This window comes from Carettochelys insculpta, chromosome 5, assembly GCF_033958435.1.
Source record: "Carettochelys insculpta isolate YL-2023 chromosome 5, ASM3395843v1, whole genome shotgun sequence".
Taxonomy (NCBI): domain Eukaryota; kingdom Metazoa; phylum Chordata; order Testudines; family Carettochelyidae; genus Carettochelys; species Carettochelys insculpta.
Genome location: NC_134141.1, coordinates 18491004 through 18614523, shown reverse-complemented (window position 1 = coordinate 18614523; position 123520 = coordinate 18491004). Strand labels below are relative to the sequence as shown.

Sequence of the window (123520 nt, the reverse complement as noted above, 5' to 3'; positions counted from 1 at the left end):
ATACAGCAAAACAAATCATGATTCATTTTATGGGCTGTAAAGAGGAGGTGTTGAGGGCAGGATTCCCAAAAGGACATGGCAAAACAGGTTTTGTTCTGAAATTATGCACCTATTGTTAGGAGAATGTGTCATCTTGAGTCCAGTTCTAGCCTAATTTAATATTCAAAAACAAAATCTTTCTTCTATGGCCTCGTAAGCGTAGTTTTCACCCAGGAGACAGAAGCCGCCACATGAATTAAATAGGTAGATACCAAGGTTACAGCCATCTTAGAAATACCAAGGATATAATTTTCAGTGCCCTTTTGTCTCTGTACAAAAATTTACTCCACCCGTACTTCAAAACCAGTTTCTGCACCAGAAAATTTATGGTTAAATAAGATAGCAGCAGGGTACAAAATCATGCTGAGTGAGCCTGTGTGTGAATACAGAGTCCCTAACATAATATAACAATCTAAAATACTGTTTGACCAGAACCTGAAGTGTACAGATGGCATAAAATTGGCTTCATGGGTGCTGTGTTAGACACAGTCTAAACTCAGTATAAAAGAGTAACTTCTGAAGTGGTAAACTGTGCTTTTTGCCACTACATATCAGATAAGTTAATCAGTTACATTATGAGGAGAAACAAGGAGCCCACTCATTTCGGTTGCAGCTGTGATAGTAAGGTTGTATTGCATTGCCTGTCAGAAATGGGAAAGACGAAAAGAGACTTATTTAATCAGCGTTCCCGAGAATAAATTCCCCACCCCTCAGTGGCATGCACAAGGGCATCCTAATCAAAGTTACCAGTCCTGGTATTCCTTGCAGCTCCCAGACCCAATCTCTTTGCCTAGCCAGTTCCAGTCTCCCAGCTCCAAGTCTCAGCCTCCCTCAGAACCCCTGCATCCAGGCCCAGTATCTCTCGCCATACCACTGCCAGCCTGTGTTCTAGGCCCATTGTTCTTCTTTTCCACCACTGATCCAACTTTTGTGTTCTCTACATTCAGATCAGGCAGCTTTTTCCTCTCTACTACCTGGTCATTTACGGCACAGGAGAGACAGTCTTCCCAATCTCATTTCAGGTTCAGGACCCATCATGGCCCAAAGCAGCCAGGGAACTGTGATAATTATTAACTGCATGGGCAACCTTAATTCTGGTATTGCCTAACTTTTGACTACTCAGCTTTGCAACCTTAATAATGTTCTTTTCATGTAGTTGTGTGTGAGTAAATATATATTCTGCCATTAAAACTTTGCATTATCAGCCTATGACCAGATACTGTATAACCCCATTACCTGTTTGTTGTTTCCTCTTTGTTTTATTTTTGACTGTTTAAACTCTTTGAAACAAACCATCATTTGTTTGCAAAGCAACAACCAGATTACAGGGACAAGAAACAGTAAAACACCCAAAAGGCCTTGCTGTGAATAAAATGCACGTGCATACATAACAGCTATCTCAATTCACCAAAAACAATTATGTTAAATGTTAGGCAGCAATGCTCTTCTATGCACAAGGACACAGAAAAAATATCACAACCTTAAGTCTGTCCCTACTTACATTTTCTTGGACTTACATGCATACATATAACCTTTTCCTACCAACTTCTTTGCACTGGAAGTTGGGTGTGCTGGGAGGGGTGTTTTTGCTAACAGTGATGATGAAAAACTGGCATCCTTAGAAGGGCAGAATTAAGATGTAGGTAAGTAATTTGTGGTATACAGTAATGTTGTAGAGAGGTCTTCAGGCCATGCTGTTGTTCCCATTTTGATAGCCATCTTCCATTTCTCTTCTCTTTTCTAATGATTTAATGGGATTTGCAGGGGCTTACACAAGATTTCAAAGTTGTTCTCCACAGAATACTAAATGGCGTATATAATTCAGCATGCACAGTCACTACATCTAAATTTAGTGGAAGTAATGCTTCTATGCCAACTGCAAACACTGTCTTCCACTGGAGCTTACACAAACTCTGTAACATATACCATCGTATACACCACTGCTGATTTTGGCCCAAGATTTTATTATTTCCAATCACAAAGCAAGGATAATACATTCAGTAATATTTAGCATGTAGATTATAATTCTCCTCCTAAAAATGTATCACACACATTATCTTCCCAACACCTCTGCAAAGAAAGCAACCTGTACAAGACCAAAAAGGGAGTGAGTGACAGGATTAGAGAAATTTATGGCTCCCAGTCCCGTGCCAAGATCACAATTAAAACTATGCCCCAGACTAGCTGACCTAGCATATCTTTGCTGAAGCACTTGTCATATTTATAAGCCAAGCTATCCATAGCAACAGAGTTCCGCATTCAATTGTTAGCAGGTGGGACACAGAGGTCATGATACACTTGAACCATTTTATTGATTTTGTTAATGGACTCCAGATCAGGCATGAAGTGGCAGCCATAGAGATGAAGTGACTTCAACCTGAAAAAGAGAAAGCAGACCAGCAGGAGTAGAATTAAACACAGATGCTAAAAAAGAGCGTGTTTAGCAGCAAAACAAATCCCTGACACAGTGCTGACCCTCTTTGTAGCGCCTTAACTATCTGATCAGTCAGGTAGTTTGTGAACCTGTTGAATGATCAATAAGAGTTCGTGGTTCTAATCAGAGAACCCTTATAACATTTTTCATGCCACTTCATTTACCAAGAATATTCCAGTGCCAGATAGTGACAGCAGAAGGATATATTAAGGGGGTGTTATCAAGTAGCTGAGTCCCAGCATTTATAGAAAACCCTTGATTTAATGGACCAGTTGTGGGGGAGGGTTGTCTGTTATTCCCAAAGGTCCATTAAATGCGTGGGTTTACTGCCCATTCCAGGTCCCCCCCATCTCCAGTGCCCCCCATGCACAAAAAACCCCAACCCCCCACCCCAAAAAATCCCTGACTTACCAGAGCTGCAGCTGGAGGAGCTGCAGGACCTCCACGTGGCTAGCATCCCGCCGCACACGGCTGGAAGTGTCTTGCCATGTGCAACTACAGGCACCCTGCCGCACATGGTTGGAGTGGCCCTGCAATGCATGGCTGGAAGTGCCTTGCTGCATGAGGCTACAGGCGCTCTACGGCATATGGCTGGAAGTGCCTTGCTGCTAGAGCCACCCCACTGCACCTGGCTACAGCCTCCTTGCCGTGCACAGCTGGCGGAGCCACCGCACAACTTGGAGGAGCCGCTGCTGGAGCTGCCATGTACTCCTCCCACCAGGGGTGGGGTGCGAGTATGTACACCCACATATGCCCCCCCACCCCTGGTGGGAGGACTGCATGGCAGCTCCAGTGGAGGTAGTGGTGGCTCCTCCAGGCCTCCGCAGAGGTAAGTCCCTTTATTTCTTTTTTTTGGGGGGGGAGTGGGGGGGATTTAGGATTTTACTGACCCGAGCAGACATCAGATAAGGAAATAGGAAGGAAGATCAGTGTAGATGGTATTGAACTAGAAAATGTAAAGAAGTTCACATATCTAGGGAGCAACATAACATATGATCTAGACTGTAAGAAGGAAATAGCAACTAGCAAAAGCAAGAGTGAGTTTGAAGGCGATGGATAAGATCTGGAAAAGCAAAGTGATTAGCTAAGGTACAAGGCTGAACGTCTTGAAAACGTGTTTATTCAGCAGCGTGTTGTACGGATGTGAGACGTGGGTGATAAAGATTCGAAAAGAAGAATATTGGCATTTGAAAGTTGTTATAGAAAGATTCTGAGAATAGTATGGATGCAGAAGGTCACCACTGAGGAATTATACAGAAAGATATAGCCAAAAGAGAACCTGCTGCAGAAGGCTGTAAAACAGAAGCTACAACTATTTGGACATATTTGCAGAATGAATGACGAATGAAAAATCAAGACCGTGGTATTCGGCATAATGGATGGTTCGAATAGGAGAGGCAGACCCCACAGAGAATGGATAGATGATATAGTAGATTGGTGTGGAGCTAGTCTACAGAAACTAAGCCACTCTGCACTGGACAGAGAAAGATGGAAAGGAATAGTGAAAGAGGCATCAGACATCAACGGGCGCTGAGTCCACGGTTATTGATGATGATGATGATGATGAGTGAACATCAGGAGCAACAGGGGGACGCCCTAACCCTAACCCTAAATCAGGATCCATAAAATTGAGGGTTTACTGTACATCAGGGTTTGTTAATGTGAACAGTGGGTGGGTGCAAGCCCTAATACTAAAATACTCTCAATACAATTTTCAGACTATCTAAATTTAGTTTTAAATATACGTTGGTTAGTTTTTATATTTTAAAGGACTTTTTAAACAGACTAATTCTCTCTCTCCTGTGCAATATTGGAAATCTAAACAAATGCAATTTGCAGTGCATCAAAATCAGAAGTAAAATTGACTAGTCTGGGTTTATCCTTCAAGCTACATTAAATGTAGAAAATAAACATAAAGGCCCTAATTCTGCCCTCAGTTACACAAGTGTATCTCCCTTGGTAATGAAGGACAGAGTGGGGCCTATAATGATAACCATAAATTGGATTTAATTATTTTCACTGTTAAGAACGAAATAAGTTATTAATGAAAAAAACTCAAGATTGGATGTTTTCTAAAAGATATGCTTTTGTTCCCACCGGAATTAATTCCAGGATAATCCTATGGCCTCTGCTATGCAAGAGGTCTGATTGGATGACCATAGCAGTCTCTTCTGCCTTTATAATCTATTACTATGAAAAAAAAGCAAAAAAAAAATGTTTTTGTGTATTAGCATACCATAGTGGGAACCATATATATCACAATGTTCCTTTAAGCAAGGAAAAAAGTAAGCCTAAATCTGATTGATTGTTAATGGTATTTAGGCTTCTAAGATAGGCAGTGCTTTTGAAAATTTTATCCATATAGCTGGCCAGTTCAATAGCCGTCCACAATTTAGAGTAAATTAATAACAATGAGCAGGACAGCATTGAAAGATATTTTATTAAATGCTTTTAAGATAAAAAGTATAAGAATAATCTACTCACTTTTCTACATTTACAACGGTGCAAGAAGATTTTTTTCCAGAATGGCAAAGGATCTCATTTTCAATGGAGTACCTGTGTAGGGGACTAGAAAAGCTGAGCTTGCACATGGGGCATTCTCTTTGAATTCTACAATCAGTAACAAGTGTGTGCCCTTCTCCCACTGCACAATTTAAGACTGGCCATACTGGTTCGGACAAAGGATTCATCTAGTCCAGTATCCTGTCTTTCAGCACTGACCAATTCCAGCACTGGCTAATAGTCATTGATGGATTTATCATTCAGGAACTTATCTAGTTCTTCTTTTTTAAAATCCTGTTATAGTCTCAGCCTTCACAGGTGTCCTCCTGAAAAAAGTTCCTGAGGTTGATTATGTTTACTGTGTGAAGAAATACTTCCTTTTGTTCATTTTAAACCTGCTGTCCAGTAATTTCTCTGTAACTCTTCACAGGATAGGTCTACATAGTGAAGTTATTTCAATAATTATCCTAGTGTCTGCACAAGGCAACTACTATTTCAAAATAATTTAGGAAACTCATTAAACTTAAACAGAAATGCAGAATAGGTATCCATGTAAAATTCTCACTGAGATTTCTACACTGAACAAACACTGATAATTGCTTCTCAATACGGCCGTACTTTCATTCTATGTTAAAATATACCTTAACCCTACTGTGGGCATATGTCTGATTACATCTATGTAATCCAAATGGTGAATATAAGCAACTTGAGTACTCTAGGCCTGAATAACTTTTTGACATATTCAAGTCAGGTTTGGAAAAGCTTCCTTCAAGAGAGTAAATAATAATTTGCTTTTGTTTACAATCAAACAATATTGATACAACAAAGTGGGCAGAAAGGAAAAGAGCAAGAATCTGTCATGGTATCACTCAAAGACGCTCCTAAATGAGGAAGTTATTAAAGGAGGTTCATCTGTTCTTTAACACCAAAGAAGATTAAAGATGATATGACTCAGAACTGCAAGGTGAGACAAACCAAACAAGATTTACAAAGCTGTAAAACAATACTAATTCTTCTGGAATGTAGTATAGAATCTCATACACTTGGCTCTTAACCTAAGAACTGAGATTTTTCACATAGTTCTTTAACAAGGGAGCTGAAACATCTTTCATTAGTATTTTTCCCCCAATTTTAAGAGATCCTTTTTTTTCCCATCAAGGTACATAAAAGCCTTTTATATTTTTACACTATAACCATTTTCTGCTCAAATTAGCAGACTAAAGAAAGTATGTCAACAATAAAGATTTGTATAGAAAAAATAAAAATATGAATGTTGGGGTGTCATTTCTTTATCAGACAGATTTTATATCAAAATGCAGTGGGTTTCTTAAGGAGACTCTTCCTGTACAGTACTCCCTCTGCTATTAAATGTAAAATAAACCTGGTATTCTTGTGACATCCATCCCATGAAGCAAATAATCCTTCTAAAATTTGTAAATTAACCTGGCAGATACATCTGTTGAGCATAATGTTCTAGAACTGGAGAACACTTAACAACAATTATTTGTTCAAATGTTTACATATGTTTGCTTAGACCTTGCACACACACGCTGTTATCACAACTATTCTAGCAAAGAAGTTATTGGTAATGATGTTTACTTAAACAGTAAATTTTAAGTGATTACAAGACAACATACACAGAAAACAAATTTAGACTTTGTACATATGATCCTATTTACAAAAAACAATTGAATTTCAAGGCCTAAACATAATAGATGTCCATTGACTTGGTTACTATACAGTTAGAATTTTAACGCAGGAACAGAGCCTAACCCTATGTTTTAACAGGGTTGTAAAACTGGGGTAAGGCTTTTGGATATGCCCATATTGTAATCTCTCTTGTCTTCTAACTACGTGACATTTAAGAAGGTATTGCCAGCTCTCCTTGTCTTCTTGTTTTTATAGTATGCATTGGCCATCCTAGTTACTCATCCAGTCACAGAACTGAAACACACCAGATGACCTTGTGTGCCCAACCAAAACTAAGACAGCTCACATTTCAAGAACTTACAATGGTGTTGTTTATATATAGATATGCAGTGACAACGTAGCAAATAATTCTAATAATTAATTTAAGAAAAATGAAAGTTCTTGGAAGAACATTCAAAAACAGAAGCAGCTCCACTTGTTGAATAAACAATACCTGCGTGAACCAATCATAGAGCTGAGTTTGGTTTTTGTTTTTAATATAAGCTTTTCTTTTAAGGTGTGGTTATAATAAGAAAAGCAACTTGTAAATATGACCTCAGGAAGACATGCTTATTCTGTTCTCTATGGCTTCCCTAGCAAAACAACTCAGTTTACATGTCCCAGTTTTGTAATTGCCAGCTATACAAAACTCACCACAGTATTGGAAAATCAACCTGTCCCTTCTCCTACCTCTTAAATCAAATATTCTCCAATCAAAGTGCCACCCATTCACATCAGCACGTGGAGGATATTGATGGGGCAGGTTCTGAAATGGGCCAATCCTAACACACAGGGAGGGAGGCACTTGTGAAAGGACAATAGATAGCTCCTCTCCTTGGGAATCTCTGGCACCCATTGGCTAGCTGGGGAGAAAAGAGCTCTGATTGGCTAACATTCCTCAGCTGCCAGGATTTGGCAGAATTCTAGGCCATATGGAGTCTGAAATCCCTGCAGGGAGCTGTGAATATCTCAATGCAGCATCAGGATCATATTTTGACCATGACTAGTAACTCAAGAAAGTTGCAAGTTTTCAATACAGAAGTCACTTGCAACTACAATCCCACTTTAAGGATATATTAAAATTCCAAAGTGACAGTCATCTCAGTTTAATCTCTCCATGTGTGAGATTTTTATTATACACAATGAGCACGAGACTAGCACTTGTTTCCTTTCTTTCTTTAACCAGGGGTGTAAAGATTAGGATCACTCGTTTCTGTATTTCCACAGTTAATTCTATTACTAAGGTGACCATCCATCCCGTACTGGGCAGGACAGTCCCTTATTTGGGATGCCAAAAAGGCGTCCCAATTTATGTTTTAAAAGGGACTAATTGTCTTGCATTTGGGCCATCCCCCTGCTGCCACCTTCCCTGAGCCTTGGGAGAGTGCTGGCGGCTGCCACTTTCATGAGGCTCCTGGGGAGCACCAGCAGCTGCTGCCTCCTTCCCAGCTCCCCAGGGCTTGGAGGAGCCACCCCTCCCTGCATGTCTCCCTGTCCCATATTTGAGACAGGGAGATATGGTCGACCCATCTATCAGCTCACGTTTACAGTCAGAATGCTGGGCCACTTGCACCTTTATACTGAGTGTTTTCAGATGTAAGAATGGTGATTTAAAAAAAATACATTGCAGGCTTAGTTTCCGCAGCTCACGTTTCTCTTACCAGTATTAAAAACACCATAAATAGAAGTAGATACCTGAAATACTGTATGAAAAGTCATTCAGAATTGCATCAGCCAATGCAGTTTTTAAAAACTTTAAAACATTTGAAAACAGATATCTTAACAGCACAGATTATGAATGGAAAAAATTATAAATAATGCACTACTGGCTCTAAATTCCCCATTAATTTGTCAGGATCAAAGTCTATGTCTGATAAAATAGCTTAGTATTTCAGCTGAGCACTGAGTTTTTTATCTGTGTAAAGCTGAAGCTCTTACCTTTTACAGTGTTTGCAGAGTTTTTTAACTGCACCCAGAGTGACATCCTTGCAGAAACTGAGCTTCACACATTCCAAACTGAGATGGCAAAAGCTAGCCAACAAGCAGACCCTAACACCCAAGAATAAAAAAGAGATTAACTCCAAGTTCTGCCAAGTCTCTTGAAAACGCACCTATTTTTTTCCCTGTACAGAGCTCTATAACCATCTTAGAAACATGCACGTGATTGTGGTTTCACTGCTAGAACAAATGTAAATTTACAGTGAATACAAAAATATAAAAAAAATACATTCAGATTTATATTTTATTTTCCCTGTTTTAGAAAAATAAAAATAAGAAAAAAGCAGGGGTGCGGTGGAGGAGGAAATCCATACCTATAAAGCTGTTATAGTTTAAAACCTCTGCCAGGGAAGTTGGCAGAGTCTGTAACCTCCTGGAAGCCAAACTTTTCTTTATAGTTCCCATATTCACAGTTTAAACACAGTTTAGTTGCAGGTCTTGTTTTTAAAAATGAAAGCATAAAGAGACTTCTGAAAGCTTCAGCCAACAGGAACATTTTAAACTGCAAAGTGCAGTCATTTATCAACTTAAAATTTTACTCTTAATTCACTCGTTTTCTGAAAGTTGCCCTGCACTGTGCTCTGCTATAGGAACGGCAGTGAGCAAGGAAGATGGGGTACCCAATGGTATTTGGAACACACACAGATGGAGCATGCTCTTCATGAGACAAATGAAAACTGTCTCACTTTTGTCATTTGCTCCCTCTGTCAGTTTGCTTTATCTACCTGCTGAGGCGCACCTAATATTTGGGTCCCAAATCTCTCTGTACCCACGTGGATTTCACTGCAGGATGGCGTCTTGTGTTGCAAGATCTTGGGGGCACATGCCATTTTTCATTTTATGTGTTTGCACATTGCACAGCATGTCTGGTCCCCAGGTCCTGACCATGGCCTCTGAGCACTATGGCAATACAAATAAGAAGTCCCTTAGCACACTGGGGGTGGGGTCGCGTTTGTGCCCATCAGGGTTCTACGTGTGGCCAGCAAGATATTTTGTTTACTGTTGCTCACACATAGGTTGCTGGTTTGGCCACGTAGGCATTCTTTTTTTTTTCCCCTCTACCAGTACAGTAGTCCCCCAAGATACGCGGGGGGTTGTATGGAACACAACCCTCACGTACCCTGAAATTCACATAAGTTGGGGCTTGGGCAGTGGGTTGTGGTGTGGGAGGGGGATGGGGGATTAAGCCTGGGGTGGATTAGGGCTGCAGGAGGGGACAGGGGTGGAGTTCAGCCGCATTCACAGGGGTTGGGGCTGGGCCTATGGGGTTTGGGGCTGGGGCATGTGGCAGGGGCTGGAGCTGAGGGCTGCAGCGGAAGCTGGAGCTGGGGCATGCGGTGGTAGTTGGAGCCAGGGCACACGGTGGAGGCTGGAGTCCCCCTGGTGGCACTCGGGGAAGAGCTGGCTGCTGCCAACTCTGTTTCCCTTTGACAGAGGGATTACCTCCACACTCTGCACCTGGGTGTATCTGGAGGGTTTACTGTAGAAAGTATGAACCAGGGGTCAGCTGCATAAGAGCTGGCTCACGTACTCTGAGACCTTACTGTATTACTAACGGGGCATTCACATAAAGCAAGGGCACGTGAACTGAGACGGACACAACACTGATTGAGAGAACTGTGTGCTCCCCCTGCATCTCATCAAAGTGTTGCTATGGTGTGCTACACCCACAAATTCTAGCTGTGCAAGTGCAGTCAGCAAAACTACACTGTCCCCTGGAGACCATCTTGGTTACAACAATCTTGCCACTCACTTGCCACTGAAGGATGAGGGGAATTCATGTGGCCCACTCATGAGCCTAGGTTGCCCATCACTGCCTTGGCAGCATCCACTGTCAGATCCCAATCGCAAATTAATGGTGTCCTGCTTTGGATGAGCCATTGGAGAAGGCTGGGCGCATGATCACTGCCTGCCTCTACCTTAGGCTGCAGGTATCTGTGTTGATAGAGATGCTTGCCGTTTGATTTATATAGTCACACAATGCTGAAAAATTACTGTTAAATGCACTTTTCTGGTGAAGAGCTGTTATGCATTTTGATCCGTTTGAAGATCAACTACTACTCTTCCTCCCAAAGTGCTCACTAAAACAGATTGAAATCTTTCTAAACAAAGAAGAATAAAAATTGTGGGTGCTGTTAGCGCCTCTCTTTCAGCAGCACACTTGGCTACTGAGTAATTCAAAGTGTCTCTCTGTATATGACTATTGGAAACAAGCAGTAAAATCCTAGCCCCAGAACAATCAAAGGCAGATTTCCCATTGACTTCAATGGGGCCAGGGATCCTGATACAAAAGACTAACATTCATATTAAGCCAATAAAATACAATAGCACACTTGAACCCATTTATTGATAGAGATAGGGTATGTGAAGTGATTCACAGGACTAGATGCTCCTGAAGACCTCATTATAAGCTGAGTAGCTGTAGACTGAATCAGCTATAACTAGCTACTTTCCAGATCTCAAGTAAAAGTATATTTTCCTTCTGAAAGACAGAAGATAGTCCATTATAGTTTACACTAGCTAATCCAAAAGTAGGCATTTCTGCTGGAGGTATGAGGAACTTGTTCATTTCTGAAGTCAATTTGTTCATTATTATCCAAACAAAAGCATGAGAAGATTAAAATCTTGTATACTATACATTTTGGTTTGAAAAGCACGGGATTTTTTTTTAAATCAGTGAATGTTGGCAAGATTTCACCTTATACAAACAAACCAATGAATAATATTTCAATCAATAATCAAAATTTACAAATAGGCAAAGTATGAAAAATACTGTATAACAATTTACTAAAAATGACGAGAAGTCCTGTGGCACCTTATAAATTAACAGATTTCTTGGAGCATACCTTTTTGTTGGCAAAGCCATATGATGAAGTGGGTCTCTGCCCACGAAAGATTATGCTCCAAAAAAATCTGTTGAGCTGTATCTACACGTGCACAAAATGTCAAAATATGTGTCCCTCTTTCAAAAGAACGGGAGGAGCATCTACACATGCAACACCTTCTTTCGAAAGAAAATCAAAAGAACAGGGCACAGATGTCAAAATCTGAACTCCGAGCCCATATCAAGAAGATTGTCCCTTTTCGAAAAACTAAATCAAAAGAGCGCACAGGTAAACGCTTCACATCCTGCTTTTTTGAAAGAGGGGTCTGCCATGGCACCAGGCAGCTGGAGTTCTATGATCCATGCGTTCGGCTGCCTTAAAGCAGCATGGACACAGGAACCTCATGGCAGGAAGCTGAGAGCGTCATGCTAGGAACAGCCCCGGCAAGAGGTCCGGCTGCATGCTCTAAGTGAAGCCCAGGAGCAGCAGCAGGCCATAATGGCCAACACACAGCCCAAGCGTGAGCCCCAGGGCCCCACCTCCAAGCCCTTGCAGGGCTCCCAGCGTTCTTGGGGGGAGAGGAAAAAAGGGCCCCCTCCTGGACAGAGTGGGAGCTGTGGGACGTTTTGGGCCTCTGGAAAGAGGAGGAGTTCCTCCATGAGATAGGCATCAAGCGGTGAAATCCCCCAGCATCCGCCTGCCTGGCCCAGGGCCTCCTCATGAGGGGCCACTTGGAGCATACCACGGAACAGGTGCGCAGTAAAGTCAAAGAACTGTGGCAGGGTTATGCCCAAACCTGGGACTAGGTTGGCCACTTTGGGGCAGCCCCAGCTACCTGCCCCTACTTCTGGGAGTTCCGGGGCATCCTGGGTCCCCAGGACAGCTCCCCACCCCCAGCGGTCCTGGATACATCAGCGGAGAAGCCGCAGTCAGAGGCAGAGGAGCAGCCCAGACTGGGGACTCAGGAGGCTGACATGACCACCAAGCATTTGAGCAAGGAGGGGGGACCTTGCGATCCACATCTCCTCCCGCTCATCCAGCTGGGTAACCAGGAGCTGAGCATACCTGGATGTCACCAAAGGACCCTCCAATACGTAAGTGGCGGGGCGCACACCTGGTCCATGGGGTGGGGGCAATGCCCTGGCCAGCTGGCTGCACACAGGACCAGTGGTCCCGGGCTGCACACATGCCATCCTGCTGTGGTAGTCAGCACCCCATGGTGGTCTGCCAGTGATGACCAGCACCCCGCTGCAGCAGATAATGCCATGAACAGCATGCGGGAGGGAGGCTGGTCAGTGCTGGACAGCACCCAGGGACCACACACCACGGGCTGAAAGGCCCACCCATCTGAGAAGCACCCTTCCCCCCTGCCACGACACCATTGGATGGGAGGGGGGTGCCCCATGGAGGGGTTACTGGAGGGGGGCGTTACTGGAGGGGTCCAGGCTGTAGTATGTTACTGATACATCTCTCGCTCCACACTGCTACACCATCCATGGGCCAGGAGAGCCTAGCACCGTCCCTGGTCCTTGAGAGCCCCCCCGGTCCATGTTAAGGGTGGTCAGGCCCCACCCCACACCATGTGCCAGCAGGGCTGCAGCCAGAGGGCCTCCCACCAGGCCGAGGAGGACCCAGCCAGCTGCTGCCGGGACGAAGTAGCCGATCGGCACCTGTGGCGGGTGGAGACCGAGCTGGAGTGGTGGAGAGCAGCATGGGAGAGGCTGCTAAACACCCTGGAGGGCATTGGCACAATGCTCCAGGAGCTTGTGGTCAACGTTGCCTGCTTCCTGGCCCCTTCCAGTTACCCCCCCCCCACTGAGCCTGCTCCTGCCACCCCTGCCAGGTCTGCTTCCACACCCCCCCTTGCCTTACCTGCCAGTGCTCCCTGCCTCACCAGGGACCCCACACCCAGGGGGCAGGGGATCCCAGGGTTGATGGGGCTCACAACCCACCACCGCAGCCCAGGAATGAGCCCTCCCACCCCATCCAGGTTCAGAGCCCCTGCTCCCTTCTGGGTTTGCGGGAAGGAGGAGGAGGATGGGGTTAGATGGAGGTGATGAGGGTGCCTGGTTCAGGAAAGGGGAATGGGGTAAGAGTGTAGGGAGGAGGCTGGGTTTGTGGGAAGGGTGGGGCTCGGGTGAGTGGCTCATGGGCCTTGTGGGGCATGGGCAGCTGTCCCTGGCATCGCAGGGCTCAGGCAACTTGGGCTTGGGCTGGCGGGTGAGGGCCTGGCCCCAGCAGTGCAGGGCTCGGGCAGCTGGCCCTGGCAGCATGGGGCTCAGGTGGCTTGGGCTGGTGGGTGGGTGACTGGCTGTGGCAGAGTGGGGCTTGGGCGGGTGGCTCGGGCAGCTGTCCTGTGGGCAGCTGGTCCTGGCAGCGCGGGACTCGGGTGGCTGGTGGGTGGGCAAGTGACTGGTCCCAGCAGTGCGGGGCTCGGGCAGGTGGCTTTGGCGGGCAAGTGGCTAGCACAGGCAGCTCTGGTGGGTAGCTCAGGAAGGGCTCAGGCAGCTGGCCAGCTGGGGCACCCACAAGGGCCAAGAAAAACTATTTGTGCTTATTTTTAATTTTAAATTACATTTTTATATGAAGTTTTTGTGTTTATTTTAAATTATGAATTGAATTTTTTGTTAAAGGGGGTTGGATGATGGTAAAGAAGATAGACAGATAAATAGATAATAAAGACCCAGGTCTATTTTTTAATTAGGAAATTATCTACATTTAAAATGATGGCTATATATATTACTGTATCACCTACATGCTTGTAACAAATCTATATAGTGATACAGGAAACAAGGCCATAATGTGTCAAATGTATCTCCTTGTTTGATTGTCAATGTATAAACAAAACAGGGGGAAGGTGTTGTAATTAAATCACAGACCTAGCATTCCTATATAAAATTATATATTCTCATTTATTAAAATGTAACTTTCCCCATCACACACAGAGTCACCCTTCATTTAAATTATTTTTCGTGCCTTTACTGATCACGGAATAACACAAAGATGTGTCATTGAAACACAGAAAGTCAGCTGAAGAAAACAAATGTAACAATGGAAAGTTGATTGGGAATAAATACCGTTTAAAATGTGTTGTATAAGCAAACTGTATTGTTATGCATGAGTATTGGGCCAGATTCTTTTCCGATAGTAAAGCATGTGGGAAAAAGCTGAGGGGAAGGATAAATCCAGAAGAATCCCCTCATGAAGCTTCCCCTATATCAGGGGTTAGCAACCCCCAGCATGGGTGCCAAGAATGGCATGAGAGCTGGTTTTCATTGGCACATGAGGCAGGAGCTCAGCCCCACCCCCTCCCCAGGTAGGCAGGAGTTTGCTCAAAGCCATGCTGCCTGAAGATTAACAAAAGACCAGCTAATGCTACCAACCACCATCTAAACCACTATCTAAACTCTGCATCTTAATTGTAAGTTAAGCTGTTCTAAGTAGGACTATTAGTAACTTTAAAAAGTATCCCGGGCATTTGGTCAAAAGGTCAAATTTTGGCACTCCGCCTCTGAAAGGTTGCTGACCCCTGCCTGTATCTATATATATATATATATATATATATATATATATATATATATACACAAATCACACAGGAACGCTGTGGATCACTCCTGTTGACACTCTTTGCCTTTGCTGACTCATGGCTCCCAACAGCCTGGTCTTTGCCCTTGGCACTGGTAACCCATTTACACACTGGGATGGGAAAATCTGTCAATGGATGTGGGGGGCACCATCTCATCCTTATTTAAACAGATCTGATGATTTTCACCCTCAGATCTAGAGGCAAGACTATCAATATGCCATGAGTTCCCACCCCATAACACAAAACTGTGGAAAATTTTACAATATGGAATACCTTGGCATGGTCAACATTAACTGAAAGGGTTTGTACACAGCAGCACCTAACAAAAAAAATAAAAATCCCTTTTGTTTTAAGATAATACAAAGACAGAAAAAGTTGAAGAGGGAAGCTAAAAAGTCCATAACCAACAACTCCCATTTCTCTGGCATTTTTAAAACATTGTGCATGGCTGTACAGTAGATTTAAATGAGCACAAGAAAAAATTATGTGGATGTTTGAGTCAGAGACTATAAACTATGTATATTCATACTTTTAAACATACTTGTTCAACCTTTGGGAAGGATTCTCTTTTCTCCCAGAATTAGGGGCTTCGTAGTTTCAATGACATTTTTATTTGCCACTCTTTTCTCATGATATGTATACTCTTGGAGCTAGAAGTGTAATTTCCAATGTAAGATGACACATCTGTAGTAGCTGTCATAACTGCTGTAGTGTAAGCAACAGAAGGAGTTAGCCATCCCAAGTATGTACCCATCTAAGATAAAAGACACATCCCTGGGGCCATTACCTGCTCATGCTGCTGTGTATATACTCTATTTTTACCGCTAGCTTGATCAGAGCTTACATGGATACGTCTCCTTAAAGTGCAACTTATACTTTCAGCTCAATGTCTAGACGTACCCTCAGAGACAGATGGATTAAACGTATAAAATATAATTATTAAGCCATTTGCGTTAAAGCATAACTTGAATTTTTAACATTCTTTTTTAATGGCCCTTAGCAGTCTTAGTATATTCAATTTTTGTAGATTTCCCTATATACATAAACTTTTTACTGTATTTAAAACAATGCACTTTAAAATAAAGAACAAAAGAAAGAAAAACCCCCAAAGGTGATGGATTCAAATTGGAGAATTTCTTGCACTGTTAGGCTATCTTTACACTGTGCCCTTAACTTGAAACAAGATACGCAATTTGCACTACAGAAATCATATAGCCTATTTTGAGTTAATGTCCAAATAGGCTATTTCAGCATTTGGCGTTGTCTACACAGCACCAAATGTTGACCTACTGTGTTATTTTGAGGCATCCCTTACACCTCCTGTGATGAGGTGTAGAAGGATGCCGAAATAGTGTGCCTGGTATTTTGAAAAATATTTAGAAATACAGGCCACGTTTCATAGAGGCAGAGTAGCTATTTCAGGATAGCTCTGCAGTGTAAACATAGCCTTAAGTTACATGAAATGAGAGAGCCACACAAGGCCAAATTCATTTCACGGAGACCAAAGAACTTAGAGTTAGAATGCTCTGTATCCATTGCCACTTCCTCTAAATCAGGGATTTCCAATCAGTGGCCCATAGACCAGTCTGTGAAGAAGTGATTTGTCACATGATTCTTTCTGTCTCCTTGTTTTAAGCTGGGAAATTACGTTAAAAAAAGGAACACACATAATCAATTTCCTAATGCTACTTTTCCATGTAAGCTGCTGCTGTAAGTTCTGACAAGGCAGTTGTGATTGTGCATTGGAGGGGAGAGGGCTCTGCACAGCTGAGAAAGACACACACTCTAACATACTCTGCCTTTTAACATTGTCAAAAGAGATTAACATTGGTAATTTATAGTACACAGAGAAATACTTCATCTGTTCATAGCTTAGGAAAATGAAAATCACTTATGCTAGCACAATAATGAAATCCTTGACACTATGGGCAACATGTCTAAATTCCATGTGCAGTTGCACAAACAACTGTGTAGAAGAGCAAATGTGCATGGTTTGTTTTTTTTTTTTGCTTCTTTATATAAAAATTTGTCTTTTGTCCGTGATCACATCTTTCCTTCTCCTCACACACTACTACTCCCTGAAACAGTTTAGCTGTCCCCAAAGTGATGACATTAAAAAGAGAAGGAAGCAGCACAGCACTTCAGACTTTAACAAGAAATTAAAATGTGGAGGGTACTTGTTATGAATGGCTTCAATAATTATCCAAGATCTCATTTTGCCTTGGTGTTTAATCAACAGCAGTAAGAAACAGATTTATGTTGAAGTGCCCTGTTCCATTGGAATATCCATACCTCAAAAGAGGATATAAAGAACACATGTAGTAAAACCACAGATGCTTTTTGGACTGATGCTCTAGATAGACAAAGCAGCAAAAAAGAGGTAAAATGTGAGTTACAAAAAACAAATACAAATTTAAGTGGGCCACAGGTTATAATTAATATCAAGCTTGTTCTAACCATTTTTACAGATTGAACCTCCCCAATCTGAAAATCTCTCATCTGGCAACAGCCATAATCCAGCATGATTCTTGTTAGCCAGGGCAACCACTTATCATGGGTGTGGCCAAGTTTCCTGTGGTCCCATAAAGTTTGTTTACAGCCACCAGTCCTGGCTCTCAGTGTTCTATGCTGTTATTTAGTTGTAATTTACCCCTAAATGTCTTCTCAGAGCCCAGTAAGCAGGGAAGTGTTGGTAATGTGCTAGACCATATTGATCTCCCATGGTCCAGCAAATCCTCTCATTCGGAATGGTCGGGTGTCAAGGTTGCCAGGCGAGACAGTTTCCACCTGTAATTAACTGTTGATTATTCCTAAGTCAGGGTTGTGGCCACAAGGCAACCGTGTAATGCTGTACAGCTATTTAGCTCTGGTCCAATCTTTTCTTTTAAGCAGGTTACTAATGAATTCTCACATATATGGTAATTATGTACCATACTTCTGTCTAATCTATCCATATTTACATAGCGCTTACACAATGCAGGAAAATATACATTGCATAAATAGTATATCACCTTTTCAAACCATATTCATTTCTTTGTATTGCCTTCATGAGTTTACGGAAACAACAGACCTCTCTGTTCTTCTGAGTCCCACATGTATACTGCAGAGTCCACACAAGCACACATCTATATACAGCAAAGCAAGAACTGAAGGATGGGAAATTATTGCTTTTGGGGAATTCATGGTTTGTTTCTCTCGGCTTTCCAGTAAGTCGCTAAAATTTGACTTTTTTTTATGAGAAGAGTTATAGGGAGACTTAAGCATTCCAAAACTTGTCATGCACAAGTTTGTCACAGTGTTTCTGTGCTGTGAGGAGTGCTTAAAAATCTCATCCAATAACAGATTCAGAGTTTACTATACGCTACACAATAAAAAACCACTAAAAACATGGTTGAGACAATGTTATTAATAATTTTCCCAGAAGATAATGATGAAGCTGGTAAACACTAAGGCTGTGTCTACACTACAGCAATCCTTTGAAAAAAGATTTTCCTGAAGAAAATTTCTGAAAAAACTTCTTTCAAAAGATTGTGTCCACACACAAAAAAGCAGATCAAAAGATCGAGCTGCTCTTTCAATCGAGAGAGTCAACACAGCCCCTGCTCTTTTGAAAGAATGGGACAAGGATTGAAAACTGTGGCACCATGATGATGGCTCTTTCGAAAGACAGGCCCAGGGAGCATTTACACACACTTTTTTTTTTTTGAAAGAATCTTTCAAAAAAAGGCATGCTTCCTCATCCGGGAGAAGAAGAGGACCACTGGGAAAAGGGCTGTGTTCTTTTGATTTCAGATCAAAAGAGCGCATTTTGTGCATACATGATCTATGGGGGCTTTTTTTGAAAGAGGCCTGGCTTTTTCAAAAACAACTTGCTAGTGCAGACACAGCCTAAGGGTCTATTCATCTATGTACAGGTAGTTCCCAGTAATAAGAAAATAAATATTGGACTTTTGCCATTTGTATTTCAAGAGACTATCCATCAGTGTGTCTGACTACCACAAAAATACAGTGCTCTCACTGCACTGCATGAAAACTCTGCTATAGAATTAATATCAAAACCAAACCTACTATCCCTATTTTCGGAGTCTCTTGCCTTTCATGTGAGTGCAATATGACTATGTCCTGACACAGTTTATTCTTTCCCCAGGAGCAAATGCTCCTGCCAGCGCCCAAACTTTTTCTTTTAAAACAGCCTAGATCCTTAAAAAGATGTCATTGCCAGCCACTCTTGCCAAAAATTAGTTTGTCTGAAATGTGGCAGGTACTTCTCTTTCCCAAGAAAACTTATTAACCCCTTCTTCTCCTGTTGGGGTGGGATATTTTCATCCTACCACAGACTACCATACAGACTACATGCACACTACAGTGATGAAATCTGCCAGCAAAACTTCTGTTGACAGATTATGCCCACGCACAAAAGTGGCTAGAAAGAGCAGTCTGCTCTGTCAACAGAATGGCCAACCATAATCTCAGCAAACAGGGCTTCCCAGTGAACCGGAAGCCTTGTCTGTCAACAGAGGGCCCCCTGGGGTGTCTCCATGGCTTTTTTATCGACAGGAACCCATTGACAAAGGCATTATACCTGAATGTGGAGAGGCAAAACGCTGCTGGTGGATATGCCAGGTTTTGTCGATACTCTGTTGACAAAGCACATTTTGCCTGTAGACGCTCCATGGGTTTTTCAGACAAAAGGCCACTTTTGCCAGAAAAACCCTCTTGTGTAGACACAGCAACACTCAGCGAGTAAATCTCTCACACAGACTCATGTTTTTCCGAATAGAAGACTCTGAAACATTACACCAGCATGCACAACTGTACACAGAAGCATGCCACCCTCCCTCTTGTATCTCTATCACACAGATACAAACAGGGAAAACATATTTCTAAGAGTGACTGCCAAACGTGTCTAGAAAGGAATCTCTGAAGTGGGTTCGTACGTGCAATTTGTATACACACATTGTTTGCTGCCCTATGAAAAGAATACAAACATAGAAAAGCATATGTATACATAAATGAATATAAAATATTTTGTTTTGACTTAAAACCATTTGACACATGAAGAATTTCAGCATGGTATTATTTGGCAGCTAGGATTTTATTTCTGATTTTGAAACAAAACCCTGATTAATCATGGCAATCACGCTAAACAACAAATATTGAAACATTCCCTGTTCATTTGTAGTACTTAATTAATAGTAAGGATACTTTGTTACCAACATAAGTAACAATGCGCATAAAATATTTGAATGTCTGTGTATCTCTGAACAGCAAATCCTATTACAATGTTTATGTTTGCAATTCCATGGTATTTATCTCAAATATGGATTTGTGGTATTCCCTGCCTTAGAGTGAAAAATGTAACAAATGCTGGAATAATTAGAAAGTATAATTAGCATATGTCACTATTTAGTGATGCCCAGTTATATACTCTTTATGCAGAAGGACTAAACAGATAACTTATATTTGATTGGTTTTTTTTTTATTAATGAATGATTATACTGAATATCGGAAAGTCTGCAAAAGAAGGAAAACGAGGTTGTTACACAAAAGAAAACAACAAAACAAAAAAAGTGCTATAATATCAAGCATTGATAAACTGCTGAAGTTATATCTTACCCCCTCTTGCTTGTTCTTGTAGAGCTCAGATCCAGGTAATATAGTTGGCGGCAGCTTCCTGTCAAAGCTTGAATTCCTATGTCCGTCACCTTTTTACAGCCACTCACATCAAGATACCTGTAGGTTTCAGAACAGATTACTGGCTAGCAATGTCTAACATTGGCACAGTAGTGCAGAGTGGTGAACAAATGTCATGCTCATAGATAATTTATAGAACTTTACCCACTTCTACTGTTTTAATAAATATACTGTCAACTCCAGAATGCATAATAAAAATAGTTTGATTATTCAAAGCTCCCACAAACCTCATATTAAAAGAAAAAAGTGTTATTGTCTAAAAGGTTTTCTTTATTCCACCATGGAAGTTTTCCTCTGTATTCAAAAAAAGTTTCATGTATAGTATTATTGTAATTTCCTCTGCCTACCCTCAGCCTTTATACACACACACTTAGAAAGACAAAGGTAATGATTTCCAGCATACAAAATAAATTAGGTGTCATAGCTAACTAGCTGTAAGCATGTAAGCCCTCGTGCCTCAATGGCTCATGAATGTTAATCTTATACCATAAGACCAAAACCTGGAAGGGTTTGCTTATGATTTATCTCACCAAGGGTGCATAATAAAACTGAGGGAGCTTTCAACTGTGTCTCTGCTGTACAGGATCTTAGGCTACTAATTGACCAATTAGGACCTAAAACTGTGGAATAATTGCCAAGGCGTATCTTGTATTAGAATATATATGCCATGACAGAATTAATTTGATGCCAAATCAGCATATCAAATAGTACCATGAAATATTATTATTTTAAAAATGATTCTAGGAACATATTTTCCTTGTAGTTCAATCAACTATAATTTATCATTTGGTGACCGCAGACTTATACAATATTTTGTATCCTAAGATTTCATCTGTCCAGCAGTCTGGAGGCTGTCAGTGTTACAAGGCATTAATATAAAAGTAACATTTCCTTTCACCTTTGATGTCCACATTTATCGATGATTGTGTGTTCAGCCAATCTATTGAACAACATAGTTAATGGGTCTGCAGAAGCAGTGCTTAGGTACTTCATCAGTGAGTAGAATAGAGAAACCCAAGATAAATGGATAGAAGCCACTTTCATCGTTGCTTTTGTGGACCTGGCCTATTCCTAAGCCACTCAAAATCACCCCAAGGAGGGACGGTCTCACACTGCAATTCATAATAACTCATTTTCTGGTATCATGTTCACTTAATCAGGCCCTAAATCAATTCGACAAAGTCCTTACCTAAGTCTTCAATTGTATTCATTTATTTAAATTATGTTCTGAAGTTTTAGAACAAGATGAGTATTGTGACGTATACAATATAATTAAGGTAAATTTCAAATTAATTGAATAATTGTCTTAAAATTCCAACATTCAAATATGTTGTCTCTCTCAGAGTATGTCTATAATACAGAGTTAATCTGGAATGGCTTATTCCACAGTTACTATTCCAAAATCAGATATTTCAGAATAATGAGCATACACTACAGGAAAGTCCGTGAATAAGCAAAACTTGTTCTACAATAGTGTTTCTAGACACAATAGAGCCTATTTTGGATCAGAACTCACAGCAGCACTGCTTTTAGGGGCTGTAATCTGAAATACTATGTCTACAGAGCAAAGCTATTATGGAATAAACTATTCTGGAGTAGTTTAATTCGAAATAGCCCCTATTCCCTGTTTATAGCCGCCTGCCCCCATTTTGAAATATGTTTTGAAATAGGTGCTATTCCTCACAGAATGGGCTTTAGCAAATTTGAAATAAGCTGTCCACTATTGCAAAATTATTTTGAAATGGAACTTGTGTTTTGTAGACACTTGCAAAGTTATTTCAGAAAAGTGCTGTGATTCTGCAATAACTTTGCTATGTAGACACACCCTTATAGTAAAGTATTCCAGAGTTCTACAGTATTGGTTCAAATGTTGCTTATCTTGCCAAAGTGGTACTGTAGCATTATAATTGGTTACTGCAGCATTTTCTCTGTTTTTAGTGTTAGTGGTTACACTTATTCTGATTCATGAGTTTTAACCATTTGAAAACCAAGTGAGAACACCATTCTGTAAATCAAAATCACCTCATGTGTGTGTGTGTAGAAACAATAAGATGTTGTTAAGTGCTAAACATTCAAACATACTACACTTCCTTTGATCCACTCCTGGAAAAAATGGGAGCTGCACCATGGATCCAGAGTAACTACACTGTAGCTCATAGCACCATGGAAATGTTTTCTGTGAGCAGACCAAACAAAGCTTCTGTCAGCTGGATTATCAATGAACCCCAAACCATCTTTTTTGAACGACAGAAATGCCTTAACTTTAAAATGCTAACTCATTTGGAAAAAAAAATCCCTTTAGTTTTCAAACTTGTACCTGATTGTTTGTAGGTAGGTGCTAATTTCCACTAGGCTTATATCAGTCACTTGTGAGCAGGAGCTGAGAACCAGACACTCCAATCTAGGACACTGGGTCACAATAAAGTGGACAACACGGTCTCTTACCTAGAATGCATCACACAAAGAGAAAAATGCAAAAAGTTTTTTCAGATGTGAGCAAACAACTGGACTGGGTGTTCTATATAGTCAGAGATCACATCCTCTTAATGAAAGTCTTTCCAGTTCTAATTTCTGCTTGCTTTATTTTCTTACTGATTGTCCTAATTTTGGTTTTCTGCTACTTAGCGCACTTGAATTTAGAACCTGCTCACTGAACTACCTCCTTCCTCTATCACCTCATCATACAGGTCACTGTTTAAAAATCTCTGCATGTATTCATCTGGAATAGTTCTGCCACTCAAAAAGAGTTGTCCATTTTAGTGTCTCTCCTCAGCACCAGAGTGCTGATATGCCTTTTGACAAATGGCTTTTGACAACGTTAAATTTCTCAGCTTATGAATGTAGAAGGGGCTGGACACTTTCCCAATACTTTTAAGGTTGGATCTCTTAACAGTACAAAAGCCTGTACAGAATAAGCATCAATTGCTCATATTTTACCCATATTAATATTTTAACGTAAAATATTCCAACAGACAAACTACTGAGAAATTCTCCAGCATCGTTCAGACAATCTAGCGCTGAGAAGCCCTACTGTGTGACAATGAGTCAACTCCATCTCAGCCTTTTGTAGTCATGTAAAACTTAACAGTGGCAGGCCGCAGTGAAACACAAAGGGAATGCTGAGAGTGACATCATCTACATAGAATCAATTGCCATAACCCCAAAATGTTGGCGGGGGGGAGATCACTGTACGTGCACACTCTGCTGTAGCCTAAAGACTGTAGGAATTGCTGTGGGTATTTTGAAAATAGATGTGAGCTTTAGTGAATTTAATGTTCCCTTCTGTGATGGTTTATTCCAGTCCAGGATACAGGGAGACCTCCGGGACACTATGGCTATGTCTACACGTGAACCCTACATCGAAGTAGCCTATTTCAATGTGGCGACATCGAAATAGGCTATTTCGATGAATAGCGTCTACATGTCCTCCAGGGCTGGCAACGTCGATGTTCAACATTGACGTTGCGCAGCACCACATCGAAATAGGCCCTGCGAGGGAACGTCTACACGCCAAAGTAGCACACATTGAAATAAGGGTGCCAGGCACAGCTGCAGACAGGGTCACAGGGCGGACTCAACAGCAAGTCGCTCCCTTAAAGGGCCCCTCGCAGACACACTTTCACTAAACAGCGCAAGATACACAGAGCCGACAACTAGTTGCAGACCCTGTGCATGCAGCATGGATCCCCAGCTGCAGCAGCAGCAGCCAGAAGCCCTGGCCTACGGGCTGCTGCACACGGTGACCATAGAGCCCCGCAAGGGCTGGAGAGAGAGCGTCTCTCAACCCCCCAGCTGATGGCCGCCATGGAGGACCCCGCTATTTCGATGTCGCGGGACGCGGATCACCGACACGTTCCCTACTTCGACATTGAACGTCGAAGTAGGGTGCTATTCCCATCCTCTCATGGGGTTAGCAACTTCGACGTCTCGCCACCTAACGTCGATTTCAACTTCGAAACAGCGCCCAACACGTGTAGCCGTGACGGGCGCTATTTTGAAGTTGGCGCCGCTACTTCGAAATAGCGTGCACGTGTAGACACGGCTTATAAGAGGTAGGAGCTGTCTGTTCTACACTTCATCTAAGTAACCTGCGCAAAACCCAACTACTCAGGCATTGTACAGGAGATGAGTGTTTGAACTACTGTATGTCCCTCTTACTGTTTAATTTTGAATTTGTATTACAGTTGATAATATTTGTACCCAAAGTAACTGGCTACCTTCATGTCTCATAACTAGGGGAAATGACCACAACATTTATATAAATATGCTCTTTTGCTTCAGTTACTTCACTTTGTCTGGAAAAGGACAGAGATTATCACCATACGAGTATGTATTTATTGATAGACATAGCACAGATATGAATCAATCTGCTTCTATTACATTTAAAACCAATGAGAAAATAGTGAAAAATCAAAGTGTTCTTACCACATTGAGCCCAGTTAGGTTGAGCGCAGTTAGCTTTTTCAGACAATTCACTATCTTTGCTAAGCAGATGTTGGTAACCTTCGGGAGCCGGCCAATGTTCAGCGTCTGAAGATTTGGACATCCTATGGCCATGGAACTCAGGCATTTGGCAGTAAGAGCATGGCAGCCAAATATTTCTAGTTTACTGAGACTGGGCAAAAGTAAGTCAGATTACAAAAAAGTTAGTCCAATATCAACAGGTAAATATATACAAAACCCACAGCTTTTCATTAACTTGCTTGTAAGATGGGTCCATTTTTCTTCTGGTAACTGTAGTGGATCTGATTTTGATCTCATGCCCGTATAAATATAGGATAACTCCACTGAAGTCATTGGAATTAGACTTATGCAAAAAGTGGGATCTGAGTCAAATCCATTTATATTTGATAACTTTAAGAAACAACAGGAAATGGTCATCACAAACTGAAAAATGAATAAAATAAATAACAATAAATAAAACAAACAATAGCATTGTTCACTTCCCCTGAAAAAATCTGCAATGGATTGAATTAATTCAGGTAATCATATATTACCCTAAAATAACCCACTTTCAAAATTTAAACCAGTAGCATTCATGCTGATGTTTTTAGCTCCATCTAAGTGCATGGCATCCATTCAACAAAGTAGTGCATAACACAGGTGACTACATTTGCCTCCAGTGGCTGCTCCCAACAAGGTCAAGAATGTGCTAATTAGCATCAGGTAATTAAGAGAGATCTCTACTTTGTCTAGCATTATTACACGTGAATGCCTTCCATTTTCTTATTGTTGATGATAACATGCATTAAAAAATAAGAGGAAACTTCAGCCCTCAGACATTTCAACCAATGACATAGAGAAACTGTTGAGATAACTCCCCATAGTACAGTTCTAGTACAATATAGCTAGACAATCTAAACAGTAACTTCAAATCCCAGTTCACATAAATACTGAATGTCAATCCCTTGAGCTAAAACTACTCTTGTGGTTGTTGAGTCCAGTGATGGATATGTCATGAGAACAGCTCTCTCATGAGATTTTCATTATTCTGGGCCACAGTCTCAGAAAAAGAATTGCAAGATTTTGGTGGATGCAAATTTCAACCAGAGATTTGGGAATACATAAATCCAACAGAGACAGAGGATGAAATGCTACTCATCTGTATTCTGAAAATTTATGAATGAAAATAATCAGGAAATTATAATAATTACAAAAAACTTTTAAGCAACTCCTAATTACAGATGGATTAGGCTCCTGGAGAAAAGCATCTATGACAAATAATAGGCCACAATAGACAAATAGGCCATAATCTGAAGAAATGGCTTTTACCCATGAAACAACTGTTAGCCTTCAAGGTACTACAGGTGTACTTGCTTTGATGTATGACAAATGTTCCCAATAAGTTCATATTAATGAAAAGGACAAAAGACTGAGGGCTGTTTTTGATCCTACTTATATCAGTATAAATCAAAAGTTAATCCCACTGAAGTCAGAATTACTTCTGTATGCCAAACTTAGACCTCTTGAATCCAGTATAAATTTGGATCAAGGGTACAACTCAACCAAAGTTAACAGAGCACAACAAGGTTAATTTTCATCCTTAAACTGCTATAGGAATACCAACATTCAAGGTCAGCATCTCTTAAAACAGGATGAAGGGAAAGCATTTTAATTATCTGAAGGAAAACAAACTTTTCATTTTGTGGTATTGAATATAAGAATTTAGTACCTTTAAAAATGCAATAGGAAGGATCATCTTCATTTTTCCACCCCAGTGCACATTACTCAAGTACAAAGAAGCAAAATACTAAAGTACCATTTGGATGATAGCATTGAGTAAATCAATACAGATTAGACAAGCAGTACTACAGCAATTCCCAGAGTACTACATTCATTCATATACAGAGCCCCTGAAATGAAGCGCCCTGAACATTGAGTCCTATATTTTAAAAAGAAATGAACAGAAGACCTTCTTTCATCCGAATGCTTCGTCTACGGTAGCTACAGTGCGACAGAAAATCATTGTTCCAGATAATAGAAAAGAGATGAGCTGAATTGCTAAAAACACAAATATATGCGGCATGAGATCATGCTGAATAACTGGAGAAAACAGACATTATGTAGCAATGTTTTCTTATTCCAAAGGTGGGGAGGAAAGTCTTCTACTCTATGACAAAATATTTTTCTCCTTGAAAAGCTGAAATCTATTCTCTGTATTTTTTTTAAAAAAAAAGAGAATAAAAACATTTCTCTCTTGGTTCTCTTTCTCTCTCTCTCAGAGATGTTCCTTTCTGACCAAGAATGAGGCATGTTAATGGGGCACTGCCCTGAAGCTTGCACAGCTGTTGACTCTTCTGTGGAGAGCCATTTAGGAACAGATCCACAAGGCAGCGTAAAGAGAGTGAAAATCTTCTCATAAGCCCCTTCTGGAGCAGTCCCAAACAGGTGGAGAGCTCACTCATATGATTCCTCTCCTGCAGCCCCCAATACAGAAGGCACAGCAGGGTCAGCAAGGAAGGAATGGCCAGAACATAACATTTCTTTTCCAGCTACCCACTATGGCTACCAGGTACGTGGATAGCCCAGTGGTTAGAGCATTGGTTTGCTAAATCCAGTGGTAGTTCATCTGTAATCTAATGCCCAAATGTGGCCCAAAACACTAAATTAAAATACAAATGTTTGGGGTTCGGATGAGAAAGGGTTAACACTGAGAGGAGGATTTATTCCATGTTCTTTTGAAAGTGGCAAAGCAGCAGAGAGTGAGAGTAAGAGGGATTGTAAATAAATTTTAATTACAGGATATAGATCCTGGCTGGTTTATAACTTAAGATTTTGTTGCCGTAGGCAACCACCTGTTCTCAGTGTCTATGACAGCCAAACTTACATGTACAGGAACTGCACCCAGAATGCTGTAGAAGAATACTCAGTGAGGTAATTCCTGCTATGACTGTGAAGTCCAATTTATCCTGTGAAAACAATGGGACCTGCAGATTCTTGGCAACCCTGAAAACCAAATCACTTTCTGTAAGTGCCTAACCACTGATTTCAAGGGACAAAACTTGAGGCAACCAATCACAAATCTTTTGGCCAAGGAGCCTCTTAGAACTATTACTAAACATACTGCTGTCCACGACTTTTCTTCCAGTGGAACACAGCGGAACTGTGTTCCGTCACCTTTTTTCCTGGCGTCATTTTCAAAAAGTGCCACTGCCGCTGCTCCGCCTCCATCTCCCTGCCTGCACTGGAAAAAGCAACACTCAATTTAATTGGCTTAAAGGCCAGCCAGACTATTGAACCAATTAAATTGACTCCTGCTCTTTCAGCACACAGGTTAGGGAGTTGCTCCTGCAGCTGTACGTCGGGGGAGCAGGCAGTCAGGGAAGCAGCAGGAGCACATGGAGCTCCTTCTGAAATGTAAGTCCTCGGTTGGGAGGGAGTTGGTGAGGGTTAAGCCTGGTGGTAGGTTAGGGCTGTGGGGGAGTTGAGTTGAGCTGGGGATGCGTGGCCATGTGGGGGGTTGAGCTGGGGCCATGCAGCCACGTGGCAGGCTGAGCCAGGACCATGAGGCCAAGGGCTGAGCAAGGGGTGGGTTGAGCCAGGGCTGCTTGGGATGGTTGAGAGGAGGTGGGGTTCTAGGGTGGACGGTTTGTGGCTGCATGGAGGGGGCATTGTGCTGGGGGTCTGTAGGGGAGGGCAATTTGGGGCTTGATTTCTGGCACCTTTTTGTGTAGAATAAAAGCATTGCTGCTGTCACTCAGCAAGTCTCAAAGAGATTACTATTGGGATTGTATATTTACTCTTATTATAGTTATCTGTCACTAGCTTATCCACCAACAATTAGGTTTAATGGCTGTTGAAAAAGTGTCCCTTAGCAGCTGGATTACACCTTTTTTTAAAAAGAAATTATATGCACCATGGCCTCAGTTGTACCCTCAGAAACATCACACAGAACTAAAGCCTTATCAGTGTAAATCAGCATAGCTCCACTGTCTTCAACCCAGACAAGTTTAGGACATACGCCATTGTGCACAATTCCCACTGACTGCACAGTGAGACTACAAATATTGTGGAAGATCAGAACTATGTTTTGTGTTTTAGTCTAATTGATGGCATTGCCTGATACCAAGAAAAAATGGTAAATGAAGATTTAACAATGTATTGCTTAGAGGCATTCTAAGCATCAATGCAGCCAGACAGATTAAAATAAAAGACAACATTTAGGCTTCCTGATGGCTCTATGATTTACTCATTGAAGGAAAGCAAGTAGATGAGCAAGGTTTTTGTGCTTCCATAATTCTAATTTGGGCTCATATACTTTGAAGAGAATGTCGAAGCTCTCCTCTGTGGCCTGTGTGGCAGTCAATCACGACCATCTTTTGTCCTTGAAGAAAGCACTTTTTGAGGCATGCTATCTGGATGATGACATGCAAAGTGCAGCACAGTTCTTGGATAATGAAAAAAAGTATTCACTGAAGAGAGATGCAGCACTGGCATTATCTTTCATCCAATGCTATTTCTTCACAATGCCATTTAGGTCCCTACTAATAAATAAGCTATACAGTGTATTCTCACCTGCCCAGTTAATGTTGGGCTTCAATTTTCTATAAACTAACACAGTGTCCCCCAAATGGCGTTCCATGTAACAGTGGGGTTCCACAAAGTGAAAGTAAGTGTTCCACAAGAAAATCCAGTACAATAGCTGACTCCTCTGTGGCTCCCTGCTCTGTCACCACTGAAACAGCAGAACTAAATTTAATTGGTTTAATGGCTGGCAGGGCAGAGTGAGGGATCTGGCCATCAAACCAACTAAATTTATTTCCATTATTTCAGCAGTAGCAGGGTAGGGAGCAGCACAGAGCCCCTCCGTACCGGAGCCGCCACACCCCTCCAGTGAGTGGTGAGTGTGGCTCAGCTCACCCCCACTAGCGGAACACCTCCACACCAACCTTCCTTCTGCTGGGTGCACATGGCTGCCTGGCATAGATTCCCCAGACAGCATCACAGATGGGTTTGTGCCAGGGTCCAGTTTAGTGCTGAGGTGTGTTAATCCTGGGGATGTGGGGATGGGTTGAGGCTGAGAGGAATTAAACCTGGGGATAAGGGGGCAGATTTGGGGGCTGAGGTGGGTAAAGGCTGGAGATGGGGGGGCTGGAGTTGGGGGCAGGGGAGTAGAGCCTGGGAATGGGGTTCCTCAAAATTGTTTCAAGTTTAAAAAGGTTCTGTAACCAAATAGAATTGGGAAACACAGAACTAACACAAGATACCTGACTTTCAAGGGCACTGAATATACACAATTCCCACTAATTTTAATGAGACTGTGCACTTAATATTTCTGAAACTTGGCTCAGTAATTCAGGTGTCTCAACATGCCCAGATTTAGGCAGCTATAACTGAAAAGTCTGACCCTTATTCTTACTACTTCTCTCCTGCTGTTCAGATAGGCTTCAATTCCAAACCTGATAAAAGCATGATTGTGCCCTTTTCCCAATGCCGCTTTACAATGCAGTGCAACTCCTCCCTCACCCTGGATGCATGCACAGGATTCTCCCAGCTTGCTGTTGCAAGTGTAAGGGGGTAGTAGAAGTTGTGACCAAAATCTCCTGCAAACAGGTGGGCATCAAGCGGAGGAGCCATGGCTCTATGACGACATTCTGCCCCTTGTTGCATGAGGGAGCGAGTATGCTGTGCCTCAGAACAGAAACAAGTAAACTACTCTTTGTCAGCAGGAGCAAGAGAGGAGTCTACGAAGCTCGTGAGTCACAATTTCTTCATGGTATTTCTCTGGGATCCAGTGCTTCTGCACAATGCCCCAAATTTAGGACTGAAGTTCAACCTCAGCCTCAGGCTGACTTGTCATTAAATTTCTTTATGCAAATTCCGACTCTAAAGTGCTAAGACTTAGTCTCAGGCCTTAGATCCTACAGCTTTGCTATAAAGCAATCTGTCAGATTTTCAGCCACTACAGTTGTTGGCAACAGGTAGCATAGCTTAGAACAGCACTGAAACTATGTTTTTCCAGGGCCATCTGAGTGCCCAGACAGCCCAGGTCAGGGAGGAGAAAGTGAGCATAGCCTTACCTTTCTACTCTTCCCTTCATCAAACTGCATATACTGTAAACGCATTCGTCACAGTTCAGGACTGAGGCCTTAGATTTTATCCCCCCAAAAATCTAAGTTGCTATCTGAATTATTAGGTTGTCTGCCTCCTGATCAGTCAAACCAAGTTTCTGTCAAAAAATCAGCTCCAACACATTTCAGCAGAAACCCACATTAATATCTCTGTTGATTTCATTTACCATCATGCTTTCATTTCTTCCCTGAGCAAAACATCTGAGGAATTAGAATTACCCAGATTCTAAATAAAAACAATGGTCTCAGCTAGCAGGGTTTATCCATCCTCTGAGTCATGCAAGCTAGCAGTAACAAACAGAATGTCAAACCAAAGCAGCAGAAAAGTAGCACTTTAAAGACTAACAAAATGATTTATTCCGTGTTGAGCTTTTGTGGGACAGACCCACTTCATCTGATCAATTTCATTTGCAATACAGACTGACATTTATAAGTACAGAGGACCAAAAAAATAAAAATAAAAACTGACAAATCAAATAGGATAAAAGGTAGGGGATGAGAGGTGGGGGGATGTTAATTGTCCTGTCTGAGATAATTACAAGCATCAAAGGAAGGGAAGAGAATGTCAGAAACACCATCAAAATAGATTTCCATGTTTTATGATTCCCTGTATTTGAATGTAGTCCAATTACAAGCAAGCACGACTATCTCAAAGTACCTCTTTGTCTGGACAGGAAAAAATATCACAATTCATGCTCCTGCTCTCTTTTTTTATTTATTGCTTCACCATTATACAGCCAAGATTTGTTTTTATTGCTTAGTAGCATATGCCATATACCTTTTTGCTGAAACACTTAATGCAAAAAAAATACTTAATTTCATTAGTTACAAGGGGTTCCCTGCAAATTTATAATCTATTCTTAACCTTTATTTTTAATTACAAATTTTTAGCAGCCTTCATTCAGGAAGTTATTTATAGAATTATCCCATTGCCTCCTACTCCTTCGCAAAATGATGTGCTACCTCCTACATACTTCATGTTCACTCCCATGATTCCTTAAAATTTACCATGACATCTTTTATTTCATGGAATCTGATCCACTGCCATCAAAGGGTTTGAGTGTGATGCCAAATACATATTCTCACAAAACAAAACTTTGTTAGCTTTGAGTTAAGGTTACTAGAATGCGTATCAACCAACACACATTCTGTAAAGCACAGAAAAAAGAGTGATTCAGTCTTTCTTCCAGGCTCCGTTCTTTATCTCCCCTTCTCAATGTTAGTTACATCCCTGTGACAGACTGTTGGCTAAGAACAGCGAGTTGCAGCTCTGCCATGCCAGCTGCAACAGAAAGGGTAATTGGAACTGTCTGTGTAAGCCCATACTGGAGAGGTAAATGGGAAACAGCTGCAGGCCTCATTAGCCACAGGGCTATATAACCCTGGCAGGAAGGAAGTAGGGGGAGAGGAAGGGGAGGAGCCAGGGAATGGAGGCTGTGTCCCCCAGTTAGCTGCAGGAGCTAGCAGTCGCTGAGCTGACTGTGCTGAATATTTATATATAGAAGGAGGTAGGAACTGACACAGACCACAAAGGGCATGGGTGCTTTCAGAAGAAGAGGGTCTCTGACTGGTTTGTGGGTTCAAAAGGGGCCCAAGGCTGAGGGGCCTGGGTGTGAACCTTACACCCCCTTACACATCAAAAATTTCCATCCTCATCCTAAAAAAAACAAAACAAGCAGTCTTAACTCTAAGACACAGGCTGCATCCACACTACGAGATAAAATTGATTTTAAGTCAGTTAGCCTGATTTTTTCCCAGTGCCTGTCCTCACTGTAAATTCCATTAGCTCGATTTATGGACCACTAAAATTGACATGATATTGATATCCTAAAATAGTAGCAACCCAAAGGGTGTAGTGTTCAATTTGAATTTAAAATTCCGAATGAAGGGTAGCGAGGATGCGGCATGTCTTTAAATTGAATTCATTAGCCTCCACAGATGTCCCATATGTGCCCCTCAATGCACCACAGTTCTCTACTCTGGCCTCTTACATCTCCACTGCTCTCAAGTGCACAGGAATTAGTCAACAGGACCGTTACAATTCTGCACCTGCAAGCCTGTGGCCGTAGGGTCACGGGAGGCTGAAAAATCTTCTCTCTTTTTCTTTGCTAGGAGCACAGCTATAAGGCTTGTGCTCCTGTGTATACCCCTCTAGCTGTCTTTTTTTCCCGTGCTGCCTGGCGCCAGCTGCTGGCCCCCTGTACTGTGTGTCTGCTAGGCTGTAGGTTGGGGTTGTGCTTGTCTGGTAGTACAAAAGAAACTTCTTTTCAGCTGTTTACATGTTGTCCTGACCCCTGCCCTCCCTCCGGGCTGGAACATTCCCCACCCTCACACAGTCTGGAACATTCCCATGCCCAGACACATCACGTGGCTTGACCCCAAACCAATAAAAAGATGTGCTGCACAAGGCGCCAGGCAGATTGTGCACAGTGAGGGTCACGATTTTTGGGGGCTGCCTGTAGCCAGGGGTCTTGTAGCTGCCCTGACCCATACATGTCTCAGAGAAGGCAACGTATTAGCTATACAGTTACCACAGTTGTAGAAGTAAGGCTTGCAGCAGGGAAAGAGGGGAATGAAATGTGGGAAGAAGGCATCATATACCCACATCTACTTGTGGGGGCAGAATGCAATGGGGCTCAGGAGGGAGTTGCAAGAGGTAGTGGGATCGTTACCCACATTCTTCATGCCCCACTGCCTTGTGGGTTATCCTGGGAAGGAGCAAGGCTAAGGGAGTAAACCCTGACAGAAAATCCGGAGGGGAGTCCTAAGGCGGTTCTGTGCCAACTTCTGGCATTGACGTGGCAACTTCTGCAGCTGAGCTGGTACCAGACGTAGAGATTATCCTATCCTTTGGACTATATCAGTAAAGCTGAGGTGGGGATACTGGCGTCTGGGCAGCCCAGGGTCCCCAAAAAAATTGCCCAGGCTCGTGCCTAGAGGGGTACTCCAGCATCTCTTAAGAGCGTTGAACCAACACAGGAGGTAACAGACACCGGTTATAAGCTCTTGCTCGATTGGCGTAGAGAACGAGCGCCACGGGTTGCCTTCAACGGTGGGAGAGATCATCACATCTCACTGGACAGTCACCGCCCACCTCAAGCTGGGCAGCCCCCAGCCAGTAGGGTACTGTCCCGCCACAGTTCACCTGCCTCACTGGGTGTGTGAGGCTTAAGGTTGCCAAACCTGACAAGTGACTGAAATTTGAGCACCAGGCAAACCAATAAGAAAATCAACAAGAAAAGGAAACCATCAAAGTTTTAAGCTTGCTTGCTGGTATGTGCAGACCATGCTGACCAGTTTGACTGAAGATCTTCAGGACATCAGTGACACCTGAAAGACCACGGTCATCAGTGAGGAACTGAAGAGGCTCCAAGTTGACATTGCTGCTCTGCAAGAGACGCGACTCGCAGAGTTGGGATCTCTAAAGGAAAAGGACTACACCCTTTTCTGGCAGGGGAAAGCCCAAGAAGAACCCAGAGAGCATGGTGTTGGCTTTGCCAGCAGAAACACCCTTCTACAAATGGTGGAACTAGTCATGGGCGGATCAGAAAGACTCCTTCAGGTCATACTTCAAACTTGCGCCGGTCTTGTCCACCTGATCAGCACTTACGCTCCAACCCTGTACGCCACATCAGAAGTAAAAGACAAGTTCTATGACATGCTTAGTGCTGCCATAGCACAAATACCTGCTCACGAACAACTGTACATTTTGGGTGACTTCAGTGCAAGAGTTGGAGCCAATCGTGACTCATGGCCTTCCTGCTTAGGCCACTTCAGTGTCGGAAAAATGAATGAAAATGGACAACTTCTTCTCGAACTTTGCACGTGCCACAGTCTGTGCATCACAAAGACATTTTTCCAAACCAAGCCACAGCACAGAGTGTCATGGAGACACCCACGCTTGAAAAACTGGCATCAACTAGACGTGGTCATCACTAGACATGATAACCTCAAAAACGTCCTTCTGACACACAGCTATCATAGTGCCGATTGTGATACAGATCACTCGCTAGTTTGTTCCAAACTCAAGGTGAGACCCAAGAAGCTGTTCCACTCTGAACCAACTGGAAGGCCCTGCAGCGATGCCAGAAAGACAGCAAACTCAGAGAGAGCTGAAAAGTTCAGAGAGACCCTCGAAGAGAATCTGCGCAGGAGCCCTGGGGGTGCGGATGTGACATCCAGATGGCAGCATCTGAGGGATACAATTTACAACACGGCTTTGTCAGTGTTTGGAAGAAGAGCTAGAAACACAAATGACTGGTTCGAAGCTAACTCCGATGAGATGATTCCAGCCATCGAAAAAAAGCACGCTGCCCTCCTGGAGCACAAACGCTCACCAAGCCAGCATACCCTGCAAGCACTCAGAGCAGCCAGAAAAACAGTACAGCAGACAGCCAGGCGCTGTGCCAACAACTACTGGCTCAAGCTATGCAGCAGCATCCAGACCAGTGCTGACTCTGGTAATCTCAGGGGAACGTACGAGGGCATCAAGAAGGCATTAGGACCCACCCAGAACAAGATGGCACCTCTGAAATCCAAATCTGATGAAGTCATCACTGACAAAGCCAAACAGATGGAGCGCTGGGTCGAGCACTTCTCCGAGCTGTACTCATGCGAGAACGTTGTGGTTGATACAGCCCTCGATGCCGTCAAGCTCCTACCAGTAATGGACGAACTGGATCAGGAACCAACTGTGGACAAACTGAAGAAAGCCATCGACAGCATTGCAGTAGGAAAGGCCCCAGGCCAGGATGGTATACCACCAGAAGTAATCAAGTGTGCCACGGACACCCTCCTGGAACCAGCTACTGTGCCTGTGCTGGAGAAAGGGAGAGGTTCCACAGGATACGCGCAACGTTAACATTGTAACCTTGTATAAGAACAAAGGTGACAGAAGTGATTGCAACAATTATCGTGGAATCTCCCTCCTAAGCATCACTGGTAAACTGTTCACTCGCATCATCCTCGGCTGACTTCAGAAGATTGCTGACACCCTGTCATTGGAGACTGAGCTAAATACGAGGATCAGAAAAGCAGCCACAACTCTGTCCAGACTCAGCAAGAGAGTGTGGAATAACATCAGGTTGTACACCCACACCAAAAGGCAAGTCTACAGAGCCTGCATCCTCAGCACCTTCCTTTACGGCAGCAAGTCTTGGACCCTGTATGCCCGCCAGGAAAAGAGGCTGAATGTCTTCCACTTGTGCTGCCTCAGGCGCATCCTTGGAATATCGTGGAAGGACAGAGTGTCCAACATCGCCATCCTTGAGCAAGCTGGAATCCCAACCATGCACACCCTCCTCAGGCAGCGGCAGCTCCGCTGGCTTGGCCACGTCCACAGGATGAATGATGGAAGGATCCCAAAAGACATCCTGTATGGCGAGCTAGCCTCTGGCAATAGACCTCCCGGGCGCCCCCAATTGCGCTACAAAGATGTTTGCAAGAGAGACCTCAGGGAGGTAGACATTGAGCCAGACAGCTGGGAGGAGCTGGCAGACGATCGCAGCAGATGGAGGCAGGGACTACACAAGGGCCTTCAGAAGGGTGAGATGAGGATCAGACAGCTTGCAGAGGAGAAGCGAGCCCACAGAAAGCACAGTAAGGACCTGCCAGACACCCACTACACATGCAAGAGATGCAGCAAGGACTGTCACTCTCGTGTGGGCCTTCACAGTCACAGTCGACGCTGCAAATGATGATCCCAAATGGAACTAGGAAGGGCGCAATCCATAGTCTACGTAGACTGAAGGATGCCTACTACTACAGGGAACTGTGGGATAGGTTCCCACACCACACTGCAACAGCACTCAATTTAAGCTACTTGTGTATGGCAGCAGTAAGTCAATTTTGTGGGGCGCATGTGGGAAGGTGAAGATGCTCAAAACTGAATGGATAAAACCCAGCATTAAGAAACAGATTTTAATAAAATCAATTTTATCTCATAGTGTAGACGCAGCCTAAGATTACTGGTAAGATATTTAGATATTTTTATATAGGTTGTGATTGGGTGTGTGTTGGTGTCCTGCATTCTGTTGTTTGTAAGTATAGGCAGAGTTAAGGCTGCATGTACATTTTCTAGAAGGAGCACAGTAGGAAGTACAAGCAAGGAAGGTGTGCCACTATAGTGAATAGATATAAGGAGAATAACAATTCATAACTTTGACCCATGTCAGGTGATTAGGACCAATCTTTTTACTAGCATTCCTGCATGTGGCACCTTTTATTAAAGTAGACTTCCAGAAGAGAAACAACCATTAGCCATTAACAAACCAAAAAACAAGAGCATAACCACCACTAAATGCTAATATCTCCGTGCAGGATCATTGTGTCAATATGAATTACCTTTTCCCGTGCTTTTCAACCAAGGCACTTATAGCATTATTGGTCAGCTGGCATCCATTAGCAGAAAAGCCCTGGAGGCTGGAATGTAAAAGGACAGTTATTTCTGTATATTTTAGAAAAATCACTAGTTTAAGTCCACCAGCTTCAAAGGAGTTACACCACAGTTGTATTTGTCCTGTCACCCTCCTGTTACTTCGGAGACATAAAAGGACTGAAAACTGGCTGCATCTGTCCAACAGAGAAATTCTATCTCAAAAGAACTCCCAACTTATACAAGTGTACTGGCTCCAGGCCCTGTGTTTACTATCCCCACCTCTCCCACAGGGAGCAGTCAGGGACTTTTTGGAACCAGGCAGGGAGAGGGCCATCTCAGACCTCGGTTCTGTTATACCTTTTTTGCCTGCCTCTGTGACATAAGTATGTGATGTTATGAAGAAACTGTGACTCCACCCAGGTTACGGCTTGACCTGGGAGCCACAGTTAGAACCCACTCTGAGACCCCTTCAATTCCTCCACACTAAGCAGAGCTTTGGCACAGAAGCGTCATATACCCAGTGAATATAACTGAACTCTCTTGTACTTTGCACAGATAAGCAGATCCACAGGAAGAATTCAAACTTATTGCTGTAAGCTAAGCAGGTGGACAAAGGGGGAGGAGATTTAAGTATTTTTACCTTAAAGAAGCTTCTGCTAGAGCAACGACCCCTAAATCAGTAGCCCCTGTCCAGCTTATATCCACAGAAGTCAGTTGGCTGCAAAAGTTGCTTGCATGGAGAAGAATTGTGTCACCTCGGAATCTAGGACCATGGCAGCTTGTTATGTTTAATTCCTGGGTGTAGAAAGAACAAATAACTACAGCACGGATCTTTAAATAAGGACTACAACTTGTAGCAGTTTCCCTTTCAGACTATAAACTAGCTGTACTGTCTCCCTCTCCTTGCACTGTTATTTTTCAATGCAACATCACATTTTCATATATTTTCACACACACCATTGGTATTTTCTGCTATTGGGGGATAAATATTAGTGGGCCTCTAACAGAGCCACTGCAAGATAGACAAGGTGCATTCATCTGCAAACCAAATTGTGGACTTTTGCCATTGCAAACAGACAACCCCCACAATATACTGTTGGAAAAGGACCACCCTAGCAATTAAGGGTTCATCTTTGACCAAAAATTTTAATTGATATTGACTAGCTTTCACTTCACTAACTTCACCATGAAAAGAAGACGTACAGCATGTTACAGCAGATCCTCAGCACTCCACAGGGTTGGTCTCTTAGGCTACGTCTACACTACAGCAATCTGTCCACAGAAGTTAATATCAGAAGATATCTTCTGACAAAACTTCTGTCAACAGATTGCAGCCACACGTTCTGCTCTGTCAACAGAGAGCAGCCAGACTGCCGGCTGCTCTCTCTCGACGGAAAGGCCAACCAGAAGCACGGCAGAAAAGGCTGCCCAGTGACCTGGAAGCCCTGTCTGTTGACAGAGGGCCTCCTGGAGCATCCACATAGCTTTTTTGTCAACAGATTCTGTCGAGAAAAGCATTCTGCCTCATGGGGGAGAGGCAGAAGGCTGTTGATAAAAGTGCCAAGTTCTGTCAACAGTATGTCAACAGAATGAATTTTTAGAGTGGACGGTCCATAGATTTTGTCAACAAAAGTCTCTACTGTAGATGTATCTTTAGAGGCTACAATACAAACCACTCATTTTTGATCAGCCTGATTTTTTAATTGGTGTCAAAAAGACAAACTATTCCTTTTTAAATTACATACAGAAAAGATTACAGTTGTTTTATTAATTCACTCTGAATTAAGTAAAATGACAATGGAACAACCTCTCAAAACAAGGTTTTATGGACCACTTCAAGTACTGTCCACCTCAAGTGTTCAAAAATCAAGAATCAGGTCCCAAAACAACATGCTTGACTTTAAAATAGTGATATTTGTAAATAATAAAAAATGTGATTCCTTTATGTGCCTTTTGGTTTCTGAACTTTTAGTGTTCTCATTTTCAAGATTTTCTCGGCAACCTTGAGGGCAATAAATTTACTTTTGTATATTTTACATGAAAGCTGACATTCTCACATAAGCAATTAAAATCTAGGAGCTGAGGTTTTAAGAAAACCACCAAAACTGCTAGACAGGCAATTAATATCACAAAAGTTGGCAACATTGTAGGGACAGATTAGTCTATGTCTGCACATGTCCACATTGGTCAGCAATTCCATTTTGATTGTAAACAGGATTGTGCCTTCACTTTTGCCGTTTAACCCCCATAATGGATTAAGATAACCAGGAGTTTTTAGCAAAGACTCTTTGTGTCCACTAGTTGTAGATAACAATGGAGAGCATCAAGATTTATTAATCCATATGATCTTCCTTTCAAATGGAAGCACCTTAGAATAGTGAGCTGGCTGCCACCCAGATAAACCAGTTTTCCCCAATCCAGACTTCAGGTGGACTGTCAACAAGCAATATATCACCTGAAAAGGGACTTAAACTGCTCTCAGAGTTTACCTCACAGAGGGGCATGGAATTTTATAAACGGATACGTTCTGGTCTTAGCAGGAGTACCTTCTCATGGTCCCAAACAAGGCAACACTTGGTAATAGGAGAAGGAAGAAAGGAGCATCTTGTGAGCATGGGTGGGAAGGGTGAAACATCGTCAAGACAAAAGATACTGGAGATGTGAGAATACTGGAAGCAGAGATTGTCATGCAGGTCTTTGTTATTCTCCCACCAATCTGTATCTCACTTGTGCTTTGTCTATGAATGAAGCGTTTAGGCATTGTTTTGTGATAGCTATTTCTCTCTCTGGCTACGTCTACATGCGAAGGTTTTGGCAACAAAACCTGGAGAGCGTCCAGATTCCCAAGGCATTCTGTTGACAGCAAATAGACAAAATGCAGCACTTTGGTTGACAATCTTATCCCACTCCCCACGAGGCATAACACCTCTGTCAACAGAGATCTGTCAACAGAAAGCCAGTCTGGACATTCTAGGGGGGTCCTCTGTCGACAGCCAAGGCTTCTGGGACACCAGGCAGCCCTGTCTGCTGTGCTTCCAGTTGGCTGTTTTGTCAAGAGAGCGGCCAGGCTAGTGAACATCCACAAGGAGCACTCTGGTAGCATTTGAACATTTGGAACATATTCTAACCGAACATTTCTAACAGACAGTACTGCGGGAGCATAAACAAGTAATTTCAGCACATGCTTAAAATTTAGTTAATACTTCAGCCATGCTTTTGTGTTTTTTTCTGTTTTGCTTTCCCCGCCCCCACACTCCACAGCCAATCCCAAGGTTGTGGCTGCCAAGGAAATACCAGCACTAAAAAAGCACTGTGAATAAGTGCTCTGCATCACTGTGGTCTGCACCCTGCAAGGATTACATGTATGGATCTGACATTAACAGAGGGCACAATTGAGTGCTAATTTTTTTCACTGCCATTACATCTCTGTAATCCTTACCAAGAGATATCAAATGCAGGCAGTTGCTAATGTTCCCACAATTATCTTCTGAGCTGTAATACGTGTCACGGTGCAGGTTTTTGTCTGTTTTACATAAGATTTTTTTTTCAGATCAACAAATATATTATTATGCCCCTTTCAGTTGTTCTCCCCTTCACATTCTGTTCCCTTGTAATTGATTTATATGCAGCCAACTCTGAAGTACAGTCATGGTGATAACTGAAAATTTTTAAATACCAAGAGTTTCATGACAGTAGATCCATTGACTAAATGCCACAGGCAGTTTCTTTATGAGGTTTCTGTACAAGCTTCTGGAGTGAAAAGGAATCCATTTCCTGACATGAGACCCCGGATTGGTATTAGTTGTCTTTTTTTGACTTGAAGGGCACATCAAATTTTACAACCTCTGGCAATATTCTATTGAAAGTAGAAATTGATTATCAAGTCTGGGATTTTCTTTAATGCAATTTTGTTTATTCAGAAGGAATGTAAAAGTCTCTGTTTCTCTGAACACAGAAGGAACCAGAAACAATAGAATATAAATTTAGTTTATAGCCTCATCTCTCTGTAGTCAACCCTAGACCCCAAATGTATTGTCTTTTGCTAGTATTTTCCATGGTTGTACACTGTGCTCAGAGATATCTCCTTGGCTTTCTGGCATTTTGGCTCTGTCTCTGTTTTTGTGTTGGGACCCTAGTTTGTATATTTCACACACACACAAACATGGAATGGTAGGAGTAGAGAGGTCATGTGATATGCTGGCGGGAGTGGTGCTACCAGAGTTCTCAAAAAACTGCAAAGGTGGGAAGTCTGGAATTTTTAGAATTGTAGGTCAACAAGGGGTCTGCTGCATTTGGTTTACTGTTTGAAAAGATCCATGATCTCCAGGTGCTTCTCCTTCTTTTCCTGCTAGGACTCTTGGGTCTTTCTCCTGTCCGCTCTTTCCTTCTCCATGCCGTCCTCTCTGTTGGCCCTTCAGTCTCTTTGTTCATACTCTGATGCAGCACTGGCTTGCAGTATCATAATACATTCATCTTCTCTAGTCATCTTCTTTCTTCTCATCCTCTGGGTTAGGCATTCCTTATTGCTGCAACTGATGACAGACAGATGGATCATTGGATCATTCCAGTCAGGTTAGAATGGCAAAGACAAGTTTCAAACCTCCCTTCCCTAAGCCCCATGTTTAAAAAGACATGTTCATTAGTATTTCTTCTTTGATACATCTGAGTGTGGCCTGTCGTGTGAGGGATGTAAGGAATTTCAGTTTCACGAAGCTATAGCATTTTGGTCCGTAGTTCACACATATCACTAGACAACAATGAATATTGACACTATTTTCCACAGTGATGCTTTTGGCTCACTGTTCACGCCTTAGAGTAACAAAGGTACAGAGAATTACTACTGGCATCCTGAAGCTGCCCAAGCCCATATGCTGTTAGCCTGTTTACTGAAATGGTGCCAGCTAAATTCATCCTGGAATGGGAAAGTGTCCTACATGTAAGAAGGCATAAGACAACCAGCTCTAGAAACAATTAGAACAAGACTCCCAAGCATCTTCATAGAAGTTTTACTGAGTCCCTCACGAAAATATAAGAGATACCCCTACGTACATAAACAAACAGGTTGGCATGCCCCATTCCCACCCAACCCAGTAGTGGAACCAAAACCACATGCAAACTCTATCTCTGTTTGTTGTACCACTACCTCTTCTCATGTGAGTAAAATAATGAAAACAGTTAACACCTTTGTCTTAATATGGGGATGTATATGCTGGGGGTATACTGAAATTTGAATATTGTAAGGAAAATTATATATACATACTTACTGAGCTTCCTTCCTTGTCATTGGTCTGGTCCATGCTCAGTTTGTGGAACTGGTTACACTGTTGTTGAATCTCAAACAGGGGTTGAATTGTGGCATGCATGGTGCTCTAACCCCTTCAATCACCTCACTGCTTGAGTCTATGTCTTGAGCGTTTCCAAGATGTCCATGTTGATCTGCAGGGTGAGGGTCTCCATCAAGCTTGCCAGGCAGTTGTAAAAGCCACAGATCTGTGGTTTACTTTTTTGGCCTCTCTGACCTTATTGTCACATTTAGCAAAGTTCCTTAGTCTGAGTGGCACTACTGCTGATCCTTACCACATCCCTTTGCCTGCATTTCTTGTGGAATATTTTCATAGATGTCCATGTTTCTCTGACCAGTCTGTAGCTGTGTTTGCACAACCTCTTCTCATGGGCACAGGAGCACCAATAATTCCTATCTACTGGTGCCTGGAGCTGGCAATGCTGGTTGGTCAGTTGCACAGAAAAAGGGAGAATTGCTAAATCTGCTCTCCCAAGAGGGCCATCAGTAACAGCACTTTCATAAATACACAAGAATTTTTAACATGGGGAGAGACTTCTAGTCTCCATGTCTCCAGGGCAATTTAGTTTCCAACTGTGACCAAAGCAGTCACTGTTGCAGGAAATGAAGCATTGTGGGACAACTGTTCAAGGACTGTTAGGTTCAATGCAGATCATGCAGCACCTACAAATTCATCGCAACTCAGTAGATCAGTTATGGCTTCACACCATTTGAGGAGGTCTTTTTACCACCTGTCTGTAGCAGAGCCATTATGTTAGTCGGTGGCAAATTTGAGCATAGACAAATATGCAAGGAAGTTGATGCAAGGCAACCTATGTTCACTTCACAATAGTGTAGTCCAGGCCCCAGGGTACACCACAACCCCTTCTCAAAAGCAGCCTTTCCACTCACTTCAGTAGGAGCTGGATTTGGTCCTACATGCAATTAGATTAAGTAGACAAAACAAGAAGAAGCCCTGTGGTACCTTATAGACTAACAGATATTTTGGAGCATAAGCTTGCGTGGACAAAGACCCACTTTGTAGTAGACAATAAGCAGAAGTTTCAGAAAACTAAAATAAAGCTAATTGCCTAATTTCACAAAATTTAGATTTCTCAACAAAATGGTAATTACTTATTATTGCTATTACTTATTATTGCTATTGTCTTGTACTTTAAAATAAATCAAAATCTGCCGAATGCATATAAGTATGTCCAAAACCCTGATTTAGAGAACAGACCTGATTCTATTCATTATTCTTAAACTTGTGAGAAAGGGCATGAAATTAAATAACTATTACACAAACAGTGAATTGCTTCAAAAATTACCTGAATTATTTTCAGCAGTGTCATATAATTGCACAAATGTCAGAACACAATATTTCCATTATGCAACGCATGGCAGCAGTCCAGTAATAGTTCTGGCTTTGAAGAAGATAACTGATTTCATATCAGCTGACACTTTATTTACACATCACTATTTCTAGAGAATTGTTTGTTTATATATTTGTTTCTGATGGATTTGTTTATACTATTGAGATAGTACAGTATTTATTTTAGATCTAAATGTACAAGAGAAAGATAGAGAAAACTAGCAGGTTACAACGAGTGAAATGTACTTGAAATGTAATTGTTTGGATTGTTTGAATTGTTTAGTTTGTAGTGGCTACTTGTATTATGAACAGAACATATGTCAATGCAAAACAATATTTAGCTATTGTCAAATCTTATGTTCTGATGACTACATATGTTCATTTTTACTATATAACGACTTGATTCATTAGAACAGATCTAAGGCTTTTAAAGTGAATAGTGGTAGGGCTTTGACACCTCTTCCCTATTCCCCCCGACCCCAACCCTTACAACCAAGCATAACTAAGCTGATGGAACTTGGCTGACCATTTCTAAAGCTGAATCTTTCTCATTTGAAATCATAATGGAAATGCGTTTCTTCCTAATTTATATTATTGATAAACTAAAGTGAGAAGAAAAGTTGTATAGATTGCTTTGAAACAACATCTTTAAGGGCCAAAATGTCCAATCTCAGATGCTTTGATGCAAACATATATGCAAAATATTCATGTGAATATATAAATATTTACACATGTAAATATTCTGTATTTCCCTTGACACTAGAGCCAGGATTTCACCCTATTTCCATGTACATATATACAAAAAATAAGGTACAAGAAAACTATATTTTGCAGGTTAAATCAAAGTTTATATTAGGAAATCTGACATGTGAGAAGGCAAACCACATTAAAAGGGAAAATGTATTCTATGGCACAGGCAAGAGACAGTTATTCCCTTCACAGAATCACAGAAAATGCCAGGAGGGACCACTGTGACCATCTAATGTGATTTCCTGCATAACAGCAGCCACAGGACTTCTCTGAATCAACTTCAGTTTGAATCACCTCGGCTACATCTACACTAGCCCCAAACTTCGAAATGGCCACGCACATGGCCATTTCGAAGTTTACTAATGAAGCACTGAAATGCATATACAGCGCTTCATTAGCATGCGGGCGGCCACAGCACTTCGAAATTGACGCGCCTCGCCGCCATGCGGCTCGTCCCGACGGGGCTCCTTTTCAAAAGGACCCCACCTACTTCTAAGTCTCCTTATTCCCATGAATAAGGCAGGGGGTTGGGGAGCAGGATCTGGGAGGGGATATGGGTGCAGGAGGCAAGGCAGAGGGTTTGGGTTATGTGGGGTATGCGGGGAGGAGGGGGCAGAGAACCAGTGCTGTGCAAGGCTGGGGAGGTACAAGGGTTAGAGGAAGGTCTGGAGTGCTAGAAGCTGGGTGACTCCCAGCCAGCAACTCAGCACCATGCGCTTCTGTGAGGGGAGCAGGAGGAGTGTTTCAAACAGGAAACTCCCACTGGCTAGAAACGAGCCAGTGGGATAGTGATCTGTCTCCCCCCACACTCCTAGGCTCTCAGCCATTGAAAAATAAAGAAGGTCCCTGAAGCCATTTTTTCTGAGTGACATGCAGGAGCAGGCGCAGACCCTCCCTGCTGTGTCTGTAGGCCAGGTCCAGAAGCTTAGTGGGCCAGATCACAGCCACAGGCCACCATGTCCACTGACGCTTGTACGGCTATTCTGGAAACTAGCTTTTGTGGGGTTGATTTGCCCTATGGCTGGTGGCCTCAACAACTAAAGATTTTGGTTGTGGATGGAAAAACAGGAAATCCATTCTCTTGCCCAGGAGATAGTATTTCCTGTCTGTTCTCTTCCATGTTGGGGCCATCTAGGTAGGTATCTTCCAGATCATATCCCAAAACATTGTTCTCTACATTCCACCTCTTTATTTTTTTCAAAGAGTGAGATTTTTGTGCCATATTTAAACAGATCACCACAGAAATAAAGACCCCATTCAACAGTTAGGCTCAAGTTTAACTTGAAACAGACTGTTTATTGAGTTCAACAGAACATCAAAGACTACATGGCAAACAATCTCCTTTCTTACTCGTCTGATGAAGCCACAGCAGCTGGATTATTTTCTTCTGAAAAAAACGTATGATTTTTCTATGTAGAGAGGAGCACTGAAATCTTTCAGCTGTGTCAACAGCAGCATTAGTGTAGCGCAACAGATAGAATTTGTCACACTCTTTGATAATCAAAGCTACCTTTTAGCCTGAGTGGACATAAGGAGTCATGAGTTTTGAGGTCTTCTTGTGAAAACATCCATGAATTCTGACGTTTTATTCCTGCTAAAGGGTGGATGGATATGGTGGCAGTCATGCCAGTAAGTTAAACATTGAGCTGAATGGAAACCTAAAAGAAAGCAAGAGGTCAGCAACTTTCCTGGAGAGAGAGAGAGAGACAGACAGACACACACACACACACACAAAACAGGCTATTGAATTCTCACTAAGGCCGTGTCCACACTGCTACAAATCTTCAAAATAGCCATGCTAATTGAATATTCAGCGACTCATTAGTAGTCGCAAGCTTCCGGCTGCGGCACTTTGAAAGCCCCGCTTTTGAACACCCATGGCTCAGCGCAGCTACATGGGGGTCCTTTTCGAAAGGATCCTGCACATTTCGAAATCCCTTTATTCCCTTCAGCTGATAGGAATAAGGGGATTTTGAAGTTGGCGGGGTCCTTTTGAAAAGGACCTCTGTCTGGATGAGCTGCGCAGGAGCAAAACATGGCAATTTTGAAAATCCACAGCTGCCGGCATGCTAATGAGGTGCCGAATATACATTTCAGCGCCTCCTTAGTAACCTTTGAAATGGCCATTTGCATGGCCATTTTGAAGATTTGTGCTAGTGTAGACATAGCCAAAGAGCTGTAAGGCCAGAGATGATCAATTGCTGCAGGCCTCCCTACATAGAGGACTGGGTCCCTAGGGATCTGCAGGAGGGTAGCACCCCAGACAGAGCAGCTATGTGCAGGAGCTGATGGAACTAGAGAGAGCTTCTGGCTCGCTGCTTGGACTTGCATGCCTGAGGCCCTGAGAAAAGTAGGAAGAAGGTGCTGGGGCTCTGGAAGAGTGGCTTGGGAAATCTGAAGCAGCATAAGCAAGAATTTAAAGAGAGGCAGAGGGATGCTGATAACTTCAGGATCTCTGGTAAAGAACTTGGAGTATTGGGAGGGCCTCAGTCTCCCCCAGTCACCACAGGGAAAGGGTTAGAGACTAAAATTCAACTGAGATCTTTCCCCTTACTCCTGGAAGGAGGAAAATATGGACAGTGCCAGACCAGAGGGCTCAGTCAAAAAGAGGTTGCAGCAGTACTGGTGTGGCAGCCACGGAGCACTACAGGTAGGCTGCCCTATATAGTGGCTCATGACTGAAGGCACCCAGCACTTGATAGTGCAGCTTACCTTGACACAAATCACTATATAGCCAGCCATGCCTGGGTACCTTTCATTATATAGTTCGTCATGCCTGTTGGATGAGAATCACTAAAGTTAGGCAGCAGGGACTAAAGCCGTAAAACACAAGCAAAAGAAAAACCACAAAGAAAAATTGAAAACACAAAGAAATGACTGTTCACACTCTTCATCATTTTCATTTCACAGGAAAATGCAGAGGAGAGGAGACTAAATATAGTGCAGCTTACCTGTAGTGTATCGCAATTTTGGAAGGGGTGGGTCCTGATTAACAAGTTGAGGGGGTGGGTCCTGATTAACAAGTTGAAGGAATGGATAAGAGAGAGTAATTGTAACAGTGATAATTTCAAATAAATAAATTTGGTTTTAAAACGTAAGTGGTCAATGGATCAGAAATGCGTGCTCCTCAACATTGGTGGTGGAATGCAAATTTCATACCTTCAGCAGCTTTTCCTATGCATCCATTGCATACTCTATGCCTGACTTCATTTTTCAGGCTGCGCACATTATATTGTGAAAGTCACCTGACGTTAGTCATTCTCACCCAGGTGAAAGTCACTAAATTTAGTGTATGTTGCCTGGGTGAGGAGCACCGTATAGTGATTGCTTCCTGTTTAGTGTGTCCTGCCTCTTACACTGGCACAAAACCACGTTTGCAGGCAATGAGGACAGGAGAGGCACCATCAAAAGGGCACAACAACTCACAGAACAAATCACTGTGATGCCCAGCAGGAATTACACAGCCAGGAGTTGAACTGTGACAGCAGCATAGCAACTATTATAGCCAAAATGTTTCTCTGTTATCAAACATAGCCTCTATCTTAAACAAACATAGCAAGCAGGGTGTAACACCTACATACCCAATGCAAACCAACTTTCGTGACACTTGTGTGATTCTCATTCATACGAAGTCCCCTATGCCATGCTCTGATCCTCTACACACTGTCAAGTAATGAATGAGAATCAAGTTCTTATTTTTTAAACCCATAATTCCATTGTTTCCCTTGTTAGCATGCCTACCATGACATTTCTAATTCAAAATTGTCATGTTACAAGAACGTTAAGGATGGTGATTGTTACCAGTTTTATCAGTAATTTAGAATGGTTAAAGTACTGGCTTTAAACACACTGGCCTTGATTATCCTTCCATTACATCTGTGTAAACAAGAGTAATTTCATGACATAATAAAAGATACTAATATATTACTCCAGTCTCAACACTATGCAAGGGACATCTTTTTCTTACACTCATTTACCTTTTTGCTTCTATAACCCCATATAATAGAACAGAGAGACTATTAGGCTTATTAAGGAGCTTTTCAAGAACTGGGAAGCACAAACACTTTCCCATTACGGAGAAGCATAATTACTAGATTCTCAGCTCTCTTAGTACCTGCCCTGAGATACTTAGCAGTCCCAGTCAACAGCATCAATGCTGAACACTCCATTTTATAAAACGTGCTTATGGACAACAGATGCTGCATAAAATATAACAATCTATCTCTGAATAACCTGTTCTATACCACAATTACAACAGTTTGCCAAAGGGACTTTACTAAAAAGACTTAATTTTCTTTGTTTTTGTTTGAAAAATTCTTGCACATGTGACAGCATGAGGACAGGTGAGCAACTTCCAAGAGGAAAAGCAGCTTGAAAGAGCCCTGGCAATAGAAGCAGAATGGAAGCAGACAGGAAGAGGCTGCCTTAAATCAATTAGGACCAGCTGGTACCACCTGAGGCTGTGCCTTTTAAAAATCTTCCCCCAGTAGTGCAGCGTGTAGGAGGAGGGTGGAGATTTGAACAAGCAAAGAGGGAGCTAGAGAGAGGTGCAAACAACTAAAAGTAACTCCGGAGACAGCAGAGGCAGTGAGCAGCTCCCACAGGGAACCTCGGCTGAGGAGACTGAGTGCCCAGCCCTACCAAATGGGGAGCTTTTACCCGCTGCCCTTTGAGTCCAGGGACTAAAGCTCAAACCCCAAGATTGGCAACCAGGCCCCATGCTGCAGGACCAGGGACTGAGCAGAGGACTGGGGCCCAGGAGATACACAGATCTTGCCACACACAATATGCACATATAATTTCAAAATAGTTTAATTGACAAAGAAATGAAAGTGACTGCATTAATATTGTTTGGTTTTGTGTAAGTGGTGCACTGTAACACTTGATTACTAAAATGTTCAATATTTTGTGCTGTCGTCACCAAACCGTGATTTTATACATTCCTATCCTAATTGTTCTGTAAATTTTGCCGAATTTTACTCTGACAAAATCATACCCATACTTATTATCTAGCCCTTTCCTAATGATTCCTAACATCGAATTAGCTTTTTTAAAATGCTACTGCATATTGACTGGATATTTTCAGAGAATTATCAACGATGACTCCACTCTCTTCATTGAGTGGTAACAACTAATTAAGACCTTATCATTTTGTAAGTACAGGTTGAACCTCACTAGTGTAGCACCCTCGGGATTTGATTGGTGCTGAACAAGAGAATTTGCGGCACCAAGGGATGTCAGTATTATCTAGCAGATCACCAACATGGCCACTGCTTACCGTGCTCTTCAATGACATTTAGGGGTAAATTAGAGCTAACTAATAGCATGGAACACTAAGAGCCAGGACTGGAGCTTGTAAACAAACTTTATGGGACCCTGGGAAACTTAGCCACATCCATAATAAGTGGATATCCGTCTTATTAAAATTGTGCTGGACTATGGATTTTGCCAAAGGACAGCATGCCAGATTAAAGAATTTCAACCTATGTAAATGGGATTTTTTACAGTGTGCGGGATTTTGCATTTATCTACATTAATTTCATCTGCCATTTGTAACCCAGTCTCCCAGTTTTGTGAGAGTCCTAAGTAAAGTACAAAGCTGGCTGCAGAGTTACAAACTTGAATAAATTTGTGCCACCTGCAAACTTAGCCACCTCATTGTTTGCCCCTTTTTCCAGAGCATTTACGAGTAGGCTGAACAGAACTCGTTCCAGTACACATCCCTTTTCATTGTGAAAAATGACCTTTTATACCTGCCCTTTGCTTCCTCTCAGTTACTGATCCATGAGAGGACGTTCTCTCTTATCCCATGACTGCTTTCTTTGCAGTAGACACTTTGATGAGAGACCTTACAAATGAGGTATAGGATGAGAAACCAATGGTACAATAGAAGGATGGGGGAAGCACAAAGAAACAAGGTGACATGAGAAGCATAACATTTTAAAAATACAGTAAAAGCCATGTTATCCAGCACTCAGCTCACTGGCAAGCTCAGTTAACCAGCACCTGCTTGGGCAAGCAGCCAGCTACCTGGCAGAGCCATCAGCAGCAGTTACAGCAGCAGTGGGGCTGGTGACCCCAGTTCATGTAACCAGCACATTTAGAACATAAGAAGAATACATAAGAACATAAGAATGGCCATACTGGGTCAGACCAAAGGTCCATCCAGCCCAGCATCCCATCTGCCAACGGTGGCCAATGCCAGGTGCCCCAGAGAAGGAGAATTTCATTAGCCAGCAACCTCTGTTCTCCAGGGATGTCAAATAATAAAGCTTGTGCTTTATTGTGAAAAGTTGGTAAGAAAAGCAGACAACTGAATGAAATATTATATATATACACACACACACATATATACATTTATCTATTTTATTGGATGTCTGCAAAAGTAAAGCTGTATTCCAAACATAGGCTAATGTTACCTTAAGAGAGTCCCTGCAGTGCTGAAAGAACTTCTTTAACCCCCTATGAGTAATGCTCTGTGTTTCATCATGGCAATGGTAAAGTGTGAAACACTGGGGATGGTGTAGTCCTAGGTTGATCAGCCCTTCATCATTCAAACAATGGCAATCTGCAATCTGAATCTGCTTCCCTGGGAAAAAAAGAACCAGATTATCAAAATGGACTAATACAAAATACAAGTCCATAGTCATTATTTATTTTTATTAGTATAATAGATTATAATTATTGGTAGCTTTCATTTGAAGAACTGAATTTCAGTGTGTATGTGTGCATAATGTTTTTACTAACGTATCCATTATTAAGAGTGGAGCTTGCAAAAAGCCATAGCACATATATCAAGTGATTAGAAAGACAATTTCTTTTAAATGAAGAGCATCATATAATGTTTCCTGAATAATGAAAAAGAGTATCTGAAAATATTGAACTGATGTTTAAATTAGTATTAAAGTCTGAAAACACTTTAACACTGAAAAGACTAAGGTGGACATCCTCAGCTGATGTGAACTATCATAGCTTCATTGATGTCACTGGCTTCATTATACTCAATGGACCTAGGACAGGTTCTGTAACAGCTGAGAATCTGCTCCTCTGTGTGGAATTCAAGCCCTGGTACACCAGGATAAATCTACCATTGAATTTTGTGTTGCCAGGTTTCCAGCCGACATCCTCCTGGTTTTGGTACAGAAGGACTGATTCGGCAAGGTACTGAGCATGTTGTCTGGGATGCTAAGGGCACTCAGCACCTTGCAAGATACAGCCAGTAATTAGATGCAATCACCATGCTGATAATAAAGAAAGAAGTTTCTTGGCCTCTCATACAAGCATGACCTCCACTGCCTAGCCACCATAAGCTTCCTGGTGCCGAATTCAAATTTGCAGGCTTCCTGTTACCTAACTCCTGCATGCCTGGAGAGCAGCAGAGATGGAAGCAGCCACAGTGAACAACTGTGGGGCATTGTGGGATATCTACCTATGGGACACCTCTGGAGGCTAATAAAGTTGATTTAAAGAAATGGCATTTCCATACTAGCCTTAATTCAAACTTTTAAATTCAAACTTGACGCTACACCGACTCACTTTGTGGGTTTTATAATATCAACCTCAGTGCTCCCTAAAATCACCCTAATGGTATTTACAGTGAAGACAGTGACACTGTAAAAAATCAAGCTATCTTAAAATCGACTTTACCATGTAGTGTAGACGCAGCCATAGCAGCTATGAGCTGTATGAGTATCAGACACAATTGCATAAGCTGTAACGTTCAATTGCTTTTGCAGGGTTATTTTCTTATTTGAATTAAGATGCCTATATTACTTTGTTCCAGATTTTTCAGGCTTTTCCCCGCCCTCCCCCCCTGCCCACACGCAAGTTAAAATCTCATGAATTCTGAGCAGCAGACAGCAGCAGATACTGAAAAACTGAATCAGAACTTCTCAAAATCTAGGCTAGCTGTAAAGAATCCTCACTCTTTCTTTGAAGATCTGACATACCTGACTAAAGGTACATCTATGCTGCCCGCTTCTTCTGATGGCATGTGGAGCCCCGGGCTTCAGACCAAACCCTGACACAGATATAAATAGCAGTGCTACCAGCAAAGCATGGCATGAAGGGTGTGGAAAGTACATACCCTCCATTCTCGGGACTCGCTCATACCACGCCTCCCATCTACAGTGCTTAGCAGTGTAGTATAATTTGCAGGGAAATACTTCCCCAACAAGGGAATGGTCCAGCAGGTGGAAGGCAGCAGTGAAAGGTTCTGCCAGCTCCCCAGGAGAGGATCGGACAGCTGTGAGGCACCAGCTCGCAGCTGCTGGAGTTTTTCCGTCCCACACTTCCTTCCCCATGCCAGAGTCTTTGCTCATTCCAGGGGAAAGTTCCAGCAGCAAGGAGCTGTCGAAGCTTTCCCATGCTGGCTCACCACAAGCAAAGCCTTTCACCAAGGTATATAGCTACACACTTGGACACAGCAGGCTATTCAATGTGTTGTACTGCTACACATATACCCTACACCAGGGCTCAGCAACCTTTCCCAGGTGGAGTGCTGAAATTTGACCTTTTGACCTCTATGGACTGTCTGAGAGCCAGTGAGAATTTTTAAAGTCACTAATAGTCCAACTTACAACTGGCAGAGCAGCCCTCTTGTGACCCCAGCATTGTTTTATCAAGGGTTAGTTTAAAAGTATAAAGGGCCATTTCTTGCTGGGATCTGAAATGCTTTTCTCCCCCCGCACAACTACATTAAAGTCCTGACTCCGGCGGGAGCCCTTGCCCCAGCCCCGCACTCATCAGAAACCAGTCCCCTCCCGTTGTCACCTAATTAGTCATTAACCCCAATGTGGGGCATCTGGACGAAATTTAGTAGCTTGGGTGATAACGGGTCAAACTGGATCAGAAATTCCCAGACAAACGGACAGGAAACAATATTATTTGGAGGGCCCAAGCACATCCCGGGGCCACACAGCAGTGGGTTCAGTCTGGCCAGAAAAATATACAGGACTCATTAAAGTTGGGCTTGGCTATGAGGACCAGGTTGTCTGCCCATCCCTACTTCACTGCTGTAGCATCCACCAACAGGCCGTTACCCACCTCTGCTAGGGAAGCCAGCAGAGATTCTGTAAACGGGGAGCCAAAGTCTGACCATGGGAGTACTGCTCCAGCCCTAGCCCTGTGCTCCTGCCCCTCCCTTGGTGGGGAGAGGAGTGGGGTTAAGCGCCCACCACGTGGCACTCTAAATCAGCTCACGTGCCGACAGCGGCATGCATGCCACGGGTTGCCAACCACTGCCCTACATGCTACCCCCAGTCAGATGCAGGGGACTCAGTGGGAAAACTGTCCTGTTACATACCACTAAATCAAGTCAGAGAATGGGCAGAGTTAGTCTGTACACAGTAAATGCATGAAAAAATATTGTGTTGCTTAGGAGACCTCAGTTTGGGAGATGTTTGATGGAGGACTCATTAGATAATCTAAAATGTATAGATGATAGTTTTCAAATGCAAAAAAATGGCATCTAACATGAGGTAATTATCTTGAACCTCATAACAGACAAACCTCAATTGATCATTGGATTAATCAACAGTTGCTCTCTTGGGACAAGAAATTGGGTGGCTGACCTGCAGCTTGGGTGGATGGCTCAGGTGGCTGGCAGGTGGGTGGCTGGCCCTGGTGTCTAGTGGGCAAGGCAGGCAGCTGGTGTGGGCAGCTTGGGTGGCTGGCACAGGGCTCAGGCAGCTGGCCGTTAGCCTGGCCAGTCCAAAGTTGGCCTATGGGCTGGGACGGGGCTAGCACAGTGTCTGGTACCCCAGCTAAGGCTGCAGCTGGTCTCTGCAGGGTCTGGGCTGCACCTGCAGCTCTGAGGCCATGCCAGCAGCCCATTCGGGGCACAGCTGCCGCTCACGGGACCAGGGCCATGTCCAGCATGGGGCTGGAACAAACCTTCACAAAACAAACCTGCCATGCGGTCTATGTCCAGCAGAAGGTAAGGGGGCCCCGGGGCTGGGGAAGGGGCACTACATCCCCCGGCCGTGTCCCAGACCAAGGCGTTGTGGCATGCAGTACCCATGCCCATGGACATTGCCCCAACCCTCCCAACTGGGAAGGGATGCGAGGGCCAGACTGCAGCCAGTGGATGCCCCACAGATGTGCTGGTGTGTCCTGTGTAGGGGCGCATTAGCCATGGCTGCAATGGGTATGCCCTGTCAGCCACTGTGCATGGTGGCATCGTGGTGGTCCCCATGGGGAGCTGCTGGGCAGGGACATATGTGCCCTCCTCCAGGTGGTACCCTAGCCAGTTTTGCAGTATCGGGGTGTCGTGGATTCTCCCAAATCAGCCCACACAGATGTTGCTGAACCAGCTGCGGCATCAACAGGGGCTTGCAGCACCACTGAGTGGTACCCCTTGCACTTTATGTAGCAGCCTGCACTGTGGTCTGGGGCACAGATCCCTATGTGGTTACCATCAAGGGCACCAAAGCAGTTGGGAAACCCGATGGCCACGAATCCCACCATGGCCTCATCCAGGTCCCTGAGGTGGATGCCCCTACACAGGAACACACATTGATGGCCTAGACCACCTGTGTTGGGGGGGGCCATTGACATGTGGGTCTGCATGGTGGGGAGCCCCACGGCCCCCCCACTCCCCTCCCCTGGAGGGCCCCCCTGCCCAGGAATCCGCTGCCCCCCTTCCCAGGGTGGGTGTGGGGCACCAGCCTAGCTTACCTCCAGGAGGGTGGCTCCAACGGTGGCCTTGTCCACCCCAAATTGGTGTCCCACTGAACAGTGGCTATTCGGGGTGGCCAGCTTCCACAGCGTGATCCCCACATATTTTCGACCAGGAGTGCAGGCCACATGTGGGTGTTCACATACTCCAGGGCAGGTGTGTGCCACTGGCACAGCTCCATGAATGTCTGCCTCGACATTCGGAAGTTCTGGAACCACCTTTCATTGTCCCACCGCCCCAGCAACAGCCTCTCCTACCAGTCCCCGCTGCTAAAGTGACTCCAGAGGTGCCACAGGGGATAGAAAAGAGGGTGTGGCAGTTGCCACCCCAGTGGCGGGGGTGGGGTTAGTGAGCTGCAGGGCTTCCATCTTGGCCAGGATGACCATGGCCATCTGGGCACCAGTGTCGGTGGAAGCATCAGCCTCAGGCAGCTGCTGGTGCTCCACGCGCAGCGATGTTCTCAGAGCATGGTCCCCACAATGTTGTCTGCTGCTCTGCAGTGCTCTGTGTGTGCAGGGTGGAGGTGTTTGGAGGGGGGCCCTTTAAGGGAGCTGCTGGCTGCAGGACCTGGAAGGGCTCGTCAGCCATGTGACCCCGTGTATGGTGTTTCCTGGCTTGATCTTTTGAAATGCCTTGCATTCCTGTGTGGACGTTCCCTTTCGAAAGACTGGGGGCCTTTTCTGAAATAGCAGACCAGCTCGGCGATCTGCTTTGTGTGCGTGGCTGCATTATTTCGAAATCCCTCGTTTCGATTTAGATTTTCAACATTCCCCCTTTCGAGATTTGTGTGTAGTATAGACACAGCCGAAATGAGGTTTACCTATTTCAAAATAATGAAACCTCTACTTTGAAATAATCTGTGTAGATGCTAACAAAGTTAATTCAAAATAAGGGCTGTTATTTTGCTGTGTAAACATACCCTGAATGTCAGAGTATCAGGACTTTCCCTCTTGGGCAAGGAACACATATATATTATAAATCTCTGTTTAATAGTAGATGGTAAGAAATCTAAAGTATATGTATTCACAAAAATTATGCACTTAAATCACCCAAGGACTCATTCTGAAAGGTGCTAAAAACCATTTGTTCCCAGGAATATCAATGGGAGTTGAGAGATTTTAACATCTTGCATAATACAAGCAGTTAAGGTAAAGCCAGTGGGGATTTCAGTGATTTACTAATTTGTGGCTTCAATCTGACCTCATACCAATTTTACATCTTTATAACTCCTTTTATTTAGGGGAGTTACTGATGATTTGCAACAAAATAAAGACAAGAATTAGACTTGAGTTCGCAAAAAGACAAACTTCTTTGCAGAGAAAACTACCTGCATAAAAATATAGCTATACACTGTAACCACGATACTCCAGGTGCCCTTACCTGGGAATACAAGTGGGACAGACCCTGACAGTGAAGGAGGAAGTGACTCTGTGTGCTGCCACTCCCCCTCCCCCACTGCTGGGCAACAACAGCACAGTGATACGCTCTGGAGGTTTTTCCCTGCTGCTCCCAGAGCAGAGGGGCCAGTGCCTGGGAGCAGAAGAGAATGTGGAGTCAGGCATGCCTGCAGGGGCAGGATCACCATGTAAACACCCTGCTCACACACCCTCCCTGACCCAGCAAAATTTTTAATCTGGCAAACTGTTTCCCAGCATTGCAGGATTAAAGAGGTTTGAGTGTGTTTGCTATTGTTATTGCTGTAAACTTTTTTAGAACACTCTGATAGACGTAAGTCTAGCTAAAGCTTAAGACACATTAGAAATTTCCTCTAGGATATGCCAGGCTTTGTGTAAAGAACAGTACACCCTCAGTCATGCCCTGCTTGGTTCTTAGAATTAAATCACACTGTTCAGGTAGCTCATGTTTTCTTTATCCACTCCCAAAGCAAGGTCTTTGATGTCTGCTGATTAGTTCAGCACGGCTTGAGCCTGTTCAACAAGACATAGACTGTTTCAACTAATACAAAAGAATGTATTAAAATCCCTATAGTAAACTCTGGTTTAAAATATATATATATATATTCTCAGATTATACCTGTAACCTTGGTCAAACAAATTCCAGCTTCTCTCTGCATATGGCCTTGATGGTATCAAAGATTCTTCTCTAAGCAGGGCCATTTTCTCATTGAAAATCTTTTAATCCCAGTGTTAAAGAAATCACGTCTCCCTGGGTTTCACTTTCTTTCTTTCCTTCTAGCTGAGACCCTTTCTTTTTCCTTGATCTCTTTTTTGTGTTGCAGGATGCTGCTCAAACTGATTTCATCAGCAGATGTAGGATTTGAGTGATTGATTTGTGACCTATGTATGTCACTTGGCCAAGGGAGCATCTGAGCAGAAAGTAAATCTTTGTGAACCAGAGCTTATTTTAGCATTCTAAACATGAAATAAAGTAAGAGTAACAACGACCCCCCTCCTACCCCTGCCAGGTAAGACACATTAAAATTAAATTGGCATACTACAATGAAGCGTAATTTGACTTCCACAGTCAGAAGAGGTTCAAGATTCCTTAAATAACTCAAGACTTATTTCCAAGAAGGGACTGCATGGTTGGCCTTTATTTGTGTTTGATGCACCATTAAATAGCAGTGCCCATAGCAACGCAACAATGTACTGAGCAGTTCAGTAAACTTTCATACAGCCCTAGCCACACAGCAGTGGGTGTGGCAAGAGAACAATATATGTCACTGCAATTCCCTTCCCTTTTCACTGATTTTAAAAAGCTGTTATTATGGCTGTCACTTCAAGAGTGAGAAATTCTCTGCTGGTAATAGACATTTCAAATCCTGATTTAATTAACTACTTTAACCTCAACTGCCCATAGGTATATAACGAACCACATTTCTGAAATAAAAGAGACCTCCAACCCAATATTCTTTTAACATGTTCTGCAAGCTTAAAGGATTCATACATTACAGTCTGACTCGCAACACATGACTTCATTCAAAGAACACCAAAGGATCCAGAAGAAACTGGAAACCAAGGATCACAGAAGATACAACTTTAAGTAATGAAAAGAGTTATTTAAATCTTTTTTTACAGACAAGCTTTAGCGGGCAAGACCGACTTGCTAGTTAAAGATGAATGGCATTCTGCTACAGAGTCTAAAGAAAGGGGATACAGGATAAAAGTTGGATTACACTAGTGAATCATTTTCATATATTTGATAATCCTTCAGAGTTCATTAACAGTCTGTTTCTCGTTACGATTTCTCAACGAAGGTATTCTAAAAGCCCTACCTCTATTATTGAAGAGCTTTCCTCTGACCAGTCTAGGGCAGCAAGTATGTTCATTTTTTTCTTCAGTAGTAGGTGCGGTGGGGAGAGGGGGAAGGTGGAGGTTATGACACAAATGCTGGCAGTCTGGACTTTTTTTTTTTAACAGTCACTTGATACATGCCAAGCAAACAAAGCCTCACTGGCTCAACCCTTTGGCAGTGAGAGTCACTGATATAGTTCCCAATGCTTTTCCTAGTTGTGCAAATAAATAACCACATTTTAGGTCTCTAATAGTGTCACAAAACCTCATTAGATTGTGAAGTCAGCAGGAGTCAGCATTTCACAGGAGTGGGCCAAAAATGAGATTCTATTGTACTCAGCAATCACCATTGATTACGTAGAAACAGAGATGTAAATAGAGGCTTTATCATCTGCTATAACGCAGTGTTTGTGACATCACATTAGAAACACTTGTAATTTCACAAATTCTCAGCTGTGTCATTAATCAATGATGCATATCTGAGGAACAGACTGTTTACAAAATGTAGAGTGTCTACTATGGGTATAAACAATTCTGTGACCACAACAGCAGCAGCGTAAGAACACAGGAAGTTCCTAAGCTTGATAAGAATATATTTAGGGCCAAATCCTGAAGCCCTTATTTAGTTTGTACCTTAGACCCCCAACTTATGTTGCGTTCTTGGCATAAGTTGAATATTTGGGTAACTTGAGCGGCAGGGAGCCTGGAACCAGGCGGAAGTCTGGCTTCTGGCTCCCTTCCACAGCCATGACCCAGGAAACTGACCAACGATGTGTTGGTCAGTTTCCTGGCTCCCCAACAGTGGTGGGACCTGTGAAATTGACCAGCACATTGCTGGCCAGTTTCCCAGATCCCACCAGCAGAGGGGAGCCAGGAGCCAGGCTGTCGTCCCTGTCAGGAGCAGTTTCCCCACTCCTGTCAGGGATGGCACCCTGACTCTCAGCTATCACCACTGACAAGAACAAGTATATCCCCTGACAGGAACAGGAAACCAATCCTGTCAGGCGCAGCAAGAGTCAGGCTGCCACTGCTGGGAGGAGTGGTTTCCCCGCTCCTGTCAGGGGTGGCAGTCACGTTAACCCAAGACATGCGCAACTCAGTTGTGTGAATCTCAGGAGTTTACTGTGCTGATTCCAAACTCTGACACAGCTCATTTGCCTGAATATAGTTCAAATGCAGACACTTCTGCATTTGACATGCTATATTTTAATGTGTGCCTGAAAGCTGAAGTGGTTTATGATACTTCCAGGTGAACTACTGATGTGCATAAATTCAGCTGTCCATATTCCTTTAGTGAAAGCCCTTTGCTTGATATATTACTCTAATTAGACTTAAAAGATATCCCAGCCAGGTCTCCCCTCTCAGCCCACACTTTCCTATCAAGTAAGATGCACATGTCTGGTGCTGCATAAATAACAATCACAACCCCAATAAACAATTTAGAATATATACTTCAAGAGTTACTTCATACAAGGTTAAGAAAAAACCTTCCATTTCCAAGAAAGTAGTTCAGGGTCTCTCTCTGTGTGCCAAAAGCCATTCATTTAACTCCCAGGCTCCCACATTAACCTATACCATCTGATGAGATGACAGCAACAAAGCGCTTAATCAAAATGCTCACCTTCATTAAATTAAATGTGGCTATTAAAATAAGAAATCCAAAGAGGACTCTGTGTTAAATATCAGAAGAAAATTCACAGGATTATTAGCCTGATTTAATCCCTTTTATGCCTTATGGGACATGACCTGCCTCATTCGAAACTGTGTTAATATAAATGCTTTTTGACGTACACAGTAGCACCTCAAACCTATTTGTCATACGTGTAAATATAGGGTCTGATCTCTCTCAGCACCTCTTCTTTTCCTTGGAGGCTAATGGAGCTTAGCACATTTGGCGCTCAATGCTCCAACACAAATAAAGGGGATAGTAATATTAAACAAATGAAATGTCCATGGTGAAAGATAGTATTAATCTTGAGCAAATGTAAATCCTGTTACATCACTGTTAATTGAAAGATTTACTTACCACTCTGCTAAGTCAATGAAGTTATGCAACTGTTGTGATGCAGTAAGAGGATACGTCAGTATTATTGTCACTTAACTATTAATTTTTAGACATTTTTAACTCACACAGCGATTTGTTCCCCACAACATTTTAGCCACAGTGTGTCTACTCTGCATCTAGAGAACCGTGGCTGACCTGTGCTGGCTGGCTGGCTCGCAGGGCTCGGACAAAGAGGGTGGTCAACTGTGGGGTATCCTTTCACGCTTGAGCTCCAGCCCAAACTCTTGCACCCACCAACATCACAGGGCTGTAGGATCAACCACGGGTAAGTAATTGCATGGTAGACATACCCTAAGAGCTCAAGTAAAGCACTTTATTAAAAATAAATGAAGTTTGCAAAGTTTTGTATCAGGTCATTTTTCAACTAGCTCTAAAGAGAATCCAAGTGAAAAGATACAAAAACACTACAGGAACCTGCTCTTTTAAATATTCAATCAACAGTATATTATACTGAGGTGCTCTAAGCAGCATCCTCTCCTGCAGCAAAGTTGCTTAAATACCCCAAAACTACTTGTGCATATTCGAACATAAGTCAAACTTCACAGCATATTGGCAGGCAAAGTATTGGACAGAGTAATATGCAAATTGATGACGACTGATAAAAATATGAAGACGGGGCTGAGAACTGAAGCTAACAGGGAAATGTACATATACATATATCTCATAGAGCTGGAAGGGACCTCAGGAGGTCATCAAGTCCAGTCCCCTGCCCTCTCAGTAGGACCAAATCCCATCCCTGACATTTTTTTTTTTAATCTATTTGCCCCAGACCTCTAAGTGGCCTTCTCAAGGATTGAACTCAGAACCCTGGGTTTTGCAGGCCAATGCTCAAACCAGGGCAAGACTTACAATTTCCAGGGGCCAAAGCTACAGGGTTGGAAAAACAAATTGGCTGGGGAGATGCTTCTCACTCTTGTTTCCACAGGGAGACTCATGAATTGTGAGTCCACAGAAAGCAACACACACTTGTCTGCGCTTGGACTAAAGAACATCAAAGTTTCTGATGAATCCAATTAGAAAGCATAAGTATTCTTTGTTAGGATATTGGATGAAAAACTTCTTATACCAGGCTTTTCTTCTTTCTGTATTGAATAAGTCCTTACATTGCAAGATATTTGTTAGTAAAACCCAGCAATCCCTGGGGCCACACTAACTTATAGCAGCCTTACCTGTAGGCTGTGGAGCACTCCAGAATCTCCACAGCACTGTAGTTTAAGAGTAGGACTTACCCCTCAACCAAGGACTGGGATTGGGTACTGAAGAGGGCTGCTGCCCATGTTACTATAAACCTGGTTTTATTGAGATCATCTTGGCACACGTGAACATTTACAAACAATTCTTCTAGGGCTGGTCGATGTACTGTTTTTGTACTGCTGTAGCAGTGCTGGTTTAGAATGCGTGAATGGAGTTACCTTAGTGTAAAGGGGTTTATAGGCAGACAGTTATTTTTTGTAAATGTAATAAGCTTTGTCAACATAAGCATCTTCAAGGGGATGTGATTGCATGTACAGTGGGAGGCTCGACCATGATTCTATGTCATTTTCTAAACCCATATAGTTTAAATTAGTGTAGTCTAAGTTTCAGAAAGAAAGTGCTTTTGCCTCAGAAAAAGAACCCAATTCCTCTTGCTGCAGTCCCCAAAACAGACTGATAAAGGCCTATGCTGCTTTAATAGTTGTAAATCCTTATGCTATGGTATAGCAGAGATATTGGGGGTATGGAAATACATTGTACATACTTTAAAGCACTTTCTCACTTGTACTTGCCAGGTGGAGTTTATTTTCTAACTTTCCTTTATATAGTTTAGTTTCTGATACGATACACCATATGTACAGCAGAGAGAACCAGATAAAGCAAACACACAAAGAGCAAACCCAGATTACATAATCTAAGATGATTCACCACTTGATGGTTAGTTTAATTTATCTCATATATGGGACCCTACAGTGCAATTCAAAGATCTTATACAATGCTGCTGGATTCAGCTAGAATGCAACCCCTATAGCTACACAATGCAGGTTGAACTGCTCTTGTCTGGCACCACTGGCACCTGACCAGTGCTGGACAAGAGAATTTGCCCAATCATGGGAGGTCAATATTTTCTAGCAGTATTGTTACCACTTCCACTGATTCCTGGATCCCTAGAAAACATTCAGAGGTAAATTACAGCTAAATAACAGCACAGATTACTGAGAGCCAGGACTGGTGGCTAGAAACAAATTTTACTGAATCACGGGAAACTTGGCCACACCCATCTGGCTAACTAAAATCATGTGGGATTACAGAGGGTGCCAGACAAGAGAGTGCCAGACTAGAGAGGCTCATCCTGGAGTTACAAACATCAGTGCTTTTATATCAAGTTCCAAAGACCACTCATGCCATTATTACCCGGCAGCTGTTGTTTCTTTTAAAGAACAATAGACTTAGTCCCTAGAACATTTGTTCAACATTATTGAAATGCAACACTCAGCTGTGTCTAATTGCCCACCTTTGTTTGTTCAAGGTGGAAGTATTTGCTTTGGAGTTCACTGTGGGAATGTGACATAAACCAAGACAGACACCTAGAGCAGGTGACCTGCAGCTTTGTTTGCCTCCCCACTCACGGCCTTGAGTTTGTTCTTTTTTTAGAAGGCTCTCTCATTTTTAAACATGTGGCATTTAGGTCATTTGTTGCTTTTTTTTGTTGCTACTGTTTTTAATCATTTAGCTATCTTCATGATTAGTTTTTGGATAAAAATATTTTGAATCTGTTATTTTACATGAAGGAAATTCTAAGTGTGACTGGGATTTCCTTGTTTAGAGGATATAAAAATCCAGCTATCAACTACTATCATTAATTACAGGAAACAGAATTTTCCATTGCTATTCAGGTCACTGGTTCAAATAAGGCCCTAGTCAACAGTGAATGAAATGTCATCATATTTCTGCAGAGAAGCTCCTTACAAAGGTTAACTAATTAAAACACAAAATATGTTTGGTAATGATACCTATATATTATCCTCTTTGCTCAGACGGAAAAACAGATACACGATGGATGGGATCCACAAAGGGTTTAGATTGTTGCATTGCTGAGCCTAATGGTGCTTACGTCTGAGGTAACCAAAAAAAATTGCAGGAACAACACCATGATCCACATAGGCAGCTAAGAGTGTGATGCACATAAACCAGCACATTAGGCAGCGAGCCTCTAGCCAAAGGGAGATGCTAAGGAGATAGGAATGCGACGAAGCCTTGTATCTCTTTCAGAGATGGGCAACTAAGTCAGAGCAGCAGGTAGGCACCTAATTCTTCTTAATGATCCACAATGGGAACCTGTCATTTAGAATCAGGCAGCTTAAGCGCCTAAAGTCCATTTTTCATGGGACTGAATTAGGCACTCCACCACACAAAATGGTTGAAGAAAGTGGTGGTGCTAGTCACATGGGTACTTTTAGCTCAGTGTCCCCTCTCTCTGTGTCAACCACATGTTCATTATTTACCTGCAACTCAACAGCTTCAGCAGAAGAAACCGAGGGAATTCACATCAGAATATTCTATAATCCAGGGATTAAAGCACTTTTCTCAGAGACAGGAGACCCCAGGTCAAATACTTCCTTCACTTCTGGTAGAAAGGGGATTTGAACCTCACTCTCCTACATGACAGGGGAGAGAACTAAGCACAAGGGCTAAAATTTTTGAAGTCCATACTACCTACCTCATCTCCATTTTGAAATGGAACTCCTCCTTCTCCTCCTCCTGGAATTTGAAATGGGACTCAATCCAATGGTTATGCTAGAGGCAGCCTATCAGATAAGGCCCCCAGTGCATGTCCCTTTGGTGGCCAATTGCCTGTGTTTCCCTGGTTTGTGGCAGCAGACAGGCATTCAGCTGCCTGGAGGGAGGAAGCAGTGTGCTTGACTAGAGACAGGCACCCAGGGAAATTTTTTGTCAAGGTTCCACATGTGTTTAGGCTTCCAAAATAGGGTTAGAAGTGGGACCTTCAACCAGCCACATTCCAACCAAAGGGATCTCCGTTAAGCCACAAAAAAGCATTTCCCCCATGATCATACAGGGTCAAATTCTCTGCTCAGGAAATGGATGCAGGTCATTTACATTAGGAGATAATACATCCCATGCTTTTTATAGAGTAAGGACTATAGCATTTATCCCAGAGACATTAATTTACATAATATACTGGTTCTTAACTACCAGTATCTCCTCGTTTTCAGTGTGACCATGTTGTCAGAATGAGTGAGCCACTCGGATAAAAGAATCAGTTAATAATGGCATTTTATTCAAGCTGTCTGTCCTTTTGGAACAACAGACCCCATTTCACCAATTTATGATCACACTCTCATATGAACATAAACTCAAGCACAATTTGCTTGGATCACTGAATGTAGGAATGATGATGGTATCTGAAGCAAATATGTGAACAGCATATCAAAGTGAACTTAAAACAGAGCAAGAGGGCACCTTGCAGGAACTAATTTATCAAAGATAAGCCTGACAGAATTTTCCTTTATGGAAACAATTCTTGAACACTTAACTTATTGAAAAATTCCAGGCAGGACAATTTATAACATTGCCATGGACAGACCATAAACAAAAGACAACTGTAATCCCAAAATGAGGAATTAATGTCATTTTTAAATGAGAGAATTAAATTATAATGATGCTGACATTTAGCCTCATATGTTTGCCTTTTTATTCTTTTTTGTTATAATTTTTCAAAATATTTTAAAATGTTTTTAAAATAAAATAGTAATGATTTTTGTTGCTGTGTAAGGTGCCTTCACAAACTACCTTTGACTTGAATTACAATGTTTTCTGAAACTAAAAACTCCTCTGAATATTTTTTTATTGAGCAGTTTTTCTGGCAACATTATAATTACCCCTCCGCTTGTAGAACTTCCAAATGGAAAGATATTGTCTTTTCTACAGAGTGTAAGAACATTTCATAGGCCAAGGTTGAATATAAATGTCCAAAATCAATGCAGAACATGTCAAAAGCCTCTTAGGTGCAACAAGGTGTATTCTACACAAAAACTAATAAAATAAAAGAGACAAGGGGTACAAACAGTGGGTCCACAATTACACCTCACAAATGAAATAATTACATTTTGAACACAAATCGCAAGTCAGGGCATGGAAAGAAGGGTGTTTCCCCCAATCTACATTGTAGGATAAATTTTGTTTTGTCTTATATCCATGTGGACACCAATAAAAAGAAGAAAATTGCTCCAAAAGTAGCACTTCTCTACAAATACAGGCCTGTGGAGATGTGTTCCTATTTATAATAGTGTGGGAAACAGCTGAAACCTATCCGGACCTGTTCCTTATAAATGTTGAGAAGCAGCGAGAGTAAGGGAAAACCATTGCAACAATAGATACATTATCTCCACCAGGCTCCTGCAGAACAAACTTTGTATAACTTATTCCATCTACAAGGCTGAATCTCATCAATCAAGAAGATGAAGCCTGCTTCTTTCCCCCTACAACCTCACTACCAACTTGTAAGATCCTGCTTGGTTTGAAGCAGCTCATTGGATTAAGCATCCCATCATGCTCAGAGTGGCTGATCCCCCTTTTCCTGAAGTCAATGGAAAGACAATTAGAGTTGGATCTGACCTTTCAACAGTGTTACAAGAATGTGAAGTACTTCCAGGAGTTAACACAGTACCTTAAAACTCAACGGTATTTCCGAAGTATTTTCAAACATTCATTATATATTTTATTACTATTTCTTTTAAATATACCAGAACACATACTAGGTTAAATACTAGTTATTTGCCAAACAAATGTGTAAGATTCAGATGTTTTGAGTTATTTCAACAATAGACAACTCACATAAAAGTCAACACATGCAAGTTATTTCAGACGCATACAGGGTATGTATTTTGTTTTCTCTTTTCATAACTGAAAGATCAAAATGTCTTTTTTAATCAAACTTGCCACAAACCTCACTTATAGGAAAAGACTGAAGATGTAAAATGTATTCCCAAAAGGTGAATATTTTAATCATTTATGAGTCTTATCTTTGAAAATGCTGTGCTGGCAAGGAAGTGGTTTGCAAACTGAGCTATGACACGTCCTTTCATATTTTAAAAAGGAATACGCACCACAGTTTTTAGGAACACTTATAACTGTTTTTCTTTGGCAATATAGTTGGGCCACACAATTTACATCTTGATCAGAACTTGTTTGGGTCATTCCAATACAGGGTTTGATTCAGTATCCATATCTAATTTCAATATACATACTCAGTGAATGGGTCTGTTCTCTTCAAGGAAGAGATGTCATTTGATGACACTTTAAAGCAAGGATTCAATGTAATACAATGTACAGTAAACCCTCGTGAAGCACAGTTTTGATCTGCACTGAACTCGCATTAACATGAGTTAAGTGCTGATGGAAACTGCCTCCCGTCCCCTCCAGCCCTTGGCTTCCCCAGCTGGGGAGCCTGAAGGGCACACAGCTGCTTGCAGCGTGGTTTCTCCCAGTTACGAGTAACTGCAAGGCAAGTAGCTGTGTGCCCCCCCAGCTGGGAGAAGCCAGGGGCCATGTGGCTGCCCACCCCCAGGTCCCCCAGCTGTCTATTCCCCCAGCCAGGGGAATTCCGGGGATCTCCCCAACACTCCCCGCCCCAATTTATGCAAAATTCAGTTTACACGGAGGTTGCCCAGGATGTAATCTCCATGTAAATTGAGGGATTACTGTACAATTGGGACACAGCAGCACTTATTAGAGAGCAATCTGAATGAATTCCAAACTATCATATTTTGTTAAGTTTGTTTAATTAGCATTTGATTTCATAATTGTTGAATCAACCATTTTCTTTTCAGTTACAGATCTCAATTTATAACCCCAAAGCTTCCTAATTTTCACTGCCGTCACAGTTTCCTTTACACTTGTAAGTTTATACTGCTTGCAAGGTAGCATGACAAAAATCAGATAGGACAGCAGATAACACTTTCAAATGCTGAAGCCAATTTTTTCAATTCACCAATGCAGGACACAGACATCTGCCAAACTGACTGGCAGTTATTCATTTTTGTTTTATTTTAGATACTTTTAAAAATGTTTTTAGTGACTTACTCTTCTATGTAGCTCAACACAGAAATCTGGAACCTATTGCAGCTGCTATTGCTATATTCCCTATATGCGATTACCTGTGCTATATGCTGTATCCTAGGGTATTTTTATATTATATTAAAAGAATTCCTGTAGACTTGACATTATTAGTCACCTTGGAAGACCTTCCTTTCCTTCTGCTTACTGACCATTACTAGTTAGGCCTTTTAATGTACTTACAAAAGGACTCATCCCTCGCAAGCCGGTGGAAACGGTGGCAGACTTGGGCAACCCGAGAAAGCTCTTTATGGGAAAACAGCGAGAAGATGCATAGCCACAGTTCATCAGGAAGAAGGAGCCACATTGAGAGATCACTCTCACCTTTACCATCCTGAAAACAAATCAAGGCAGCATGCAATTACAAGGAAGAGTAAATAAATGCAACGCATTCTCCAGTGGTTAGCTAACTCCCACCCAGGCCAAACAGTAAAATAAACAAATCAGATGCAGATACCAAAGTGAGAAATATTTTCTTTTTTCACTGGCAAGCAAAGCAAGAAGACATTTTAATGCAGGGTGACAGTCTGTTTCACCTCTTCTATTTCCAACTGGAGGCACCAGAACCACATATTTCTGAATTTTAACCCCCTGGATTTTGGGCTTAGCTGCCTACAAGATCTGGGGGTTAGCCTGGTGGCCAGAAGGAATGAGGATTTAGAACAGGGAAGGGGAAACTACAGCTCACAGACCAGAGCTGAGTCTGAACCCCATGGCTTGTCTTGATCCGGCCGATGAGGCTTGGGGCTCCCCGCTCATTGCAGCACACAGCCACATTGATGCTCCAGCCATGCAGTGAGTTTCTGAGCCTCTGTGCCCCTGCCACAGGGCTGGTGCTCCAGCATGAGATCCCCACAGTGGAGAGGAGGAGCCCCAACCCTTGGGGGCCAAGAAGGCGAGCTGCGGGCTCTGACCAGCATAGGGAAGGAAGTATCTCGGCACAGCTGCCTGGGGAAGCTCTGTCCCCGCACTCCCTTGCAGCTCCTCCACGTCGCTCTAATCTGCCAATAGCAGTGAAGCAGCGTGATGGCTACAAGTGTATGGTGGCATGGAGCCACTCTGCACCTCCAACCCCCAGGAGCTGCTCCACACAGGCACCCTAATCACCTGCCCCCTCCCACCTAGACCCAGAAACCACATCTCCAGTGCACTTGGTCATGCACCCCACCTCCTGCCCAGACCCCACACTATCAGCTCACTCCTGCACCCCACCCCCTGACAGACCCCACACTATCAGCTCACTCCTGCATCCCACCCCTTGACAGACCCCACACTATCAGCTCACTCCTGCACCCCACCTCCTGCCCAGACCCCACACTATCAGCTCACTCCTGCACCCCACCCCTTGACAGACCCCACACTATCAGCTCACTCCTGCACCCCACTTCCTGCCCAGACCCCACACTATCAGCTCAGTCCTGCACCCCACCCCCTGACAGACCCCACACTCCCAGCTTACTCCTCAACAGCCCCCTCCCACACAATGAATCCCTCATTTTTGGCCCCCACAAAATCTATTGGCCCTGGGCCCCCAGAAAAGCTAATCCAATCCTGTCAGGAAGCCCTTAGCCTTGGGATTTCCTCTCACCCCTCTGGGGCTGGAGCAGGAGGGACAGGGGTGCATATCTCTGGGTTTTTTTCTTCTGCATCTCAGTTGTGGGGGTCACATCTGTCAGAGGTGAGTTTTTTCCCTCTCATTTGGGAGCCCAGTCTGTAAGAGCTTTGGGTGGGTCTTTGCTTTTCACTTGTGTGTGGCCACTGACTGATTTTTCAGTGGCTCAGTGGTCCCCAGTCCAAAAAAGGTTCCCCACTCCTATCTAGAATTCCGATTAACCCCATCCTTACTAACTGGCTCACTTTATCAACACAGCTCTCATCATCATCATCATCATCATCATCATCCCGTGTCTGACATATTTTTGTTTTGCTTAGCTCTCCCAAATTGGAAACAGCCTAGAACTCCCCTGGAACCCTCTGTTGTCTCTCTGGGGACACACAAAGCAAGTGACCGACTATCTCTCAGTTTTAGTGCTTCCTATGGCTTGCAGACATAGGGCCAGATTTTCTCTACATCAGAAAAGTACTGGAGACTGGAAAACTCAATCTATAACACCTTTGACATTTGCACAGCCTTATCCTGTAGGGCAGGGGTGTGGAAGCTTTTTTGGGTTGACAGCCACTGACCCACAGAAAAATCAGTCAGGGTCTGAGCAGGAGGAGGGTGCAGGAGCAGGCTGGGTATGTGAGGTCTTGGTGGAAGGAAGGGTGCAAGAACAGGGCCTGGGAGGGGGTCTGAGTGGAGGGGGTGCAGGAGCAGGCTGGGCATGCAGAGTCTGGCTGATGGCGGGTGGCACTTACCTGCACAGCTCCCTGGGGATGTGCATGGCTCCACGTCCCCCCACACCACTGCTCTGATTGGCCGTGATTCCAGAGAGTTTCCCTATGCTGCAGTTTCCACAGCCAGGGAAGGGGGAGCAGCAGTGCATGAAGCTGCGACCCTCCCCACCAGGTGAAGCCCATGGGCTGAATCCAGCTGTGGCTTGCCTGTCTCTGGCCTGTGAGGCTCAGGGCTCCTTCCACTCAACAGTGGGCAGCCAAAGCTGGTGCTCCAGCATCGGAGGGTGTGTTGGGCGGGGGGGAGGCACAGGGCCAGAGTGACAATGCAGGCTTTCTGATGCTGGGTTAGGGGAGAGCCCCAGGCCTCAGGGACCAGATCCAGGCAAGCCATGGGCCACACCTAGGCAAGCCATGGGCCGGATTCAGCCCACAAGCCATAGGTTTCCCCTCCCATTATGTGGGTGGACATTTGGTTTCAGATGCCCACAAATTCCTTGCAAAACTATGCTTTCTGGTACCACAAACTTCATGATGACAAAGTGTCTGAAGAACCATTTTTAGACATATTATTAAACTGTGGCATATGGCCAGAAAGGGCTTACTGACTTATAAGTCAACCTTTAAAGACTTGTTGGGAAGATGCATAAATGATGAGTGGTTTGTTATATTAGGCCAGAATCAAACTCTGAAATGCAAACTTGAATTGTTAGAGCAATATAATGGTAGCTGTCTGCTCGGGCAGTATGATTTGAACAAACAATCCTTGTCCGTTACATTTAACTCAAGATCAGGAAGGGATATTAACAAGATAAAACTTGACTGAAGTAGTATTATTGTTAATGGTGGTACTCACTGCAAACTGTTTAACAGATAAATTACCTTGTGCTAATTGCCATGTATTGGAGACAGATGGTTAACTCAAAAGCCAGTGTGCTCTCCCAGGCCAAAGGGCTGCTGCAAAGGTATAAATACCCTTTGGATAGAATCCTTTTTTATCTCATACCTGTGTGAACACTCATGGGAAGAGCTGCAAGCCATAAAGGATGAGATCCCAGGATATCCTGGTGCCCCTTTAATGAACATTGACTTAGAGTCTCAGATCTGCTTGAGGTTTCACACAGGGCAAACCTAAGCCACAAGGACTGGCATCCCAGTAGTTTGCTGGAATCACCCTGCATATGGATTTTGGACTACAACCATGGACTAAATTCAAAAGAACTTTTTGCACCAACAAGATTACCATCTCTATCACGTATCTTAACCTCCATAATTGAACTTATGCCTGTATGTATGCTGATCATTTAATCAATACTATCCCATTTTTTAATAAATTTTAGTCTAGTTAATAAGAATTTGCTATAAGTGTATATTTGGGATAAGGTATGAAACATAAAGGTTTGGAAAGTGAGGGAAATAGCTTGCTGGTTAGAGCATTGGCCTTGTAAGCCCACCGCTATGAGCCCAATCCATGAAGGGGCCATTCAAGGGTTTGGGGCAGGTTAGATTAAAAAAAATCTGTGAGAGATGGTGACAGATCCTGTCATGAGAGCAGGGTACTGGACAGGATGACGTCTCAAGGCCCCTTCCAGTTCTATGATATGATATTGTAACATGTCCGACCTACTGGCATGGGTGGAACCCTATTTGGCTAGGCAGGCTGCATGATATCTTGAGGCTGGGCATTGTAAAGAAACTCCATGGTTTGGACTTCTGATTGACCAGAAAGGTGATACAGAAGCTGTTTTGGGCTGGCTTGATGAAATATTGGAATAACCACCAGCTCTGGGGATTCACCATTCCATTTCTTGCAGTGCGTCCTAACTGAGTGACTTCCCCTGGCTTCCCTGCAGCCCCATGTATCACATAAGACCCAATTCAAAAGGTGGAATATTTGGGTCAGACAAAATCCATTCTTTATAAGGACTGGATATGTGGTTAGTATAAAAACAGATTTCAAACTTCAGCAGCACCAACATGTTTAATAGACAGCTATGTAGCTGATACAGACACTTACCCAGTTTACTGTTGCCTCAGAACACTGAAATGCACTTTTGCAATGTTGCCTGGAGTTGGTGCCTGGGCGAAAGAGAAATTATTCTGGAATCCCAGAGCTACATGAAAGTCTGTTTGTTTGACAATAGGAAGCAACGTATCAGGAAAATATGAAGTAATATTTCCATTTGACCACACTATAATTAGTCAGAAGAACAGAAATTAGAGATGAAAAGGTATTTAATTTACTTCTTCTTTGGAGGGGATTCTTCCCAACTGCCTTTAATGCAAAACAATCAAAAGAAGCAGCAGCATATGGGAAAAATATAATAGTTGTACGTATCAATAGCTTGCCAGTAGCACCAGATTTTCAAAAGCTGGCCTCCCTTTTCATGACAGAAAATTAAGGGAGCAAGTAGTTGCAGGCATGATTTTGTGCCATAATTATTTGTGTGTATAATTATTTGGGCACAAACATTGTCATACAGAGGTCTCAGTACCTGACCTGAAGGAGCGAGTTTAGCCTTTCAAGTAACCTTAATGTGGGTCTGAATAAAAACACTGACAATTTTACAGGTGAAAAAGAAGCGGCTGAGGGACTTTACATTAATCGAACAATACTAATTAACTATTGGGGGAAACTATGTACAGGGGAACAACTAGCAAACAGGAAAAGGGTGTGACACTGAGAGCTGGAGCAATGACATTCCAAACACTGTCGCTGGCAGCAAGCAGGAACTGTGTGGGGAGGGAGGGAGTGGGTGCAATGACATTCTTGCAGCATGTGCATATCACTCTGGGCAGCAGGGGGAGGGTGCTGGAGCCAGGTCCCGTGATGGATTCTGTTAAGGGAAAATCTTCTGGCACCAGTGCATATGGTGAGCACACACACCTACCCTAAGTGGCCAGGAGCAAGCACTGGAAAAATAATCAACTGCTCTTTGGCTTTGTCTACACTACGGCATAAAGTCAATTTTAAGGCAGCTCCATTTTACAATGTTCCTGTCTTGACTGCAACTACTATTAAGTCAATTTTAATGGGCATTAAGGTTGACATTCTTGCATCAACCACATCATGCGGCCTAATGTCCAGTTCAAACTTACAAGGTCAAATAAATTCTAGTGTGGAAAGAGCATTTCCTTAATGCCTGTTATGTTTATATTCTATCCACTTTCACCTCCCCTGTTCTCCAGGAGTGCAGGAAATAGGAAATGGGAAGCCAGGCAACCTGAATTCATTTCTTTATGATCAGAATGGTGATCATATCTAGCCTGAAACAGCCTCAGCATGGAGCCATCAGGAGAGCCAGGATCTCATTTGGTCTGGTGGGCTAGCCCCTGCCCCACCACACCACGTGGCCTCTTGGCTGTGGGGAATGGATAGCAGCACATCAGACAGCGGCATGTTCTGCCACGCATGGGGTGAAGTTGTCTTCCCTGCACAGGAGAGGCCAAGAAACTTCTCTGCACTTCCCATTTGTAGGGGCGGCCCCTGCTCCCCCACCCCACCACACTACGTCAGTTTTTATTTTGTTAGTCTTTAAAGTGGTATATTTCTGCTGCTTTGTTTTGTTGGAGTACAGACTAACACAGCTACCTCTCTGTTACCATTGTTACAAAGTCGACTTTAATAAATTCGACTTTACTTCACAGCATAGACGTAGTCATAATCTCTTTGCCTGTGTTCTCCGTTGCACCATCTTCATAGTGTCTGACTGCATGACTGTCTCTAGTTTTTGCCCAGATACTTCTGCATATTGGAAATATCTACTTCATTGGCAAAGTAGAAATGCACAGCTAGACAGCTACTCAAAACTGGCTCTGGGAAAATAGAAAATGTGAATGAGGGAATATAGCCCTTTCAATTGCAAACCTAACAGATTACTCTTCCATCACCTCATTAAATTAGATAGTCATTAGTTACGATACATGTTAGGTTTTGCTTTGCTAGGAAAGGAAGAAGCCAAATTTGAATATCAGCAAGACGCAATATATATTGGCTGTATCCACACTAGCCCCCTTCTTCAAAGGGGGCATTGCAATCAGCCTGAGCGGAGAATACTAATGAAGTGCTACAATGAAAATTGTGGGAGGAAGGGCACTTTGAAGTGCCCGTGGCTACACGTGTGCCAGCACATCAAAGTCTGCAACTTCGAAGTTGCCATGGGGAGAATTAGCCTAATGAAGAGCTAAATATTCATTGCATCACTTCATTAGTATTCTCTTATCAGGCTGATTACCGTGCCCCCTTTGACAAGTAGCCACTTATGAATCCAGATATTACAAGCAAAAAAAAAAAAACCAATACAGCGACACTAGGAGAAATGCAGTGAAATCTTAGGACTCAGAAAAGAGGAAAAGAAATGCTGTCGTTCTTTATGAAATTGCTATTCCTGAATCATTGTACGATGAGCTAAGAAAAGCAAGATGGCAATGGACTCTACTTCTTGAGCCTTCATCCCTGCCTGACCCTGCAACATTTTCAGTATGGACACATTTAGAGTAAATAGAGAGCTCTAGTGAGAAATGGGCCCGGGGGTATTGTTAGCATATTGCCATCATATTTGCATTGATGATCTGGGAGGACTTCTGGAACAATACTAAGTTATGTAACAGATCAATAGAGAAAATCTAATTTGTACACTCATCATGTGGCTATGTATCAAAGCAAACATTATGCAGCTATCTACTTGTCGGATCATGTGTCATAATCAGCTTCCACACAGACCAAAAGCCATTCATTCAGAACAACAGGAAAGAGGTTTAACACACAAATCAGGGATTAAGTTCCAACATTGTAACTTAGTACATTAAACCCCTGGCAGAGGTCCAATGCAGGTACTCCTTAGGAAGGAATACGTTGATGTGAGAAAATGGAGTGGGAAAGGATTTGAAAGAATGCATCCCTTAAGGTTGCTGAGCAATGGAACTCCTACGCCTGGTACAGCAAGAAGCCAACTCCTTCCTTTTAAACCCCCCTTTTAGCTCAAAGGGAGAGAGCTCTGGGGTACCATCCATGGAATGGCCAGAACCAGGCTACAGCTTATGAAATCAGGAAGAAATGATGTTGGCCTACACTGTAAAATTCATTGTGAGGTCCAATCCATCGCCCTAATTAAACCACATCCACTGCCTCCTGTCTTTCTGCCAGAGTGGTCAGACAATGCTCTAATTTGTATTCTTTGTTCATTTGTGCTCATGTCAGTGATGTACAAAATCCTTGCATTGAGTGATTTCGCCAATACATGGGAGGAGAATAACATGGTTTTTAAGAGAAATTTACAAACCAAAAAGCACAAATAAATCACAGCTCATTGTGAATAAAGAAAATGAAGGTGTCTCTAAGAAGAGGGATAGTGTGTGGGAGGCAGAAAATTACTGCACAGATGGCATGCAAAATATTAAAATAAGTTATCCACGCTTTAATTGCCTTCTAAATTATTCTTCTCAGGTGAAACCCTCAGATCTAGTATAGGGCCATGGAAAGCCCTGTGTGAATAAACCCAAAAGAAAGAATAAGCAGACAAGTTCTAAACATGGTCAAGGAAATAGCATAACTACTAAATATATCCATGAAGCCTGTTGCAGCCCCTGAATGCTCTGGAGCCAAGATCTCTGGTGGCTCTCCCCAGAGAAATTTAGAGGTTAAAGTATTGTAGGTGGCTGGACAACAGGTAAGTGGGTCCATTAACTGTGCAGATCTTGAGTCCAGAAACCCTGCACAGTGAGAGATGTAGCAAGGTACAACTGCTATTAGATCATAGAGCCTCGCAGCAGTCCGTGACCAACCCCAAAAGTGAGCAGGGTGTCATGAGAAGCCACGGGCTCGCTGGTAGGCTGTGGTGTCCCTCCTCCCAGTCCCTATACCCTCTTTCATGATGGCCCTCCAAGAAGAAATGATAGTCTGCCCAGTGCTGAAGGGCAAGATTTACCCTATTCTTGGGGCCACGAATGTCCTCAAAGAAAAGGTGAACCTCGTCCTTCAGCACATCGGGTGTCAGGGCCTCGGGGCCCTGAGCAGACGCCTCTGTGGGCCCTGCAGCTGACAAGAAAAGGCGGGCAGGGGCCAACTCCCTGCCACGGGATAAGTCAGGGTGGCGGAGGGAGAACAGACTCAGATGTGCTGGGAGAGGGCAAAACAAAGGATGCCTCCTGGGGGTCCGCAGCCTCGGGGGCAGTTACAATAGGATAAGGAGCAGGGAGGATGGTGGAAACAGTAGGGGTAGGAGCAGGGACAATGTGGGGGATGGGGACAGTGAAAGCGTCGAGAGAGGGAAGAGGTTCAGGGGGAGAGGGAGCAGGAGGAGGAAGAGAAGGGAGAGGAGGGGGAATAGGGAAAGAAGCAGGATGGGGAGAGGAGTCATGGTTGGGAGCAGGACATTTACTGGAGGAACGGGGGCAGGGGTGGAGTTGTAGTAAATGATAAGGACAGGTGAGGGGCCTAGGACGGGGTGGGAGATGAGCAGCCAGAGCATCGGAAAGGGGCACCTCTGCGGGGGGTGGGAGGCTGGTAAGGATGGAGGCTGGGGTGCAGCTGCCCCCAGCTATGGGCACTAGTACGGTGGAGAGTGCAGCACTGAGGCCTGTTTTACCCCCATTCCAGACTTGCCCATGATGAGAACGGCTTGCTAGGCCATGACCTCTGCCTCTGGAAAGACCTGGGCAGTTAAGGGGCCACCGTGAGTCTCTAAGGCACAACAGGGAACCAGCAGGAAGTGCCAGAACCCCCAGGGGGCTGACAGGGGAATCTGTCACACAGAGAAAAAAGATGTGGCAGAGGACCTCTTTAAATCACCATAGCAGCAAATCCTCTCTCCTTTTTCATCTGTGCTTCAATTAAAATATAAAAACTGGAAATAGATTTTGATCCCTTCCAATACAGTTATATGAGTTATTTCAACAGAAAATTCTGTTTCTGAGGTCTAAATAAACTCCCTTGCCTCTCCTCTATTAAAAATTGCACGCCTCATAGGCATCAAGCTGCTGAGATATATATTAATGATAGTTAAATTGGTAATTTTCTTTGTCATATCACAGTTATATCTTCTAAAATCTACAGTACATCCAGGCTATTTCTACACTGAACCCTAATGCCAACCATTTGAGACAAATGAGCAGTCTTGAAAATGCAAAATGCCAGATTATTTGCATATTTACAAAGCTGATGTACATATTCATGAGGCTAATTTGTATATTCGTAACAGAACTTGAGCGGCATAGATTGGTTCTGCCAGCAAAACCCCCTTCGTTGGCAGCCCTGATTTTTTCTCCAAACATGAATATGCAAAGTAATGGTGTGCATATGCAAATGAGGCACAATTTTGCATTTTCAAGACTGCTTATTTGCATCAAACTGTCGGCACTAGTACTCAGTGCAGACACACCCTCAGTCAGAGAGCAGGTCACATTTACTGATTCACATACCTGAAGGATGAATATTTTGAGATATGGAGACCATCTTGCCCACATCAGCTGCAGCTGGTCTTTGTACACATTGTGATCTAGATCAGGCAAACACAAAATTGTTGGAATAGACTATTTCTTTATTTCCACGTGTCCATCCCCAGAGAATAATAATATGTTATTTAATACTATGGAATGGTAAACAGTGTGCATAGGACTGACACTATACCACCTGGTAAATGATAGACATACAGGTAACTGAGCTCATACCACTCCTGTTTTATTAATCGTATTGGACACATTTGTTTAACCATGTAAATGTACAACATGTCTGGAGACAACAGGCATTTGATAAGCTGCAGACTTGTCTCAAAGAACATGAAACCATGGTGAGGACCATGTGATAAATACTATAAGCCAATTAAATAGCTTGCACAATCTATCACATATATCTAAGGAAGGCTCCAAAAACACTGTTTCAGTTAACCTGTCCAGATTTGGAACTTGCTTAGGGTCTCTTAAAAAAGGCTGTATGCAGACTCTTCCCACTAAAATATTATAGAAGACTATGTGAATCCTGTCACATGTGAATTCACCTTAACCTTATTTCAAGTGGATACTTCTGTTCCTTGTTAAGCCACTGTAGAACAAATTAATACATAATATGGAATTATCCTATAAGGGCTTATTGAATATTCCTTCAATGTTAGTATAAATTATTACTGCTTGCCCTTGTTAACGACCTGGAGAAAATAGAGAGCAACATGGTATAAACAGAGTTGTTTAGAAGCATTCATTTTCATGTAGAAGTCAGTTAGGAAATACACATGTGCATATTAAAATGCAGATTTTAATAAAGCATCTGGTATAGTCCCTTGTGCCAGATTACACACAATGTTCACTCAAATTCATTAGGATTTAGAAGAAATAGAATGAAAACTGATGAAAGGTACAAAATTGAAGAGTAAACATAAATAGCCCATTCCTGAATGGAGTGAGGCATGAAGTGGGATATAGCAGGAACCCAGTATTTTGTCCCGTCATATTTAAAAGATTCTCTAATGATCCAGAGAATGGAGTAAACTGAAGTTAGCAAAAACCAGTCATTCAAGCAATTTGAATTCCTACAGATATATGCAGGCCCCACAAGTAAAAATAATTATGAACTTTATTATTTCATGATCTGAGTACCTGATTCTGAGAAATGGCAGGAGGGAAAATAGAATTAAGATACTAGATTTCAAGAAGATGGACATTAGCAAAATCAGAGAATTGAAATTAGATCCCAAGGGAAGCAAGTTTAAGGGGAAAAAGTTCAAGAGAGTTGGCAGTTTTTAAATAAGACTTTCTTAAGGGCAAGCAATCAATCCCAAAGTATAGGAAAGTATTGAAAGAGAGCACTTTGGCATAACCAGGAGATTTTCAACAATAGTAAGATGAACAATAAGATGAAGAAAAAGTGGAAAGTAGATCAAATTATGAGGCATGACTATTAAAACAAACAAACAAAACAAAACAGGCATGTACCAACAAAATTTAGAAAGGCCAAGTCACAAAACGAGTTTAAACTAGCTAGGGATGTAATGAGTAAAACAAGAAGATAGAAAAAAGAGGAAGACCAAAGACAAGGTAGGCCCATGACTCAATGAGGAGGGAAAGACAATAAAGAAAAGCCAGCAGTGGCCAAAGTGTTAAATGTAATTTTGTTTAATCTTTCTCTAGTTATCAGTGATTAGATGACTAAGGTGGCGAAGATAAGTATAAATGGGATAGGATTTGATGCTAAAATGGAACAAACAAGTTAAGAATTACTTACACAAGTTCTAGGCAGTGTCTGATGAAACACATCCTAGAATACTTAAAGAACTGACTGAAGAGATCTACCAACCGTTAACAATTATCTTTGAGAATTTGTGGAAAACAGGGCAAATTCCAGAGTACTAGAAAATGGTAAAATACAGCACCTATTTATAAAGAGGAGAATAAGGTCAACCCAGGGAATTGCAGACTAGTCAATAGTCAAACCAGCAATTTGTAAGCACTTAGAAGACAATGAGGTGGTACAGAAAAGTCAATAACCATGTCTGCACTAGCAAGTTCTTTAGAAATATTTTTTGAAAGAAAGGGCTCTTTCAAAACACACAGCAGAGTGTCTAGGCACAGAAAGCGTTCCTTTGAAATTAAATTGAAGGAATGCAGCACCCCTTTCAAAAGCACTCTTCCACTCCCGTTTCAGGAACAGCACCCTCTTTGGAAAGCTTCTTTAGAAAGAAAATGCATGTAGACACTCCATGAGCTCTTTTTTTCAAAAGAGCAGTCTTCATGGCACCTGATTTTTCAATCCCTGGCCCATTCTTTCAAAAGACTGTGGGGATGCTCTCTTTCAAAAGAGCAGATCACTCTTGATCTGCTTTTTTGTGTTTGGATGCACTCTTTTGAAAGAAGTTCTTTCAGAAGAGATCTTCCAGATGGACTTCTTTTGAAAGACCTCTGTAGCGTAGACATAGCCAACATGAATTTATCAAGAACAAATCATGTCATACCAACCTAATAGTCTTCTTTTACAGGTTAACCATCCTTGAGAATAAAGGAGAAGCAGTAGTTGTGATATATCTTAGCTTTAGTAAGGCTGTAGATATTGCTGTGCAAGACCATCTCATAAGCAAACTAAGGAAAGAGACAAACCTACTGTAAGATGGGTTAACAATAGGCTGGAAACCTTACTCAGGCTATATCTACAGTAGCCTGGAAGATTAACTCACTCAGGATCAATCTTCAAGGATTTGATTTCACACATCTAGAAATTACATGCAAAATCAACCTCTCAGGGGTCTCAGTCAACCCTCGTATTCCTCACAAGACATGGAGAGTAAGGGAGGTAGATGAGAGAAACTCTCCCATTAATCTTGTTCAGTAGGGACAGCCAAGTAAGCCAAGTACAGATAGGTTGATTCTAGTCATGCAATTGCCATAGCTAGAAGTGTGTTATCTGTGGTCGACTTACTTTGCCTAGCATCAATATACCTTAGAGATGAGTTCTCAATGATTCAGTCAAGCTGCAAGGTGGAGTTCTGCAGGGATCTATCCTGAGCCTGGTTCTGGTCAGTATCTTCATAAATTATTTGGGATATGGCATAGAGAGAACACTTATAAAGTGCTGTGGATGATGCCCACCTGGGAGGGGCTACAAGATCTTTGGAGGACAAGATTGGAATTCAACCTGGGATAGACAGGCTGGAGAAATGGTCTGAAATAAATAGGATGACATTCAATAAGAACAAATGAAAAGTATTAAACTTGGGAAGAATACTATATTCTACATATATAAAATAGGGAATGATTACCTAGGGCACAGGACTGAAGAAAATGATCTGGATCACAGACTAAGTAAGAGTGAACAATGCAAAAGTGTTGCTAAAAAGTGAACATCCTTCTAGGTTGTGTTGTAACTAAGATGCAAGAAGCAATTCTTCCACTCTACTCAGAACTGATAAGGCTTAATTTGGTGTGCTGTGTCCATTACCGGGCACCACACTTTGGGAAAGACATCGACAAACTGGAGAAAATGCAGAGGACAGCAACAAAAATAATAGAAAGTCCAGAAAACATGACCTATGAGGAAAGACTAATAAAATGGCTTTGGTTTCTGGGAAAGAGAAAACTCAGGTGTGAGAAAGAATGAACACATGAAAACAGTCATTTAATATCTAAAATTATGTTAGAAGGAGGGCGATTGATTTTTTTCTTCTTAAGCACTGAGGACAGGACATGAAGTAATAGGCTTAAATTGCAGCAGGGGAAAAGTAAGATATCAGGAAAGCTTTCTAACTGTAAGTGTAGTTACACACTGGAACAAATTGCATAGGGAGGTTCTGGAATCTTTGTCACCAGAGGCTTTAAAAGACATGTTAGACAAGCCCCTTTCAGGGATGGCTGAGATAATTCTTAGTGTTGCCCCAGTGCAGGGGACTGGATTAAAAGATCTGTCAAGGTCTCTTCCATTCCTTTTCTATGATTTACAGCTTGGCGTGCTTGTTCCTGATGCCTTTTTCATGAACCGCCATGCAGGAGCACCAGCAGTAGCAGCTGCCAGCTGCTCAGTTACCCATATGAATGAGATAATTTGAGGAAGCATCTTATAACTCCATTGGCCAACAAAGATTCACTGACAAAGCGATGGGAGTTTGAAGAAGAATGCATCATTCTGACCCTGATTCACAGTTAGTTATGGCTCAATCCTTCTCCCACTGGAATCAATGTCTAGAGAAACAATGGAGCATACACTTCACCAAACCTTTGTTCAGATGCAGTACAATCAAGCCACTGAAGAATATTAGTAGTTGCCCCATGCAACTCTGCCATCCACCACCACCACCACCACAAGTCAGAGCTTCACAGAAACACCACTACATTTTACCACTGGTATTAGGTCCACCAGGGACCATAAACCAATGGCAAATAGGGCACAGCAGAACTCCACTCCAACCTACCCCCTCTAACCTGCCCCCTTCTTCACCCCACCCAGCACTGTCCCTCAACCTCATCAATACACCCTGTTTCCACTTCCAGCTAAGTAGCACTGGGGGGACAGGCAAAGGAGGTAGAGAAGAATTTTTATTCTTTCTTAGCAGTTTTGTGTTTTCTACCTCATTTTGTTAACCATTTGCCATCTAATTGCTGACAGGAAGGAAGAGGAAAGCACTGTCAACAAATGTCTTGCCACAAACTTTATTGTGACTTCAAGGCTACGTCTACATGAGCCCCAAACTTCGAAATCGCCACACAAATGGCCATTTCGAAGTTTACTAATGAAGCGCTGAAATGCATATTCAGCGCTTCATTAGCATGCGGGCGGCCGCGGCACTTCGAAATTGACGCGCCTCGCCGCCGCGCGGCTCGTCCCGACGGGGCTCCTTTTCGAAAGGACCCCGCCTACTTCGAAGTCCCCTTATTCCCATCTGCTCATGGGAATAAGGGGACTTCGAAGTAGGCGGGGTCCTTTTGAAAAGGAGCCCCATTGGGATGAGATGCGCGGTGGCGAGGCGCGTCAATTTCGAAGTGCCGCGGCCGCCCGCATGCTAATGAAGCGCTGAATATGCATTTCAGCGCTTCATTAGTAAACTTCGAAATGGACATTTGCATGGCCATTTCGAAGTTTGGGGCTCGTGTAGACACGGCCCAAGAGATACTAATAGTATGGGACATAGACGTATTCCTTCCCACTCAGCTGCTGTTAGAATTCCTACTGTTTGCCCTGTTTTAGAAGCAATTAGAGCAGTAGAATAAAGATCTTGATTTTAATTTTTCAATTAAGTGATTCAATTAAACTTCATTTGCCTAATTTGAGTTAAATTAGGGTGTTTCAAATTAAATTGTAACTTTAGAGCAACATAATACATATCTAGAAAAACAAACTGGCAAAGCTGATAAGATTAAGTATGTTGATGTGTAGAATGTCAGCATTAAAATCCTAACAGGAGTATTTATTACAGATCATGTTTAGTGGATACCTGTATTTAGTTAGAAAAAGAGGTAAGCAAACCTTGGCTTCAGTTCTCCATGTGTGTAAGATAACCAAGCAATGCTGGATTTCTCCCAATACCTCTTAGAATCAGTCATTTTTGACCTAATGCGTTTTGTTTCTGAACGTTTCCTATCTAAAAAGATGTAAAACACAAAGCGTTTACACAGAATGAATTTATGATTTTTTAAAAAATCATAGGCAGTGTTCTTACTTCACTATCAGTCAACTGTGATGTCAAGATATGTGTAGTTCCACATTCAACTGTACTGCACAAGAAACGTTTCTTAAAAAAATACATCTTTATTCATGTTGTGCCAAGAATAGCCTAATCAGAGCTGTTTATTTACACGCACATCATTAAAAAGGGATAACAAATGAATTTCAGAAACACTTGTGTGTCATTACAGCTCTTTTTTAACGCAAAAACTTTAAATAAACAATGAAGCAAGAATTGGAAAGGTAGATGCTACTATACCACTGCTAAACTATTATAGGTACATCAGAGTCACAAAATGTTAGATTTACATATTAGTACCCAAAATAATTATAACAATCAGAAAAGAATAAACTATAGGATCATGCATATATTTAAAGAACAGTGGATTAGCACATTTCTCTTTAAAGTCATTACTAGTAATGGTAATACGTTGCTAGTGCTGCTAGATATTCCATATCTGCCCACCCTGGGGCTGGGAGGTTACTACATAGTCAAATATGTTGCTTAATAGAGAGGCAGTTGTGGAATCTCCAGCAGAGGGGCAGGGGACTCTGCCAGCCCCACAACCAACTGCGGCGCTCAGTTTAGGGGAATTTTGGAAGCCCTAGGGTGCAGGGGGGCACTCTGGCAGTCCCAGGGCAGTGGGGGCAAGCTGGCTGCACTGGAGCACCGGGGGCACTCCACCAGGGCACACAGCTCTGCCAATAGCCATGGGGCTGAGAGCCAGCAAGGACCAGGGGGAACTCTGCTGGCAACCCTGGGGCCAGAGGGACTCCGCCAGGGAGCGGAGCTCTGCAGGACCCAGGGAACCCCAGGAGCTGGCAGGGGGTGCAGCTCCACTGGCAGCTCCAGCCCCAGAGACTTGGCCAGGCCAGGGAACCCAGCAGCCTGGAGGCTGAGAGCTGGCAGCTCCAAGCCTGGGTACCTGGGGCAGTCCCAGCTGGGAGAACCTGGTGGCAGAGATGGCAGGGGATGGTGCCAGTTACTTGAGAGTTCCACTTGAACAAATACCGGATAAGACAGAGTTTACCGTATATTTTGCATAATTAAAAATGCATAACTTAGCTAATGTGAAAAATGTCTTTACCTATTGAAACTTGGCTTTCTTCTGCTTTATCCAAAAATGTCATAAAACCACTTCCAAAAGTAGATTCTCCTTCTTGTTCTAGGGCATCAGGATTTATATTGCTAACAGAACTTTGTTCAGCTCCACAATCACTCTTAACTTCTTTAGTCTCCTCTTGTTCAGCCACTTTACCCCCCGCATGTTGGTTGATCTTTTCCTCTGTAGAGAATTTATTGAATTCTTGGAAAGAAAAGGATGGGTTGCTGTCTTTGGGATGAAGACATCTGGACTTATTTAACTGATCCAAATAAAAATAATATTTATCCAAAACACTACTATCACAGTCTGAATATAAAGTCGGTTTATCATCCCTGCATAACTTTTGGCAATCATCACTTCTTTCTCTTAGTTTGGAGGATTCCTCTGGGCTGCCCCCTGAAACTTGTGAAGATTTGATGATTTGATTAGAAACATTCTTTTCCTTGTCAGTCACATCTCCTAGGAATACTTTGGATTTAGATTGCATATTACCTTTATCAGACTGTGTTAATACACCTAACACAACATGAGCACATCCGTTGCACCAAGTCATATCTGAATAACTGAGACTTGCACAGTCAGGGCAAACTTTAAAAGTGTTTTCGGGGTGGTTCACTGATGAATTCCACAAAGGATTGCTCCTTTGCATGGCTGATTCTTTTTTGGATGATTTTAGTTCTAGTTCCCTTTTGGCTCTCTTGTAGGTATGCCCTTTACCCATACTCTTGTCAAAACTTGTGCTACTGAAAACATCGTGTGTTTCCTCTTCAGCAGTCCATGTTCTTGCTTCAACAGTGGAATCTGAGTTTTCCACATGCTTGAATCTTGACTCATTTCTCTGATCTGTGTCCTTCTTCAGACATGTAAAATCTATCACCAGATCTTCCAGTTCATCATTTTCCACCTCAGATTCACTAGAGACGAAAATACATCTGTTTTCAGCCTCTCCCTTAATGCTATCTGCAATAAACTTGCCTTCACTACAGCCATGAGCCTTTACGGACAAATTGAAATCCTTTTGTTCATACTTTCCTTTACTCTCTAATACACGCTTTTCTCCCACAGTCCATTTTTCATTGAGGTAAGTCTTCTTCACAGAGGCAGTACTACCTCCCAGCAGAGCAGAACTCAAACATGTTCTATTTTTTCCTTTAAGTGAACATATGCTGTGTGAAGATTGTTTGTGTTCCTGCATTTCAGCACCAGACCTATCTGATCTCTTTGTCATCACAATTCTTTCTGCACATTCCTCATCTGAACTATCAGCAAGGGGAGCCCAAAAATAAGTACTAGGATCTTCATGTGGAGCCTCTGTGGTTTTAGTTGAATAATTATCAGCGTCACACACAAACTGAGGTAGTGGCTGGATACTATGTATCTGTGACCACAAATCTTTCTCAGTCTTATTTTGAAATTTTGATTTGTCTTTGCCGATGTGAGTTTCATCAGCGAGTGCAAGTTGCCCCAGAATACTTGTGGATGTGTCAGGGTCCTTTTTTCCTCTATTGTTCCTGATTACTGTCTTTTGCTGATCCTTATTAGCCTGAATGTTATAGAAACATTTATTTTCAGGAGATATTGTCTTATCTCTTAAATAACCAAGAGAAATGCACCTCTCTGTACACTCTGAGATAACTTCAGAGATTGAAGGAAGGCTGCAAATATTAACATGTTCATTGAGGGTAAAGTCGTCTATTGATTGTTCTTTCTTCCCATCAGCTAGTGGTATTTCACTTTCATTGTCTTGAGACAAAACAAATTCTTGAGTTAACTGTGAAAATTTCAACGTATGAGTTGCTTGCTGAGATTCACTTGGGAACAACTGTGCCCAGTTCTTAACATGCTTGAGTATTTGAGTCTCTGGAACAGTCGGATCCTCAAGCAGTCTATGATTTAATTCTGAAATATAAGATTGGCTGATACATTTGCAGTCTGTTTCTGCACTTGTGATAACTGTTTCTTCTTCTTTTCCTTGATCGTTTACTCCAGATGATATCTGAATTAAAAGTTTCCTTCCATTTCCTGCATCATTAGGCTGCTGAGAGCCACTTGATGTGGATGTCTGATTTTTTTCTTCTTTAGTGCTCTCTTCCAAATGTAAAACTGCTCCTCTGGAATAATTTGGATTATTATCAATATCAAAAGAGCTAATCTTTGTTCTTCCACTCCTTTCATAGTAAGCTAAACGCTTGGCCCGCAAAAGCTTGAGATCACGGGTACGAGGTGTGTCTGTTTCATTAACGATTTCAGCATGGAGTCTTTCAGCTGCTTTTTCAGATAAACGTGCCATCTGAAAAAAAAATATGTACACAAAAATGAAACTTTTCAGCAAGACCAGAACTACAAATATAATTCTTACAGAGGAACTGAAGTCTTCCATGATCATACGCAAAAAGCATCATTTCAGAACCGAAACAGCAACCATATGCAAAAAAGGCAAATAATGAATACTTGTTTGCATGAGCTAATTAAAACAAGATGCAGGTTTGCTGTTCTATACATACCAGGGCTAAATACTTGATTCTGCATCAATGACAAAAATTCCCATTAATTTGTGCAGGTGCAGACACCAGCTGCAGGAGCTCTAGCTCCAACACGGCAAACTACTTAGGTTACACCTACACTACCCCAGAAGATTGACCTGCTCAGGGTTGATCTTTCAGGGTTGATTCTCACATCTAGTACAAACACGTGAAATCCACCTCTCAGAGGGTTGCAGTCAACCCCTGTACTTCTTGGAGCTTGAAGGGAGAGTTTCTCCCACCGACCTTCCCCAATATGGACAACCAAGTTAGCTGAGCACAGACATGTCGATTTTAGCTATGCACTTGCCATAGCTAGAATTACTTATCTGTGGTTGACCTACTTTGCCTAGTGTAGACATAGCCCCAGTCATGTGTCTGATTTTAACTATGTGAGTAGTTCCATTAACTTCAATGGAATGGCTCATGAGCTTAAAATTAGGCACAATTTTAAGTATCTGGGTGAATGAGGACTTCTACTAGGTGACCACATTGGGAGTTAGTCAAACTATGTGAAGGCCCCAAAATACTGGGAGTTAAATTCTCACCCAACTGAAATGAATGGTAAAACTCTCATTAACTTTAAAGGTGCCAGTATTTCATGCAGAGAATAAAAGCTGTCAGTCTGTCAGCTGAACTCACCAACCAAACAGCCATTATTTTGCAATGGAGCAGAACTAGACCTTAGTGAACTAGTAAAAAAGGAAGATTGATTTTAAAAGTAGTCAGAAAGGGAGTCAGTTTCCTTCTGTTGTATGATCTGGCCTATACTTCATTCTCTGCCCAGGCCTGCAGATGAGGAGGGCAAAGGGGGCAAACTGTCCCAGGGCCCAGCGATCCATTACTGTATGCATAGTGACAGCTGGAGCCCTGGACTCTTTAAGTCTCCACTGGAGTTCTGTGTGGCACACTCCAGAGCCCCAGGGGGCACTGCAAGACTGGCATAGATGAGACTAGCCCCAGCCGTGCTCCTTTGACCAGGGTCCTGCCCCTTCTGGGAACATGAGACCAGCCACCCCCTACACATACCCCTGATCCAGGGGCTCAACCTGGTCCCCGTCTATGCCCAATGAATAACCTATTTGGTTTGCTATGTTTCCTTCAGTCACACTCTAGACTAGGGGTGGTCGGGGCTGCTGACCCTCAGAAAAATCAGTTGAGGGCCACATAAAAGTGAGAAACACATAAAAAGACCCCTCATTGATGTGGCCCTGAGTGAGACACTTAATTCCCCTCATGCTGCAGCCCTCTGAGCAGGGACTGGAGAAGGGGAGGGACTGAGGTTCCCCCAGGCCAGATTCACTCATCTGGGGGCCTGGGGCAGGACCAAAAATGAGGGGCTCAGTGTTCAGTTTGTGGGAGGAGGCTGACGGGGAGCAGGATCGGACTGTAGGGTCTGGGTAGAAGGGAGGGTGCAGGAACAGGCTGAGAGTGAGGGGTCTGGGCGGGTCTGGGCGGGAGGGAAGGTGAAGGAACAAGCTGGGGGTCCAGGGTGGGGGTGGGTTGCCTGGACAGGTGCAGGGACAGGAGTGGGCTGGAAGTGGAGGGAAGGTGTAAGAGGACATTGGCGGGAGGAATCTGGACAAGGGGGTGAATGAGCTGAGTGGGAGGGGGATGCATGAGGGCAATGGAGGAGTTCTTACCTGGTGCAGCTCACCTGGGGCACATATGGTACCATGCCCCCGCTGCTCCCATTGTCCAGGACTGGCCAATGGGACCAGTCGGGGGGAAAACCTCCAGAGAGCACTTCCTTGCACTGCCATTCTCCCTAGCCGGGGGAGAGGGAGTGGCTGTGACAGCACACACAGTACTTCCTCCCCCTACCAGGCAGAGCCCCCAGGGTCAAATCCAGCCTCATCTTGCCTGGCTCCAACCTGCGAGGCTTGGAGCTTCCTACCCTGCAGCAGGTGGCTGGCACTGGCTCTCTAGCTTTGCAGGGTGGCTGCGGGGCTGAAGCCACAGCCTGGGCTCCCTACTTCAGGGGGCGGAGCTGAGCTCCACACCTCATGGGCTGGAACCAGACCATAGGTTCCCCACCCCTGCTCTAGACAAAGTTATGGTAGTTTTACATATTGCTTTATCCAGGCAACAAAAACCACTGATACATTTGAGAAGCTGATGGCATTTTCTTCATAAATCCCTTTATAATTCACTACAGGATTTAAACTTTATAACTGAATTCCCATTTCAGTAGAAAATTTCAGGGAATTTTCTTTCTGATTTTAAAAAAGTTACAATAATTGAGTTAAATGACACCCTAATTCAAGATTTGTTTCATTCAGAACTGACAACAGATGAGTTCATAATATGAACAGACTGCTCACCTAAATCGGAAATATATTTAAGATAGTAAAAATGCAAGATCAATATTTGAATATTACACATACATACTAGCAATTTACAGATATAGACCCTAATTCTGCAAATACTTCATGTATATGACCAGTTCAAAATTATATAAAGAGATGTGTGGTTCACTTACTCTGTACTTTATTTCTAACTTAATACCAGGACTTGTCTTGTGTTCCGTAGTGACTGCACAGCCAAATGAGGCAACTTTAGTCACAGCGTCTTTTTACATGACACTGAATGTATCATTGTTCCACAGCAAACTGGATACGCCAGATTAAAATCCTGAGAAAACAATGAGAAGATTTGCTAAGTGGATCACAGTCCGCAATTGCCACCTAGAGGCATAAATAAATTACACTTGTGTTGTAATATGAAGCAGAATATTAGTTCATTTCAGGGACAGTGCTGCCGAAACAAGCTATGGCAAATGGGCCAATTCAGCAGGGAAATAAGGGTGGGTGTGAGAAAAGACAGAAAATTAGGAGGAAGCTGATGGATGGTAAGACAGGCAAGAGAAGGAGGACAGGACACATAATGCTGAGAAAGGTTTTTTTCTTCTTTCCCAATAAACACAGGTGATATTTGAACATGGTGAGGCAAAATGCAAAGAAACGTTCATTGCTAATTTACAACAGTGAGTAAAGATCATACTGGATCTAATGCTAAGTGAGCAAAGTTTTATCTGGCCTGGTCCAGAGTTCCCATACACAGCTTATTTTTGTCCTCAAATTTGTTCACACCAAAAAGAAATTGAAAACATTAAAACATTTTTAAAAACTCACTAACAGCTCTCTTTTAGTCAAGCAATATAACAATTGTAGATGCAGAACAAGGGTTAAGCATCGAAGTTTGGTAGGGACTGAGTTTTGTTTTGTGGATTTTATCAACATCTATCTCTGGTCTCTTCCTGAGTTCTCTTCCCTACCACCTTCTTTAATGCAGACCAGATTCATAATTAAAAGTAATAATTATCATTCCTACAGTTCCTCCTCCTAAAGAAACTCAAAAGACTTTACAAATAGTAGGCAAATACTACACCAGTTGCCACAGAGTGACTTTAAAGGCACACTGATATCTGGCATAAATAGGAATACAGCTCAGATCTCAACTTACATTACCAGAAAGTAACACAAATGAACATAACTAACGTAAGTAAACAGTATTCAGAAATAATTTCCAAATTATAAAAGGACAAATAATATTTACCAGACACATAAAAGTCAATTTCAACTGAACAAAAGACAGTCTACAGACACAGAGAATTCATCAACTCTTTACTTCTCCAACATCTTTTGGTTCATCCTTGTAAACCAGACAACCTGGTCCTTCCAGTATCTAATCTCTGATCTTTGAACCAGGCTTTAACAATCTGCATGTACCCAGGTAAGGCTCTACAGCAGCAGATTTAAAATACTCCTGCTTTAGAGCTCTCTTGCTAACGTCAAGGTCAAGCAAATTTATTTGGCTCAGGTCAACCTCTCACTTAGGCATGGGCAGTGGGTGAAGGCTCGGCTTGGGGCGGCAAGCTTCAGCCCCACCCTCCCTTCCATGCCACCAGCCCCCGAGTGTTCCTGCCTCTCCCCGTAGTACCCTCACGCCAGCTCCCAGGGCTTGGCAGCCCTAGCTTCCCACGGCCTTGGCCCTGCAGCCCTGACCTCGAGAGCAACTGCGCAGCCCCAGCCCCAGCAGCAGTCATGTGGCCCCAGGCCCAGCAGCCGCACAGCCAGGCTGCCCCAGACCTGGGAACAGCTGGCACCAGCACTGCAGCCCCAAACTTCCCAGATGGCCATAACACTGGTCAGCAGGGAGCTGCCCCGCAGCCGGTGCCCCAGCCTTCCTAGGCAGCTGGAGCATGTTGGGTTGGGCCACCTAGGTCTTTTTGGTAAGGCAGTGCCTTCCTTTGCCTCTATTACCCATGCACTTAGACTAAACTATTAGAACTTATCTCCAACCCTCTTCACCCTTTTTAGAAATTGCCCTTCCAGAAAGAATGACCCAAGGGAGTCACCATAGTAACTCAAATACTTTTAGGACTTTAATGTTAAGTTGTATCACCTCCTTGATTACTGTTTTTGGTTCTCTGTGCCTTAAATATTGAGTCTGTTCTGGTCTGGCTATGGTCTGAAGAAGTGGGTCTGTCCCATGAAAGCTCACCTAATAAATTATTTTGCTAGTCTTTAAAGTGCTACTTGACTGCTTTTTGTTTTGATAGTATATAGACTAGCACGGCTCCCTCTCTGTTACTATTCAACAACGAATGCTGTGTCTTCACTGGTGTCGCCATACTAGGTGGCTCAAAACAGTACACTGCTCATCAGCATGATAGACCCTCTCCCTGAACCCCTATTCTAGCCCCTCCCTGATTGCTCAAAGAGGAAGTTACCCTGGTATACTCTAGCCCCCCCCCCCGCCCCCCGTAGCTTCTGTCTGAATCCTTCTCCCCAGTGACTAGCGCTTCCTTTTACACCCGTTCAAAGCTTTCTCAAGTAGCAGCTTCAGTGGAGTAAAATGGAACTGATTTTTGTCAATTACACAGCTCCCCAGAGGGTTCTGAACAGCAGCTACATACACTGGCAGACTGGTAAGTGATGGCTGTACTGAAGTTTTCACCTTGGACAGCAGCATATGGGATTTAGGAGCTGTCTATCAGAAGATTATTTTGGCGGCTCGGGTGGGTGAGATGGGATACTGCCCCACTGTGCAGAATTAATGGTCTGTGCTGAAAGTTCTTTTTAATCCCAACAGAATTGGTACTGCAGAGCTGTTGGCCATCACACATCAGCAGCTGCTGGATCTGGCAGAAGCCACCTCCCAAAGAGAAGACACTGCTATGGACCAGAGGGAAGGGGAGATGAACGTCTCCCAGCACCTATAGTTCCTGGCTTGCCCTGAAGGAAGGAGGCTACTTCTCATACAAGATCTGTGCAGGAAGGGGGTGTGAGTGTTTGGGCTGGGTGCCGGGGGCTCATGGCTGTGCTCATGAGGGTAGAGAAACAGGAATAGGGTTGTCATAGGGATTTCTTTAACTCTGTACTCCTGGGGAAATTTTTTGTGTGCCATATTTGCTGATAGGTATTTTGAAATAAATTACCAAAATAATTTTAACATGAATGATTATATAGTGTTACTTGTGCAAATATGTGGAATTTTGAAGAAATGTAAATTATTATGCATAGAATTGTTAATTTTCTGGTGCAGAATGTTTAATCAGTTCTAGACTTATGATTTACGGAACCCTACTCAGTACTATTAAACTGGTGCCCCGGTACCCAGCTGCAGCCGCAGAGGGATGATTTTTTGAGAGATCTGATTCTGTAATCTTCAGCAACACACTAAATATTTTTAAAGCAAATTTTCAACTAAGGTACTGTAGACTAGCACAGTAAATTCAGAAACTCATATTATATAGCTGGGGCTTGCAAATGCCTGTTGAATGACCTCATTACCACTTAACTGGCTCTTTTACAAAGTTCAATGCTCTGCCAATAGGCCTGGGAGGCTTTTTTACTTTTAAGTTAACTAGACTCTCATTCTCTCCAGAGGAAGGAGAGCCACAGGACAGAGATAGTACAAGGCATATGGGTGGACAGTGAGACCTAGCGGCGCCCTGCATAGCTGTCTATTCTGCATTGGAGTAAGGATGCCCCTGTGTTTACTTTTTTGTGCAGAATTTCCTCAACTGTAGACGATCTAGGAGGCAGTACTGCATCAGTTTGCACGTGGTTCATGTTTGCTTATCTTCCTAACCAGAAACACCAGAATTTTTTTTTAAATGAAAGTTCATGTACTGAAGAAGGTTCCAATTAGCCACAGGCAAGTGGATTTTTCAAACCCTGCTTATCAAACATAGTCCTCTCACTTAAAATAACCTGCGTAATCCTAAAGTACATTCCCAGTCAACTGAGTAATTGTATTGTCTTCATCCACACCCTCTCTCCCCGCTAGCCCTCCCAGTGCCATCTGTCATCTTACCTTACAGCAAGGGCTCTCAAAATTGTTTTTATAGTACAGATCTACTCTTAAAGGAGAGATTAACTCATGGACCCTCCCTTTATGTTGCATACTTTCCCATAGCTATTGCTGCAACTCCTCACATACACAAGTAGTGTAAGGAAAGTGCCCAATGAAGTTTTAACTTTTTTTAAAATGCACTCAAGAGGGTGGAAGCAAGGTAGTGAATCAACACCCTGTCTGTGAACTCCTTGCGAGTTCATCATAGACCACAACTGGGAAAGCAGTGCTTTAGAGGGTGAGTTCTCACACACTGGTCAGTCTTCATCAGGTCTGGAAAGTTCCACATCCAGCTGTGTGCAGTATACTAAACTACCACATCATTTTAAAGCTGAGTGATAGGGTGGTGGACAGGTGTGTGGATGGATGTGTAGGGGAAGGTACGGCTGAGGTGTGGGTTGGAAGATGGATGGGAAAGTGGTTGAGACACAGGGAGTCAGGAACAGGAGAGTGGGAGGAAAGACTGGTGTTGTATGGATGGGTGGCATGTATGGTTTGCAAATGGTTGAGAGTAAGGATGTTTCGGAGAGTAAGCAGGTGTAGGGATGAGTGGATAGATGTATGGATGAATAGACACGTGGATGGGTAATCATATGGCTGGGTGAACGGGCATGCATGGATGGTTGGAAGGCTGGGAAGGAGGAGGGGAGGGTGTTTTGGTGATAGCACTGGGCTGGGAAGGATGCTTGAGACAATCTTGATGTGGGGCTGGTGGCTGCTCTCTGGACATTATCACTGTTGTTCAGTGATGGCTTGGGGCTGATGGGATGGTTGGAGATCGGGGCTGGCAGTGGTGGAGAGGATGTGTTGGGACTGTACAAAGAGAACAATGATGGAGTTTCACCAGAGGATTTATTTATGTTCACTAATAGCAATCCTGGAGGAGGCTCCATTCCTGACCATTTTTAAATTGAGCTCTAAAACCTCTGCTGCGGGAATTATTTGGGGGGACAATGGTCCTTTCTGGCCTTGGAACCTATGACTAAGAACTCAATGCCCCCAAAATAACTACAATTGGTGCATGAATAACACATCAGAGAGGGACATACTAGCTTTGGGGATCATCATGAGAATTTTCATATATCCACGGCCATGGATTTTTAAAGCCCATAAGCTCACAGTAGGCAAACATAGCCATTACTTAGGTCACTGGTTAATCCTGGGACCTGCCTTCTCCCATCCATTTGTTCTGTGTTTTGGAATGTTACTTGGATTCACCCTCATGTACTGAGTAGTAAATTGGCTGGAACACAATGTCACAATGAATTTCACTCAGGAAGATTAAATGACTCATCTAAGGAAACCCAATGACTCAGTGGCACAGACAGAATTAGAACCTAGTGTGCTGCTTTAAAACTTTAGGCAACATTATATTTAGTGTTTGCTGCAGTTAGGCATAAAGGACCAGTTTTTTAAAGGCATCTCAGTTCAGCCTCCTTTTCAGATTGTGGCAGATGCAAATGATTGTGTGCAAAACGGTGTGTGTCACAAATGTAAGTGTTGGGGTTCTTTTAGCGGAAGGCTAAAGGAATGCGTCAAACAGCTTGACTGTCTTTCATTTACTCAAATTTTGGAAGTTCCATTCTCTGCCCCAGATTTCCTGCCTCTCGTGGCTGGAGTGTGCAGTGTAGAATTGCCTGTGATTGCACAACATAATGCCCCTGACAGGGGAATACTCTGGCTGCTTGTAGGCTGGCTCTGGCTGGGGAGGACAGAATGCCACTTTGGGTAAATCACAATGTTTCTGGCCTCAGTTTCCTAGTTGTAAAAAGGGTTATCAGTCTTCTCATTGTTTGTCTTGTCTGTTTAGACTGCAGAGTCTGTAGGGCAGGGAATTCTTTCCATGAGTGTGTACCGCACCGACACAACAGAACCCTGATCTCAGATGGGACCCACAGGTGTTACTATAACACAAATGCAGAAATAGCAACAGCTGCACCAAAACTTGACTAATTGGGGTTTTCATGCTCAAGTACTTTTGGATGCATTACTAGTTTTCTCACCAGTTATGTAGAAATACCTTTAAAAACCAGATTACAGAGGTTACTAGGGCATCAGGTTACCCCCGGCCTGGGGAAGGACGGGGAGAGGGAATTCTTTAATGCTGAGACATTGACCTGCAGGTTCCAACCTCCAGAGCCTCCAAGCAGCGACACATTTACAGAAGCAGCTGTTTATTCTGCCTCCTCCTCCCAAAAGTGGATAGGAAGAAACAGCCTTGGTGAGATCATGGGGGAGGGGGCAGTGCCTGACCAGCCAGTCCTGGAGCTTGCCCCAGTCACAGCTGGATGGAAGCCACGCCCAGGGGCCGAAAGTAAGGAGCTCTGAGGTCGATCACCGACCCACAGACCCAGGCAGCAGGAGACTGGACAGAAGAGAAGTCTCCCCTGGCCCCCCGGAGTGGAGGCCACGCCCCTGCTTTCTGTTCTGCTCTGGGGCCGCCGGCGGGCCTGTAAGGGGTGACACAGCCAGCCCCGCCCGGGTCGCCGCAGCACCCACCTTCGCCTGCAGCGCTCTCGGCGCCCACCGCCTGACTCCCCGGGGCGGCGGGTTGTTCCGCCGCAGCGGCCGGGCGAGTCGCCTCTGCCCAGCAGCGCGCGGGGCCCCAGCCCGGGCAGCGCCCCGGGAGCGGAGCTAGGGCGGGCGGCTGCGCCCAGCTGTCTCCGTGGAAACTGACGCCGGCTGGGGAAGAGGAGGAGGAGCAGACGGCCGGCCGCGTCCGGGACCGGCGCCTGCCTTTCCCCGGATGTGCGGGGCCCGGGGGGAATTGGGCTGCGAGCTGCTGCCGCTGCACTCGCAGGCCCGTCTTACTTTGCTCAGACTTGTGGAAAGCGTCGAGGCGGGCGGCCGAGCCGGGCACAGCCATTCGGTACTTGGCGTCGGAAGCATCCGAGGGGGCCGTGTTAGCCTGTAGCTGCAAAACCAGCGGGAAGTCTTGGGGCCCCTTATAGACTGACAGATACATTGGAGCACACGCGTTGGTGGGCAAAGACCCGCTTTGTTAGATGCATCTCCAAAATACCTGTAATTCTCTAAGTGCCGTAGGACTGGGGCGACCATATCGCCCTGTCCCAAATACAGGACAGGGAGGAGCGGGTCCTCCCGGCTGCACCAACCCTCGGGGGGGCACCCGGAGCCCTGGGAAAGTGGCGGCCCAGACACTCCATGCCCGGAGCCCGGGGAAGGGGCAGCCTCCTGCTTTCCTGGCTCCTCAGCCCCAGGGTAGCAGCAACCGTGGCGTCCCACGCAGCAGCCCCCGAGGGCCTACATACAGGACAATTGGACCCTTTTAAAAAAGAAGTAGGGACTCCTTTTTGGTGTCCCAAATATGTGATTGTCCTGCCCAATACAGTACGTTTGGGCACCCTACATAGGACTTCTGTTTTTGTGTCTGAAAGGGAGCACACTCCAGCTCAGTTGTGTGTCTGCTGCTTTAGAGTGTCACACAACGTCCTTCTGTAAATTATACTTGTTTGCCTATGTCCCACTCAGGGGGAGAGAGAGGGGTATATCTCCGTAATGTTTTGGGAACTTTGAAGTTCAGCAGGTACGTTGAAGTGTCCACGGCTACACTGTCTGTCAGCGCTTCGCAGTTAGCAACTTCAAAGTGCCTGTGGCAGCTATTATGGTACTGGGGTGCTGCATATGCAGTGCAGCACCTCGTTAGCCTCCAATTAGGCTGATTACCATGACCTTTTTGAAGGAGTGGGCTAGTGTAGACACACCCAAAGAGCAGTCAATTCTTTTTTGCCATAGTCCAAATTTCTTGGTCAAGGTATAGAACATAACCAGGTTCCACAGAAAATGATAAAAAATACAACATCAAGGGCAATATAAAAAAGATTTTGAGGGTCATTCAAAAGGATCTGGGGGTTTGGATTTGGCCAATAGTCTGTTTAATAATGACCCTTTCTGCATACCATTTAGAATTCCTTAACATGAGAAGACTCATCTACTAGATGGCTATGCCAGTTTGAAAGGAATTTTTCACCAGCAGAAACAATGTCGCCATATAGTATGGGAGAATCTAAACCATTCTTTTAATGGCATGAAACAACAGAGATTCTTCTATTCACAGATGTATTACTTAGCTTGGCAGTAACAGACTGGATTAACGCTAACAGGAAAGATGAAATACAATCAATCAAAAATTCCTTCAAAAGGTCTTATTTTGATTTATTTAGGGTCTTGTTTTTAAAACCTCGAGGCAGTTACAATAGACTTGGGAAAATTTTAACAGTTGAAACCCAAAACCAGAAGCCCTTTTGATAGGGAAACAAACTGATAGGAGCTTCCAGAAGTACATCAATGATGGCTAATGAAGTGTGGAATGCATCAACTTAGAAAATGAGATATATCTCTGAGCTAAGCTTCATGACTGGTGGGTAGAAATACACTCACCCTAAAAAGTGACACTGAGTTGGCTCTATAGCAGTGAAAGGCTGATGAACAAATATATATATATATATATATATATATATATATATATATATATATATATCAGGCTTCCAGGGGAAACTAAAAAGCAGTTCTAACCCCTTCCCCTCCCAAAAAAAGAAAGCGGGGGAGGGAAAGACCAGAACCAATAACCATCAGGAAGTCTGAAAGATTACTGTGAAGTGTCACTAGAGGGCAGGCTTTCACGGTTCTTTTGCTCTCTGAACGGATATTTGCTTATATTTTCTTTCACAGACCTGTGATAGATGAGGACAGAGTTCTTCAGACTGCTTAAGAGAAAAGTTCTATCATCTCTCAAGAGCAGAGTTTAAATGATAAATATTTTTAAAAGTATTTATCATTTTATCTTTCACTTATATGTCTGTTGAACTAATTATTTTGGTTTCTGGAATTGTGACCGCAGTCCAAAGACAGAACTGAAAACTGCATTCTTCAATTCAAACTCTGTGTTAGAATGAGCTCTTCATTCTTTACATATGTCCTTATATAATGCGTGGCTCTTGCTTCCAGGTGTTTTTAATCAACCTGTTAGGTTAGTTTCCCTGAGTAGGATTTTTTTTTCCTTCTTAGTTCAATAAGTTATTCAATCTCAATTATTAACTGTTTTTAGATATTTGGGGCAAAATTTTGCTAGCAAAATATAACTAAGAAATTCATGGGCACATAGTTTTTGAGTATTCTAATACTATAATAATCAATCTGACACAATGGAAATACATATATAAGAGGTCTTTTTCCTTTACAGTGAAAGCTAATGTAGAGGTAGATGCTTTCAATTATTTTCAACAATTTGTAATGGTTTTTGTAGTCTACATGGGAAAATGTGTTTTTAAAAATCAAGTTATCTACCAAAATACAAAACACTGCTTTGCATATAATATAGATAAGTTGAACTACCTTAGAGTCATGTTAGTTGATCCTGTTGTACTAGACTATCACTTATGGTGCTGGCCAGGGTAGTTTTATTTGAAATATTTTATTTTAAAATATATTAAGAAAGTTTAAGTAAAATCACCAGAACAGATGAGATATGTAGCAGAGCCTCAGTAGTGTTCATTATTCTTGGCTGCTTGCAGGATCTCCCACCCCAGTCCACACTCTTTTATAAAGCACAATTTTTACTTACCCAAACTACACTCATGAACAAAGTGAGACCTCATAATCTGCACTCTCTCTCAATCCGTCCACATGCTGTATATGCATTTATACAAAACATATTTAACCCAGTTCCTAGAAGACATCAAAGAAATACAAAATAAAACAACCTAATGCACTTTGGAAAAAAAGCGTCACTTAAGAAGCTATAAATTATACCCTGCATCAGTAGGAACCTCTTCAACTTTACCTTTTTATTTCTGGGGGATCCAAAGAGTGAAATACTGGATACAAATTTTGTGGCATGTGGTAGGAACACATACTGAATTTTCCCTTTTCATTTGAGGAGCCAAAATGGCCATGGACTCCCATTCTATCTCCCATTTGTAATCTGATTTATTTCTATGTAAAAAGTTTTATGTAAAGGCTAAATAATAATTAGCATTAAATTTCAAATCTACAATATTTTTTCCCATTATTATATCATCAGCTATGACTAGTTTGAAGAAATGTCAATGACTTTTGAAGTTTTACCTATGAAAGCTCATGATTTCATAAATTTGTTAGTCTCAAAGGTGCCAAAGGACTGCTTGTTATTTCTGAGACTACAGACTAACACAGCTATCCTCCTGTGACTGCTCTCGGTTTATGAATCGCTTGTTTACCTGGAGCCAGAGAAGGCAAAATCCAATTTGATCTCAGGCCAATTCTACATAATTAAGTATAAACCTACAATTTCTGATTGAACCATGCTCCCAAGTCCATCTTTACTTTATAAAAAGACTTTCAAAATACCTTGGTCAGAAAGAAGCCATAGCTGACAGATTTGGAATATCTTGGTCTATGATAAGCAGTAGACAATTCTCTGAAAGATAACTGTGAAGTGTCACTAGAGGGCAGACTTTCACGGTTCTCTTGCTCTGTGAACAGATTTTTGCATGTGATTTCTTTCACAGAAATGGGAGAGATGAGGACGGAGTTCTTCAGTCTGGCCGACAGACAAGTTCTAGCATCTCTCAAGATCAAAGTTTATGTCTGTCGAACTAATTATGTTAGCTGCTGGAATTGTGACCCCAGTTTGAGAGAGAACTGAAACTGCATCTTTCAGCTCATTGTGTCAGATTCAGCTCCTCTCTTCTTTCCTTAACATATTTTCTTACGTGCTGCCGTGGCTCTTGCTTGCAGGTATTCTTTAATCAACCTGTTAGGTTAGTTTCCCTAAGCAGTTTTTTTTTAAATTTCTTTTCCCCCTTCTTAGTTCAATGAGCTATTCAATCTTAATTAATAATTGCTTTTAGACAGTATGGCAAAATTTTGCTGGCAAAATACAACCAAGAGATTCATGGGCATACCTTTAGCACATACTTTTTGAGTATTTTAATACTATAATCTAACCATCAATCTGACACAATGGAAATACTTTTTTAATAAGTCTTGTCCCTTCACAATGAAAACTAATGTAGAGGTGGAGGCTTTCAATGATGTTAACAATTTGTAATAGTTTTTGTAGTCTCCACAGGAAAATGGTACTTTTAAAAAACAAATTATTTACCAAAATATGGAACACGGCTTTGACTATCACAGACTCATCTCTGCTTCTGGATTTTTATTATCCTCCTCCTTGCAGGCCTTGGGTGGCTGGCAGATACTCCCCTTCCACACTGTTTAAGGAGCAGTTCTCCACCTTCCCCTGACTTTGTGCAACAGGAGAAGAGAAGTTGGGTTAGTACTCATAGGTGGTGAGGGAAGCCAAACTAAACTGTGGGGTCTTTAGCTCCTCCCTTTTAGTGAGAATGGCTTGGAGGTAGCCTGGCATGTGTCTGATAGAGTTCTTCCTGTAGCTCAGAATGGTTGTGTTGTATAAACCCTCAGCTCAGTTTGGTACATGCAGATGTAAGGCCTATAACTTTCTGTAAGCATTGTTTTGTAGCAGCTAAGAAGTTGTTTATAGAGGCCAGACATCAGTAAGAAATCCTGGCTGTCCTTTTGTAAAAGACATTGCTTTCTCTGAAGTGAGCTCTCCTTTGTGTGAGTGAGGAAAGTGTGAATGTGTGTGTGTGAGGAACGGAATCAGTCCCCTCAAGCCAGCCTGTTTGGACAGCCAACTGCCAGCAGCATCTGGATGGCCAGAGAATAATAGGTACTGAGCCCTGCAAAAGAGTCCACCCAAGAAAGAAAGAGAGACCCCCATTAAGAGAAGATCAAAGTCCCATCTGCTGTGAACTGATGACTCGTGGTCATACAGCATCCTGAGGCAGTGGGACAGGACAAGAGCTATGAACTGAAACATAAAAAAGATGGGTGCAGAGTTACAGGAGCTCTTCTTTTTGCCATCATCACTCTGCAGGAGTTAGTCTCCCCAGGATGGATGGTAGTGACTGCTCCGGAGTACTACACACACAAGAGAGCAAGCTGGCAAGGGGATCAGCTCATCACCCCAGATTCGTGACCGGAACCAGACTTACGGGGCCCACTATGCCTTGACTTCCTCCATTGTCCCGATGCAACTTTTCACCTATGTGAGTGTATGAGTGCAGGTGTATGAATGTGTGTGGTCATGTGCTTGAAAGCTAGTTCCCCTTTTTCCTTTAATCCAGTAGTGGCATTTAATAAAATATATGAGTATAACCTGGGAAGGTACTTAGTGGAAATAAGGTTACAGGTTGCTCATCCCAAGGGTGCACATGGCCAAGGAGAGCGTTTCTTCCTTTTCTTTTCCCCAAGACTTTATGACATTTCAGAGGTAGAGTTTCTCCCATCATCATGAGACAGGCTACAGCCCCTCACTTGCAATAATTGTTAATCAAGGCTACCTAAGACATGCTATTACCCACAAATGTAAACTGCAGACAGCAGACCTATTAAGAACTGTAAGCTTTGAAGTTCACACTGATTCAGCTTCACTGGGAAGACGGCTTCAAATCAATTTTCTTCCATGCAAATCAATCGTGTGTATACATTTTCCATCTATGTCCTCTGGCAAATTGTGTTGGACTAAATTGCATTTTTCCCTTAATTCTACCTCTCTGCCTTCTTTTCAAATAGCAGGTGGATGATCTATCATCTAATATTAATTTATGTGCTTTCCAAAGTTTTTATTTTTGAATATTAAGTCATGGGGGTAGAGTAATAAACACCTTAACACATCCTCATATATTTCAATAGAACAAATAGCATGTAATGCAATATGAAGTAAAGGGATAATCAAATGGCAAGAAACAAAAACCCATTTTTCTTGATGAACAATGAATTACACGTTTGGTTACAGCATTAGGGCAAAGTATAGATACTTAACATTCTCAAGCTCTCACCCAAATGCAGTTCTGAATGTACTGTATATATAAAAACCTAAGTAATATCATAAAATGAATTCATTTCTGAAAATTAATATTGGATTAATGTAGTATTAGTCCCCATATTAAATTTACTTGACCATGTCTGAATTTTCTTTTCCTGAAACACTGCAGAATTTCAGGCGATGTGAGGGCTGGATGGGCTCACTTATTTTATGCCCCTCATCATATAAAACATAAGATCCTCACAATACTAGTGTGCAGGAGTTAGCCTCTCCTTCAGCAAAGCTCAGGAGATCCACAGACATGAAAAATCTATGGAGGGCTGGAGGCCTGTGGACAGTAAACAAAATGGCTTACAAGGAACAAATACATAATACATCATAAGCTTAAGAAAATCTTTATACTTTAATACGGTGGTAAGATCTGCATCCTCATTTCTAGGTCCCACTGCAATCTGCCCACCTGCCACCCACCCAAAAAAAAGTTATCTCAGAAAGCAAGAGAAGAATGAACCCTGCATCATTACAGGTCAGCTAATTCTAAAGAACATGAAAATACTCAATCAAAAACCACAATTGAACTAAAATGCATCGTAGCAAAATTATTGGAATGCAGAGACAGAGTGAGCATAAATCCTGAATTTATAACCATCATTAAGTAAATTACAATAATGGATAATGAGTTACAGAAAGTAAAATAAAGCTAGAGTGTTCTGACAGCGGAAGTCAAAGAGTTTAACAAGTAGCAATAATAAAACTGTGTTAAATCATTTCACAAATTCTTATAAAAATGGTGATTTTAGCAAAACAGGATTAATTACTGAAATGAAGAATTGTTAATACAGATTAAAATTTAATATCTTACTGATTGAACTGTTGTCTGCAATTATTATATTGTCCATTTTCCAGGGTCAAGAGATCCCTAAAGTGGAGGTGCTCAGCTCCTGAAGGTGCCTGTGAATGTCTATTCTGCTCAGTCCTCTTCAGCTCACTTTAGAACTAGCAAAAAAATGAGAGCTGATGTAACCTGATAGACCTAGATCCCTATTGATCTTAAAGTTTTAACTTTGACAGTTTCATGCACCTACTCTATGTATTAAGTCCATGCCATCTAAACAGCACCCCAAAGGCATTATCAACTTGCCCTCTAGATTACATATAATCATGTACACTTGCAAAAAACATCTCTAATCTTCAACAATTCTCACCCCTTTTTCATATTAGACTTCAAAAAGAGTTATCACAAGACTCTGCAATTCTACACTAACAATTTTGATACCCAACATTTTACAAAAATGCCTACATAAAGTTTTCCACAAGTTCAAGGTTTCACTTTGTTCTTCATACCAGACCTCAAAAAGAGTAATCACAAAACTGCACCTCTATGCTAGCAATGACAGCGCACATTTGACAGAAATATCTACATTAACCTTCCGTACCATCATCTCATAAGCATTGATGTATAAAAAATTAAAAACTGAGAAACACCATTACTTCTACTCATCTCAATATGCACAACTGTCCAGCATACACTAACCCAATAGGTGCAAAGTTAAAATTGAGTATGCAGTCTAGTTTGGTTGGTGTGTCAATTAAAACCGAGCAAGTACTTAAAAGTTGCAAAATGAGGAAGGGAGACCTACCACCTAGATTCCTAGTTTTGTTTGCTTCTTTTTACAAGCACAATAAGAAGCTGAAAATATTAGCTGAGGCATTATCTGGACTACTAGTTAATAACCTGTTCCATTTTAAAGTATCTTCAAGTATTTTTTGTGTGGCACAAATATATGCCTTCCTTCCAAGTTACATGTTTGAACTACTACTAGGAAGCAGTGATTTGTTTGTTTTTAAATCAAGAATAGTGACAGTAACAGATAGAACACTGGATTTAAGATCTTAATGGAGTCACATTTGTTCCTCTAAACCTAATGAGCTAACTATTAGCAAAAACATAAGTACATATTGTATAGTTGGGTAACTAATGCTTCAAATAACATATTCAGGACATATTATCTAGGAAGCAATTATTTCTTTCATTTAAACCCAAGTAGTCACCTAGACAAAAAAAAGCATTTGAAATGTTTTGTTCCTTTTCAAGATGAAATCAACATCTAAGTGCAAACTCTTTAGTTCCATTGATTATATTAATTATTTATGGCACTGTTTTCAGTGTTAAAAGGGGGCTTTCTTAAGGGCTGAAAGAAGGAGAAAGTGTAAATAGCACCAGGGCAACATAGGCTCCTCTGTGTCCTCTTTAAGATGGACATGAATAATCTTGACTCCTTTTTTATACCCTTTCCAAATGGTTCTTGAGCTCTGAACATTTTGCTGTAGCCAACAGACTGAGAATGTCCGAATGACTATTTGCTAACCAAAAGGCCAACATTCTTAAATGAAAGTTTCAAAATGTCCTTGAAGGGATGATGAAGGTTAATTTTCATAAATTAAATGCAAAATCTCCATCTTGCCTTTTCCTAGAATGTGAACATATGGCCCACCAAACATACTTTACAGGTTGATGTCTAAAATGTTTTCTTTGGAGGACATACATGTATTATCAGTGTTTTCTCATGACAAAAGTGGTTATAACAAAACAGAAGTTTGCAGCAGGAAACTGTTCAATTACTGGTGTCATATTGCAATGATTTTTACGATAACTGATTAATAGATTGAGATACAACTTCTTTTAAGCAGCATGTAATAGGCATGAGAGACTAGTCATTTTGTTGAATTTATCCTTCCAACGCATTTAGATGCATCAGTGATGCAGCACATCGTTACAAGCCTGAGGAGGAAAAAAAGGGATTTTTACATTCATTATTTATTATGAAGTGCTCAATGTCCCCCGTAAACCATGGCCGTGTGACTTGCACCTTCATTATCAAGGAGTCCTTTTCACTCAGCAGCCACAAGAGCATAAGGCAAGGGGCCAAGAAGGTCGACCTGAACATTCATTACAGGGCAGTCAAACAGCTCAAGCTACCAGAAAGCTCAACGTGCCTCAGGTAAGTGACATGCACCCTCCTTATGGGGAGTCACTCTGGCTTCCCAGGCAATCAGAAGAGCATCATATTCTGGAAGCCAAAAGTGGGGACTTGAACCCTCAGGACAGGGACATCACACAGTATAAAGATATGTCCCCCATATTAGCAAGAGGATAGAGTTCTCTGGTTACAGGCTTGTCACTTTGATCTAACAAAGCATTATGGCAAGAGACAAAAAAGGAGAAATCTGAACACTGTTTACAGGGTGGTCACCAAGGCCCTGGTACAAAACTGGCACTCAGTCCTCATTCCTAAGAACCAACACCCCGCCCAGACTATCAACAGACCACAATGCCAAAATGGCTAGAACACAGAGACCTGAACGCAAATTACAGGCAGGTCACTGTAACAATGGCATTAAGATAGCCCTAATCCCTTCTAAAGAGAGGGATGCCACCTGGACCACAATCATAGAGTGGGCCATTCAGATTAGCTAATCACAGTGGCCAAATGCCAGACTTCTTATCCTGAATTACAAATAGGTCATGCTGCTTTCCTTTGTTGATGCTCAGTCCAGTCATTAAGACAGTTTTGTCTAGCATTGTGACCTTTTCTTCCATGCTTTCACGTCAGTGTGACATATACCCCACAATTAACATATGTATGCCCCTTGCAGTGGAATGGCTCAGTTAGTTGTGTGACTTTCCAATGACCCCTGTCCAAGGCTAGACAAAGACAGCCCCTCTGAGATACATCTCTGATACATATATCAGATACAAATACTTATAGGATGATTTAACATCTAGCCAAACTTTTTACACATCACATCATTATCCGAATAATTTATGATCATATTGACAAGAACCATATCCATGGAGTACTCCATTTGATATGCCCTTCCAGTGTGAATGTTCTAACTTAATTGAGAAGTTTTGATAGCTGTTTGGAAAGGAAAAATAAACACATTCCAGAGGTAGCTATGCACCCACCAAACGCTAAATGCTAAATTTAAACTTGAGAAATCCATTTACTATTTTTCATTTTATCAGCTAGTAGAAAAATATTTTCTTGATTATTAGCTGTACTGAAGTTAAGCTGAGTAGTTTGGAGTCTTCCATGTTCTCCTTTTCTCCCTAATACCGATGGGCAGTCTCTTTCATTTTTCAGGTCCTCTGGAATAACCTTTGTCTCCCATGGCTTTTCCAAGATAATAGCTAATTGTTCAACTATTCCTCCTGTAAGCTCCTAGGCCATGTCTACATGGCCCTGGTCTTCAGCTCCACTGCCAGCTGAGCTATGCTAAGTAGGTTTCTGGAAATTGCAAATAGCTTCTCATTTGCATACCCTTACGACTAATTAGCATAGCCACATGAGATTTTTCTCTTGACAGAGGGGGCTGCTGGCAGCAAAAAGACTGTGTGATGTGCCTCTTCCAGCTAACCCCCGTTCTCATACCAGTCCCTTATCCTTGAAAAAAATTGGGGATAAGGGACTGATGACAGAGCAGGGTTTAGCTCGCAGAGGCACGTCCACACAGCCTCTTTACTGCCGGCAGCCCCTCTGCTGAGATGGAATCTCACATAGCTATGTTAATAAGGTGCATGAATGTGCAACTAGGAAGCCATTTGCAATTTCCAGAAACCTGCTTAGCATAGCTCAGCTGGCAGTGGAGCTGGAGACCAGGGTCATGTAGGTGAGGCCCTAGAGTATTATAAGATATATTTCATCAAGATGGGATGCCATGAACACACTAAATTTTTACTTTTATGCTTGTTCTTTCCTTGTTTTTGCTTCATATCTTACGTCATGAAAATTGTTGTTCATTATGGATAGATTGTTGTTCACTAAAACCCAAAGTTGAATTAAGTTATGCAACTTCAGCTACATTAATTATGGAGCTGGAATCGATGCATCTTAATTCGGGATTCCCTGTCGTCTCCATGGTGGACAGGAGTACTACTGCCAACACGAACAACCTGTGAGTACAGCAGCACTGGTCTTTCCAGAAGTGTAGAGATAGCCTATGTTAGACATTCAGTCGCTACTGAACACTTTGACGAAAACAAAGCAACAAAAACATCTCGCACATCTTCTAGTTCCACATATTCCATTGTTGTTTTCCCACTCTCTGTCCTTGCTTTTTTGCTTACATCACACTTGTAGAATGTTTTCCTGTTATGCATTTATGTCTCTGGCTCGTTTGAGATCATTATTTGCTTTGGCCTTTCTAATACCGTTCCTAACACAGATCCATGGATGTTGGGTATCCTGATATATGAATGTTATGATCTAGCCAGAACAGTGATTACCAAAATACAGACGCAAACAACAAACTAAGGAACTGGTTGTTCGGCTTTTAGTGACATGTAAAAAGTTTGGCTACGTATAAAATCATACTATAAATATTTCTAGCTAACACTCATCTTTGACTTAGCCCTTTCATTTGCTTTCAGAAGGAGAATCTGCATGATTCCTTTGCAGTACTATAGTTTTGTCTATGGATGACAATTTTGGCTGTATTCAGTTATTTGGTCTGAAACATTTAAGGAGAGGAGTCAAAAATTGCCTTCATCTTTGAATGAATGCTGTAACCATTTATTTCTAGTGATCAGACATTTCTGAGACTGTTTCCTGCATCCTCTCCAATTTTCAATAGGCTTTTATAAATGTGAACGGTATGCAATATTCCAGTATTAGTCTTATCAATGCAGAGGCAGGAAAACAATTTTAGTACTTCCTTGGCCCTTTTTTTCAAAGTGTCACATTCAGAAGCTCACTTTTTCTACTTCCTCTGAAAAGCAGATGCCATAAATTTTCAGCTGAATGGAAGTTTTTAAATTTTCTTTCACATGATACTAATGCTTGACGTCAGTGCAGTTTGGCTGATTTACAAATGGTAAATAAATATCTGTTGCTCAATCTCATCTATTAAGCAGCAGCATTTTAGGGCATTCTTGTTCTCTTTATACTCATTTTTTGTGCTCACTAAAATCTAGATGAATTTGTCAGGAATAAATCTTGCTACCCTACGTACTTTTATTTCCCTTGCTTGAAACCTCAGTAAAGGTATGGAGATAGGGCAACTGGCTCTTTGTGATTTGAAAGATGGCAAGCGATGAATGAAAAATCAAGACCCTGGTATTCGGCATAATGGCTGGTTCAAATAGGAGAGGAAGACCGCACAGAGAAAGGATAGATAATATAGTAGATTGGTGCGGAGCTAGTCTACAGAAACAAAGTCACTCCACACTGGACAGGGAAAGAAGGAATGAAATAATCAGAGAGGTATCAGACACCAACAGGCGCTGAGCCCACGGTTATTGATGATGATGATGGTGAAGCCTATTTGAGCTCCTCATATGCAAGATGCTTGGAATGTGCTGAATACTACTGACTAGTCAAAGTATCTTGTATTTTTAACTAACCCATTTCACCCATCCATAGTACTTATCTGCTCTTGGTGCTATAGGATTAGTGCTGGGTGAACTGGCCACCACTGTCAGATTGCAAACCGCAGAGGCTCGTGTGCTACAGTGTCTATGGCAGCTTCCCCATACTGCCCCACCAAAGTGCAATAACTCTGACTTTGGCTATATCTTTACTACATGGAAGATCATGGCTTGCCTTAGCTGCCTTGCATGTCGCTGGGAATACAAACAGTGGTAAACAGTGTAACTGGCTGGTTGGATCAGATTTGCAATTTATCAATGTCACCAAAGCAGGTAGATTTCCAATTTATTAATGTCACCAAGGCAGCTTCTCCTTTGATAATCTAAACTCTATGCTCAAGTGTAACGTAATCTGAACACACACACAGACACACACACACAAGCTTCTCCATGGATCCACAAACACAAGAAATGTAAAAAAATCAAAAAACCCTTCATCAAACTTTGAGTGATGTTGCATTTCAGCCCAAACCTAGCATTCTGAGCCCAATACACAAGCTAAATTTTCAGCATCCCATTGAGTGGCGTGTGTGTTTTCCAAGCATGCTCATGTTACAGAAATCTAGGGGCTCAATAACCTTGTGCAATTTGCTGATTCGGGAGAGAATTCAAAAAACATTGAAAAGCTTTCACTCTTCTTCCTTGCTTTCAGGGTGATAGCAGTGAGTCCATGGGCATAGATATTATAAAGTGTGCAAGGACACTAAGGCCACATCTACACTATCAAGTTCGTTCAAACTATTTTTCAAAAGGGGCTCTTTCGAAGTATCCAGCAGAGCATTTACACACAAAAAGTGTTCTTTCTAAATTAAATGAAAAGAATGCAGCACTCCTTTTGAAGTACTCTTCCACTCCCATTTCAGGAAGAGCACCTTCTTCTTTCAAAAAAAAAAAAACACGTGTAGGCGCTCTGCACTCTGTTTTTTTGTTTGTTTGTTTGTTTTCGAAAGAGCAGTCGTCATGGCACCTGATTTTTTAATCCCTGGCCCATTCTTTTGAAAGAGTGGGTGTCTGTGTGGACACTCTCTTTTGAAAGAGCAGATCACGGTTTTGATTCGCTTTTTTTGTTGGTGAGCACGCTCTTTTGAAAGAAGTTCTTTTGGAAGAGATCTTCTAGAAGGACTTCTTTTGAAAGATTGCTGTAGTGTAGATGTAGCCTGAGGCCATGGCCACACAGCGAAGTTACTTCGAGACATCCAGCTGTTATTTCGAAATAACTTTGCTACTATCTAGCCAACGCACCCATTGTTTCAAAATAAATTCAAAATGGTGCGTGCATTATTTTGAATTTCATAAACCTCATTGCAGGAAGAATAGTGCCTATTTCAAAATAGCTATTAGACATGGAGGCTACATCTACACTAGCATTCCTCTTTCAAAAGAGGCAGGCAAATGAAGGAAATCTAAAATGCAAATGAAGCACAGATTTACATATCTGGCACCTCATTTGCATATTCATCTTTCAAAAGAAGAAAAGCAGTGTAAACATGGCTCCTTCGAAAGTAAACCCCATCTTTGAAAGAACCCTTCTTCCTATTTTTTTTTTAAGGAAAAAGGGTTCTTTTGAAGATGGGATTACTTTAGAAAGAGCTGCATCTACACTGCTTTTCTTCTTACAAAAAAAGCTCTTTCGAAAGAAGAAGATGCAAATGAGGTTCCAGATATGCAAATCTGTGCCTCTTTTGCATTTTCAAGTTTCTTTAATTTGCATTTCTCTTTCGAAAGAGGAATGCTAATGCAGACATAGCTAAATAGCACTATTTCAAAATAAGCCACAATGGCATCTGATGGCACTATTTTGAAATAGGCACTGAGTGTCTGGACATGCTATTTTGAAATAGCTGGATGCTATTTTGAAATGCATTCTTGTGTGTAGCTGTATTACTTAGAAATAAGGTATTTTGGAATAGCTGGTCCAAAATAGATTATTTCAAAAAACATTGCTGTGTAGATGTAGCCTAACTGATGTCGGAGATACAATGAACAGATCCATATTTTCAAACAAAATATTTGGAAGAGTTTCTCCTTTTTAAGGAAGGACCTCTTTCCAGCGGCAACAAAGCTCTCAGTTCATAAATTTGTTGTCCCAGCTCCTAGTCCAAATCTTAGCTGCATCAACATACCCATACAAATGCAGCCTTTGGATGAAAGACATCAAAGACCTGTTAACTTGCTGTTTGTGATGAACACCATTTGGTGAGCATAGTAGTCTTCATTTGCATCTTAACCCTATTCTGTTTAGTTCCTAATGAAAATCATGTATTAAACCTATAAGCAATTCTGTACATGTCCAGTAGTTTTAAGTGGAAATGAAAATTATTCAGAAACATTAGGGCAAGCTCAAAAACCCTGTAACTGATACTCAGGAAGAAGTGCACTAGTTCTCTCTGGATCATGGGTATGAGAAATTCCAATTACATGGTAGGATATAAGGTAGACAAAAGCAGTAAATATATGGCACCCTTCAGACATCTTTGAGTCTCTGTCCACCTGCAAGACTGAGTAAAACCTCTTTAATTACGCTTTTGTAGGCTGCCTAGCTCATTCACAGTTTCAGTTCTGAGGCGGGCAGGAGTCCCTCTGTTCTGATAAGAGTCTCTGCCTTGGGGTCTGGTTTCTAACCTGAAGTTTTCTATGAGACTTCTGTAAGTAGGATTCACATGGTTTACACAGCTCAAACAGAGAACTTCTTTTCCCATCAGGACAACTCCTCCTCATCTTCTCACCAGGAAAAGTCCCTTGACCTTTGATTGATTTAAAAAGTCCCTCTGATTTTTCTTAGCTTCCAAAGGCTATCTTGTGGAAACATGGTGATCTCTGTGCTAAGGGAACTGGGGAGCCAGGGGAGAGAATATAGAACTGGTATTGATTTGGAATTTGGTGAGAAAAAAAGAGCATAAGAGTGAATTACATGGGAACTGATGGATTTGGGCTATGCAAGGCTATTTTAGAAAGTGATAATCAAAGGTGCCCATTTTTAAAGTGAACTCATTGTTAGGATTTTGGCAACATGTTACTAACCTGTACCCAGAAATGTGCAGGTCTGCTGAATTAGAAGCACAATAATAATGTTAACATCTATATAATAATTATTAATAATTAATAACTAGGAAAATAGTTATATCAATTTTAAAACTCCAGTCCCCATCGCAAGCAAATAAGATAGATGGAGGTAAACAAATACCACCATAACCTTAAATAGTAAAAATTAAATTGCAGATTATTTGTTGTTTTTCACGTTTATGATCTTAAATCCTTTATGAGAATGCCAAAGACTTAATTGGCTCCTTTCAACAGGCAGAGATGTGGGGTGGGTGTTTTGAGCAGACAAGCAGATTTTCCTGCTTTCTGTAAAATTTTGTTTCAAGTAATTTTATATTGCTATGGATAGATTTAAAAAAAGCAGTGTTCAACTTGATAAAGTGTTTTGTTATTTTACAAAGTACTCAAATTAGTAGCTAAAAAAATCCTTCACATTAGTTTCCAGTTGCATGACTGTAAGACTCCAGATGGACTTGGTTTTTAAGGTATAAAATGATATGGTTAGGTTTGATTGTGTCCTACAGTTGTGGCACAGCATGGTTTTCTCAGTTGCAAATCTTGTGCTCATGCATGAGTGACTTAAGTGGAAGAATTATTCTGAGGAATGTTTTCCTTACTTAAAACATCCTACACTTACAGTGAAAGTGTAAGATATGGTTCTATTTGTAAACAACTGAAGCGTAATATCTGCAATACATCATGTAAAGGTATAATCACTGTCAAAATGACAAGGCACCATCAAAGAAAGTGACTGCTGTAATTGACAGAGATGATGATCCGGCTTCAAAACTGTTTTCTGGTTGCATATTCATGATTTTTCTCCATAATACGCTACAGTAACTGTGTGAGTTATTGTAAGAGGATGTTTGAACATCACTAAACTGACACCTTGTACTTTGAGATTTGCAAGTCTAATCTTTAACACTATTCCCTCTACATTGTCTTGAGACATCTAACTCCTGAAATCGGGACTCAGTTTTGTGGCACAAGGAACTGCAAACATTCAACAGCCGTAACATTATACGACCAGGTTCACTGCTGTCTGTGATTAAACAGTGGAGCAGCTCTCAGTTTGCCTCCATAAAGTTAATTTCCACCACTATCTTGAATAATCTATTTAACAGCATACATGAGCACACAGACTCTTTCTGATTCACTATGTGACCATGGGTGGAAGTGGACAAAATGAATACGTCACTTCCAGGTGTTTGACTATCTATCATCTTAACTTCTGATCTCACAAAGGATGACCATATGGCTGAAACTTGGATGAAAGCATCTATCTTGTTTCCTCCCTCCCTGCCACCCACTCATAATACAAAAGACTGTCTTTGCCCTGTGTCTACTTACGGGAAAATCTCTGTACTGGGATCGATCTTCCAGAGCTTGATTTTGCCACGTGTGAAGACATGGCAAAATCGATCTTCCTGGGCTCCGCAGTTGATCCTGGTACTACATGCTATCACGTGGAGTAAGAGACATCGGTTTGAGCCCAAAGAGCCCTGATCTGCACAAGGGCAGAAAGTCAATTCTGATATATTAATTATAGCTACACTAATGGTGTAGCTAGAATTGAATATGTGGGATCGACTTTGTTTCACAGTGTAGACCAGGCCTTTGACTTCATATCTTAAAGGGGAGATTAGTCCTTTTATCTCTGGTGGGGTGAGGTTGGCTGGCCTGCTTCACCCCTCCTGATGGTTCTAGTACATTTTCCTAGATCTTTTCTAGGTTTTCTAACACAGCAGAATGTTTTCCCTAAGATTTTCTGCTCCCCTTTCAAACAGTTTTGGGTTCCTATTGCTAAACAACTACCCTAGAACTGGTCAGATTGTTTTTTTCCCCTGTAGAAAATTTTGACTTCAAAAAAAAAAATCACGTGACTAGATGGTAAAGAGTTATTTAATTCTCTAAGGATATATATATATATATATATATATATATATATATATATATATATAACACCTCTATTCTACACCCCCTCACAATAAAATCTAGGTAGTATCATGGTGGTCATGACAAAATATTAGTAGTTATGCCTACTAACCCTCTTTCCAGGCATTTCAGAAAAGAATCAATACATACAATTTCCAATTCCCAACAGATCATTGCAATGGTTAAGTCCTCTCTATAATTATCTCCCATATGGAACCAATTTTATGTACCCAGTACCATTTAATCAATAGCCAATCAGAATGTAAAACAAAAGTTTATTTATTCTAAGACTTCTGAAAGTTGTAGTGTATTGAATTCTTCCATTGTGACTAAAGTGTTTCTGCCTGGAGGGGAACTTCTGGTTCACTAGGAGGTTTAATGTTCTCGCTTTTGCCAGTGCTCATGCTTATTTGTCATGCCACTTTTTTTTGGGCAGAAACAATGACTAGACAACCTGCCACAAACACTGTCATGTTGCGCGAAAAATGTCTAATCCTACATGACAGTGGTGTGGTGTGAACTGAATGGCATAGATGAAGTCAGTCTTTGCCTTGTCTACTGATAGTTTTCTTCTCTGTGGTATTTAGCACAGTGGTAGTTACCATATAGACACAAGATGTTAGCAAATGAAATTGAAAAGCAAGAAATTTAAAAGTGATAAAATTAAATCTATTTGTACATTTCCTTATTAACTGGTTGAATTCAGTGCAAGGTATTATTGAGATCAAGGACTTATTAGTATTCAAAGATGTTCATCTATTTGGACATTAATTATATTCAGTTACTTTAGACATGGAAAAGAGTATATGTCACTAGCCATAAACCAGGCACTTACCAAAGCAGGTTAGAAGGAAGGAAGTTTCTCCTATTATTCCATAGCTGTCTGGTAATAGTGCGTTTTGTACCTTCTACTGAAGCAGCTGTTATTGGCCAATGCTGTAGATGGGCTACTGGATTGCATTTGGCCTGGTAATACCCATACTCCTATGTTAACCTAAAAATGATCAAATTTTGTATTCATTCAAATGAAACAGAAAATATACTCATGAGGCGCTTTAGACCAGCTTCAGGGCTGTAAAATCATTGTCCTTTTCAGCTTTTGAGTTTTAACAAAGGAATCCAGCTGATTTATTAACATCTGTAAGTAAATAAGTAACGAGTAGATTGAGCAGTGCATTGATATTCTGGATCAGAGGTGAGCAAACTTTTTGTGTGGGACCACAGTTTTTATCCCTGCAATTATCAGGGGCCCCTCAACCTGTCTAATGTAATCCAAATTAACAGAAATGTTTGTTATGTTCATATGAAAGAAAACAAACAAACCTACCTTTTGGCTCATGTAAGGAAATAGGTACATAGAAGGCAAAAACTTTATTAATTGGTATATAAATTTGAATATACATACTTGAAAACAGTAACATATTTCAACATTTTAAATGAGATTATACAAATTTCAAGGCCCCCCCCTGAAGGGGCCCACCCCCACTTTTCTCACTGCTGCTCTGGATGCCTGGATACTATTCCTAGCTCTGCCACTGGCCTGCCAGCTAGCTGTAGCAAGTCACTTTACAGATGTGTCTCAGTTTTACCATCAGTAAAATAGGGACAAAGATGCTTTCCATCCTTTGTTAAGTGTTTTGATCAAAAGTGCTATAGAAAAACTAGGTAGTATCCTAGGTGATCATGTCAAAATATTGATATTTTTAGAAAGCTATCCATTCAGAAGCATGCAGGTGTACAATGATATACATATTTTCCTCTATCTTGAGAAATCTTATGCTAATATTTTTAAAATACTTAAATATGATAATTATCAATTGAACTAATATAAGAGCTGCCACACTGGGACAGTCTAGGATCCATTTTGCCTAGCACCCAGTCTCCTACAGTAGCCTATCAGAGCTTCGCGGGGAATATACAGAACATGATATTGTAATTATGGAGTGATCCACACCTGTCTTCACTCCAGGCTTCTGGTATACAGAGATTTAGCATCACCTTAAGCAGAGTGTTATGTACGTCACCACTTTAACCAACAGTCATTACTGGATCTATTTTCCATATTCCAGTTCTTTTTTTACCCCAGTTACTTTTGACCATCACATCCATGGTCACATCCATAACCATGGTAATGAGTTATACAAGTTAGTTGTGAATTGTGCGGAAAAGTACTTTCCTCTTTGTTGTATTAAATCTTCATTGTATTAATTTCATTGGGTGGCCCTTGATTTTTGTGTTGTCTGAAAGGGTAAATAACACACTATTTGTGATTTTTACACATCATACATCTTAATAATCTCCTTTCTAAACTGAACATCCCTAACCTTTTTAGTCCCTCCTCATACAAAAGCCATTCCGTATCATACATCATCTCTGTATACCAGAAGCCTTGAGTGAAGACAGGTATGGATCACTCCATAATTACAACCCTACTATTTTCAGTCCCATTCTATGATATCAATACTGATCATTTATTCCAACCCTTTCAAATTAATGAAAGACAGAACTGTCCCTCTTATCCCATAGCTGGTTCCTTTCCTTAAAAGTCCTTGATGGGGACCTTGTCAAAGACTGTCTGAAAAGCCAAGTAAACTATGTTGACTGTCTCGTTGTCATCCACATGCTTGTTTACTCTCCCAAAGAACTCTAAAATTACTGGTGAGACATGACTTTCTTTTACAAAGCCATGTTCAATGTTTACATTGTTTATTTTATGTGTTACAGAAACAGCACAATAAATAAAGTTTCAGATGAAATTACATGTTAGGCTCAACCCACCCTACCCAGCGCATGGGAATGCCATATCGAAGCCTGCTGGCCTGCTAGGAACAGGTATCAGTGGTTCCATCTACTGCATTTGCCTTTCACATCTAAATAGAGTTTTCCTTCTCTCAGACAGACTTGCTGAAAGATGCTAAGAGAGCCCCATTTACTTCAGTTTCAAGAGTGTGACTTTTGGCAGCCTAGCATTAAGCTCTTTAGCTTATGCAAATAGCATTGTTCAGCTGGCAGACATGTTTGAATTAATGATTATAACCTTCTTTACCTTGGAAAATTGGTACAGTTGACTTGGACTTAAAATAAATTCCAAGAAGTTTAAATGTTTGCACCGTGAAAGGGGGGCAATAGATAAATTGTCTCAGAAAAAAATAGTCATATATACACTCAGGAAGCCTGATCAGTGCCAATGGTTTCATCAAGGATAAAGCTAATTGTGAATGCACCTTAGCTATAAGTTCTGCACTGAAACTGATGAAATATAAAGCCATAGTGAATAGCATACCAATGTAACAACAGTATTACTCCATGGTATGCAAATAGCTGCATTAAATGAAACAGACACCAGAGGCTGTAGGAAATAGAGATGAGTTTTGTTTATGTTTTTTTAAAGAAGATAAAAACAGTTATAAAGTGCAATTATTTTAAGACAAATGAAGCAGTCAGAAGGAGAGTAGGATGTGAAGTCTGGGAACAAGACTGGCTGCAACTGAAAAGATTACAATGATAAGGATGCCAAGGGGGAGGGGAACTTTTCATATTTGTCTGGTTCCAATGCAGCATTGCTAGCCCTGAAGAGCTCTCACTACTCAGCTCACAGGATGGGGGCCTGTGGTACAAATTAGAGGGATTTTCAGGAGAAAATGCACAATAACACTGGGCAAGAACTGCAAAAAGTGGTCTTGACCACATTACTAATTAGATAAAACAGACTATTTGCATTCTTATTTTAGTGGCCCCATAACCTTTTGCATTCACACAGAGCAGTGTAATTGTACAATCTATCTGTTCACAGAGCATGCAGAACAATTCACATTTCAGTTCAAATTTTGCATTCAAACATATGGGCATTTATCCCAGAAATGCTTGTACAGTCATCCCACCATATTATAGTGTGGCTTAGATGAACCTTCACAGCTAATCAGTTTGTGAATAGAGGGTATCATAGAGCTTAGCAATTATTGCCGTAAAAATTGATTGTATACTTTCTAGTAAGAAACAAATTAATGGAAAATGAGAACTACTTGCATACATGCCAGGAGTGCTGAGGGGGTCTTGATTCATCACATAAATTATAACCTGCAAATTAATTGTGCCACTCTAGTTCTGGTGGAAACTAGGAATACACAGAGTGCAGGGCACTGGTAGAGATGAGAAAGATTTGATCTTCCCAGAGATTTGTGAGCAGCATTATTTTTTGGCATATATAAAAATCTTTCTTCTGATTCTGTACCCATTAGTGCTCTCTCTAGAAGGATGCAGTACTTGTTATACTTCTCTAGTAGGGAAACAAGCAGTGATATTGTAGTCATTAATTGCTGGACTGTTTATCTTCTTGTTTACTCTTCAACAAAATGATTGCTTTTTAATTATACTACAAATAGGTTTTGCCAGCCAATTGTGCAACAGATGTTATTTACTCCCTAAACAGCCCTCATAAGACCAATGCTGCACATCTGAAAAAATCAAAATATAGTTTATCAACTCACATTCACGGGCAACATTCACAGCCGTCCAGCCAGTCTTTTAACTATTGTGTGCATATCACATACTGCCTTTCCACTTCAGCATTGGCCAGAGATTCACATTAATTAGTCAGGCACACAGATGCATCCAGAGCAGATAATACACTGAAAACATTAATCTAAAAACTTAAAACCTTCTGGGACAGATCTGTAGCTGGTATAAATGGATCTGTCTTATTTGAAGTCAATGGAGCTATGTGGATTTATACCAGCGGTGAATCTGGTTCTCTATCTATAAACACCCACATTAAATTTCTTTTATTGAAATACATGTAGCAGACTACTTCACTGTCCCCTCCCCAACTTGATCTACCCTACATAACCCAGTTTCCAGGACAACATTGCAACAGAAGGGAAAAATATCAGGATAGATGTTATTGATGTTGCAGGTATTTTGTTTTTTAATGAGAGAAAATAAAAAGATTAAATAGTTAAAACTATTTAGGATGTAAAAATTCAGATTAAATGTGAAATAGGTGTTTATTATTTAAAATGTTTCAAGTGAAAATGAAATGGAGACAGAGCCTAACCCTAACCTTACCCTGTGACTCCGCATACTCCAAACATGACAACTGTAGCACTGGAAGGAGGAGGTTTATAAATCATTCTAATGAGATGGTCAAATTACATCTGTCATTTTCATGGCTCAGGCATTCTATTGTTGCTGTAGCTGCTTCTACAATTTCCTCTATGGTGCCTACATTTTAGGAGCCCCAAAATATTGCAGCAATGACACGGAGAGCCACAAATCCTGACCTAGGTGCCTAGACTCTATTCACTAAAAAAGGGAGACAAGGTGCCAAAAAAGGGACTCTGCAAAGCCAACTTGGAGATAGCACCTAGCCACTTGTCCTCTGTAGCTGGGAACCCCTCTCCTGGAATCAGATGCTTTATGTGCTAAGTAACTTTTTTTTGAGAATGAATGAGGCAGGCACATCATTCCACCCAACAGACAGATGAGTAGTCCATCTTATAATTTTTAGACTATCACTTACCTAGGATGTGGGCAACTCAGGTTCAATACAACCTCTACCTACAGAAGAGAAAGGATTTGAACACAGATCTCCCAAACTTCTTAGGAGAGTGACCAAAAGGGGCACTCTCTTATTCTCCTCTCTTGAAGGTGCTCCATTGTATATAAATGTAAAGAGCCACTGGTCCACAGCAAGATCCTGAGGTGTTGTGACTCTTGTTTCTCCAGTCTGTCCAGATTATTTTAAATTATAACCTTATCCTCCAAAGCACTTGGAACCCCTCCCAGTTTGGTATCATCCACAAACCTCATAAGCATACTCTCTATGCCATTCTCGTCAATGAAGATCTTGAATAGAACTGGTCCCTAAACTGACATCCACAGAACCCCACTTGTTATGCCCTTCCAGAACGCCTGTGAACATTATTTGCTCCATCATCTTTCCTGACACAGAAGTTAAGATGACTGGTCTGTAGTTTCCAGAACTGTCCTTATTTCCATTTTTATAGATGAGCTAGTGCCCCTCTCCAGTCTTCTGGAATCTCTTCTATCTTCCATGACTTTTCAAAAATGATGATACACTGCAACATTTCACTTCTTTTGTGAAGCTGTATCTGAAGGACTTACTCAAAACCATACATGACCCTTCAGCTGAACTTGATTCATAAAAGTTTATGCAAGCTGAAAACTATTAGGGCGTTGGTTTCTGTCATATACTGATATTTACCAAAAGCAGGTTGCTGAGACAATGATTTATGCCTGATTAAGGGCTCAGTCCAATTCCAATTAAAGTTTGTGAAAAAAAACATTTTTGGTGAAAAAATACAACATTTTGACAAGCTCTACTAATTGCTCAGTAATTGAGTCTTTTATTTTTCATGTCCACCTTGAGACACCTTCCAGAAACTGATTTTCAGATAACATTCATCACCTGTTGTTTGACTATCTGACTCCTTTTACAGGGTCACAAGTTGAGCCCCTCCCCACCTACTTGTGGCACCAAAGCTTGACCTGTCCTGGCAGACTGCACAGTGAATGGCTGACACATAAACAGCTTAGTGAGGCCTAGAGGTTGGCCTGGAAGTGTATTATAGGCTTGTGAGTAGAACAGCAACTTCAGGTTGCAAGAATGGTACATACCTATATCGGTGAAACCCCGTCCTCTCTGGGCCACCAATTCTAGTGTGTCTTTTGAGTGCATACAGCAATATGTGTTTTATATAAAGACATAGAACTGCTGAGGGAGTACAGATGCAAAAGGGCTCCCTTGGCTTACTAATGGTGTTTAATTTTTCTTCTCTTTCCTTTCTTGTAGCTACCTCCTAATGTCAGTGACAGAGAAATGTCTTTGCCATCTCAATTCTCTCTCTAAGTCTTATCATGACTCCACAACATTTCCATGAAGCTCTTGAGGTCAAAGTTCCTGTAAGCATATCTAGATTTCAGCCCACAATTTCATATTAACTTACTGTTAACCAGACTTATGTTCCTAGTCCTGATTGCTTTCTTTATGCACAGTGAGCTGAAAATGTTCACCATAATGAATGTTCTGTCGCTAGGAGTAGTATGCAAGGAGCTCCTGTTATCTTTTATGAAGGATCAGCAAATAGAATATTTCCACCTAGGATTTTACTCCAGTGTAAAACAGTCTTTGGCAGATTTTACTGAGCTTCTAAAAGCAGGAAAACAGCTTGTTCCATAAAAAAATACTTCCTTTTCTCTGCAGCCAAAAAAAATCACTGGTCTGATGTTAAGGGCCAGCTATTAGACTTTCTTCAGCTGAACAGGTGGCAACTGCTCAGCTCCCCAAGGTTAGAGCTGTGAACCGGGGTAATGACTGTGTTTATTCTGTGCCTGGCTTAAAAGTCTACAGAGAAATAGTCTTTCTTGTATCTCATTGAAAAACCATCTGGCAAAGAAATACTTAGTTCTTGTTGGTAGTAAGTTTTAACTTGAGCTCAGATATTTATAGTTTCACTTCATAGTTGACCAAAGCAAACAGAATCTGTTTCAAGACCCTAATGTTCTCCTCTGTGAGGGCCATTCATTTTTAAAAAAGTTGCCATTGACCTGTCACAAAATCTATTATCTGCTGACCAGTAAACAAAAGATTAAGGAGTACCTTTATAAAAATCTCCCTTTCAGCAAATAAAACAAACTGCAAAGCAAAGGTGTTTGCACCTCATAACACTTGTTTTGCATTTGCAGTCAGGAAATTAGAGCTGTAAGCTTGCTAACCTGAATTCATGGGCACAAAAGGGGAGCACAGTTTTGTGATAAATTGTTCACTATTTTGAAAATTTGGCATTAAAGGTACCAAAAACTTAAAAAGCAACAGTGCAGTGATAGAGGCCAGAGTCACTGCAAGTATTTTCATTTGAAGCAGCAGGCAAATAAAACAAAGAAGGACAGAATGATTGAGAGAGATTATTCATTACATGGCACCACAGATGTGCATAAAATTTAATAGGTTGAAATGAAGAAATGGTACTTGATTCTTCATTGCTGTATACCCAGTATAGTAAATTGCACTACTGCAGAGTTGCTAAATATGTGCAAAATGCCATCAAATCAGAATGGTGGCATTTCAAACCCATTTTCCATAGATATAAAAGACTACACAAACTTCAAGGAAGTGGAGAAGCAAACTCAGAGTTTTAATGTGTTTGGGAACAAAGGAACCACAGGCAATAATAAGGTGAATTAAAGATATTCTTTAGATGGACATCTAATGTTTTGGATAACATGAAACATTCCATCAAGAATCTACACGTCACAACAGCAAAGCCATCCCCGGAAGGTTCTATTTATGTTTCCTCCTTACCCTTTAATGTTCATGGCTGACTTCCTTTGTGCTAACACAAAGAATTCTGCCATCTGCTTTATGGATGGCAAGGGATGCACCGCAGTCATTTCACAGGAGGAATTCTGGCTGACTCATTTTTTCCTGGAGATCACCAGGGTCTACATGACAGAGCAATCACTCCTTTCTCCTCTTCAAAGGATGCAAGCTGAACTATTCTATACACACAACTGCCTCCCTCTCTCACCCTTCCTTCCCACTTTTCCGGTGGAGACCAGAAGTTGGTCTTTGCAAAAAGAAATGGGGGAATTTTGCATACCCCTGTTACACACATCCAGGGTTTGGTCATACTTTTGCCCCAAGGCAGCTAATAAATTTCTTAAACATTGTAAGTATTTTAGATTCTCTTCTGAATTACTAAAGCTATATGGCAAAATGCCAAACTGCAGTATACAAGAGTCATTCATATTTCTCTATAACCAAAGTCTCAACTTAGAAAATAAGTTATGTTGTCTATTTGTCAGATAGAAAGGTGAACTATGTAATTTTAAACTACAATATGTTGACTTAGGGATAATATCATTAACAAGAGTGATAAAAAATGAAATTGGGAAGAGCACAAATCAGTTCTGCAAACATGGTTGAAAAAATACCAACAGCATAATGAAAAGACTTTGGAAGAAAAAATTGTCATTCTGGATGGTCAAAAGCCCACTTACTGATTAATGGCAATTTTCCCAATCCACATTCTAGTCAATTGTACTCAAGGGAACAACACTGATTTACATTAGGTAAAGATAGGGCAAGGTCTCCCATTTTATTCTGCAGACAGAAACCCTCCTGTGAACATAGTAGCCTGGAAAGGAAATTTCACAGTGTTTGTAATAAGGAGTTTTTGATTGCTAGCAACATGTCAAAATATGAACATAAGAGCAGCCAGATTCGGTCAGACCAGAGATTTATCCAGCCCAGTAGTCTGTCTTCTGACAGTGACCAATGTCAGGTGCCCCAGAGGAAATTAACAGAATAGGCAATACCCAAGTGATCCATCCCCTGGTGCCTATTCCCAGCTTCTGATAAACAGAGACTAGAGACATCTTTCCTTCCCATGTTGATTAAGATATTGAGGGGCATATCCTCCATGAATGTACCTAATTCTTTTTTGAATTGTATTAAAGTTTTGGCCTTCATGACATCCTTGGCTTTATATCTGCAACCTGTTAATTTCATTCAGTGATTCCCAGTCCTTGTGTTATGAGAAGGAGTAAATAACTAC

General features: G+C 42.1%; 1 protein-coding gene across 1 annotated transcript; it reads right to left on the bottom strand.

Annotated features, from left to right (window-relative positions):
- Window positions 1-1976: 1976 nt before the first annotated feature.
- LOC142013023 (uncharacterized) lies at window positions 1977-51648 on the bottom strand. The gene is made up of 8 exons (XM_074994063.1): window positions 51537-51648; window positions 38355-38509; window positions 37681-37758; window positions 25193-25382; window positions 23085-23212; window positions 20690-20806; window positions 8603-8713; window positions 1977-2416 (listed from the first exon to the last, which is right to left on the bottom strand). The coding sequence occupies exons 4-8, from the start codon at window positions 25322-25324 to the stop codon at window positions 2299-2301; spliced, it is 606 nt and encodes a 201-aa protein (XP_074850164.1). The 5' UTR covers window positions 25325-25382; window positions 37681-37758; window positions 38355-38509; window positions 51537-51648; the 3' UTR covers window positions 1977-2298.
- Between the last annotated feature and the right edge of the window lie 71872 nt (window positions 51649-123520).

Excerpts from the sequence above, each read along its gene's own strand:
- LOC142013023 (XM_074994063.1), bottom strand. The coding sequence starts at position 25,324 with ATGGCCATAGGATGTCCAAATCTTCAGACGCTGAACATTGGCCGGCTC. Across the intron at positions 8,714-20,689 it reads ACAAGAACAAGCAAGAGGGG|GGTCTGCTTGTTGGCTAGCT; the intron begins GTAAGATATAAC and ends CTTGGGTGTTAG. Across the intron at positions 2,417-8,602 it reads CTCTGCAAACACTGTAAAAG|GTTGAAGTCACTTCATCTCT; the intron begins GTAAGAGCTTCA and ends TCTCTTTTTCAG.